A 144,179-nucleotide genomic window follows, 5' to 3' on the forward strand; every position below is an offset into this window, starting at 1 on the left:
GCATCTTTTCATGTGCCTCCTGACCATCTGTCTGTCTTCTTTGGAAAAATATTTATTCAGTTCTTCTGCTCACTTTTTGATTGTGTTGTTTGGTTTTTTGATATTGAGTAGTATGAGCTGTTTATGTATTTTGAATATTAACCCCTTATCAGTCATATCATTTGCAAACATTTTCTCCCATTCCATAGGTTGTCTTTTTGTTATGTCAATGGTTTCCTTTGCTGTTGCATGAGCTTTTAAATTTAATTAGGTCCCATTTGTTTATTTTTGCTTTTATTTCTTTTGCCTTAGGAGACAGATCCTCCATTGATTCTTGGATTATAATTTTGCTGCTAGTGATTTTTGCATTAACTAGTATGTTTTTATATGTAGTAGGTTTTTGGAATCCCCTAGTACAATCCCTAGCTATTCTGAGCAAATCCAGGTCAATATATCTGCTAGTATGGCATACTATAAAAGTACTTAAAGTATAATGTTTCCTCTGAACACTGCTTTAGCAATATCACATATGTTTTGATATGTAATGTTTTCATTATCACTATTTTCTAAATAGTTGTAATTCTATGAGGATTTTTCTCTTGGGCTCAAGAACTGTTTAACCTAAGATATTTTACTTCCAGATGGATGGAGGATTTTGTTTTCTTGTTACGCCTTCTAGTTTTATTGCATTGCTACTAGAGAAAGTTGTCTGTACTGTTTTATCTTTTTTAGAATTTATTGAGGTTTCCTTTTTAATTGGGAATATAAATAGGAGGTATATTCTCTATTTTCAGAATCACAGAATTTGATATCTATCAATTAATTTTACCTTATTAATTATGTTATTTAAGCCCACTATATCCTTCTTTTTTTTTAAATATGCTTTGTCTGTCATGGACTGAGGGGATGAATTAAAGTATCTTGCCACTAATGTGTTTCTGTTCACTTCTCTGTGTAGACCTTAACTTTTACTTTAAGGGCTATGTTTAAATTGATGCTATGTTATTTGTACATAGGTATCTATAAACACTCTCTCTCTAAATTGGGCCCTTTAGCATATGAAGTGCCCTTCTTCTTATTTAATGCTTTTTGTCCCAAACTCAGCCATATTTGAAATGGAGACCATGACCACTTTTTTTTTGCATTAGTCTATTCAGGTTTGCCCACTTATCATTTTTTTCTTTTCATTTTCTATTCTTTTGATGGTTTTAAGTTTCTCATTCTTTACAGTGTTGAATTATTTTTGTTTTGTATCTAAATTTGACTTTTCCCCTTTTACTGGATGAGTTTAACTCGTTTATAATTATCATAATTATTGATATGAAAGATATATTTAGTCATGGTTATGTCATGTTATTTTGTGTTATGATTCATGTTTTCAAGGTTAAAAAGTAATTTCCTGTGTGAGATTTTGCATGGTTTTATGTTCAGTCTTCTGATGATTATGAATGTTTGTATTTTTATGTAATGTTTAATCTTCTTTCCTTAGACATTATAAATGCCCTATTCTGAACAATAATTAAATTAGTAGCTTTCCTCTTCCTTCTCCCCTTTCTCTCCACAACTTCCCAATTTTAGTTAATTATATTATCTTTCTTAATATTATCTTTCTGTTTAATAACAATTATCCCCACATTTGTTTTAGTTTTAGTCTTATTTATCTGCAGTCCTTATGCTATCTACCTTATACTTTCTAGTCATCTCTTTGATAAAATGTGTCCACTGGCAGATTATTCAAATGAGTTCATGGAAACAATACCCCTAAAATCTTGTGTTTTCTAAATTGTTTGCCTTTATACCTAAGCAACAGTTTGACTGGGTATAGAATTCCTGGGTCACACCTCTTTCCTTGAGGATTTTGTCTGTATTGCTATATCTACAATGTCTTTTAGGAGTGAATATTGTGATGAAATACAAAGTCAGCCTAAGTTTTCCTAATTATAAGTAACTTATTTTCTTTAACTTTCAAAGAATACTTTATTTTTGAAATCTAATAATGTTATGAAGACATATATTGGTGTTGACCATGTGGGATCATTTTTTAAATTAATATATGTCCTTTTACATTTTCAGACTCAAGTCTCCTTTCATTTCTGCAGTTTTTCTTGAATTATTTTTTTCCTATTCCATTATTTTTTTCTTCTTTGCTTTCAAGATCTGGATTTATGTTTCTCATCAGTTCTGGAAAGTTCACAGTCATTATCTCTTTATATATTACCTCTATTCCTTTCTCATTTTTCTTTCTATTTGGAACTCTAGCAATTTTTAGATCATATCATTCTATCTTCCATGTCCTTTAATCTTTCTTTCATATTTTCCTTTTTTGTTGTTGTTTCTCTTTCCTGCAGTTCTTCAGATATATCTTTTGGTTCACAAATTCTCACTTGAGTTATCTAATCTAGTTAATCTCTCCACTGAGGATTTTTTTTTTTTTTTTTTGCTGCCAACAATTATATTTTTTATTTCTGATTTCTTTTGAATTGTTTCCAAAATATTTCTGTTCATTCCTGAGTGTTTTCAGTTGAATGTTCACTTTTTAAATTGCATGCTTTATTTAACACACTTCCCATATATGTGTTTTATGTTATATGTATGTAATTATAACTCCAATACTTGAAATCTTTGGGAAATTTAAATCTGTTGTTTCTTGTTTCTGCTGACTCTCACTCATGGTTATTGCCTTCTTGTGTGTTTGGTAGTCCTGTTTGTGAGTTCATTCCTTGATCATAATATGTGGGAGTCTCTGAACCAAACTTGGAGAGCTCTCCTTCAGACAAGGTTTGTTTCTGTTCCTGTCAGTAACCAAGACCACTCAATCCTTCTTGGAGTTTGGGCTTAGAGTGTCCCAGGTTCAGTTTGTCCATACAGCTGCCATTCTAAGGTTTGATACCCACTACAATTGTATTGCTATAGGAATACTTCCTCAGGCCAACACTGTACTTTCTGGCTTCCTGCCCACCCAGGCAGCTTCCTGCTACTCTGGCTCTCTACTGTTTTTCAAGCCATCAGGAATTTGGATTCTGACCCAGCATTCTGTGTGTGAGTTTGACCTTGACTTCTCCCCAGCCAATGGAGATAGGCCATTACAGGGACGTTTGCAATGTAAAGTCTCTCTTCTCCCTGACTGTCACAGATGCAGACTGTTTTCTGCAAAAACAACTTGTCCGTGTGATACTTATGTTGCTATACTTTCTCTGCTTCTTGGAACTGTATGGGGTCTAGAGAAGCTCCTCCAAACAGCCTGTGAATCTCATTCCTGCCTCTGAAATGAAAGATTTAGGCTCTAACAAGAGATTTAAGTTATGTCCTTAACCTTCATGCAGTATATTTAGCTACTTAATCCTAACCCTGACCCATATCCAATCCCAAACCCTAAATCTAACAAGATCTTTCTAAAATATGCACTCTCAACATCCTCCCATACTCAGCCCTTCTACTTTCTGTAATTTAGGGATTTGTCTCATAGTTTCTTCTGCTCATTCTGCTTGTCACTTCTGAGTGATACTCCCCCAAAAAGGAAAAATTCTAACTTTACACCGCTGTCTTCAAATCTTAAGTCCCACTATATCTTTTGTGATAATTTCATTTTTGAAGGTACAAGATGCACTTTAAAAACTGTGTTTGGCAGTTTGTCTCCACTAACATTCAATTACCAGGTGCGACTCATCTTGGTTTAAAATATTTTCACAAGACTTTAACTTTTCGTGTGATTACTGTTGGTGGACCTCAGTGTTTAAAAAAAAATGTTATCAAGGATTTTGAAAGTGTTTTACTAAAGCAAAAACATAATGATAAAAATAGTAATGTGAACATTAAAGTTCAGAATGTCATAAATGTAAAAAAATGAAGAGGACTTCCATTTTTAGGTAAATCAAGAGGCAAATATAATAATTTCATAGAAACAAGTGAAAAAGAAAAAATATAAACACAAGTATGAGAGTGGATATCTAAAAACTCACAATCCAGCTATTTTTTTTCTCACTGTGTTATCTTCTGAGAAACTTGGTCAAATTTTGGCATGAAGTTAATGCTTTCATCTCAATTTCTAACAAAACACTGTGGCTTCTGGTAACCCAATTAAATTTTTCATTACTAAAACAAAAAATATGGTACAAAATTAAATAATTATTTTGCTAAAGTCAGAAAGAGGCCAAAACTGCAGATATTTTATACAAAGTTGCACTCCTTATACACTAAAACAGGTAGTTCTTACTGTTCTTGAAAGGTTTGTAAAAATCAGCTGCAAAGTTATTGAAAATACACTCAGAGAGAAAGCAGAACAGGCTATTGGCAAAATGCCATTGTCATATTATTTATCATTGTGTAATGTCAATGCCGTACAATGTGAAAGAGGAATTATCGTCCTGTGTGTATGCTACCAAGTATTGTTTAGAGCTGGATGAAGCCACTAACCACTAGAAAATGAATCAGTTCTTGGCATATATGTGGTATATGAAGGAGAAGTGCTAAAGTAATTTTTGTTCTGCTCATTACTAAAATCCATTGCTTCAGGAGAAAATATTTTTATTTAGATTATCAGTATTTTGTAGGCTATAACATAGACTGGAGGAGTATGCTGGATTCAGTTCTGATGCTACACCAGCTAAATACATGTAACAATGCAAGGTGCACTTGAATGCCAATACATGCATTTCTTTATAAAGAAGAACAGGTGGTCAATAATATGCCTCCAGATCTTATTTAAAAGAAACTGCAAAAAACGTGAATAAACCAAAGGTTGGCCACTTGTCCAACTCCCCAGTGTGTCGTGTAAAGCCAATCAGGCTTTTATCTGCATCACCAATGAAATATCTCTTATCAAAGTCGCCAAACATATTTATCTTGTCAAATCTAATGATTAGTTCTCTGTCCAAATCATAGTTAATCTCTTAGCAATATTTGACCATTCTTTTTTCTTTGAAACATTTTTCTCTCTATGCCACATCTTTTTCTCTAAGCCACAGTCTCCAAAATTCTTCATCACTGCCTGTTCCTTCTAAGTCTCCTTTCTAGTACCTACCTCTTTTATGCCTATCTTCTAAATATTAGCACACTCTAGAGCTGGGTCCATGATACTCTCCTCTTCTTTGTCTATACTCTTTCTCTATGTAATCTCAACCAGTCCCATGGCTTTATGACAACAATATGGTATAGATTCCTATAGCCCTGCTTCCCTCACTAAACTCCAGATTCATTTATCCAATTGTTTGTCTTTTTTTTTTTAAGAGCTTTTATTTATTTACTTATTTGACCGCATCATGCGGCATGCAGGATCTTAGTTCCCCGACCAGAGATCGAACCCATGCCCCCCTGCAGTGGAAGCACGGAGTCTTAACCACTGGACGGCCAGGGAGGTCTCTCCAATTGCTTTTTTGACTTCTCGCTTGGGTATTGAAAAAGCTACTCAAAATTAACATATCCTAAAGGTAATTTTGTTTCTTCGCCCCAAACCTTGTTCTTTCTGCATTCATTGCTGTCTCAGTTATGGCACCACCATCCACCCTTTTGCTTCAGCCAAAAACCCATGAGACATTCCAAATGGTCTTCCTGATTTGTCTCTTGTTCCACTACAACTTGCTCTCCACACACAGTATCCAAAGTGATCATTTCTTATTTATACTTTTAAATCTATGAAATATAGTCTACATACAGAAGAGTATATACAATACGTTATAAAGTAAATGTCCATGTATCTACACACAGCTTTAGAAATTGAACACTATATTCAAAAGAATTATGTTGAACTCTCTACCTCACACCATATACAAAAATTAACTTAAGATGTACCAAAGATCTGAATGTATGAGCTAAAACTGTAAAACTCTTTGAAGAAAATATAGGGATAAATCTTTGTGTCTGTGGATTAAAATATGACACCCAAAGTATAAGCAACCAGAGGAAAAATATATATAAATTGAACTTCATCATAATTAAAAACTTTTGTGCTTCATAGAAATGGAACTTCTATGCTTCATAAGCCTACTTCTTACTCATATCTCCTCCCTCCTGTTGAGATAACCACAGTACTTATTTACTTGTGTTTTGGATCATTCTGTTGCTTTACTTCAGTTTTACCATATATATATATATGTACAATATAGTTTAGTTTTATCAATCTTGAAATTATATAAATGGAATCCAACTGTATATGTTCTTTTGTGACTTGCTTCTTTTTTCTCAATATTATGTTCGTAAGCTCCATCCATCCTGATGGATATAGCTGTAGCTCTGTATAAAATTTTATAATATAACATACCATAATTAATACCATTAGATTATACTAGTCATGGACTTTGGGATGTTTTCAGTTATTAACAGTTCTACAATGAACATTCTGATACATGTCTCCTGGTACTTATGTGCAAGTTTCTCTAAGATCTTTATCTACGAGACTGTAGATATTGGACTGTCTAATAAACATGAAGGTATGCATCCTCATTTTTCCAAAACAGTTACACCAATTTAATACTCTGACAACTAGTAGAGGGTGAGTTTGCATTGATATTGTCAATGTTTTGGTAATGTCACATTTTTTCCCACTTTTACCAAGCTAGTGACTTACACAGTTATGTTATTGCAGTTTTTTTTTGGGGGGGGGTGGCTAATAAAGAGCTGGCCTTTATTTGCCTCAGAGATCTCCAGGCATAAGTCTCCTCACATAAATTAGGTCTGAACCATTGGACCAAAGGTTAAGGTAAGAGGGGGCTTATAATTAGACACAGAACGGGCCAAGCTTCTGGGTAAGTGAATGTGCGTGTTTCTGAGAGAAGCAGTCTCCAAACTAACCAGAAATGACTATCAAGTCTTCTCTTGTTTGGAGTTTTTGCCTTACTATTTCTCTCTTCCTTTGTTATAGACAATCAGTAGCTTAATGCGCAGGGAGAATTGCAGGCGTGGAAGCTTTGTATGCTTTTATGACGGAGCCCAGCCCTCTACTGGGAGTCTATTTGAGCTGATTCCAGAGCAATTAGCTGAATGGAGCAGATTTGATTGTTATAATGAGTAGAGAAGAACTATCCAGAAAACTGTCCTTTACATCACATCTCCCCCTTTGGAGTTTTCTCAGTGTTAGTGGAGGTCGTTGTCTTTGAGACTCAGCTTCTTGAAACCTTGAAGAGCATACATCCCACTCCGGATTTGATGGACTCTTCTCCTTTACCCTGCTCCAGAATTGAGCTCCAGGCCCTGGGCAAGATCTCAGAAGGAGAAGAGCTGACCATGTCCTATATCGACTTGCTTAACGTCAGCTAAGAACACAAGAAGCAGCCGAAGAAGCAGTACTACTTTGACTGCACGTGTGAGCGCTGCCAGAAAGGGCTGAAGGACAACCTCTTCCTGGGTGTGAAAGACGACCCGAAGGTACAGGCAGCCCCACTACTGGGGTGCTTCTGGACATCTTCCCCAAGAGCCAGGCAAAGGCAGATTCCACAGCTAACCAAGGTACCGCCGCCCTTATGGGTGGTGGACAGAGCACTGCAGATGGGTCCCAGCTGGCATCCTGGTACCACTGCTTGCCAGCTGTTTGAGTTTGGGGAAGTTACTCTGTTTTCTCATTTGTAGAATAGGAATGATGGCCCCCACTACAAGGGGTTGTTATGAGGATTAAACAAGATGATACATGTAAAAGGAGTGGCATAGAGAGTAGACACTCAGTAAATTTAAGTTCCTCTTCTTGCCCCTTTGCAGGTTAAGTGATGCTGAGAATTTCATATAGAGAGACAAGATAGGCAAAGAGATCTGTTGTCTGGTTATCACGAAGATATTCCCAGTCCCATGGAAATGGGCAATGTGGAGATCGGGCAATGTTTAGATTGCTTAATATGCTTAACTCCTGAGTAGCTGTTGCCTAATTGATGGTGAGACCACTGAGCATTGGAAGTCTTACCAAGGGGGATGTCAGGGGCTCTGCTGAGTTGGGAGAGAGCTAGGCTGCCAGGTGTCAGAGTAGCCAACTAAAGCAGCAAGCCTTTAATCACTTCCTATGATGGTAAAGCAGGAGGCTGAGACTAGAGCAGGTGCCAACTCTCCCTGGTCCATTTTTCCCCCATGGGAAGGCACACAGGTGGAGGGTCAGATGGATCAGCACAGATGTGAGGGTCGGCTCACTGCTGAGGGACCCAGAACAAAAGGCTCCAGCAGTTTTAGGGACCCTGAGGAGCGTGTGTTGGGGAGGAAGGTGGGGGAAGGGTGAGGAGTGGAAAAGTACTGGGTACAGAGTCAGAGTGGGGAAAAGTGTCTTCAAATCTTCCCCAACCCTCCCTTCACAATAAGCAGGCCTTAGTAGAACCTCCTGAAAAAGACCTCAAGACCTCAGATAATCAACTATATTTCAATTTAAAAAAAAAAGAGAGAGAGAGTGAGAGAGACTTAGGAATGAAGGCACCTAGGCCAGGAATGCAAATATGCGAAGAGCGTGACCTGCCAGGGGGACCTGAGTCCTTGGCTGCATCTCCCTTCACAGACTGCGGTGCACTGGCCCTGCACCAAATCCCTTGTGGGGAGGGCAGCTTTCCCCCCACCCGTGAGGCCTGCCAGGTAGAGCCTTTGTAATTGCCTATGGTCGGGTCTGAAAAATCACACATAGGTTTTTAACCGGGAGCCATTTCCCTCGGGGAGGCTAACCCAGCACTTCTATATAATTCACAGTTCACCAGAGCATTTAAGATAAAAACATGCTTCTGAATTAACTTCTGCATCCTAAGTGTGGGCAGAAACTTGCCTCTGGTTAGAGCAAAGGCTACAAGCAAAACTGACTTCTAGGTTCAGATGGAGAGACCCCTCTCAGTAACTTCATTACACAGTGGTGTCAGTGTTACTGTCCAGATAACTCTATTCCCCCACTTGATTCACCTCTCTTTCATTTTCTGGCTATTCGAGGCTTCTTTTGCCACTAAATTATTTTTATTCTTAATATATAATATTTTTTACCCTTTGGCCAAGCAGTTCTAAGAATTTACCCTGCAGATATACTTGCATATGTGCACAAAGATATATGTATAAAGAGATAGTACATTATGGCATTGTAGGGAACAACAAAATATTGAAAAAAAGCTAAATAACCACCAATAGGGAAATATTTAAGTTAAGAAAATAAACTAATGAGGTAGATCTTTGTGTAGAGACATGGAATGAGCTCTATTTCTTTTTTTTCATTTATATTATTTTTTTTAATTGAAGTATAGTTGATTTACAGTGTTGTGTTAGCTTCTGGTATACAGCAAAGTGACTCAGTTATATGTAAATATATATATTCTTCTTCATATTCATTTCCATGATGATTTATTACAGGATGTTGAATATAGTTCCCTGTGCTATACAGTAGGACCTTGTTGTTTATCATTCTACATGTAATAATTTGCATCTGCTAGTCTCAAACTCCCAATACTTCCTTCCCCCTTGGCAACCACAAGTCTCTTCTCTATGTCTGTGAGTCTGTTTCTGTTTCGTAGATAAGTTCATTTGTGTCATATTTTAGATTCCACATGTAAGTGGTATCATATGGTATTTGTCTTTCTCTTTCTGACTTACTTTGCTTAGTATGATAATCTCTAGATCCATCCATGTAGCTGCAAATGGCCTTATTTCATTCTTTTTTATGGCTGAATAATATTCCATTGTATATATCTTTATATCTTCTTTATCCATTCATCTGTCAATGGACATTTAGGTTGTTTCCATGTCTTGGCTATTATAAATAGTTGAGTTCTATTTATTAAGGGAAAAGAGTTAAGGGGCTGAACATTGACATATGAATTCGTTTCCTAGGGCTGCTATAACACAGTACCCCAAACTGAGTGGCTTACAATAGAAATGTATTGTTTCTCAGTTCTGGAGGCTAAAATCCAAAATCAAGGTCTTGGCAGGGCTGGTTCCTTTTGAGGGCTGTGAAAGAAGGATCTGTTCTAGGCCTCTTTCTTTGGCTTGTAGCTGGCCCTCGGCCTTTTCACATGGTCTTGCCCTCATGTGTGTCACTTTTTCTTCACCTGGCATTCTTTTTTTTTTTTTAACATCTTTATTGGAGTATAATTGCTTTACAATGGTGTGTTAGTTTCTGCGGTATAACAAAGTGAGTCAGCTATACACATACGTATATCCTCATATCCCTTCTCTCTTGCGTCTCCCTCCCACCCTCCTTATCCCACCCTTCTAGGTGGTCACAAAGCACCGAGCTGATCTCCCTGTGCCATGCAGCTGCTTCCCACTAGCTATCTATTTTACATTTGGTAGTGTATATATGTCAGTGCTACTCTCTCAGTTCATCCCAGCTTAGCCTTCCCCCTCCCTGTGTCCTCAACTCCATTCTCTACATCTGTCTCTTTATTGCTGTCCTGCCCCTAGGTTCATCAGAACCATTTTTTTTTTTTAGATTCCATATATATGTGTTAGCATACGACATTTGTTTTTCTCTTTCTGACTTCACTCTATATGACAGACTCTAGGTCCATCCACCTCACTACAAATAACTCAATTTCGTTTCTTTTTACGGCTGAGTAATATTGCATTGTATATATGTGCCATATCTTCTTTATCCATTCATCTGTCAATGGACACTTAGGTTGCTTCCATGTCCTGTTATTGTAAATAGTGCTGCAGTGAACATTGTGGCACATGACTCATTTTCAATTATGGTTTTTTCAGGGTATATGCCCAGTAGTGGGATTGCTGGGTTGTATGGTAGTTCTATTTTTAGTTTTTTAAGGAACCTCCATACTGTTCTCCATAGTGGCTGTATCAATTTACATTCCCACCAACAGTGCAAGAGGGTTCGCTTTTCTCCACACCCTCTCCAGCATTTATTGTTTGTAGATTTTTTGATGAAGGTCATTCAGACTGGTGTGAGGTGATACCTCATTGTAGTTTTGATTTGCATTTCTCTAACGATTAGTGATGTTGAGCATACTTCATGCGTTTGTTGGCAATCTGTATATCTTCTTTGGAGAAATGTCTATTTAGGTCTTCTGCCCATTTTTGGATTGGGTTGTTTGTTTTTTTGATATTGAGCTGCATGAGCTGCTTGTATATTTTGGAGATTAATCCTTTGTCCATTGTTTTGTTTGCAAATATTTCTCCCATCCTGAGGGTTGTCTTTTCATCTTGTTTATGGTTTCCTTTGCTGTGCAAAAGCTTTTAAGTTTCATTAGGTCTCATTTGTTTATTTTTGTTTTTATTTCCATTTCTCTAGGAGGTGGGTCAAAAGGATCTTGCTGTGATTTATGCCAAAGTGTGTTCTTCCTATGTTTTCCTCTAAGAGTCTTATAGTGTCTAGACTTACATTTAGGTCTTTAATCCATTTTGAGTTTATTTTTGTGTATTGTGTTAGGGAGTGTTCTAGTTTCATTCTTTTACATGTAGCTGTCCAGTTTTCCCAACACCACTTATTGAAGAGGCTGTCTTTTCTCCATTGTATACTCTTGCCTCCTTTATCGAAGATAAGATGACCATAGGTGCGTGGGTTTATCTCTGGGCTCTCTATCCTGTTTCATTGGTCTATATTTCTGTTTTTGTGCCAGTACCATACTGTCTTGATTACTGTAGCTTTGTAGTATAGTCTGAAGTCCAGGAGCCTGATTCCTCCAGCTCCGTTTTTCTTTTTCCAGATTGTTTTGGCTATTCGGGGTCTTTCATGTTTCCATACAAGTTGTGCAATTTTTTCTTCTAGTTCTGTGAAAAATGCCATTGGGAGTTTGATAGGGATTGCATTGAATCTGTAGATTGCTTTGGGTAGAATAGTCTTTTTCACAATGTTGTTTCTTCCAGTCCAAGAACAAACATCTGTTTGTTTCATCTTTAATTTCTTTCATCAGTGTCTTATAGTTTTCTGCATACAGGTCTTTTGTCTCCTTAGGTAGGTTTATTTCTAGGTATTTTATTCTTTTTGTTGCAATGGTAAATGGGAGTGTTTCCTTAATTTCTCTTACAGATTTTTCATCATTAGTGTATAGGAATGCAAGAGGTTTCTGTGCATTAATTTTGTATTCTGCTACTATACCAGATTCATTGATTAGCTCTAGTAGTTTTCTGGTAGCCTCTTTAGGATTCTCTATGTATAGTATCATGTCATCTGCAAACAGTGACAGTTTTACTTTTTTTCCAATTTTGATTCCTTTTATTTCTTTTTCTTCTCTGATTGCTGTGGCTAAAACTTCCAAAACTATGTTGAATAATAGTGGTAAGAGTGGGCAACCTTGTCTTGTTCCTGATCCTAGAGGAAATGGTTTCAGTTTTTCACCATTGAGAACAATGTTGGCTGTGGGTTTCTCATATATGGCCTTTATTATGTTGAGGTAAGTGCCCTCTATGCCTACTTTCTGGAGAGTTTTTATCACTAATGGGTGTTGAATTTTGTCAAAAGCTTTTTCTGCATCTACTGAGATTATCATATGGTTCTTATCCTTCAATTTGTTAATATGATGTATCACATTGATTGATTTGTGTATATTGAAGAATCCTTGCATTCCTGGGATAAATCCCACTTGATCATGGTGTATGATTCTTTTAATGTGCTTTTGGATTCTGTTTGTTAGTATTTTGTTGAGGATTTTTGCATCTATGTTCATCAGAGATATTGGCCTGTAGTTTTCTTTTTTGTGACATCTTTCTCTGGTTTTGGTATCAGTGTGATGGTGGCCTCATAGAATGAGTTTGGGAGTGTTCCTCCCTCTGCTATATTTTGGAAAAGTGTGAGAAGGATAGGTGTTAGCTCTTCTCTAAATATTTGATAGAATTCGCCTGTGAAGACATCTGGTCCTGGGCTTTTGTTTGTTGGAAGATTTTTAATCACAGTTTCAATTTCAGTGCTTGTGATTGGTCTGTTTATATTTTCTATTTCTTCCTGGTTCAGTCTTGGAAGGTTGTGCTTTTCTAAGAATTTGTCCATTTCTTCCAGGTTGTCCATTTTATTGGCATATAGTTGCTTGTAGTAATCTCTCATGATCCTTTGTATTTCTGCAGTGTCAGTTGTTACTTCTCCTTTCTCATTTCCAATTCTATTGATTTGAGTCTTCTCCCTTTTTTTCTTGATGAGTCTGGCTAATGGTTTATCAGTTTTGTTTATCTTCTCAAAGAACCAGCATTTAGTTTTGTTGATCTTTGCTATTTTTTCCTTCATTTCTTTTTCATTTATTTCTGATCTGATCTTTATGATTTCTTTCCTTCTGCTAACTTTGGGGTTTTCTTGTTCTTCTTTCTCTAATTGTTTTAGGTGTAAGTTTAGGTTGTTTATTTGAGTTTTTTCTTGTTTCTTGAGGTAGGATTGTATTGCTATAAATCTCCCTCTTAGAACTGCTTTTGCTGCATCCCATAGGTTTTGGGTCATCATGTTTTCATTGTCATTTGTTTCTAGGTATTTTTTGATTTCCTGTTTGATTTATTCAGTGATCTCCTGGTTTTTTAGTAGTATATTGTTTAGCCTCCATGTGTTTGTATTTTTTACAGTTTTTTTTTCCTGTAATTGATATCTAGTCTCATAGCATTGTGCTCGGAAAAGATATTTGATATGATTTCAAGTTTCTTAAATTTACCAAGGCTTGATTTGTGACCCAAGATATGATCTATCCTGGAGAATGTTCCATGAACACTTGAGAAGAAAGTGTACTCCATTGTTTTTGGATGGAATGTCCTATAAATATCAATTAAGTCCATCTTGTTTAATGTGTCATTTAAAGCTTGTGTTTCCTTATTTATTTTCATTTTGGATGATCTGTCCATTGGTGAAAGTTGGGTGTTAAACACCCCTACTATGATTGTGTTACTGTCGATTTCCCCTTTTATGGCTGTTAGCAATTGCCTTATGTATTGAGGTGCTCCTATGTTGGGTGCATAAATATTTACCATTGTTATATCTTATTCTTGGATTGATCCCTTGATCATTATTGGTGTCCTTCTTTATCTCTTGTAATAGTCTTTATTTTAAAGTCTATTTTGTCTGATATGAGAATTGCTACTCCAGCTTTTTTATGATTTCTATTTGCATGGAGTATCTTTTTCCATCCCCTCACTATCAGTCTGTATGTGTCCCTAGGTCTGAAGTGGGTCTCTTGTAGACAGCATATGTACAGGTCTTGTTTTATTTATTTATTTATTTTTGGCTGTGTTCGGTGTTTGTTGCTGTGCATGGGCTTCCTCTAGTTGCAGCGAGTGGAGGTTGCTCTTCGTTGTGGTGCATGGGCTTCTCATTGCGGTGGCTTCTCTTGTTGTGGAGCACGGGCTCTAAGCATGTGGGCTTCACTAGTTGTGGCACACGGGCTTAGTTGCTCCGCAGTATGTGGGATCTTCCCGGACCAGGGCCAAACCTGTGCCCCCTGCATTGGCAGGCAGACTCTTAACCACTGTGCCACCAGGGAGTCCCCATGTCTTATTTTTGTATCCATTCAGCCAGTCTATGTCTTTTGGTTGGAACATTTAATCCATTTACATTTAAGGTAATTATCGATATGTCTGTTCCTATTATCATTTTCTTAATTGTTTTAGGTTTGTTTTTGTAGGTCTTTTCCTTCTCTTGTGTTTCCTGCCTAGAGAAGTTCCTCTAGCATTTGTTGTAAAGCTGGTTTGGTGGTGCTGAATTCTCTTAACTTTTTTTTTTTTTTAGCCAAAACTCTGCACTCCTTCAACATCAGAGAATTCACACTGGAGAAAGGCCTTATGAGTGCAGCGAATGTGGGAAAACTTTTAATCAAAGCTCTGCTCTTCATCAACATCAGAGACTTCACACTGGTTCAAGGCCTTATGAGTGCAGTGAATGTGGGAAATCCTTTGCTGATAATTCAATCTTCATTAAACACAGGAGAATTCACACTGGAGAAAGGCCTTATGAGTGCAGTGAGTGTGGGAAAGCATTTGCACAAAGTTCTTCAGTCCTTCAACATCAGAGAGTTCACTGGAGAAAAGTCTTATAAGTAAAGAAAATTTGGGAAGTTGGTTAGCCCAAGCTCTGTTTTTCAGCATCAGAGAACTCACACTGGATCAAAGCCATATGAGTGCTGTGAATGTGGGAAATCCTTTGCTAAAAACTCCAGGTTCATTAAACACAGGAGTGTTCACACTGCAGAAAGTCCTTACATTGTAGGAAATGTTGGAAATCCTTTACCTAAAACTCCAGTCTCATAGAACACCATAATGTTCACATTGGTTAATGGGCTTATGGATGTGATAAGTGTGGGAAACCTTTAGCCAAAACTGTAGCCTCATTTCATACTGGAGAGTTCACAGCCTTCAGTCTTATTTCATTGGATACTGCAAAGTTCACTTCAGAAAAAGAGTAGTTGTCCAGGGATGGATTGTTCAGTATAACACTGGGGAGATCTCTTATGAGGGTGCTATCTGCCAATACACCCAATAAACCACTTAAATTCCAGGTTTATGGGAGCTTCAGTGCATTTCTTAACCTGCCCAGGACCCTTACCAGATTTACATCGTTGCCAGTTCCATAGCAAAAGCCATTTCACCACTACCATGTGGCAGATGTTCATGATGTGCATCATTGAACCACCCCAGCAAGTCCAGGGAATGAGACCTTGATGTTGTCCTGTTTGTGGGAGCCTTTATAATCCTGAGCACTCATTCCTTTCTAATTCGTTTGATGGGTTACATCACTGATCTGACCAATTTTTGGCCTAGAGGACTCTGCTGGTGACTTACAACCGGGACTACTTTTTTCAGGGATGTTGTTGGTCTCACGTGACTGCTGTGTTGGGATTTTCCTGTGCTTCATGTCTCCAGCCCAGGAACAGCCTGCTTCCCACTGTACTGGTTTGTGTGAAAATGGAGGCCTTACTCTTTAAGCTCCTTTAATCTTGGGATTATGTACACTGTGGTGATTTGAAAACAACTGAGTTGTGACAACAGGGCTAAAGAGCTTTCTTGTGGGATCCCAAATTCTGTGCGCCTCAGAGGGAACAATATGATATAGAGTATACTTCTCTCTAGTTTTGTCCTAGTTGGCATTGCAGCACAAGGCCTCCAAGAAAAGACTGCAGGGATGTGATCCTTATTTGTAACCTGGATGTGTTGGTATTTTGTTGGTTCAGCGGTCAATCTGTAGAGGGGCTGTTGTGATAACCTTTGGTGCTTCTTAAAGCAAGAAGAAATTGTCTTGTTCACGGGGAGTATTGCATTGTGTCCAGGTGGTAAGGGAAATCTTTCCCAGGTCTTGCATTGGAGCCATGTACCCTCATGTCCAGAATTCCAGATAGTGGCAGCATAGGTTATATGATTGTATGGGCAGGGGAATCATTTGTTACAGGAACACTGGTATTGTAGGGAGGGGAAGAGACTGCCACAAGCTTGTTGGAATGTGGCTGTTTTGAAGGGACCTCCACAATGTTCCAGTCCCTATAGCTATGAAGGATGAGCAGGTGCAGAAATTCTCATGGCCTCCAGAACTGTGTATCTTGTGTAGGGAGGCTGTTGTGAGAGGAAAAAAATTATAAATGTTCTGTGGATTCCTGTAGCATGTGTGCCTGTTCACCTCAAATCTCTTGCTGTGTAGGAAAATGAGGATAGTGAAGACGAGTTGTGCCCTTTGTAACCCAGCCTGCATTCCCATTGAATTTGGTGGAAATTGCCTTTTTGCTTCTGATATTTGCCACCACTAAGGCAAGGTATCCCTCCCAGACATGAGGAAAGAGTTGGTGGAGTCAGTAGAGGTTTGCCAAACTAATTTTCCAGAATTGTAGGAAATCTAGCTTTCTGTTTTGAATCATATTTTCAGAGCTTTAGTAAGGTATAAGTGACATACAACAAACTGATTATATTTAAACTTAACATTTTGACAAGTTTTGACATTCATGTAAATCCATAAAACCACCACCACAATCATAATAATGAGCCTCTCCATCATCCTCTGGTTTACTTCATGCCCTTTAATAATGTCTCTTTCTGTACTATCTCTGCTCTCCAGGCAAGCATTGGTTTACTTTCCATTATAATAGGTTAGCTTCCATTTTAGAATTGTATATGATTCTACTCATAAAGTGTTTACACTTTTTTTCCTTTGAGTAGCCTCATGTGGCTTACTCATTTTGATAGTCATCAATGGTGCTTAAATGAGTAGTTTTTTTTTTTTTTGTATTGCTTAGAAGTATGACAGTTTGTGGGTGCACCACTATTTGTTTATTCTTTTGTCTTTTTATGCATGTTTGAGTTCTTTCCAGTTTCTGATTGTTGCAAATAAACCTGCTAAGATATTTGAATCTAGTTCTTTGCATACATATGTTTCATTTATCTTGTGTTAATTTGGTGGGGTGGGGTAGGGGGTGGGGGCGGGTGCAGTGCCTGAGTTACAGGGTAAGTGGGTAGATAACTTTTTAAGAAATTGCAAATTGTGATCTTTTGTATTCCTGCCAGCAGTGTATGAGACATACAGTTTTTTCATATCCTTGCCAGTAGTGGGTATGGTTAGTCTTTTAAAATGTTGACCTTTTTAATAAGTATGTAACTGTATCCCACTATGGTTTAGTTGCCTTTCCCTGATGTTGCATGATGTTGAGCATTTTTTCATTTGTTTACAGGCATACCTCAGAAATATGATGAGTTGGGTTTTAGACCACTGCAGTAAAGCCGGTATCACAATACAGCAAGTCACATGGAAAAAAAAAAAAAATTCTCATAACTTTTGCTTGTCTGTAAAGGTTTTAATTTCTCCGTGGAATCTGAATGAGATCCTTACTGGGTAGAGTAATCTCGGTTGTAGGTTTTTCCCTTTCATCACTTTAAATATGCCCTGCCACTCTCTTCTGGCTTGCAGAGTTTCTGCTGAAAAATCAGCTGTTAACCTTGTGGATATTCCGTTGTATGTTATTTGTTGCTTTTCCCTTCCTGCTTTTAATATTTTTTCTTTGTATTTAATTTTTGATACTTTGATTAATATGTGTCTTGGCGTGTTTCTCTTTGGGTTTATCCTATATGGTACTCTCTGTGTCACTTGAGTGACTATTTCCTTTCCCATGTTAGGGAAGTTTTCGACTGTAATGTCTTCAAATATTTTCTCAGACCCTTTCTTTTTCTCTTCTTCTGGGACCCCTATAATTCGAATGTTTGTATGTTTAATGTTGTTCCAGAGGTCTCTGAGACTGTTCTCAATTCTTTTCATTCTTTTTTCTTTATTCTGTTCCCTGGCATTTATCTCCACCATTTTATCTTCCAGCTCACTTATCCGTTTTTCTGCCTCAGTTATTCTGTTATTGATTCCTTCTAGAGTATTTTTAATTTGAGTAATTGTGTTGTTCATCACTGTTTGTTTGCTCTTTAGTTCTTCTAGATCCTTGTTAAATGTTTCTTGTATTTTCTCCTTTCTGTTTCTGAGATTTTGGATCATCTTTACTATCATTACTCTGAATTCATTTTCAGGTAGTTTGCCTATTTTGTCTTCATTTATTTGGTCTTGCAGGTTTTTACCTTGCTCCTTCATCAGTAAGATATTTTTTTGTCGTTTCTTTTATTTATTTATTTATTTTTGATGGGTGGTGCTGTATTCCTGTCTTACTGGTTGTTTGGCCTGAGTCGTCCAGCCCTGGAGTTTGCAGGCAGTTAGATAGAGCTGGGTCTTGGTGCTGAGATGAGGACCTCCGGGAGGCCTCACTCCGATTAATATTCCCTGGGGTTTGAGGTTCTCTGTTAGTCCAGTGGTTTGGACTTGGAGCTCCCACCACAGGAGCTCAGGCCTGACCTCTGGCCTAGGAACCAAGATCCCGCAAGCTTTGTGGCGTGGTAAAAAAATAAAAAAATAAAAAGGGCTTCCCTTGTGGCTCAGTGGTTAAGAATCCACCTGCCAATGCAGGGGACACAGGTTCGAGCCCTGGTCAGGGAAGATCCCACATGCCACGGAGTAACTAAGCCTGTGTGCCACAATTACTGAGCCTGTGCTCTAGAGTCTGTGAGCCACAACTACTGAGCCCACATGCCACAACTACTGAAGCCCACGTGCCTAGAGCCCGTGCTCCACAACAAGAGAAGCCACCGCAATGAGAAGCCTGTGCACTGCAATGAAGAGTAGCCCCTGCTCACCACAACTAGAGAAAGCCTACGCACAGCAACAAAGACCCAACGCAGCCAAAAATAAATAAGTAAATAAAATTTTTAAATTATTTTAATAAAAATGGTTAAGATGGTCAATTTAATGTTATAAAGAAAAGGAAGAAAGAAAGAAAAAAAGGAGCAATACAATATCAAAGGATAAATAATAAAATTAAATTAGAAAGATAAAAAATTTTTAGGAAAAATAAAAGTATAATTGAAACAACTGCAACAAGGTAAAATAAAACCACAGCAGAAAAAAGAAAAAAAAAGGGGGGGGGGGGGTGGCAACAAGCCAAAAGGAGAGATCACTAACAAACTATAAAGAATAAAATAAAATTAGAAAAATAAAAGCTTCATTAGGAAAAATAGAAATATAAAAGAATCAACAACAACGAATCAAGAAGGTAAAACAGAACCCCGATCTAACAGAGGAAGAAAGAAGAAGAAAAAAAAAGCCTTGGCTATGGGGGTGGAGTTTAGTTGGGTGGTGGAACTTAAGCAGGGGTGGGGTTTAGGTGGGGCGGGACCTAGGCAGGTGGGGTGGGTGATGTTTGAGCGTGGGACGGGGCCCAGGCAGGGCAACGTTCAAGCGTGGGGGTGGGGGGGCGGGGGGGGGGCTCTGCTTAGGACCTTTGCAGAAGGGGAGAGGCAGCATGTGGAAAGGAGGGTCTCTGGAGTGTGGAGTTCCGGAGTTTGGAGGTAGGGCCCTGCGTGAGGGTGTGTGGGTGGGGTTTAGGCCCAGCTCTGTTGGAGGGGGTCTCCGAGTGTAGAGGTAGAGACCTGGGTGGGGGTGTATGTGGGGGGGTTGGGCTCTGTGCAGCCGAAGGGAGGCTCCGAGGGCAGAGGATTAGGCCCGGGAGCTCAACAGGCTCCCCGGTGCCTAAGTGGACAGGCAAGGCACTGGCCCCGCTCCGTTCTGTTCCTTCGCACCCCTCCCCCACCGTCTCCCCCAGGGTCTCCCCCTTCCCCACTGGACCTCTAACCGTGGGTGGGTCCCTCTGGGTGTAGGAACTCCTCCCCTCCCCCAGCTGCCCCTCAGGGGTGCCGTCCCAGAGGCCCGGCCTTTACTTTTGCTCCCCTTCGCTCCCTCAGGACCCACCTGGCTGGAGGGGGCCTAGGTGGGCAGAGGATCAGGCCTGGGATCTCAGCAGGTTTCTGGGGATCCAAGTGGTCAGGGGAAACCTGGCCACGCTCCCTTTTGATCCTCTGTCCTCCCAATGGTTCCCCATTTTCCCGCCTTCTGGCGTGGGATCCCTTCCCCTCCCCAAGCCGCCCCTCAGGGGTGCCGGTCCCGTCCCACCTCCAGTTCTTCTCCCCCTTCACTCCCCCCACACCTCACATCCTACCCGGTCGCTGGGGTTTCCTCCCGTCCCCTTAGGTGTCCGGGTCCCCCACAGGTGCCTGGTAGATGCCCTAGTTGTGAGGAGATGCTAATTCCATGTCCTCCTACTACACCATCTTGACTCTGCCCCCATTATTGCAGTTTTAATACATATTTCCCTGGTTAATTAATGAGATTGAACATTTTTCATGTCTTTATTGACTATCTGCATTTCCTCTTTTGGAGAACTGCCTACTCAAGTACTTTGCAAATTTTCTAATTGTGTTCTTTTTCTTTTATCATATTGATTTGTAGGAGTACTTTTAATACTCTAGGTACTAGTCTTCTTCAGTTATTTGTTTTGCAGATACTCTTCCCAAATTTATGGCTCCAAATTGATCTGTTAAAAATGCCTATCAGATCTAGTCATATCCTTGTAAAGTATATAATTTAATAGATTTTAATATATTCAGAGTTGTGCAACCATCACCTCAGTCAATTTTGGAACATCTTTATCCCCCTCAAAAGAAACCCTGTACCCATAAGCAGAGCATTTGCTCTTTACACGTGAATGCTAGTCCCCACGTTTCATAAGACTGACGACTTCTTGACAAGTCTCAAGTAAAACATTACCATCTCTAGGGAGACCAACTTACTGCCCCTTTTAATTATTCCCTGACTCTCTGTGGATGACAGTGTTTGTTGCTTACACTAATTCCCTGTGCCCTCCTCTTCTCTTTTAACAGAACCCTGATTTTGTTCAAGTATCAGGTGGCCATATGCTACAGGGGCAGTCAGGCCCATCCCCAACCCAAGAGATAAAGCACGACAGATCTAAGCCAAAGGTGATGTCTCATTTCCCTTGGCAATGATTAGTTTAGTCATGGTATGTGCTATAATACAAGGGTACTGCTGGGGGTTCTTCTAGGCAAATATTTTGTGCTCTTAGAAAGGGAGATGTGAGAAAACACAGTTCCATTTTCCCTGCCTCCAGACACCTTAGCTTGAGAATATATTGCTTAGACCCACAGAACCATCTTACAAGCATGAGAGGAAAACTCAAGAGAATCACAGAGATGCTGAGCTGGAGTCACAATGCCATTGAGCCACTGAGTAACCAGCCCTGGAACCGTCCTACTTTGACTTTCCATGTGAGATAAAAACCTTAAAGTTAAAGCATTTTGCATTGGGTTTTCAGCCACATCTATCCTACCTCATAATTTATTACATCGCCCTCTTTTGTTTTCCTCTTAGCACTTAGTTTCTGTAATATTTTGTTTATTGCTTGTCTCCATCAATTAGAATGAAAGCTCCTTGAGATCAGGGTCCTTCTCTTGTTTGCCACTGTACCTGAAGCATCTTAGGTAGTACCTGGTATCTCGTCAATAACCAGTAATTATTAGTTGAAAATGAATGAATGAACAACACCTTTATTTCTCTCTTTCCCTTACTTCCAGTCCTTCAGCAACTCTATTGGTTCAATCTTCAAAATATAACCAACTTTGACTACTCTGACCATCCCTGGGGCTGTCATCAGTGCATGTCCAGGTGGGAAGTGTTGTCTCACCCTCCTGTTCACCTGGTAAACTCCCCACTCTTCCTATTTTCACTGACTCTACTTTTGCCAAGGTACATGCAGGGCATTGGCTGCCCGTATGAACCCACAGTCTAGTGGGGGAAGTGGGAGAGGGGTACTGACACAGATCTTTTCTGTGTGAGATATGAGGAATGCAGAGGTGGGTATGGTGTTCTGGGCGGGTGGAGAACTGCAGTCCCCACTCCAGTTGCACAGAAGACTAGGCAAGAAGAAAGGAGCCCCGCCTCTGTGCTCTGTGTGGGGGTAGGGGTGGAGCTTAGGATTAGGGTCAGGAACATTTCTGTTTCCTTTGTGTATATGAGGAGAGGCCAGGCAAACCCTTGCACCTGTTCTTCCCCTCAAATAATATTCAAGACAAAAATAATCCCTCAGTCCAGAGTGAGTATATCTTGTCATACAAATAATTAAGTGGGAAGGCCCAACCAGCTCCATTTGACAGACAGAAAAACTGAGACTCATCAAGAAGCCATTTCCCCAGGGTTGTGCATCTCTTCTGCAGTAAGGCCACAAGCAGACCATAGGCCTTTTCATTCAAGAGCAATTCACATTATAGCTCACTGAGCACCAGGCCCAGAGGCTCCCCAGAGCAGGGGCTCAACACCTAGGTGTTTCTGACCCTTTCTGGACTCCTCTGAGAGGCCCTCCTGTTAGAGATGGGGAACCTGAGAGGAAAAGTGACTTGGCAAGGAATAACAGAGCAGACAGGCTGACCTGCCCCAGGAGCTCTGATTCTAATCATAAGAGTGGCCAATATTTATGGAGTACTCCTGGGTGGTAAATCCTATTCCAAGCGCATTACACATGGTATCTTTTTTCATCCAACAGCAATCCCGCAAATTTATATACCTCAAGCTCACAATCCCTAATCTGTAATTCGGAAACAAAAAACCTCTGAAAACCAACAGACTTTTCCTATATTTGCTGCCCAAACTCTTTTGGTGGCAAAATTTGTCTCAAACAGATGTGAGGCTATTTCAATTATTTATAATTTTTTATATCTTTTATTTATTAATTTTAAAGATCAGGGAAAAGCCTGAATAGCCATACCTTTATTAGTTTTCTATTGCTGTGTAATGATATTACTACAAAGTTAGTGATTTAAACTAACACATATTAACTGTCTCTAAGTTTCTGTTGGTCAGGAGTCTGAGTGTGGCTTAGCTGGGTCCTCTGCTTAGGGACTCACCAGGCTTCAATCAAGGTGTCAGCTGGGACTGCAGTCTCTTCTGAATTCAGATGGGGAAGGATCCACTTCCAAGCTCACTTGTGTTATTGGCAGAATGCATACCTTGAGTTAGTAGAACTGAGGGCTTCAGTTCGGGTGTTTTTTTGTTTTTTTTTTTTCTGCCTGTCAACCAGAGATTGCCTACATCCTGGTTGTGTGGGGTCCCCTAATGTCGCCACATGCTTCCTCCAAGCCGGTAAGAAGTGAGGCGAGGGGAGGCTGAGACTGAGACTCCAGCAAGATGAGTGCTGCAATCCTACATAACATAATCACATAATCACATATGTCTAATCATATACATCCTATTACCTTTGCCTTATTCTTTCAGTCAGAAGAAAGTTACAGGTCCTGCCCAACATTTGAAGGGACAAGGTCACATACCACCAGGAGGTGGGGATTGTGGGGCCATCTTAAGAGTCTGTCCACCATAATTTTGATATCTTTCAATGCAGAAATGTTAATGTTTTGATTATGCCCTAGACCCCCATGGGGGTGTCTCATAATATCTGGTATATGTACCATGACATCTTTCTAAAATCCTGAAAGTTTTGAATTCTGAGACATACTTGTCCTCATGGGTTTTAGGTATGGTACTATATTACTATTGCCATTTTACAAGTGAAGAAATTGAATTACTTAGGAGTCAAGTGACTCAGTCTAAGGAAAACTCACTTCTGTGTTTTTCTCCTCTACTCTCAATACTGTGGTACTCCAAGGACAGAGAACAAGATAAACTCAAAGGCCAACATCGCAGGGACAGAGAGTTACCAGACTCTTATCACTCTGTCACATAGTGACCATTACAATATCCCTGAACCCTCCCAAGCAGCATGCCCTGCTCCTTTCCCATCCCATATAAGGAAAGGTATTTGTCCTGTTCTTCTCCCACTCTACACACTGGAAGTATGCATACCCTGCCCAATCAGCAGGTGACTCGCATGTTCCTTTGTTCCCTGGCTATAAAAACAGACCAGTAACTGTTGCTTGGGGTTGGCTCTCCTGGATTATCAGGAAGTCGGCCCACTGTTCTGGCAGTGACCCTTCCCTTTAATAAATTCTATCTTCTTTATATTCTGCCTTGTGTCTGGAAATTCTTTTCCAACCCACATTTGGACCACGACAAATACTACACTACTACACTACTTCACTTCTGACCCCAGCTGTGTAGGTTTTCCACACATCAAGCAGTTCTGCAATTCCAGCTGGGTGTCCTACAGTTAAACTGAATTCTGACACTATTTACCTGGAGACAGCATCAGATCCCATAGGTTAAGGATTCAGTCCCACAAGACTGCCTTCCCACCAGATGCCAATTGCAAGTCCAGGTTGTCACCTGGGCTTCTGACCTTCTAGCTATAAATTGGAGGTTCCCCTCCCTGGGTTCAATTATACTTGATAAAGTGGCTCATAGAACTCTGGAAAATATTTTACGTACTACCTGTTTATTATGAAAGGATATAACTCAGGAACAGCCAATGGAAGAGATATATAGAGCAAGTTTTAGGGGAAGAGGCATTGATCTTCCATGCTCTCTCTGGATGTGCCACCCTCCCCAAATCTCCATGTGTTCACCAACCTGGAAGCTTTCTGAACCTATTCCTTTGGATCTGTATGAACGCTTCACTACACAGGCACAATTGATTAAATCATTGGTCATTGGTGATTGATTCAGTCCCAGGCCACTCTCCCCTCCCCAGAGGTTGGGGGGCAGGGGCTGAAAGTTCCAACCATCTAATCACTAGCTGGTTCCCTTGGCAACCAGTCCCCATCCTTAGGAGCTTTCCAAAAGTCAACTCATTAACATAAACTCAGGTGTAGTTGAAAGGGGCTTTTTATGAATAACAATGTTATGGAACTCAAGTCCCTGTGCCTAACTCACAGTGAGGCCAAACAATACTGAAGTTCGGAGTTTGGAGCAGAGAAAGGTTTATTGCAGGGCCATGCAAGGAGATGGGTGGCTCACGCCTTAAAAAGCCCGAACTCCCCGAAGGCTTTCAGCAAAGCCCTTCTAAAGGCAAGTTGAGAGAGGGCCATGGTTAGTTGTTGCAAACTTCTTGGTGTTGGACCCTTTGTTCTTGCAACTGTCCATGTTGGTCAGGTCACCATGTTCCTGTAAACCTCGAACAAGACAGATGTTATTCTCTGTTCAGGTCAAGTCACAGGTTATCTTGTATATTTCAAGCTATAGGCAACATTCTTTTACAAAAGGTGCAGAGCCAGCATGACTAAGCACAGGCAACAGAGCACAAAGGTTAAAGTAAGGTTAAAGCAAACGGAACAGATCTAATATGGTGTCAGTTTAAAGTAAGGTTAAAGCAAAAGGAACAGATCTAATATGGTGTCAGATTTGTTCTTCCCTATTAGAACAAGATGTTCCTCTGAAGCTGTTTCAGGAACAAAGACCAAATACTATAACAAAAGATGCTTCCCTTGCTCTTATTGCTTAGGAAAGTACAAGGGTTTTAGGAGCTCTTTGCCAGAAACAGGACAAAGAACAGATATATATTTCTTGTTATAAATCACAATATCACACTAATCTTGGGCCAAAATAAGGGTTCAGACTCTGAGGTCAGAGCCCAACCATGCAGGCTCCATGGTTCTGAGATTTAGGGGTCTATGATGAAGAGATTACGTGTTATCACTGCCATGACAGCAACCCAGGGTCAAAGGCTTCAGAGCCCCAGGCACTGAGGTCCTGTAGATACACAGGCTTCCTGATGCCATTGTAATAAGGAAGAACAAATCTGACTCCATATTAGATCTGTTCCATTTTACTTTAAACTTTGTGCTTTGTTGCCTGTGCTTAGTCATGCTGGCTCTGCACCTTTTGTAAAAGAATGTTGCCTATAGTCTGAAATATACAGGATAGCTTATTCTCAAGGCTCTGACTTTTAAGAGTTCATTCATATAGAGATAAAAAGTTGCAGAACAGAGATTAACATTTATCTTGTTGGAGGTTTACAGGAACATCATGATTTGCCCTAGATGGACAGCTGCCAGAACAAAGGCTCCAACACCAAGAAGTCTGCAACAACTAACCATGCCCCTCCCTCACCTGGCCTTTAAATAGGCTTTGCTGAAAGCCTTTGGGGAGTTCAAGGTTTTTCTAATGCATGAGCTGCCGGTCTCCTTGTGTGGCCTTGCAATAAACTTTTCTCTGCTCTAAACTCTGTCATTTCAGTATTATTTGGCCTCACTGTGTGTCAGGCACGTGGACTTGTGTTCGGTAACACCATCACCGCTACCGCCATTTCCAGCAGCACCACTGCCACCACCACCACCACTGTTCTTTTTCCCTGGAGGGCACCTTCCACCTGCTTGTAAGGGGGTTGAGGATTCTAGGTGGGGGCTCTGGAGAGGTGTAGCCTTTGGGGAAACCACCACCAGGCTCAGCTCTGTTCAAGACATGCTGTGATTCACTCCCCACAGCTTCCTCCATTCTTCACACTGCAGCCCAAATGGTAACAATCCCCTTCTTTAAACCTTTAGTGGTTTTCATTGCATCTTTTTTCTTGGACAGTTTTTAGTTGTACCTTTATTCACCTTAGTTCATTACAAATGTACTTGTTTTAAAGATCCTATAGGGACTTCCCTGGTGGTGCAGTGGTTAAGAATCCACCTGCCAATGCAGGGGACACGGGTTCGAGCCCTGGTCCGGGAGTATCCCACATGCCGCGGAGCAACTAAGCCCGTGCGCCACAACTACTGAGCCTGGGCTCTAGAGCCCACGAGCCACAACTACTGAGCCCACGTGCCACAACTACTGAAACCCCCGCGCCTAGAGCCTGTGCTCTGCAACAAGAGAAGCCACCACAATGAGAAGCCTGCGCACCACAACAAAGAGTAGCCCCCGCTCGCCACAACTAGAGAAAGCCTGCATGCAGCAATGAAGACCCAATGCAGCCAAAAATAAATAAATAAATAAATAAATAATAAATATCCTATAAATAGTGTCTACCCACTAATGTGGGATATAAGTCACCCCTCTCAGCATGGTATTTTTGTCTTTAGAAAGAATTCTTATAGGAATCTTATTGATCACACAGTGGTTACAAGAATGTCAGATATAATGATGTATACAATCTAAACAGGACAGGCTGATTAAAAATGTACATAATGCAAAAATATACTTATTAAAATTTAGCCATGGGGACTTCCCTTGTGGCGCAGTGGATAAGACTCTGCACTCCCAATGCAGGGAGCCCGGGTTCGATCCCTGGTCAGGAAACTAGATCCCACATGTATGCCGTAACTAAGGGTTCGCATGCCACAACTAAGGAGCCCGTGTGCCACAACTAAGACCCAGCACAACCAAATAAATAAATATATATGTATATATTAAAAAAAAATTAGCCATGAGGACAGATGAATACAGTGGGAAGAGTAGTTGATTGGGGCTGACGGTCCATATACAGTGATACTGCTTTTTCTTCCTCCATTACAGTAAAAAACTGCCACTAATAGATACAGGTATTCCACACACATCTAACTACACAAGGGTAAGTGGTGACCTGCTACGTGTATAGTCTAAAGTGGGTCTGTGATCCTTCTGTGATAAGTCTCACAAAAATAGTACATAGTGAACCCCATGCAGGTAGTAGGAAACACTGGTTATTTATTCTAGTTAGACTTTGAAAATGTTTAACTTTTGACATTAATATCTGTAAAGAACATGTTTCCTTTTGCTGTTTTCAAAATTAACAGGCACATAGAGTGGAGGAATTTTGACGGTTGCTTTTCCTAATAGTGATAACTGAAATACTCTTTTTAAATTTTTTTGAATTTATTTATTTATTTATTTTTCACTGCATTGGGTCTTCACTGCTGCACACAGGCTTTCTGTAGTTGCAGCAAGCAGGGGCTACTCTTTGATGTGGTGCACATGCTTCTCATTGTGGTGGCTTCTCTTATTGCAGAGCATGGGCTCTAGGCGCAGGGGTTTCAGTAGTTGTGGCACATGGGCTCAGTAGTTGTGGCACATGGGCTTAGTTGCTCTGCGGCATGTGGGATCTTCCCAGACCAGGGCTCAAACCCGTGTCCCCTGATTTGGCAGGCAGATTCTTAACCACTACGCTGCAAGGGAAGTCCCTAAAATACTCTTTAACATACTTTTTAATAACATATTTCAGTCACATACAACATAAAACATGGATCATCTACAGCTTTAAGCCGAAAGGTAGAGGACATGCATCTGAATTTTAATGCTTTTACTTTCAGTATTCTGCAATTTTCTACCTTTGCCCTGAAGAATGAAACTGATGTAACTGCTTGTTTATTTTCCATTTCATTTTGAATAACATTCAAATTCAGTTCTTTGGTCATCAAGGTTTTACCTGGTCTGGCTTCTGACTTTTCCAATCTTATCTCCTACTATTCCCCGCTCCACACTGACCTCTTTCAGTCCTTCAAACTTTACTAAGTGCATTTTTTGCGTCAGAGTGTCAACCAAAAAAATAATGCAGGAGGCTGCAAATAAGAAAGGAGTTTATTTGGGGTCTTAAGAACTGCAATTCGAGAGACACAGATTCAGGTGAACCCAAAGGAGAGTTCTGAGGAAGAGAAAGAGTCAGGAGCTTATAAAGACAAAAAGACAAGGCTGTTAAAAGTTGCCTGGCAAGAACTGTGATTGACTCTGATATGAGTCAGAAAATATTTGTCCTTAGGAATTACAAGTTGTTTTAGGGTAGAGGTCCAATAATTAGATAGACTATCACGAGTTATTTTAGGGTCCAATAAGTATCTTGGGTTTCTGGCAGGTGTTCTGGATTACTTCATCAGGTCAAAAGGTCAGATTCCATCCAGGCTGAGATGTGCATAAACCATACTTCCTTAATGGTCTCCTGGCTCCATTTTAGAGAGTTCTTTTAGCAATGCTGACTCCATTTTTATTTTCCTTTCACGAGAGTCTTTCTCTTCCCTCTGTCCCCAGACCTCTGCATGGCTAGTTCCTTTTTATAGTTCAGGTCTGAAGTATAAAACAATTAAATAGGGAAACAATTAGATTGGGGTTGGCTCTAATGCCATGGCATCCTATGTAAGCAAACCAAAATCTAAGCCTGTAAATGCCTCAAAGTTATGATATCAAAACACTTAACCAATCACAAAGAGCCAACTAAGCTTTAAGCTATAACCAACCAAATAATTTCCTTCTTTGCTTTCTCTGTGTAAGTCTTTCCTCCCAAATCCTATTAGCAGAGCACTCCTAACCACTTCTAGTTTGGCACTACCCAATTCTAAGCAGTTTTTGCTCAAATAAACTCTCAAAATTTTTAATAAGCTTTAGGTTATCTTTTAATAGGTTTCAGCAAAAATGTCACAGCCTCAGAGATGCCTCCCTTGACCATCCCGAGCAAAAGTAATCCTCTCATCTCTCTGCCTCTCCCTACACCCTCTCTCTCCCTGATCCTATCTTGTTCTTTATAGTCCTTATCTTATCTCCACATATTGTTTGTTTGTGTGCTTGTTTTCTATCTCTCACACTAAAATCTATACTCCCAAGAGGACATGTTTGTTTACTGATACATGCTCCCTGGCACATAGTAAGTATTAAATATCTGTTTGAATGAATGTAATTAATGGATTTTAAAAGTCTGACTGTCTGACAGAAGTACCAAGCATTTGCTCCCATTTAAATGACCAATAAATGTGAGTTAGGAATCATATAATTTTGTAAAAATAAAAATAACTGGTGACGCTAACTAGAAAAAGACAAGGTTATCTTTGCAGTGGGTCAGCATCCTGATGAAGGACAATTGCCATCCCTCTCATTGTTACAAAACTGATCATTATTATGTTGGCCTTACTAAGCTATTATTCTTAATTTTCAAAATGTTAATGATATTTAATTACTTTATCTAAAAATCAGTGGTCTGTTTATGAATTGGATACTTTCCACTCTATCCTTCTCTACTCTGGGCTCTAACAAGCCGACCTTTATAGATTGCATAAACTGGGATCCCTTGACCTCTGATTTCTGGTTGGGTTGAGGACATGACCGCATCAGCAGATCAAAAGGAGAGATAGAGAATGGGTTCTAGTATTTATTCTTCCAGCTCCCTCCTGGCTGGCTTGCCACAGGCTGTTTTCCCTTACTGACCCAAAGGCCATAGCTCCTTTTAGGTGGGTATGGCCATTCTCTCCAGGTTTTGGTGACTTTCCCTTCCTGCCCTTTCAGGACTAGGAGAGGTAAGGGCTTCCTGCTATTGCTAGTCCTAACGTATTGAAACATTATTACCCCTGCTTTCCCTTAACTGTGCCCAAACCTTTGTAAGCAGCCCCTTTATTAACACTTCCTTGCTTATCCTGTTTGAATTTGCCCAGCTGTTTCCTGCCTTGGATCTGGAGTCACACACTGTATGCCTCAAACTCATGAGAATTTGAAAGACATGGATCTATAGCCTAGAAACAAATTAAATCAAGGTCAAGCTAATGGAAAATTTTAACAATGCACAAGAACTCATGATCATGGGCACTATTGTTTCCAATTTGGAGTAAGACATAAGATGAGATATAAAAAGAAATTAAATAAAAAGAACGCATGTTATTTTCACATTACCTTGAATTAAGGACACTCCTATTGGGAAATAACCTGCACATGGTAGGATAATAAAGTAGTGACTCATTTGGCTTATCTTTATTCTATTTGCCCTTAGCCCCCTTCAAAGTTATAACCTAAAGATCAGGTTTTAAAAAGGTACCAGACAAGGGATTGGCTACTTTCTACTCCCATCTTTGCCATTTTCCTGCTTGGAAATCATAGATGTGGTCAAGATGGCAGAGTAGGGAGACCCTGAGCTCACCTCCTCCCATGCGCATACAAAAATTAAAACTATTTATAGAGCAACTATCTATGAGAATGACCTGAAGACTAGCAGAAATGATTTTCCACAACTAAAATATAAACAAGCAACCACAGTGAGATAGGTAGGAGGAGTGGAGACACAATATAGTCCAGACTCATACCCCTAGGTAGGCAACTCACAAACAGGAGGATAATCACAATTTCAGAGATTCTCCCCAAGGAGTGAGGGGTCTGAGTTCCACATTAGGCTTCCCAGCCCAGGGGTCTTATACCAGGAAGATGAGCCCCCAGAACACGTGGCTTTGAAGTCCAGTGGGGCTTGCTTATGGAAGAGCCAGAGGGCCGTAGGAAACAGAGACTACACTCTTAAAGGGAGCATGCAAAATATCACATGCTCTAAGATCTAGCACAGAGGCAGTAATTTGAAAGGAGCCTGGGTCAGACCCATTTGCTGATCTTGGAGAGCCTCTGGGAGAGGCAGGAGGCAACTGGGAATCACCCCTGTAGACAGAAACTGGTGGCAGCCATTCTTCTAAGTTCATTCTGCCATGAAGACAATGGTGTTGACAAGCACCAATTTAGAATCTTCCCTCTAGCCTATTAGCACCAGAGGTTACCTGCCCACCAGTGGGAAGGCATCAGTCAGTCCTGGAACCCCTCACCCCCAAGACCCAGCCTCTCTCATCAGTGGGCCAAGGGCACTCCCATAAGACTGTCAGCTGACTTTTCAAGCAGAAACTTTGCCGGCCAGAAGGGAGTAGCATGATATTCAAAGTGAATTAAAGGAAAAAAACCTATAACCAAGAATACTCTACCTGGCAAGGCTATCATTCAGATTTGAAGGAGAGATAAAGAGTTTACAGACAAGCAAAAGCTAAAAGTTCAGCATCAATAAATTGGCTTTATAAGAAATGTTAAAGGGACTTCTCTAAGCAGAAAATAAAAGACCACAGCAAGACATGTGAAAACTATGAAAAGGAAAAATCTCATTGGTAAAGGCAAACATACAGTAAAGTTAACAGATCAACCACTTGTAAAGCTGGTAGGAAGGTTAAAAAACAAAAGTAGTAAAAGCATCTATACTCACACTAAGTATTTAAGGGATATACAAAACAAAAAGATGTAAAATATGATGTCAAAAGTATTAAACGTTGGTTGAAAAGACAAAAGAAAAAGAAAAAAGGATGGAAAAAAGAAAAAGAAAAAAGAAGAAAAAAAGTTAAACATTGGGGGCAAAGTAAAACTGCAAGGTTGTTAGAATGCATTCAAACTTGAGATCATCAACTTAAAATAATCAAGTATATATATATAGGTAATTATACATAAACCTCATGGTAACCACAAACCAAAAACCTACAATAGATACACACTCATAAAAAGAGAAAGGAATCCAAACATAACACTAAGGATAATCATCAAATCACAAAGGAAGAGTGCAAAGGAAGAAAGGGAAAAAAAGAACTATAAGAACAACCAGAAAACAAGAAACAAAATGGCAATGAGTACATACCTATCAATAATTACTTTAAATGTTAATGGACTAAATGCTCCAACCAAAAGACATAGAGTGGCTGAATGGATACAAAACCAAGACCTATATATATGCTACCGTCAAGAGACTCACTTCAGATCTAAATATACACACAGACTGAAAGTGAGGGAATGGAAAAGATATTCCATGCAAATGGAAATGGAAAGAAGGCCTGGGTTAAAAATACTTATATCAGACAAAATAGACTTTAAAAAAAGACTGTAGGACTTCCCTGGTGGTGCAGTGGTTAAGAATCCACCTACCAATGCAGGGGACAAGGGTTCAATCCCGGTTTAGGATGCCACGGAGCAACTATGCCCATGCACCACAACTATTGAACCTGCGCTGTAGAGCCCACGAGCCACAACTACTGAGCCTGCGCACCACAACTACGGAAGCCCGTGCACCTAGAGCCTGTGTTCCACAAGAAGAGAAGCCGCTGCAAAGAGAAGCCCGCGCACCACAACAAAGTGTAGCCCCTGCTTGCGGCAACTAGAGGAAGCCCGCGTGCAGCAACAAAGATCCAATGCAGCCAAAAATAATGTTTATAATAAATAAATTTATTTATTTTTTAAAAAAGACTAACAAGAGACAAAGAAGGATATTACATAATGATAAAGCAATCAATCCAACAATAAATATAACTTATTATATTTATAATAATTGTAAATATTTTTGCACCCAACATAGGAGCACCTAAATACATAAAGCAAATATTAACAAACATAAAGGGAGAACTTGACAATAACACAATAGTAAAGGACTTTATTATTTTTCTTCCAATTTTATTGAGATAATTGACATACAGCACGTATAAGTTTAAGGTATACAGCAAAATAATTTGACTTACATCATGAAATGATTACCACAAAAAGTTTAGTGAACATCCATCATCTCATGAGATATGAAATTAAACAGAAAAAATGTTTTTCCTTGTGATGAAAAAAATCTTAGAATTTACTCACTTAGCTTTCTTTTTCTCTTTTTTCTTTTCTTTTTTTCTTTTTCTGCAGAACGCTTTACTGTTTTCATTTGGTCCAAGGCTTGGGAGAGGGTTCCAGGGTGGTTAAAAAGCTGCCTAGAGGCTGCAGAGAGGGGCTTCAGGTAGAAGCCCTGACACCAGAGGGGCTCCTCAAATGTTTCTGGGCTTCAGAGGCTCCTAGTCATGCTTGCGGTTAAGCCTTTTAAGCCTTTCGAAGAGATACTCACCCAGCCCAGCCTGGGGACCAGCCAGCCTGCAGATGTTGGTCAGGTGGTTGCCCAATTTCTAGATGAGTTTCACCTCCTCATCTAGGAAGTGGCTCTCCAGGAAGTCACAGAGGTGGGGGTCTGCACGGGCAGAACCCAGGGCATGCAGATCCAAAAGGGCCTGGTTCAGGTTGTTTGCCATGAGTATAGCAGCTTCCATAACGTCCTGGGTTTTACCCCTCTCATCTTGAGGTGGCTTCTGCACATCCTGGAAGAGGGCGTGGCTGCCAGGATGGTTTTGCATTTTCAAGAGACAGCCCCTCGGTGCCCTTGCGATTCTCCTTGGCCAGTTCGTGGAAATAGTGGCCCACGCCCTCCAGGGCCACATAGTCACGGTGGAAATAGAAGCCCAGAGAGCGGTAGGTGTGGGAGGCCCACACATGCATGTTAATTCTGACGAATCTGGGAGGTCATGTTTGTAAGGAGTTGAAGTCAAAAAATGGTGTTGGCTGGTACCAGTGGCTGATTCTGAAGGTTGCAACTGGAAAAAAGGTTGGAGGATGGTCGCAGAGGCTGGAGCAAGGGGGCATCCCTGGGTCTGTTCAGTCCAGACACTGTTGAAGCAAGAGACAGATTTGTGGGACCCCAAGCGCACTGCGACTTAACTTTCATATATAATATTCAGCAGTGATAATTATATTTATCAAGTTGTACATTACACCCCTAGTACTTATTTATCTTATAACTGGAAGACTGCCTTCATCCACTTTCCCCTCCGCACTTACTGCCTCTGGTAACCACAAATCTGATCTCTTTTTCTATGAGTTTGTTTGTTTATGAAATATAATTGATCTACAACGATATGTTAGTTGCTGTTACACGACATAGTGATTAGATATTTCTATACCTTTCAAAATGATCGCTATGATAAATATAGTTACCATCTGTCACCATACAAAGATATTACACAATTATTGACTATATTCCCCACAGTGTACAACTCATACCCATGACTCATTTATTTTATAACTAGAAACTTGCACCTCTCAATCTCCCTCACCTATTTTTCTCTTCTCCTCCCCACAAGTCCTCCCCTCTGGCAACCACCTGTTTGTTCTCTGTATCTATGACTCTGTTTCTGTTTTGTTATGTTTGCTCACTTGTTTTGGTTTTCAGGTTCCACATATAAGTGAAATTATATAGTATTTGTCTTTCTCTGTCTGATTTAATTAATTTCACTTAGCACAATATCCTCTAGGTCCATCTATGTTGTTCCAAATGACAAGATTTCATTATTTTTTATACCACATCTTCTTTATCTATTCATCTATTGATAAGCACTTAGGTTGCTTCCATATCCTGGCTATTGTAAATAACACTGCAGTGAACATAGTGGTGTATATTTTTTTGAATTAGTGTTTTTGTTTTCTATGGATAAATATCCAGGAGTGGAATTGTTGGATCATATGCTAATTCTATTTTTAATTTTTTGAGGAATCTCCATACTGTTTTCCATAGTGGCTGCACCAATCTACATTCCCAACAGCACTGCATGAGGGTTCCCTTTTCTCCACATCCTCGCCAACACTTGTTACTTGTCTTTTTGATAATAGCCATTCTGACATGTGTCAGGTGATAGCTCACTGTGATTTTGATTTGTATTTCCCTGATGATTAGTGATGTTGAGCATCTTTTCATGTATCTGTTGGCTATCTGTGTGTCTTCTTTGGATAAATATCTATTCAGGTCCTCTGCTCATTTTTTAATCCGATTGTTTTTTGTTGTTGTTGAGTTGTATGAGTTCTTTGGATATTTTGTATATTAACCCCTTATCAGATATACTGTTTGCAAATATCTTTATATTCAGTAGATGGCCTTTTTGTTTTGTTGATAGTTTCCTTTGCTGTGAAAAGCTTTTTAGCTTGATGTATATAGTCCCACTTGTTTATTTTGCTTTTGTTTCCCTTGCCTGAGGAGACATACCCGCCCAAATATTGCTAAAACCAATGTCAAAGAGCATACTGCCTATATTTTCTTCCAGGATTTTTATGGTTTAGGACTACATTTAAGTCTTTAATCCATTTTGAGTTATTCAAATATATGGTGTGAGAAAGCAGTCCAGTTTGATTCTTTTGCACGTAGCTCATGACTACACGCTTAAGAATCCAGCTGTACAGCCTGATTGCTTGGCTTCAAATACCAGCTTTACCACTGATAAGCCATGTGGACTTGGGCATGTTTCTTAATCTCTTTGGACCTCTGTTTCCTCATTTGGAAAATGGGTGATAATGATAACGATACCTACCAATCAGGGTTACTTTGAGGATTATATGAGTTGTTAGAACTTGTAAAATGCTTACTGTGTGCAAGGAATTATTCTAACCACTCAATAAATATTCATAGTCATCATCGATACTGTTAAAAGAAAATTCTCCAGAGATAATTTACTGATCAAGTAGGCTTTTATTCAGCAGTTCATAAATGGGGCAGCATCTAATCTAGCAGATAGAAAGGAGCTCAAAAGAGCCATACAAGGCAAGAGATGTTTACAGACCAAAGCATGGAGGTATAAGGAAGTGACACTGGGCATTTGCTGATTGGTTTTAACCAATGGCAGTGTTACTTCCATTATATGGAGCAAAGGGAAATCTTGGAGCCAGGTCAGGTAACTTCTACTGAGCAGGCAAGCGTTGATTGGTTGGCCTAGGTCTTCCGTTAGGAGAGCAGAGGATAGAAACTAAGTTAAACTCTGGTTTACAAATGTGGGGGCTTTACATAAATGATTCTATCTTGGGCCTAACCTGGTCACTTTAACAATAGCCAACTGAAATGACTTGGGGTTAGTAATAGATGATGATGTACATGTTATACTGAATTGAAAATTAATATTAGAGGAGCAATTGCTGGTTTTTTAAAAATTAATTAATTAATTAATTTATGGCCGCGGTGGGTCTTTGTTGCTGCGTGTGGGCTTTCTCTAGTTGTGGTGAGCGGGAGCTACTCTTCATTGCGGTGTGTGGGCTTCTCATTGCGGTGGCTTCTCTTGTTGCGGAGCACGGGCTCTAGGCACGCGGGCTTCAGTAGCTGTGGCACGTGGGCTCAGTAGTTGTAGCTCGCGGGCTCTAGAGCGCAGGCTCAGTAGCTGTGGCGCATGGGCTTAGTTGCTCCGTGGCATGTGGGATCTTCCTGGACCAGGGCTCGAACCCGTGTCCCCTGCCTTGGCAGGTGGATTCTTAACCACTGCGCCACCAGGGAAGTCCGCAATTGCTGTTTTGAATCCAGATATAATCAGTATGGCTTAAGAGTGAAGAACCAAACTCATAGCCTATTCTTATATTTTGAGATATGACATATAAAGATGATTTGAACAATTTACTGCCATCTGCTTGTGTGCATACATGTTCTTATTATTGACCCAATATTCACTTATATATAGCATAAGAGATATACTTAATCATTTTATATATATATATACTTATTATATATTTGTATACACACACTAGGAATGAATAACATGATTTAAGGAAAGTAATATTGTTTATTATTCTTATATAACCTACCCAGAGGAACAAACTGTAATAAAGTTTTCTTTATATGGTATCTAGGGAAGGAAATGGAGAGGGTTCTGAGCTAGAGGTAACTACGGTAAAGTGGACACAGCAAGCAAAGAGGCGAGAGAGGAAAAATGACGTCTTGCCCTTTGCCCAGCCTGTCCACAAATCACTGACCACGCACCAGAAAAGACTTCCATTCCTAATAACCTTGCATTCCAAGATAAACAATGAATAATAGGAACCTCCTAAAAGCCTTGACTAACAGGAAATCCTAAAAGCTTTGCCTCCTGAGATAAGCCACAAAAACAAGAACATCCTGTTTTCCTTACCAAAAGACAGGAACATCTTGTTCTTATCCAATCTGAATTGTCAACTGCTGTATCTGAACTATAAATATCTGCCATATCATCTGAGCTACAATTTCCTCTTATTCTATTTGATGAGCCACTATTTCTGAAGGCCTAGTTCCCTTGCACTGCTACTAAAAATGTTTCCCTGTGTTCACATTCGTCTCTGAATTCTATTTTGACAGAGTTCCTGAATAGTCAGTAGTCGTAACTGATTCTCTTGGGAAGTCCTGAGGTCGGATGCACCAAGAGCCAGCTTCATGGGCGGGCCACTTGTGCAGCTGCACAGGCCCCACACCCGGTTTAATGCTCTGCTATCACCGTCTTGAAATTCTTAATCACTTTTATATTGCTGGTCCTGGATGTACCATAAACCTCGCTCCTGAGCGCCCAAACAGAATAGAAAGAGCATGGTCTTTGGAGTCTGACACACCTTTTTATTTGGGGAAGTTCTCACTTTATAAAATACCATGATACCTCAGACTGATGATTACGTGAACTCATGTAAGTATTTATCATATTTGACATCTGGGTAAATAGGTCCATAAATAATAGTTCTGAATTGCCCCATTTTACCTTCTTTGAAGTAGAGCTATATAGCCTTATACAATCTACTTTTCTTCTCAGCATGAGTCTAAATAGAAGCAGCAATTCATTTGAACAAGTATTTATTTGAGTGAGAGTTGGCCTTCAGTACTCATGCGAACGTTCGTTCACACATCCAATCACGCAAGTTAGTTCACATGTCTGGCGTATTGTCACATGCGTGTATCCTCTACAACTGGTTGTGGTTTTGTGTACTTTACTGTACAGTACTGTATAGCGTACAGTAGTACAGTATCTTTATTTCAAGCCCATGATGTCTGGAAGCAAGAGTAAAAGCAGCAGTGATATAACTGGTACTACTGTACTTTTCAAGGTACCGTTTGGTAAGATTAAAAGTGTTTTTTGTGTTTGTTTTTTATGTATTATTTGTGCAAAAGGTATTATAAACCTATTACAATACAGTACTATATAGCCGATTGTGTTAGTTGGGTACCTAGGCTAACTGTTGGACTTAACAAACAAATTGGACTTACGAACACACTCTCGGAATGGAACTCGTTCATATGTAGGGGACTTACTGTACTTACGTATTCATTCCCTCACCTCCCATTCATTCCTCTCATTACAATCAGGCTACATCCTCCACCACCACCTCAGTGACCCTCAGTGACCTCCTTGCTGCTAAATCATCTTCAAGTGTTATCTTAGTTGACCTCTCTGTAGCATGTGACAATTTTGATGATGTTTATCTTCTGTAGCACCCCACTATTTTTTCTCTTCCTCTTTGGCTATTCCTTCTCAGTGTCAATTGCCAGCCAATTGCTATTCCTCAGCTACCTCTCCAAGGACTGATTGTTCTCACTCTATATACACCTGTTGAGTGAGCTCATCTATTCCTATACCTTCAATTTCTGTCTATATGCTGGTGACTCCTGCCATGAATATGTAACTGTTAGGCTGTTTGAGGCAGCAAGAAGCAGAAAACTCAAGTCAACCAATTTTATCAACAACAAAGAGGATTAACTGAATTATATAACAGAAAGTAGTGTTGAAATAGATTTCTAGGTCCAAGATGAGGCTGCTCCTGCCCAGGATGCCATGTCAACAAACCCAAACTTAGATAATTTTCATGTTCCTATAAATGCTCTGCTTGATCAGAAGCACAGTATATCCAGCCAGCCAATCCCCAACTGCCAAGAAACTGTGATGATTTCCTTATTTTCAGATATGCAACCCCAGCCAATCAACTTAAGCCAAATACTCTTTCCTTATTCCCTGATTGACCTGCTAGCCTTATCCCTGACCTCCTAGCCAATCATGCCATTTCCTCATTGCTGCTTCAAACACTGTGTAAAATGCACTGTTGCCCAAACATCCCTCAGGAAGAGTGCTCCACTGTTTGTGAAGTACTGTATTCCCCCAATCCATAGATTGTTTCCCCTTGAATAAAGGATATCAAACTCTTTGCGAAATTGTTTTATTTTTGTCATCTGATTGTAAAGAGGAGGGGTGGTGTTCATGCATGTTTCATTCAGGTCTCTGGCTGTTTTCCTGTGATTCTCTTACTCTGTTTTCCTGTTTAACTTCATTCAAAATGACAGTGATGAGAGAACAGAGTGTTGCTTCACAAAGCATCATACAAATAAATTTGAGGAAACTTCTTTCCCAGAAATCTCCAGAAAAACTTTTTCTGCTTCTTATTGGCCATGAATGAGTCACATGCCCACGTGCCCATGCTTGAACCCATCTTGGTGGCTGAGGGAATATTGTGGTTTCTTGATTAATCTAGGCCTGCTAACCTTTGAATCAATTACTATAGTAATCACTGATTAGCCTTAATCTGGACCCACCACTGAAGATGAAGTCAGTCCCCAAACCACATCGCTGCCAAAAAATAAGGTAGGAATGAGATGAGTACGTTAGGGCAACCACAACATACATCAGACCTCCATTATTCAGTGGCAAGAAACTCAAATTCTTGACATAGTTATGCTAAGTACCTGAGAGGCTAGTTTGTAAATTGTAGGCCCTAAAATCTGCAGGAAATCATTGTAAAAACACTTCTAAGAATTGTGATATCATGAGGGTTTACACATCTTTGACCTTTAAAATAATTGGCTAGAAATAATTAGGACTTTGTTATCTTACCTTTTTATATAATTGACATTTTCTTAAAAAGAAAAAAAATTAAAAAGCAGCTGTGACATTTTCTTTTGACTATCTAGAAGAACGCAGGCACCCAAAGTTTAACACCTCATAATACTGGGGCAGTGACCTGCACTTTTCTGGTGTTGAAGAATCAAGTAATCAGCGGGAAGACCTAGATGGATAGGTGTGTAGCATTCAAGCTGGGCAGCACTCAACAAACAGATAGGAAGGACCATGAAGTCTGCCCTTATCTGATCTGACAAGGTCTTCCAAGGTCCAAATGACTCCCAGAGCAGCAGATGATTCTTCCCCCAAAGTACTGAATTCATAAGTAAATACATGTACTATTGCTGCTATTCAATCTCACCTTTAAAAGCAAACCGGCATAATTTCCAGATCTATAGCCCCAAGGCTATATCTTCCATAGACACTGCAAAATTCATATGTCCAAAATTTAATCTCTCCTTCTCTTCAAAAAACCCCTGTAATCCTCTCAGCTCATTAAAATGGCATCACCATACGTCACCCAATTCTCCAAACCCAAAGCCTAGAAATTAGCCTTGACTCTTCTCTTTTCCCTCCACTCCAACCAATCTCTAAATCCTATTGGCTCTATTTCCATTACCTCTTGAATCTGTCTATCCAGTCTGTTGCTATTACTTTAGTTTAGGCTATTAGCAAAAGACACCTTTCTGGTCTCCAAGTCTCCATCTGTGACCGCTACAATTCGTTTACTACTTAACAGCTAGAGTTCTTTCAAAAACTCATCCTTCCTATGCATGTACTGTCCTTGCTTAAAACCTATCTATGACTCTGCACAAAGTACTTCAGACAAAGCCTAAACTGTTTAACGTAACACATGCCATCATGCCCCCATTTTAGCTTTCTAGATCAGAAGGCAAACCACCACAGCCACCCAACCCAGGCCGCTGCCTGTTTTTGTACAGTTTTCAATGTAAGGTTTTTACATTTTTAAATGGTTGAAAAAAATCAGAAGATGAGTGATATTTCGTAACACTGACAACTACATGAAATTCAAACCTCAGCATCCACAAAGTTTTATTGGAACACACCTCCCCCACCCCCGCCATTCATATGGTCTATGGCTGCTTTTGAGCTACAAGACCTTTCATCCTAAGGTCAAGGATGAAAACCAGTCCTCCTAAAACCGAGTTTCCCTGCCAAGTTTATGATTAACCTCTCTTGTCCAAAACTTATTCCCTTTCTTGTCCCGCCCCTGTTCCCCTCAGGATTGAGGAGTATCAAAGAAAAGTGGGACTGAAACAAAGCAGGACCCTGCGAGGCCTTCCTGGGTACAAACTCCTCGTATCCCCTGCTTCTTGCTTGGCCTTCCATGAGTTCCAGAGCAGACTCAAGCAGTTAATGATTAGAGCAATAGCCACAGGACTCCTAGCTCTCCTGAAGGGATATAGATAACAATCTGATGCATATCTTTGAGTTGTTCTGCAGAAACTAAGATCCCCAACCAGGTAGAGGATGTTGAACACACGCTGACCACAAACACACAGACCCCCAGACTGGATGGAACCAGAAGGTTGATAATTAATATTCCCCAAACATCACCCTGTCACCTCACTACCAACCAATCAGAAAAATGTCCGTGAGCTGATCATGCACCCTGCCACCCTTGCCTGTAGTGTTGTTGCCTTTAAAAACTCTTGCCTGAAAGCCATCAGGTGAGTTCCAGTCTTTTGAGCATCAACTGCCTGTTCTTCTTGCTTGGCGCCCTGTACTTTCCCTCACCACAACCCAGTTGTCAATAGATCAGCTTGGCTTCAGGTAGGACATGCGGAGCCCAGTTCGGTTCAGCAACAAGGGATGTCCCACAAAACCTAAAATATTTATTTTCTGCCCCCTTATAGAAAAAGTTTGCCTGTTCCCTCCTCTACACGCACCTCACCACTCTCCATTGTAGCCATCCTGAACTATTTGCAGTCCCTAACAGACCACGTTTTTCTCTCGACCTGCTCCCCCCACCCTTCCATGGGTGCTCCGGTAGAACTAACTCCATCTTAGCATTTAACAGTTGTTCTGATTGTCTTTTTACTTGTCTGGTTCAAGTGTTCACCACTGAATCCTCAGCACCCAGCACAATCCCTGCCCTCCTTCAGTGCTTGGTAAATGCGTGCTGATTGAATAAGCAGCATCCTGAAGAGATGAACAAGACTGGGTTCCAACTTTCAAAAGCTTACAAAAGGAAGACATATAAACAACAAATTAATCTACAAGGAAGAATGAAAAAGCACCAAAAAGTAGCAAGTACTCTGCAGCATAACCAAGGAGAGAGAATTCCACCTGGGGAAAGGTCCCTCTTCTTTAGAAACCTTTCTGATTTGAACACAAGCCCCTGTCTCCATGATGAAATTCTTACTGAGCTTTTTTGTAGGCACGTAGTGTCCTCATCTGTAAAATAAGGCTAAATAATTCCGACTTCACAGGATTAAAAGAATATGGTTAATTACTGAAAGCACGCAGCTCAGTGCGTGCTTTCTTACAGAAAGTGCTCGGTAAACGGCAGTCACTCTCGGATCCGCTAAAACTCTGTTTGACGGTCACGGAGTCTGTATCCAAGGGGGTCCCCGGTGTGCATCGCCAGATGCTCGGCCCAGCATCAAACGCACCCCTGTAGTAAGAGCAGCGACCTCGCAGCCACGCGCGGCTCCAGGTGTACCGGGCTAGGTCGCGCGCCGGGCTGGCCGACTCGGGAAACCGCTGGAGCCGGCCCGCGGGGCTGCAGAACGACAACTGCCGCATCGCTTCTCTGAGCGCAAGGCTCCTTTCCCTTTTATCCCGCCGCCGCTCCGGCGCAGCGCGCCGGACTCCGCCCCAAAGGGGCTCGGCAGTCGTCAGCGCGCCCGCGCCTGGTCACCGGAAGAGGCGGGCGACGTCACGAGGGCCTACGCGTCTCGCGCCGGGCAGGAGTTGACAGACGGTCTCTGGCTGGATTTCGGCGGCCCCGGGAGCGCGGAAGAGGCTTCCGAGGGCGGCCGCGATGCCGAGCCAGCAGCGGGTCAGTCAGCTCCTGGATCTGTGAGTCCGCCCCGGCCCGCCTCCCTGTCGCCCCGCCCCGGCGCCGCCCGCGCCCGCCGCCCCGCGCGGCTCCCCTTCCCCGCCCCCTTCTTGCCTCCCACCGAGGAGGCCCCGCGGGTGTTTCCAGACCTGGGTCTCTGATTTTGTCTTCTCCTCGCTGAGGACCGTCGTGCCAGGGGGGCTGCCCGGCAGGCTTGCCCCTCTGGCCCCCGATAGATGTCCTATCATTCAGCCTTGACAGCTCCACGCCCGGGCGGTTACTGGCCGCGGCCTGAAAAGGGAGCTGAAAGCCTTGGTAAAACAAAACAAAACAAAAAACAAAACAAAACACTAGATGGGGCTCTCAAAAGCCTTCAGCAAAGTTCCACCTAGTTACTGTAACAGGGATAAATATTGATTCTTTGACACATCACTCAAATCCTTGATTGTGCTTGCTGGGTTCAGCTCCCGGTTTTGCTGTTATTCTCCAGTTGTGTGACTATGGGAGAGTAACTTAACCTCTCTGGGCCCTAGTTCTTGATCTACAAAATTAGTATAATAACAGTACCTATCTCATGGCGTTGTAGTGAGCAATAAGCTTAACATTTAAATCCTTAGAAGGCTACCTAGTATTAAAAGAAATTTCAGAGAGCTTTACTTGATATGAATATTTTATTGAGGGAGAAACCAGAAGCACAGAGGCATGTAGTTACAGGATGGCTTATAAAGTGAGCATGAGGAAGTTGTTTAACCTTTACAATGGTTATTACGTTGGGAGTTTACAGACAGCAGGGGATTGGTTAAAAGTGATTATCTTATGCTATTTTAAGAAGACGATTTAAGTTGATTATTAGAGGCATTTACAAGAAATAACCTGTTAAGTGTCACTTATGTTCATGATATAAACTAGATTTGGTTTCGCTTATGCGGTCTAACTGGCTTGGTCAGCTTGGGGGATTTTCAAACCTGGTCTCCATTTATTTTATTTAAAAAGTCCCCGACTTTTGGTCTTTCTCTCGGCAAGCTGAGAGTGTGAACCAATATGGTGTTACTCTCACTACCCCTTTGATGTAGTCCTTGGGATGGATGGTCATGTAATTGCTGTTGCCGGCAGTTACATAGTCACCCTGGACACGGTCAGTGGGATCATTGAGTTCTTCCAGTTGTCTAATCCTGAGGGATAACATTTGATGTGTGAGTAGTCGCTGAAAGACATTTAAGCTCTTGAGAGGATACAAGGCACTAGGGAGGTTAATATAATGACTATGAGGAGAATAATAGCCAAGGATTGAAAGATTCTCCAGAGCAGAGAGTCCCAGGAGCCATGATTTAACCAACTAAATAAGGGAAGAAGGGTTGCCTATTTGATTAAAGATTGGCATCTGATCTTTAAGATCTTTTTGATATATTAACATAGAAACAACATTTTTTTTTACCAGTTACAGTACATTCACTTCCATCTTGGGTGGTTAGGGTGTCTAAGGCTATGCAGTTGTCTAAAATAACTCTGGCTAAAGAATTTACAAATTCTTGCTGTAACTGTAGAGATTTTGCAGAGGATAAGGTCTCTCCCAATGAGGTTTAACTGCAGTCTTTTGTTGGTATCTTTTCCAATAAACTGAGTCTCTAGGTTCTAATATATGGGGCACATTGTCTTCTTTTGGAAGCAGATCACAGAAAGCTTTATGGACCTGTGGAAATAAGCCTTTCAATATTGCATTAGTGCCTTATAGTACTGAACTATGTCATGATTACTTAGGATGGGATAAACATGAGGATGTCTTATTTTAGGAGGTGGTGTTATAGGTAAGCTTCCATCTAAGTAGGCTTCTATATGGTGTGAGCAATCAAGTATTCAATAAGAAGCATTTCTATGGAAACAAAAGAAAGGCAAAGATTAAAGATTAGTTGGAACAAATTATAAATGCAGTTGTTGAGTCTAGAGAGCAGCCAGTCGAGAAAATTTTTGGAGTTGAGCTCGGATTTTTAGATGAAGGTGGAATGAAGGTGGCAGTTTCAAACTGATGGATTTTCCTGGTTTGCAGTTTGAATGTCTTTGATGATGTCATCAGGTGTTCTCCTGAGCTCTGAGTGGCCTACATAGAAGTAGGTATGAAGGTTGTCTTGTCTATACATGATCTGTTGTGACTTCTCTGAAGTCTATATCAAGACTGATAGCTTTTGGGCTTCCCTGGTGCCGCAGTGGTTGAGAACCTGCCTGCCAATGCAAGGGACACGGGCTCGAGCCCTGGTCTGGGGAAGGCTCCCACATGCCGCGGAGCAACTAGGCCCGTGAGGCACAACTACTGAGCCTGCGCGTTTGGAGCCTGTGCTCCGCAACACGAGGGGCCGCGACAGTGAGAGGCCCGCGCACCACGATGAAGAGTGGCCCCCGCTCGCCACAACTAGAGAAAGCCCTCGCCCAGAAACGAAGACCCAACACAGCCAATAAATAAATAAATAAATAAATAAATAAATAAAAGACTGATAGCTTTTGCTTGTAGGGTTTGAGGAAAAGGACAGTTTTAGTTTTTATTTCAAGTCAGAAGGGTGGGAGAAAATTGAAAATATTAGTTTGGAGAGTCCTAGCCAGATATTGGAGAAAACTAGAAGAGTTCAGGACCCAGTCCAGTTTACAGTTAGATACAAAACCTCAAAGACAATAAACAGGACTCGAATTTGATTATGAATATGCCAAAGTTTTCTGTTTAAACATAATTTTTCTCTCTGTAGTCACCTCATTTTTACCAAAGATAATCATAAGTAATTTGTTTGTAAAATAAGTCTAGTCTCTTTAAACTTGGCTTGTTATTTACATAAGTGCAGCAAGAATAGTGATTGTATGCACATTCTCAAATACGATACTCCAGTCAAAGCTTTGGTAATATCCAAGGGGCTTTATTGGCTCCATAAAGTCAACTTTAGATCCTTAAAACTGTCTTTATAAGTAAACTCAGGTTAGATCTTTAAAAGCCTCTTTATGCTAAGAAGGCAAGCCAAGGACTTGTCCAGTTGTGTCCTGTTACAAAGAGAACAGATTCTTATTGAATTTATGCAAATATCTATATTGCCATGAAAATAAGAATACTCAGTAAGGGTTTTTTTTTTTTTTTTTAATTTGTTTGTTTTAATTCTGAAGGGATCAGGTAAGGAGAAAAAGTAAATGTTTCATTTTTGCTTACAAAAGTATACTTTACCAAATTGTTTTAAGTTTAGATAGCTTAGAAGGAGAGGAAAAAAAGGGTTCTTTAAATCTGGAAAACAAGCGTTGAAGAACTGACAGTGTTTCAAACAAAGTCATAAAAGTTATAATTATTTTCATCAGTTCATTTGGTCCCATGTAATTAATCCTTGTTTTGCTTGATCTTGGGTTAGCAGTTTTATGAATTAAGCAGTTTCTCCATTAGAGTTCTAGAAATTCTTACTCAGTTTATTGGTATGAGCTTAAAGTTATCAGAAACCTGTATTCCAGAGTACTTGTCAGGGTCCTTTCCATGAATCTCCATAAAGACAAAGCATTTTGGCTTGTAGTTGATTGTAAATGCTTTACTGTGAAGCAAAACTTAGTTACCTATTCAGCCAAAGTGACAATTAAAAGATTTCAAAAGCAAATACAGAAAGTTACATAGTTGTAAAAGACAAAACAAAACCAAAAAAACCATACCTCTTGTAATGTTGTAAAGATTCAGTTTTCCTAAGTAGTTAAGGACCTGATAAAGATAACATGAAGCACAGGAAATTATTTTGCTAAGACACAGAATCTTTAGTTCCTAGACAGTTTACACAAAAGGTAAAGAAAAACCTTTTATAAAACTGTAAGTCTCCTACATACAAACAAGTTCTGTTCTGAGAACGCGTTTGTAAGTCCAGTTTGTTCATAAGTCCAACAAAGTTAGCCTAGGTACCCAACTAATACAATCGGCTGTATACTGCTGCTTTTACGCTTACTTCCGGACATACTGGGCTTGAAATAAAGATACTGTACTCCTGTACTCTATACAGTACTGTACAGTAAAGTACGCAAAAACACAACCCTTGTAGAGGATACACACATGTGACTATGTATGCCAGACATGTGAACTAACATGTGATTGGACATGCGAATGTACGTTCGCATCTTTGAAAGTTTGCAACTTGAGGGTTCATATGTAGGGGACTTAACTGTATCTTATTAAGAGCAGACCAATAATTTAAGAAACTTTGTGCTTTTAACACAGAGGTGAAAAACGTTCTAGTTTGTTTCAGTTTATTATTGAGCTCATTTTTTAAAACCCTTACGAATAAATCCATTTAATTTTAGCTAACTTTGACCTTCCAACATAAAATTTCTAAACAAGCACTTTCTATATCCATTTAGAGTTTGTGTTATTCCTTTTCTCTTTCTCATTCTGGAATGAACAGTAATTTTACTTTACAAAATTACTGTACAAAATTACTCTCTTTTTTCCATAACAAAAATACAACCTATATTCTTTGCATGCTCTTGTAAAAATACATCCCGTTTTCCTCTCATACTTTGTATACAAAGTTGTTTTCTTTCATTCTTGTTTCTAGTGTTTTATTTTTATATATTGATTATAAATTTTAATTTTTATTAACGTTTATTTTCCAGTGAAAACTAGGAAGCATGAAGTTGTGAACTGTCATAATAGCAGCATCCTATAGTAGATTAGCAAATTCATGAATACATAATTACAAAAAATTATATTTTTTAGAGACGTTTTCTCACAGTACAATTTTTTCTTACAGTTTTGTGGAGATATAATTGACATACAGCACTGTGTAAGTCTGAAATGTACAGCATAATGACTTACATACACAATAAGTTTAGTGAACATCTATTGTCTTATACAGATACAAAATTAAAGAAATAGAAAAAAAGGTTTTTTTTCTTATGATAACTCTTAGAAATTATTCTCATAACAGCTTTCATATGTAACGTACAGCAAGGTTAATTATATTTACCATGTTGTGCATTATATCCCTAGTACTTATTTATCTTACAACTGGAAGTCTGTAGCTTTTGACTGCCTTCATCCAATTCCCCCTGCCTCTGGTAACCACAAATCTGATCTCTTTTTCTGTGAATTTGTTTGCTGTTTGTTTTTGAAGTATAATTAACCTACAACACTATGTTAGTTACTGTTACACAACATAGTGATTCAGTATTTCTATACATTTCAAAATGATAACCATGATAAATCTAGTTACAGTGTCACCATACAAAGATATTATATAGTTGTTGACTATGTTCGCCACACTGTACATTTCATACCCATGACTCATTTATTTTGCAGCTGGAAGTTTTGTACCTCTTAATCTTCCTCACTTATTTTTTTTCTGCCCCCCATCCCCTCCCCTCTGGCAACCAGCTCTTTGTTCTCTGTATCTATAACTATTTCTGTTTTGTTTGTTCAGTTTTGTTTTTTAGATTCCACATGTAAGTGAAATCATACAGTATTTGTCTTTCTCTGTCTGACTTACTTCACTTAGGATAATGCCCTGTAGATCCATCCATATTGTCGCAAATGGCTAGATTTCATTCTTTTTAATGGCTGAGTAATATTCCATTTTAAAATATATATCACGTCTTCTTTATCCATTCATATGTTGATGGGTGCTTAGGTCGCATCCATGTCTTGGCTATTGTAAGTAATGCTGCAGTAAACATAGGGGTGCATATATCTTTTTGAATTAGTGTTTTTGTTTTCTGTGGGTAAATACCCAGCAGTGGAATTGCTGGATCATATGGTAGTTCTATTTTTAATTTCTTAAGGAATCTCCATACTGTTTTGCATAGTGGCTGCACCAATTTACATTCTCACCAACAGTGCACAAGGGTTCCCTTTTCTCCACATCCTTGCCTACACTTGTTATTTGTTGTTTTTTTGATAATAGCCATTCTGACAGGTGTGAAGTGATATCTCTCTGGTTTTGGTTTGCATTTCCCTGATGATTAGTGATATTGAACATCTTTTCATGTATCTGTTGGCCGTCTGTGTGTCTTCTTTGGAAAAATATCTATTCAGTTCCACTGCTCATTTTTTAATCGAGTTGTTTTTTTTTTTTAATGTTGAATTGTATGAGTTCTTTGTATATTTTGGATATTAACCCCTTATCAGATATACTGTTTGCAAATATCTTTATATTCAGTAGATGGCCTTTTTGTTTTGTTGATCGTTTACCTTGCTGTGCAAAAGCTTCTTAGTTTGATGTATATAGTCCCACTTGTTTATTTTTGCTTTTGTTTCCCTTGCCTGAGGAGACGTACCCCAAAATATTGCTAAGACCAATGTCAAAGAGCATACTGCCTATATTTTCTTCCAGGAATTTTATGGTTTCAGGTCTTACGTTCAAGTCTCTAATCCTTTTTTTTTTTTTTTTTTTTTTTTTGCTGCGTTGGGTCTTTGTTGCTGTGCGCGGGCTTTCTCTAGTTGCGGTGAGTGGGGGCTACTCTTCGTTGTGGCACCACGGGCTTCTCATTGCGGTGGCTTCTCTTGTTGCAGAGCACGGGCTCTAGGTGGACGGGCTTCAGTAGTTGTGGCTCGCGGGCTCTAGAGCACAGGCTCAGTAGTTGTGGCGCACAAGCTTAGTTGCTCCACAGCATGTGGGATCTTCCTGGACCAGGGTTCGAACCTGTGTCCCCTGTATTGGCAGGCAGATTCTTAACCACTGTGCTACCAGGGAAGCCCCTCTAATCCATTTTGAGTTTATTTTTATATTTGGTGTGAGAAAATGTTCTAATTTCATTCCTTTACATGTAGCTTCCAGTTTTCCCAGGAACACGTACTGGAAAGACTGTCTTTTCCCCATTGTGTATTCTTGCCTCCTTTGTCATAGATTAATTGACCAGAAATGTATATTTCTGGGCTCTCTATTCTGTTCCATTAATCTATGCTTCTGTTTTTGTGCCAGTATCATACTCTTCTGATTTGTAGCTTTGTAGTATAGTTTGAAATCAGGAAGCATGATACCTCCATCTGTGACCTTCTTACTCAAGATTATTTTGGCTATTGGAGGTCTTTTATGTTTCCATACAAAATTTAGGATTATATTTTCTAGTTCTGTGAAGAATGCCATTGGTATTTTGATAGGGATTGCACTGAATCTGTAGATTGCCTTGAGTAGTATGGTCATTTTAACATTTTTAATTCTTTCAATTCATGAACACAGTGTATCTTTCCATCTATTTATGTCGTCTTCAATTTCTTTCATCAGTGCCTTATAGTTTTCTGAGTACAGATCTTTTACCCCCTTAGTTATATTTATTCCTAGGTATTTTATTCTTTTTGATGCAGTTGTAAATGGGATTGTTTTCTTAATTTCTCTGTCTGATAGTTCATTGTTAGTATACAGAAATGCAGCAGACTTCTGTATATTTATTTGTATCTTGCAACTTTACTGAATTCATTGATGAATTATGGTAGGATTTTGGACAGTGTCTTTTGGATTTTCTATGTGTAGTATCATGTCATCTGCAAACAGTGATGGTTTTACTTCTTCCTTTCTGATTTGGATTCCTTTTATTTCTTTTTCTTGTCTGATTGCTGTGACTAGGACTTCCAATACTATGTTGAATAGAAGTGGTGAGAGTGAGCATCCTTGTCTTGTTTCTTATCTTAGAGGCGATGCCTTCAGCTTTTCACTGTTGAGTATAATGTTAGATGTGGGCTTGTCATATATGGCCTTTATTATGTTGAGGTATATTTCCTCTGTACCCACTTTGTTGAGAGTTTTTTATCATAATGGTTTTTGGATTTTGTCAAAAGTTTTTTCTGCCTCTATTGAGATGATATGATTTTCTTCTTCAATTTGTTGATGTGGTGTATCACATTAATTGCTTTGTGGATATTGAAACATTCAAGGATGAGATTGGTTCAATCCCATCCCTGGGTTAAATCCCCATTTATCATAGTGTATGACCCTTTTCATGTATTGTTGAATTCAGCTTGCTAATATTTTTTTAAGGATTTTTGTGTTTATTTTCATCAGTGATATTGGCCTGTAATTTTCTTTTTTTGTGATATCTTTGTCTGGTTTGGGTATCAGAGTGATGCTGGCCTCACAGAATGAGTTTGGAAGCATTCCTCCTTCTGCAATTTTTTGGAATAATTTGAGAAGGACAGGTGTTAACTTTTTTCGAAATGTTTGGTAGAATTCACCTGTAAAGCCATCTGGTCCTGAACTTTTGGGAGGTTTTTAAATTACTGATTCAACTTCATTCACATTCATAATTGACCTGTTCATATTTTCAATAGTATAGTTTTTTAATCTGGCAAAAGACATGTTTATTATAACCCCAAGTAGCTTTTATCTGTAAAAATTAAGAAGCCAAAAACTTATGATAAATTTATGTTTAGCAATTAATGTTTCAGTATATTATTTTATTTGGAAATGATCTAGATAGGATATAATAGATAATGAATATCCATCATTTAAGTTAACTTAGTATAAACTTTTATCTTACATCTATTTAATTTACTTGTTTTTAGTAAGTATGCTTGGATTAAACATTAAACAGCTAATCATCATCTTATATTGTTTTTCTTGCTGCCAAATTTTGTAACGTAGAGATAGCACGAGCTTATTTTACTAGTAAACCTGGGTAGAAATGTTTGTATATTTGCATTATATTTAATGATGACAACCCTGAGGACAAGCCTATTTTATTAAACCAACACATTTAAATTAGCTTTTATTTACCAAAAATCATTCCAGATCACACAGACTTGAAAAGCATTTGGATTAGTTTCTATGTTTCTGAGAGTTTTAAGAGCATGTAATTTACATAAGTGCTTATTTTCCTTTAAGCAGATTAAATAGAGCTCTTTAAAAAATATCACAGACCATACATGAATTCGTATATACATAAATATATAGACAGACACAAACAGAGATTGTATAATTTTCATTTTTAAATTTTAACCACGTGTCAGGCACAGTAATATAAAACTCAAAAGAATAGCTGGATCCAAATTATTTCTGGCAGATGGAATAAATTAAGGTTACCTGCTTATGGCTAGAGCTTTTTACCAAAATTTTTTTTATTTGTGTGCTGTAAGGATTCTTTTAGAGAAGCTATTTTTGGAGTCATTTTGTCTTTTAGAAGCTTTTGCCTACCATTGTCTCTGAGAAGTTTGGAATATTTTCTTTTTAAGGGTGTCCCTAAGGTGGACTATCTTATCTAAATTAAAGGTTCCACAAAGTGGCTACTGCAATTCCAGTCGTCCTTCATAAAGTTCACCCATTTTTCCAAAAGGCACAAGATCCTGGTCTGTGATTTGGACCAGGTGAAACCCATCTTCACCTTAGATTCTCTAGGACATCTTAACTCTGAGGGGTCCTGTTTTTGAACAGCTGTTCTGAAACACAGGGAATTACACTCCCCCCCTCTTTTTGAACAGAATAGGGTGACTTATCAAAAAGTTTCAACAATAGTTGCACAATAAAATTGGAGAGCTCAACACGAAAGGGAGTGAAGCTTGGATTCAAGAGAGGTTTACTGTGAAACTTCTTGGTCAGTGAGAAAACAGTGAGCGTAATGGGCTCCATGAGTACTGGCGCTTGTTTACTCACCAGCCTCTTGACTAATCAGGGATCTTCTGTAGGTCCCACTTCTGACACCAAAAACCGTCAAAAGAAAATTCAGAGAGATTTATTTGATATGAATATTTTATTGAATGAGAAATGAGCTATTTGTGAACAGAGAGACTTCAAACTGAAAGTGGTTAGAAGCTCAGAGGCATGTAGTTACAGGATGGTTTATAAAGTGAGAATGAGGAAGTTGTTTAACATTTATGATTATTGGTTGTTACAGTGGGAGTTTACAGATGACAGGAGACTGGTTAAAAGTGTTTATCTTATACTATTTTAGAAGATGATTTAAGTTCTGCTTATTGTTATCAGAGGCATATACAAGAAATAATCTGTTACCTTTTGCTTATGTTCATGAAATAAGTTATCAATAGATTAAGTTTAACTTATGCAGCCTAACTGGTTTTGTTTGCTTGGAGGATTTTCAAGCTTGGTCTCCATTTTATTTTACTTTAACACTAGCAAATAATAAACACCACTAAATGTTAGTTATTGTTATTATTAGTTATTTCACACCAGAAATTGTGCTGAAAATTACAGTTATAATGGCAATTGCTTCTCTCCAGGAGCTTTCAGTCCATTATTATTCCCATGTAAAAAAGTTAAGGCTAAGGAGAACAATCACTATAATCTACTGAATGCCTTCTAAAACAGTAGGATTTGACATTTGCTTTATAGCTCATAAACTTCTGGCCCTCAGTCCACAGTCAGTTTTCATAAAAGGGAAATCTGTTGATTCTCCTTTGTGTAGACTCAGACTTGTGTAGAGTCCTGAGAAAAGTATCTTGCTTTAGTTCTTGGCGAAACTTTTACACCTCATCCAAACAGAATATCCTTTCTGTCAGTAAAGACAGAGTAGGTTAAGCGTGCAAGTTAGGACAACAGACTACATGGGTTCTATACATACACCTAACATTTACTAGTTATACAATCTTGAGCAAATGTTATAACTTATCTGGGATTCAGTTTTCTCATCTGTAAATGGAAGATGATGATATTATTACCTACCTTACTGAACTGCTGTGAAGATTAAAAGCCAGTACATGTAAATTCCATAAAACAGTGCTTGGCACATAGTAAGTATTCATTTACATTAGTTATTAATGTTATATCATACCTACCATGGAAAGCACTGTAACAAGGAATATGTTACCTAATACCTGACCTTTTTTCTAAGGCCTAGCTTAATTCCTGCTCTTAGTTCCAATCTCTATTCTAAGGCTCCTTGAGGGTTCCATGCAAATGATCCTATGAACTCTTGGGACCAGAATCAAGTCTTTTGTCTCTTTGTACCCACAGTTCCTTATTTTTAGGAGTTACTATTCAGTTAAGCATGTATTTAAAGAGGACATGTGGCCTATGAAGCACTATGCTGATGATTGTTGGAAATAACTAGCGTAAAAGAGGTATAGTCTTATGGGACTAGCACAAGACAAGTATATGAATAAATATAATCTAGGTATAATAATACCACAAAAGCTGGATTTACAAATGGGAGGAAATGCATTCAAGAGGGAGTACAGGAATTTCTCTGGTGGCTCAGTGGTTGAGAATCCGTCTGCCAATGCAGGGGATGTGAGTTTGATCCCTGGTCCGGGAAGATCCCACATGCTGCAGAGCAACTAAGCCTATGCGCCACAACTACTGAGCCTGTGCTCTAGAGCCCACAAGCCACAACTACTGAGCCTGCATGCCACGACTACTGAAGCCTATGCACCTAGAGCCCGTGCTCCACGACAAGAGAAGCCACCGCAATGAGAAGCCCGCGTACCGCAACGAAGAGTAGCCCCTGCTCGCCGCAACTAGAGAAAGCCCACATGCAGCAACGAAGACCCAATGCAGCCAAAAATAAATAAATAAATAAATAAATTTTTAAAAAAGGAGTATAATAATAAGAGCAAAGCCTTGATGAACAGGAAAGTTAGAAATATATGAGAAGACCAGAAAATAGTATTTCTATTTGGCTGGAGAATACAATATGAATAGTGTAATAGTAAGACATAAAGCCAGATAATTAGGAGCAGAACCTTGGCCACCAAAATGAAATAAGAGTGTTTAATTCTGTAGCATGGGAAGCTATCAAAGGTTTTGGAACTACTGGGAGCAGAGGGAGAGTTGAATTAGGGAGCAGTTAAGAATAAGAAGACAGGAAACTGTTTTAAAATTTTGGAAAGGAGTAAGGAGAGCCCAAACTAGGAGACATATGTGAAGATGTTCTTGCAGAATTCATTCTGGTAAAAGAGAATTGGAATGTCCATCACTGGGAGAGGTGCCATGGAATGTTATGCAGCTATTAGAAAAGTAAAGAGTAGATATGTATATATTCACATGGATGGAACTTGAAAACATAGTGCTTAGTGAAAAAAAGAGGAAACAAGAATATATTAAGAAAAATTATCCAAAAATTGGAATTAAAGCAAAAAGATGACCATATGACCTTCATTGTCATACTAGAGTGTTGTCTCCCATGTAAAGGTCCACATTTGCCTTTAGGATAATATTTTCTAACCTTTTTTGGGATGAGATAGTCAGACTGACAGTTGTTCAGCAAGCTATTTCTGGGTTACCTTGGGTTTCTGTCACTTTGGTAACAAGGTAAGGAGCTTGATCCAGAATAGCAGTCAGCTGTTTTACTAAGTGCACTGTTAAGTACACAGCAATGGGACTTCTCCGTGACGGAAAACTGCTTAGTTTACATCCTTGCATAAGTTACTAACCTCTTCACTGGACCAGCACTTTGAGTAGCACTGCCTTGGAGAATCCTTTGGATCTGTGATATGGTGAACAATTTTGAATAAGGGGAGCAAGGAAAGGCAAAAATTAAAAATTACTGTAAAGTTTTTAGCTTCGTTGACCAGGAGAATGGTGATATCATTAGATAATTGTGGAGGAATAAGTATCTTTTCAGGAAAATTAATCAGAACATCCAGTTGAAATAGGCAGTTAGAAATATAATTTAAAACATTTTTAATTCAATTTATTTAAACTAAAAAAAACCCAATAATTAACCCATTTCTCCCACCCCCCACCTCCGAGAACCACCAATCTGTTTTCAGTAGCTATGAACTTTTGTTTGGGGTTTTTTTGTTTTTGTTCTTAGACTTCACATATAAGAGAAGTCATATGGTATCTGTCTTTCTCTGTCTGACTTATTTCACTTAGCATAATGCTCTCTAGGTCCATGCATGTTGTTGCAAATGGCAAGATTTCATTCTTTTTTATGGCTGAATAATATTCCACTGTATATATACCACATCTTCTTTATACATTCATCCATTGATGGACACTTTTGTTATTTCCATATTTTGGCTATTGTAAATAATATGGGAGTGCAGATACCTTTTCAAATTAGTATTTTCATATTCTTTGGATAAATACCCAGAAGTGGAATTGCTGGATCATATGGTAGTTCTATTTTTAATTTTTTGAGGAACCTTTATACTGTTTTCCATAGCACCTACACCGATTTACATTCCCACCAACAGTGCACAAGGATTCCCGTTTCTCCACATCCTTGCCAACACTTGTTATTTGTTGTCTTTTTGATAATAGCCATTCTGACAGGTGTGAGGTGATATCTCATTGTGATTTTGATTTGTATTTTTCTGATGATTAGTGATATTGAGCACCTTTTCATGTATTGGTCATCTGTGTGTCTTCCTCGGAAAAATATAATTTTTAATTTGAAAGAGATATCAAGGAGTAAGTCTAAGATTAGGAGTAAACTCCTTATAGATAGTAGGTGAAGCCATGGTTAAGTTTAAGGAAGAGGATGTAGAGAGAAGAAAAGGAGGCCAAAGACCAAATTTTATGCAACACTTACATTAGAAGCAGGCCATTTTGCCCGAAGTCATTTCTTTGTTAGATTAATTTACCATATAATTGATTGGCTAAATATTAATAAGTTGTTTCTTTTAACTATAAAATTTAGAGCAGTTCATATTGGGTGAGATATCTATCTCTCCTCCCACACCCACACCCTTTTTTTTACAGCTTTTGAAGATTTGTTTAGTTTTAGCTGACCACTTTTCATTTTTGTCTTGAGAACTGAGACCACCTGTGTTAACCTTTGGGATTGAGAGCTAAGATTGCTTATGTCAATATAACTTTTTGCTCCAGGAAATTTTTGCAATCAGTTTATCTAAATAAACATTTGGTTATTAGGGTAAACATTTTGATTGTTAGGGCGAACATTATATTTATCAGGATAGATTATTCATGAGGCTTACTTCAAGACCCCATGTCCATCATTCTTAAACCATTACATCACAAATTTTGCCTAATCCTATCCCATTCCCCATCTTGGAGGGGGAGAACCCTCTTAAACTACTTGAGCTTTCATCCCCAAATCCTGAATGTACTCTTCCCTACCTTTCCCCTATTAAGACACTATCAAAACCCTGTTAAACCCTCGCTGCAGCGAATTTAATAAACTTGCTTTGTTTGACCAACAGGCTTTTTGGATGGTCTTTGTGAGCCATTTAATAGTTCTCATAGCAGCATATTAAGAAATATTTAATTTGTTTGTGTCCCGGCTCTCTGCTAGTGCTGCTGTAGGGAACTGGAACAGAAAGAGGAAACCCTTTATTCTGTGAAACACATGGCACACCCTGAGCTCAGAGAAGAGACCAAGAACAAAATGAAAAAGACTGAGAGGAAGAGGGAGGGGGGAGAAAAAAGGATGTTATCATGGAAAGAAGAAAACATTTAAAATATAGCTGAAATTTGTATAAAGGAAAATATAAGAGGAGTGATTGTGGAATTTGATTTTTCTCTTCTTCAAGCTAAAATGTTTTTAGCTTGGTCTTGTTTCGCGAATGCTGGTAGAAGACTAAAGGCTTGGGTCTTGGGTCAGAGACCCTAAGGACTTTATTATTCATTGCACAACAAGCAGCATGAGCATTAGCATGTTTATGTCACTTCCCCTTGACCTCCAAGACACACGCCAGCAACACAGAAGGCCAAGCTGGATACCTACACAAAGGGCAGGTTGTGTTACAGGAGACAGACTCTGAATTTGGGGTCTCTGCATTTTATAGCAAGCAGTAAGCAACCTCTTTGTTCTGGAGGGAGACATTATCTCACAGTGTTGCACATTGTAAACACAACCCTGAGAGTGGCCCAGTTAGAGTGTCAGGGCCTTGTAATCTTGTCATTCCCAGCAAGAAAGGTAAGACCATGAAAAACCTGTAGAGAACTGCCTTTCCCAACATTTCACCTTTTGGTCCTACCACCTTGGCTTCTGACAAATTATCACATGAGTATGACGCTTCTTTACCACACTGATTCATTTAATCAGCAGAGGCTAGGACCAAATGTATTCAATTTGTGTCATACAGCAATCAACTAAGGCTATTAATATTGCTCCCAAAAGGAGGATGAGGCCAACCGGCAATACTGACTTCAGCTATGACTCCAGAGTCCCAGACTCAGGCAACTGTGACTAAATCCCAGGGGAGACCAGTAGGTCTTATTTCAGACATCCAAGATGTAATGTAAGCCCAGGATATTCTCCATTATGACCTGCACAAGGAAATTTAAGTTTACCTGTTAATCTTTGGTGCTGTTATCTGTAATTACAGGGACAATAGATGGGCCAAAAAAAGAAACCCAACTGAGAGATATTCTGTGGCCTCTTCTCTATATACAAGCATATAAAACAAAGAGACACAGGTCACTCTAGTTTGGATTTATTGTTAAACTTGATTTGGATCACCATGACATTGTTTTGCCTATATCACATGGGAAAATGTCACTGAGTAGTTGCAGTCTTGATTGTTAACACATAGCTCAAAATCACTTGGACATCAAGGAAAACATGCATTTGTATTTGTCATATTGAAACAAGTTGTGCTGGTGCATGTTTTTATACCCTTATGAAGAGAGGCTAGGCAAAGCAGAATAGTTCAGCGCCTTCCATATTTACATGAATTATTCGGTTATCATAGCACAAAGACAATGATGAGAAATCCAACAGTAGGTCAGATTGTCAGCTGCAGCGGCTGCTTGCCTCAGGTGGACCATATAATTGTTTTGCCAAGGTGCAGTGCTGGATCTAGAGGAGGAAGGGAGCATTAATTCCTCCCCTTCCTTAAGTACTTCCCAAGGTCTAAAGTGTTCCCTCCCCAGGTTCTGGAGTTATTGCCGTCCCTTATGATCATGAAATTGGTGTGCCCCATACCAATGCAAATGATTTCACTTTTTTCCAATCGTCTGCTACTCACAGTGGTCAAGTGCAGGAGGGACAAGGGGATTTTTATTTTTGTTATTTTTTTAATATATTTTTTGTTACTTTTTTTTAACATCTTTATTGGAGTATAATTGCTTTACAATGTTCTGTTAGTTTCTGCTGTATAACAAAGTGAAAGAGCTATATGTATACATATATCCCCATACCCCTCCCTCTTGTGTCTCCCTCCCACCTTCCCTATCCCACCCCTCTAGGTGGTCACAAATCACCGAGCTGATCTCCCTCCATGTGATGCAGCTGCTTCCCACTAACTATCTGTTTTACATTTGGTAGTGTATATATGTCACTGCTACTCTCTCACTTCGTCCCAGCTTACCCTTCCCCCTCTCCATGTCCTCAAGTCCATTCTCTACGTCTGCTTTATTCCTGTCCTGCCCCTAGGTTCTTCAGAGCCTTTTTTTTTTTTTTTTTTAGATTCCATGTATATGTGTTAGTATATGGTATTTGTTTTACTCTTTCTGACTTACTTCACTCTGTATGACAGACTCTAGGGCCATCCACCTCACTACAAATAACTCAATTTCGTTTCTTTTCATGGCTGAGTAATAGTCCATTGTATATATGTGCCACATCTTCTTTATCTATTCATCTGTCAGTGGACACTTAGGTTGCTTCCATGTCCTGGCAATTGTAAATAGTGCTGCAATGAACATTGTGGTACATGACTCTTTTCCAATTATGGTTTTCTCAGGGTATATGCCCAGTAGTGGGATTGCTGGGTCATATGGTAGTTCTATTTTTAGTTTTTTAAGGAACCTCCATACTGTTCTCCATAGTGGCTGTATCAATTTACATTCCCACCAACAGTGCAAGAGGGTTCACTTTTCTCCACACCCTCTCCAGCATTTATCGTTTGCAGATTTTTTGATGATGGCCATTCTACCTGTATGAGGTGATACCTCATTGTAGTTTTGATTTACATTTCTCTAATGATTACTGATGTTGAGCATCCTTTCATGTGTTTGTTGGCAATATGTATATCTTCATTGGAGAAATGTCTATTTAGATCTTTTGCCCATTTTTGGATTGGGTTGTTTGTTTTTTTGATATTGAGCTGCATGAGCTGCTTGTATATTTTGGAGATTAATCCTTTGTCCATTGCTTCGTTTGCAAATATTTTCTCCCATTCTGAGGGTTGTCTTTTCATCTTCTTTATGGTTTCCTTTGCTGTGCAAAAGCTTTTAAGTTTCATTAGGTCTCATTTGTTTATTTTTGTTTTTATTTCCATTCCTCTAGGAGGTGGGTCGAAAGGATCTTGCTGTGATTTATGCCAAAGAGTGTTCTTCCTGAGAGTTTTATAGTGTCAGCCCTTACATTTAGGTCTTTAATCCATTTTGAGTTTATTTTTGTGTATGGTGTTAGAAAGTGTTCTAATTTCATTCTTTTACATGTAGCTGTTCAATTTTCGCAACACCACTTATTGAAGAGGCTGTCTTTTCTCCATTGTATATTCTTGCCTCCTTTATCAGAGATAAGGTGACCATATGTGCGTGGGTTTATCTCTGGGCTTTCTATCCTGTTCCATTGATCTATATTTCTGTTTTTGTTGCAGTACCATACTGTCTTGATTACTGTAGCTTTGTAGTATAGTCTGAAGTCAGGGAGCCAGATTCCTCCAGCTGCATTTTTCTTTCTCAAGATTTTTTTGGCTATTCGGGGTCATTTGTGTTCCCAAACACACTGTGAAATTTTTTGTTATAGTTCTGTGAAAAATGTCGTTGGTAGTTTGATAGGGATTGCATTGAATCTGTAGATTTCTTTGGGTAGTGTAGTCATTTTCACAATGTTGATTCTTCCAATCCAAGAACATGGTATATCTCTCCATCGGTTTGTATCATCTTTAATTTCTTTCATCAGTGGCTTATAGTTTTCTGCATACAGGTCTTTTGTCTCCTTAGGTAGGTTTATTCCTAGGTATTTTATTCTTTTTGTTGCAATGGTAAATGGGAGTGGTTCCTTAATTTCTCTTTCAGATTTTTCATCATTAGTGTATAGGAATGCAAGAGATTTCTGTGCATTAATTTTGTATCCTGCTACTTTACCAAATTCGTTGATTAATTCTAGTAGTTTTCTGGTAGCAGCTTTAGGATTCTCTATGTATGGTATCATGTTATCTGCAAACACTGACAGCTTTACTTCTTCTTTTCTGATTTGGATTCCTTTTATTTCTTTTTCTTCTCTGATTGCTGTGGCTAAAACTTCCAAAACTATGTTGAATAATAGTGGTGAGAATGGGCATCCTTGTCTTGTTCCTGATTTTAGAGGAAATGGTTTAAGTTTTTCACCATTGAGAACGATGTTGGCTGTAGGTTTGTCATATATGGCCTTTATTATGTTGAGGTAAGTGCCCTCTATGCCTACTTTCTGGAGAGTTTTTATCATAAATGGGTGTTGAATTTTGTCAAAAGCTTTTTCTGCATCTATTGAGATTATCATATGGTATTTATCCTTTAGTTTGTTAGTATGGTGTATCACATTAATTGACGTGCATATATTGAAGAATCCTTGCGTTCCTGGGATAAACCCCACTTGATCATGGTGTATGATCCTTTTAATGTGCTGTTGGATTCTCTTTGCTAGTATTTTGTTGAGGATTTTTGCATCTATGTTCATCAGTGATATTGGTCTGTAGTTTTCTTTTTTTGTGACATCTTTGTCTGGTTTTGGTATCAGGGTGATGGTGGCTTGTAGAATGAGTTTGAGAGTGTTCCTCCCTCTGCTGTATTTTGGAAGAGCTTGAGAAGGATAGGTGTTAGCTGTTCTCTAAATGTTTGATAGAATTCACTTGTGAAGCCATCTGGTCCTGGGCTTTTGTTTGTTGGAAGATTTTTAATCACAGTTTCAATTTCAGTGCTTGTGATTGGTCTGTTTATACTTTCTATTTCTTCCTGGTTCAGTCTTGGAAGGTTGTGCTTTTCTAAGAATTTGTCCATTTCTTCCAGGTTGTCCATTTTATTAGCATAGAGTTGCTTGTAGTAATCTCTTATGATCGTTTGTATTTCTGCAGTGTCAGTGGTTACTTCTCCTTTTTCATTTCTAATTTTGTTGATTTGAGTCTTCTCCCTTTTTTTCTTGGTGAGTCTGGCTAATGGCTTATCAATTTTGTTTATCTTCTCAAAGAACCAGCTTTTCGTTTTATTGATCTTTGCTATTGTTTTCTTCATTTCTTTTTCATTTATTTCTGATCTGATCTTTTTGATTTCTTTCCTTCTGCTAACTTTAGGGTTTTTTTTTGTTTTTCTTTCTCTAATTGCTTTAGGTGTAAGGTTAGGTTGTTTATATGAGATTTTTCTTGTTTCTTGAGGTAGGATTGTATTGCTGTAAACTTCCCTCGTAAAACTGCTTTTGCTGCATCCTGTAGATTTTGGGTTGTCGTGTTTTCACTGTCATTTGTTTCTAGGTATTTTTTGATTTCCTCTTTGATTTCTTCAGTGATCTCTTGGTTATTTAGTAGGGTATTGTTTAGCCTCCATGTGTTTGTATTTTTTACAGTTTTTTTCTTGTAATTGATATCGAGTCTCATAGCATTGTGGTCGGAAAAGATACTTGATACAATTTCAAGTTTCTTAAATTTACCAAGGCTTGATTTGTGACCCAAGATATGATCTATCCTGGAGAATGTTCCATGAACACTTGAGAAGAAAGTGTATTCTGTTGTTTTTGGATGGAATGTCCTATAAATATCAATTAAGTCCATCTTGTTTAATGTGTCATTTAAAGCTTGTGTTTCCTTATTTATTTTCATTTTGGATGATCTGTCCATTGGTGAAAGTTGGGTGTTAAAGTCCCCTATTATGATTGTGTTGCTGTTGATTTCCCCTTTTATGGCTGTTAGCATTTGCCTTATGTATTGAGGTGCTCCTATGTTGGGTGCATAAATATTTACCATTGTTATATCTTCTTCTTGGATTGATCCTTGATCATTATGTAGTGTCCTTCTTTGTCTCTTGTAATAGTCTTTAAGTCTATTCTGTCTGATAAGAGAATTGCTACTCCAGCTCTCTTTTGATTTCCATTTGTGTGGAATATCTTTTTCCATCCCCTCGCTTTCAGTCTGTATGTGTCCTTAGGTCTGAAGTCAGTCTCTTGTAGACAGCATATATATGGGTCTTGTTTTTGTATACATTCAGCCAGTCTGTGTCTTTTGATTGGAGCATTTAATCCATTTACATTTAAGGTAATTGTCGATATGTATGTTCCTATTACCATTTTCTTAATTGTTTTTGGTTTGTTTTTCTAGGTCTTTTCCTTCTCTTGTGTTTCCTGCCTAGCGAAGTTCCTTTAGCATTTGTTGTAAAGCTGGTTTGGTGGTGCTGAATGCTCTTAACCTTTGCTTGTCTGTAAAGGTTTTAATTTCTCTGTCAAGTCTGAATAAGATCCTTACTGGGTAGAGTAATCTTGGTTGTAGGTATTTCCCTTTCATCACTTTAATTATGTCCTGCTACTCCCTTCTGGCTTGCGGAGTTTCTGCTGAAAGATTAGCTGTTAACCTTATGGGGGTTCCCTTGTATGTTATTTGTTGCTTTATCCTGCTGCTTTTAATATTTTTTCTTTGTATTTAATTTTTGATAGTTTGATTAATATGTGTCTTGGCGTGTTTCTCCTTGGATTTATCCTGTATGGGACTCTCTGCGCTTCCTGGGCTTGACTATTTCCATTCCCGTGTTAGGGAAGTTTTCAACTATAATGTCTTCAAATGTTTTCTCAGACCCTTTCTTTTTCTCTTCTTCTTCTGGGACCCCTGTAATATGAATGTTGGTGCATTTAATGTTGTCCCAGAGGTCTCTGAGACTGTCCTCAATTGTTTTCATTCTTTTTTCTTTATTCTGCTCTGTGGTAGTTATTTCTGCTATTTTATCTTCCAGGTCACTTATCCGTTCTTCTGCCTCAGTTATTCTGCTATTGATTCCTTCTAGAGAGTTTTTAATTTCATTTATTGTGTTGTTCATCATTGTGTGTTTACTCTTTAGTTCTTCTAGGTCCTTGTTAAACGTTTTCTCTTTTTTTCTCCATTCTGTTTCCAAGATTTTGGATTGTCTTTACTGTCATTACTCTGAATTCTTTTTCAGGTAGACTGCCTATTTCCTGTTCATTTGTTTGTTCTGGTGGGTTTTTACCTTGCTCTTTCATCTCTGCATATTTCTCTGTCTTCTCATTTTGTTTAACTTACTGTGTTTGGAATGTCCTTTTCACAGCCTGCACGTTCCTAGTTTCCATTGTTTTTGGTGTCTGCCCCAAGTGGGTAAGGTTGGTTCAGTGGCTTGTGTAGGCTTCCTGGTGGAGGGGACTGGTGCCTGTGTTCTGGTGGGTGGGGCTGGATCTTGTCTTTCTGGTGGGCAGGACTGAGTCCAGTGGTGTGTTTTGGGGTGTCTGTGAACTTAGTATGGTTTTAGGCAGCCTCTCTACTAATGGGTGGGGTTGTGTTGCTGTCTTGCTAGTTGTTTGGCATGGGGCGTCCAGCACTGGAGCTTGCTGGCTGTTGGGGGGAGCTGGGTCTTAGCATTGAGGTGGAGATCGCTTGGAGAGCTCTCGCTGATTGATATTACATGGGGCCGGGAGGTCTCTGGTGGTCCAATGTCCTGAACTCGTCTCTTCCACCTCAGAGGCTCAGGCCTGACACCAGGCCGGGGCACCAAGACCCTGTCAGCCAAGTGGCTCAGACGAAAAGGGAGAAAAAAAAGAAAAAAAATAAATAAAAAATAAGTAAAATAAAACTATTAAAATAAAAAAATTTTTTTTAATTATTAAAATAAAAAAGTAATTAAAAAAAGAGAGCAACGAAACCAATAAACAAATCCACCAATGATAACAAGCGCTAAAAACCATATTACGATAACATAAAAATCAGAAAGAAGTCAGTTGCAGGCAGCAAACCCCAAGTCTACAGTTGCTCCCAAAGTCCACCACCTCAATTTTGGGTTGATTTGTCGTCTATTCAGGTATTCCACAGATGCAGGGTACCTCAAATTGATTGTGGGGATTTAATCCTCTGCTCCTGAGGCTGCATGGAGAAATTTCCCTTTCTCGTCTTTGTTCACACAGCTCCTGGGCTTCAGCTTTGGTTTTGGCCCCACCTCTGCCTGTAGGTTGCCCTCAGGCTTCTGTTCCTGCCCAGACGAGATGTGGTTAAAGCAGCAGCTGATTAGGGGCTCTGGCTCACTCATGCCAGGAGGAGGGAGGGGTACAGTAGTTATAATTGGAATGCGGGGTGAGCCAGTGGTGGCAGAGGCCGGCGTGACATTGCAACAGCCTGAGGCGCACAATGTGTGTTCTCCCAGGGAAGTTGTCCCTGGATCATGGGACCCTGGTAGTGGCGGGTTGCACAGGCTCCCCGGGGTGGGTATGGATAGTGACCTGCGCTTGCACACAGGATCCTTGGTGGCTGCAGCAGCAGCGTTAGTGTTTCATGCCTGTCTCTGGTGTCTGAGCTGATAGCCGCGGCTCGCCCAAGTCTCTGGAGCTCGTTTAGGTGGTGCTCTGCCTTCTGTGGGCAGACAGGTAAGGAATCCCCTCTCCTTGTGCACCCTGAAACAATGGTCTCTTGCCTCTTAGGCAGGTCCACACTTTTTCCCTGACTCCCTCCTGGCTAGCTGTGGCTCATTAGCCCCCTTCAGGCTGTGTTCACGCAGCCAACCCCAGTCCTCTCCCTGGGATCTGAACTCCGAAGCCCAAGCCTCAGCTCCCAGCCCCCACCCGCCCCAGCAGGTGAGCAGACAAGCCTCTCAGGCTGGTGAGTGCTGGTCGGCACCAATCCTCTGTGCGGGACTCTCTCTGCTTTGCCCTCTGCACCCCTGTTGCTGTGCTCTCCTCCATGGCTCTGAAGCTTCCCCCCCACCCACCCCCCATCTCTGCCAGTGAAGGGGCTTCCTAGTATGTGGGAACTTTTCTTCCTTCACAGCTCCCTCCCAGAGGTGCAGGTCCCGTCCCTATTCTTCAATCTCTGTTTTTTCTTTTTTCTTTTGCCCTATCCAGGTACGTGGGTATTTTCTTGCTTCTGGGGAAGTCTGAGGTCTTCTGCCAGCATTCAGTAGGTGTTCTGTAGGAGTTGTTCCACATGTAGGTGTATTTTTGATGTGTTTGTGGGGAGGAAGTTGATCTCCATGTCTTACTCCTCCGCCATCTTGAAGGTCCCCCTAATTTATTTTTTGGGGGGCCACACCATGCAACATGCAAGATCTTAGTTCCCTGACCAGTGATTGAACCCAGGCCCCCTGCATTGGGAGTGCGGAGTCTTAACCACTGGACCACCAGGGTAGTCCAACAAGGATATTTTTCCAAAATTTATAGGGATCCATCATATTTCCCACCTTCATGGGCATGGGCTACTGTAGGGGAACTTGGTGAGCAGTTTACTCAACCAAATGGTCATTATCTTCATAGGATAGAGGTTGGCAAAGTTTTTCTGTAAAGGGCCGAAGAGAAATATTTTCAGTTTTGTAGGCTTCTGTCACAATTACTCAACTCTGCCTTTGTAGAGCAAAAGCAGCCATAGACAATACATAATAAAGAAACAGTCATGACTGTGATTCAGTAAAACTTTATGTACAATAGCAGGCAGCAGACCAGGCTCAGCCCATGGGTTATAGTTTGCTGACTCTGATCTAGAATCAGTTCAATCCAAAAGGAGAATCCAAGTGACTAAACCAAGATTAAGTTTGAATTCTGTAAGCTCCTTTTTGGCCAGGCTGCCACCCAGCTGTACCAACCAGGCTGGCTTGGGGTAACTGTTAGGGAAAAGAAAGATGCATCATGCTCAGGAAATGTCAGAGTAGAATTCTAAAATTTCAGAATAGGTCAAGATAACCCCCCACCCCTTTTATCCTGATCATTATCTAGAAGGTGGCCAAGGGGATGTGAACTCTTTCAGTGGATGCTTGCATTTAATTAAGATGTGTGGACCAGGAGAAAATGAAGGAGGTAGAGTCAGAAATCTCTTTAGTTGGCTTTTTAAAAAATCCATTTACATCTTGTTGGAACCAGCAGCTTGAGGATGATAAGGGATATGAAATGTCCATTGAATACCTTGACTATTGGTCCAGTGTTGAGTGAACCTTTGCAATAAGAGACATCATACTGTCCAACTGAATATGGCCTGAAAGGCCAAAAACATAACACATTTTATGTTATGGCTAATGTGGCTTGAGTTGGTTGATCAGACTGGAACAGTGACACCATAACCTGAAAACATATCGACAACAGTAAGGCATCAATGGAGGACCCAAGGCAAGTGGACAAAGGCTCAATATAGTTAGCTTGTCAGGAGTTAGAGGGGACAGCACTCCATGTATTGTGGCCTATTTCACTAGAAAACAAACAGGCAAACTTTTTTTTTTAATTTATTTTATTTATTTATTTTTGGCTGTGTTGGGTCTTCATTGCTGTGCGCAGGCTTTCTCTAGTTGCAGCAAGCGGGGGCTACTCTTCGTTGAGGTGCGGAGGCTTCTCATTGCGGTGGCTTTTCTTGTTGCAGAGCACGGGCTCTAGGTGCATGGGCTTCAGTAGTTGTGGCATGTGTGTTCAGTAGTTGTGGGTCATGGGCCCTAGAGCGCAGGCTCAGTAGTTGTGGCACATGGGCTTAGTTGCTCCGCAGCATGTGGGATCTTCCCGGACCAGGGCTTGAACCCATGTTCCCTACATTGGCAGGCAGATTCTTAACCACTACACCACCAGGGAAGCCCAACAGGCAAACTTTTGAAAGGAGGCACAAGACTGGCATGCAGTGGTAGCTTTAACATCAGACACAGATAATCCTTACTTTCCTCGGCCATGATGGTGGATGTGTTGCCATGTTCAGTGTGATGATGGATTCCCAGTAGCAATGACAGAGATCTGGGTGGGGCATACTTAATTAACAGCATGAACCCAGCCCATTCTATTAGGGAATGAGCCATTGCCATGTATATCAGCTATAATTTATTTCTACAATTCACAGTCCTAAAGAGGATTTGATCTTTAATCTACCAATATGTGGTCTTCCAAATGGCAGACCAGGTGACTAGGCAATTGGCAATAGTCCAAGAGTCAGTAAAAATATAAGCCTTAATCTTAATAGTATTACCACTATCTAAGGTAGATATTGACAAACTGCTGTAAGTCTAGACAATGAATATTTTCAGACTTGCAGGCCATACGGTCTCAGCTCTGCCATTATAGTGTGTGAAAGCAGCCATAGACAGTACATAAATGAACAGACATGGCTGTGTTCCAAGAAAACTTTATACACAAAAGCAGATAACAGGCCAGATTTGGCCCATTGGCCATAGTTTTCTGACCCCTGGTCTAAGACAGTGGTAACAGCTTTTATTGTATTTACCCAGAAACTGCCTTTAAGAGGACCCAGATGTTGGACTTAGCAAAGACTTAAAGAAACTACTATAAACATGTTCAAACAACTAAAGGATACCATACTTACAGAAGTCAAGGGAGAAACAGCTTGGCAGTTCCTCAAAAAGTTAAACATAGAGTTACCATATTACCCAGCCATTCCACTCTTAGGTATGTACCCAACAGAATTGAAACTGGGTACTCAAACAAATACTTGTACACAAATGTTCATAGCAACACTGTTCACAACAGCCAAAATGTAGACGCAACCAAAATGTCCATCACCAATGAATCAATAAGCAAAATGTGGTATATCCATACAATGAAATATCATTCAGCCATAAAAAGGAATAAAGTGCTGATACATGAGCATGGATGAACCTCAGAAACATTATGCTAAGTGGAAGAAGCCAGACACAAAAGTTCACATTTATATGAATTAATTTATATGAAATACCTGGAACAGAAAATTCCATAGTGAAAGAAAGCATATTGGTAGTTGCCAGGTACTAGGGAAAAAGAGGAATGGAAATTGACTCCTTAATAAGTGTAAGTTTTCTTTTGGGCTAATGAAAATGTTTTATAAGTAGATAGAGGTGGTGGTTACACAACATGAATATACAAAATGCCACTGAATTGTGCACTTTAAATGAGCAATTTTATATTATGCGAATTTCACCTCAATTTCAAAAAAAGGAAAATAAAAGAAGTAAAGAAAGGTATGATGACAATGTCTCATACAGTAGATACAATAGAGAATATTTATATAGAGATAGAAATTATATATAAAAAAGAACCAAATGGAAATTCTGGAATTGAAAAAGTACAGTAACTGAAATTTTAAAATCACTAGAGGGACTCAGTAGTAGATTTGAACTGGCAGAAGAAAGAATTATGAACTTGAAGATAAATAATAGTATGCACTCTGAAGAATGGAAAGAAAATAGGATGAAGAAAATGGAACAGAACCTCAGAGAAGTATGGGATAAGCATGTCAACATACATGTGATGGGAATACCAGAACAAAAGGAGAGAAAGGAGCAGAAAAAAATTCTTGAAGAAATAATAGCTAAAAGCCAGATTTAATGAGAAATATTAATCTACACATCCAATAAACTCAGTGAATTGAAATTAACTCAATGAATTTGTAGGATAAATACAAAGAGATCTAAATACAAATATCATAGTAAAAATGCTGAGGCCAAAGACCAGAAGAAAATGCTGTAAGTAGCAAGAGAAAAACTACTCATGTATAAAGGAAGCCTAATTAGATTAACAGTGGACTTCTCATCAGAAACAATGGAGGCAGAAGGTAATGGGATGACTTATTTAAAGTGCTGAAAGAAAAACCTCAACTAAGAATCCTATAAATAGTAAAACCCAACTTAAAAGTGGGAGCAGGATCTAAACAGATGGTTCTATAAAGGAGATATACAGATGGCCGACAAGCACATGCAAAGATGCTCAACATCATCAGCCAGCAGTGATATGCAAATCAAAACCACAATGAGCTGTTACTTCATAGCCACTGGGATGGCTATATTAAAAAAAGATAGATTAGGGACTTCCCTGGCAGTCCAGTGGTTAAGACTCCACGCTCCCAATGTAGGGGGCCCGGGTTCAATCCCTGGTCAGGGAACTAAATCCCATGTGCATGCCGCCACTAGGAGTCCGCATGCCACCACTAAGAGTCCGCATGCCACAACTAAGAGCCTGCATCCCATGATGAAGATCCTACGTGCCACAACTAAGACCTGGTGCAGCCAAAAAAATAAATAAATAAATAAAAATTTTCCTTTTAAAAAAGACAGATTAAAGAAAAAAAATAACATCAAATATTGAAAAGGATGTTGAGAAATTGGAACCCTCACACACTGCTGGTAGGAACATAAAATGGTGTAACCACTTTGGAAAATAGTTCAGCAGTTCCTCAAATGTTTACACATAGAGTTACCATATGACCCAACAGTTTTATGTGACCCAGCAACTGAGCTCTTAGATATGTCCCCAAAAGAAATGAAAACATATGTCCATCCAAAAACTCATACACAAATGTTTATAGCAGCATTATCCATAATAGCCCAAAAGTAGAGACAACCCAAATACCCATAAGCTGATGCATGGATAAACAAAAGGTGGTGTATCAATATAATGGAATATTATTTGGCGGTAAAAAGGAATGAAGTGCTGATACATGTTACAGCATAGATGAACTTGAAAATGTTATGCTAAGTGAAGGAAGCCAGTAATAAAATACCACATATTTTATGATTCCATTTATATGAAATGTACAGATACGCTAATCTAGAGATACAGAAAATAGCACCCTGTCTCGATGTGTCCTCACATGGTAGAAGGGGCTAGGGATTCCTGTGGAGCTTCTGGTAGTTCCCTAGGTTGTGGAAGATGGGGAGGATTGGCAGGTGACTGCTAATGGGTACAAGATTTCTTTTTAGTGTATTGAAAATCTTCTGGAATTAGATGATGATGGATGCACAACTCTGTGGATTCACTAAAAACCACTGTTATATCAGTTATATCTTAATAAAGCAGTTACTCCCCAAATGATCTTTTTTAGTTAAGCTTTTAACTTTTAGAATAAATGACATAAATTTCTGTTGATGGTAGAGCATTTGATTTCAATATCATAACAGAGTTGAGGATAATGAGAGCTGAGAGAGTCTAAACTCGTTACCCTTCTTATTTCTTGTAGTCCATCCAGTATGACTTACTTAAAATGTGTAAACAACCTAAATAATACGTAGTTTTGGAAAACGGGAGTGAAATCCATGGAGATGTGCCACCCAGCTCACCCTCCAGGGAAGGACTTTCTGCCCTCCTGTGGGAGGAGGGTGAGCAGATAGCTTCCATTACTCAGCTCCATCAGAATCTACCTCTGTTGCAGAGCCACCTAGTCTGAGGTCACACTCTTCCAAGAGCAGCCCACATCAATGTCAAGGATATAAAGTCCCAGCCAAAAATAGAATTCCTGTTTAAAAACTAGTATCTCATGCATTTATTATGCACAGGTGTATGGTTTGAATTTTCACTGTTAATATTCTCAAGATGGATAGATAACAGTTAACTATGCTTTGGAACTTGTGCATACTTACGAGGTCTGCTATGGTCTGAATGTTTTTGTACCTCTAAAATTCATATGTTGCAGTCCTACCACTAAAGGTATGCTGTTAGTAGCTGGGGCCTTTGGGAGGTGTTTAAATCATGAGAGTGGAGCATTATGAATGGGATTAGTGCCTTTACAAAAGAATCTCCAGAGAAATCCCTAGCCCCTTCCACCATGTGAGGACACATAGAGAAGGTCCCAGCTGTGAATCAGGAAGAGAGCCCTTACCCAACCATGCTGGCACTTTGATCTTGGACTTCCAGCATCCAGAACTGTAAAAATTAAAGTTCTTTTGTTTTTAAGCTACCCAGTCTATGGTATTTTGTTATTGCAGTTCAACAAGATAAAGACAGGGTCCTTAAGCTGAGGAAAACTGAAACCTTCGCTATGAGGTTTGCTTTCACAACGCAAAGAACACAGGACTCTCATGCAAAACTACTTGAGCAAAGAAGCATTAACAGTCAAAATTTACAAAGTATCTAAGGAAAAAAGCATGAAAGAGGGGCTTCCCTGGTGGCGCAGTGGTTGAGAATCTGCCTGCCAATACAGGGGACACGGGTTCGAGCCCTGGTCTGGGAAGATCCCACATGCCCCGGAGCGACTAGGCCCGTGAGCCACAATTGCTGAGCCTGCGCATCTGGAGCCTGTGCTCCGCAGCGGGAGAGGCCGCGATAGTGAGAGGCCCGCGCACCGCGATGAAGAGTGGCCCCCACTTGCCGCAACAAGAGAAAGCCCTCGCACAGAAACGGAGACCCAACACAGCTATAAATAAATAAATAAAACTCAATCCCATTTCTTCCCTCCCTCCCTCCCTCCTTCCTTTCTTAAAAAAAAAAAAAAAAAAAAAAAAAGAAAGCATGAAAGAGACTCAACAGAAAATAGGAGAATTGACACTTTAAGAACTACAGACAATAGAATTTTGAAAAATATTTTAAAACAAAGATATTGGAAATGTTCAAAAACAAAGGAACAGTTATCCTTAAGGGAAGGAGACAGATAAAATAACGGACAGATTTTTTAAAAATTAAAAGCCCTAAGAAAGAAAAATGTAGTCATTGAAATAACCACCTAAATTCCTTTGCATGTTTCATAATGGATGATAGACTGGATTTTGACCACATCCTGTCTTAAAATAAGACCTGCTAGTTCCCCCCCCCACCCCATTCCATACTTTTTCACAGTTAGCTGAGTCTGGGACCCTGCAGGCACTTTTTTTTTTTTTTTTACTTCTTTATTGGAGTATAATTGCTTTACAATGGTGTGTTAGTTTCTGCTTTATAACAAAGTGAATCAGCTATACATACACACATATCCCCATATCCCCTCCCTCTTGCGTCTCCCTCCCAACCTCCCTATCCCACCCCTCTAGGTGGTCAAAAGCACCGAGCTGATCTCCCTGTGCCATGTGGCTGCTTCCCACTAGCTATTTTACATTTGGTAGTGTATATATGTCCATGCCACTCTCTCACTTAGTCCCAGCTTACCCTTCCCCCTCCCTGTGTCCTCAAGTCCATTCTCTACATCTGTGTCTTTATTCCTGTCTTGCCCCAAGGTTCTTCAGAACCTTTTTTTTTTTTTAATTCCATATATATGTGTTAGCATACAGTATTTGTTTTTCTCTTTCTGACTTACTTCACTCTGTATGGCAGACAGAGTCCATCCACCTCACTACAAATAACTCAATTTTGTTTCTTCTTATGGCTGCCTGCAGGCACTTTTGAGGTCATCATTACTGCAGGTTGGCCTTATCCTGCTACTTGGAGTACTATTGATAGTAGCTTTAATTAAATGCTTTAAGTGACAAATTGAACAGATTTGGTTTTAGCCTCTGTTGGTCAAATTAATTAAAATGGCTGACAGAGTGGCATACTTACATGAATATTTGAATTCAGCCAAGAACATGTTGGGGTAGATTGTTGGGAGAGGCAGTGCTGTGGACCTGCACATTCTTGCCGGGTATACCAAGAATGCAGGGCCTTGATTACCTAGGACATTTCTCAAGGTTGTGCTGGTAGCAAACAGACTTGAGGGATGAAGTATTTTCTTCTTCCAAAAAGAGCAGGCTTGCTTCAGTTTGATATAAAAATGGTGAATTCCCCCAAGCTCAGTGTTCCTCTCCTGTAATACAACCCACTGCATGGGCAAACATCTATCTGGACCTACCTACATTATATTTGCAGGACTTGGAGGGCATGGGGAACCAACAGAAACATGAAGCTCTGGCTACTGCTCTTGTCATGAGTAATAAAGTCCTTTTTCTCTGACCCAGGGATCTCAGGTCTTCTGCTAGCATTCATGAAATGGTAATAAAGCTAACTCATAAACTAGTAAGTAGGGTAAACTCTCAGACTCTGCACAGTTCTTGACAATTGCAAAAATCAATTACAAGAGGGTTTTTAAGTCAAAAAGTGAAAGGTAAAACAATGAATGAATTTTTTCTAGAAGAAAGCATAGGAGACTATTTTCATGAATGTATAACAGTGAAAGAGTTCATAAACAGGACACAAAAAATACTTGATATAAAGAAAACACATATTGGACCTCATTAAATGTACTTCTCTACAACATAAAACAACAAAAATGTACTTCTCTACAACATAAAACATTTCATTAAGAGAATGAAAAGGCAAACCACAGAATGGGAGTCTATAATTGCAGCATATATAATCAACAGAAGGCTCATGTCCGTAATATAAGAGGAACTCCTACATACCACTAAGTAAAACAGTCAACCCAAAAGAAAACTGGACGTGATACTTGAACAGAAACTCCAAGAGACTATCCAAATGTATCAATACAATAAAGGAATGAAAATGTGCTCAAATTAATAATCTGGGATTGCAATTTAAAGCCACAATGCATTGTTACTATACCCTCACTATACTGGCAAAAATTAAAGAGACTGACAATGCCAAGTGTTGACAAGGATATGGATTCCAGGAACTTTCATTGACTGATGGTAGGATTTTGAATCAGTACAAACACTTTGGAAAACTGTTGGGCATTAAGCTAAACATATGCATACCATATGAGTCAGCAGTTCCACTCCCAGGTATATACTTGATTGAAACATAGGCACATGTGTACCAAGAGACATGTCCCAAAATATTCATATTAATATTCCTAATAGTAAAAAATTATAAACCACCACACTGTACATCAACAGTCGAATAGATAAATAAATTGTTCGTACAGTGGAATATTATGCAGCGGTGAAAATGGGCATGAACAAACTATAACTGTCTACAACAATGCAGATGAATCTTGCAAAGATGTTAGCAAAAGAAGCCAAAGAAAGATGGTGGAGCAATAGTAAAACCAGACTGAATGGTTTTACTGAAGTGAAAAACATCAATATAGATAGAGACATTACTTAAGGGTAAAAGGAATGTTCCACGAGAAGATAAAATGATCATGAATTTGCAACCAACACCATAGTCTTATAAAAAGGAAAACTGTCACAATTACAAGGACAATTGTCAAATTTAGTCATGGTAGGAAACTTAATACACAATATTTTATAAGTACAGAAAGAATACTATATGCTCTTTATGCATATATACTTTAGTATTAAAAGTATAATAAAATCATGGACAGAAACTATTTTTAAAACTTCATGGTAGTAGTTGTTTCTGCAAAGGGAGATAAAGAGAGTCAACCTGAATAGGTGGACAGAGGCTTTAATTTTATCTGAAATGTTATATAATGGATTTAATCTTATTAATATTATTAGTATTAATATCATAATTATATTATTAATTAATAATTATATTAATATAATGTTTTGAAATGGATTAAAGACCTAAACATAAGGCCGGATACTATAAAACTCTTAGAGGAAAACATAGGGAGAACACTCGTTGACATAAATCACAACAAGATCTTTTTCGATCCACCTCCTAGACTAATGAAAATAAAAACAAAAATAAATTATTGGGACCTAATTAAACTTAAAAGCTTTTTCATAGCAAAGGAAACCATAAACAAAATGAAAAGACAACCCTCAGAATAGGAGAAAATATTTTCAAACAAAGCAACCAACAAGGGATTAATCTCCAAAATATACAAACAGCTCATGCAGCTCAATATCAAAAAACCAACCCAATCAAAAAATTGGCAGAAGATCTACATAGACATTTCTCCAAAGAAGACATACAGGTGGCCAAAAAGCACATGAAAAAATGCTCAACATCACTAATTATTAGAGAAATGCAAATCAAAACTACAATGAGGTATCACCTCATACCAGTCAGAATGACCATCATCAAAAAAATCTACAAACAGGGACTTCCCTGGTGGTCCAGTGGTAAAGAATCTGCCTTACAATGCAGGGGACGTGGGTTCGATCACTGGTCAGGGAACTAAGATCCCACATGCTGCGGGGCAACTAAGCCCGCACGCCACAACTACTGAGCTCGCGCGCCTCAACTAGAGAGCCCGCGTGCCGCAAACTACAGAGCCCATGTGCTCTGGAACCCGTGCAGCACAGCTACAGAGCCCACATGCCCTGGAGCCAGTGCGCCACAACTAGAGAAGAGAAAACGCGCATGCCACAACTAGAGAGAAGCCCACGTGCTGCAACGAAAGATCCTGCATGCCTCAATGAAGATCTTGCATGCCGCAACTAAGACCTGATGCAGCCAAAAATAAATTAAAAAAAAAATCTACAAACAGTAAATGCTAGAGATGGTGTGGAGAAAAGGGAATCCTCCTACACTGTTGGTGGCAATGTAAATTGGTACAACCTCTATGGAGAACAGTATGGAGGTTCCTTATAAAACTAAAAATAGAACTACCATACGACCCAGCAATCCCACGCCTGGGCATATATCCAGAGAAAACCATAATTCAAAAAGATACATACACCCCAACGTTCATTGCAGCACTATTTACAAGAGCCAGGACATGGCAACAACCTGAATGTCCATCGACAGAGGAATGCATAAAGAAGATGTACATATATACAATGGAATATTACTCAGCCATAAAAAAAACGAAATAATGCCATCTGCAGCAACATGGATGAACCTAGAGATTGTCATACTAAATGAAGTAAGTCAGAGAAAGACAAATATATCACTTATATTTGGAATCTAAAAATAGGGTACAAATGAACTTATCTACAAGACAAAAATAGAGTTACAGTCATAGAAAACAAACTTACGGTTACCAGGGGGTAGGGAGAGGGGGAGAGATAAATTGGGAGGTTTGGATTGACATATACACACGACTGTATATAAAACAGATAACTAATAAGGACCTACTGTATAGCACAGGGAACTCTACTCAATACTCTGTAATGGCCTATGTGGGAAAATAATCTAAAAAAGAGTGGATATATGTATATGTATAACTGATTCACTTTGCTGTACACCTGAAACTAACACAACATTCTAAATCAGTTATACTCCAATAAAAATTTTAATAAAAAAGAACAACAACTTCATGGTAGTAGTTGTTTCTGCAAAGGGAGATAAAGAAAGTAAACCAGAATAGGCAGACAAAGGAGGCTTTAATTTTATCTGAAGTGTTTTATATCTTATGAAAGATATCTGACACAAAATGATAAAATAAATTTTAAAATTCTTGGTTTTGGGTACATGATTTATATCACTCTATTTTATTTTTCTGTATTTTTGAAAATTTTCATTATAAAATGGTAATGTACATAAACTAGCAAAAACTGGTAGAAATAAAAAGAAAAGTTGATTTCAAAATACAAGTATTGCAAACTAAGAATTCTACGGATTTAGTAGAAAAAATAAGAACATAGAAGAATTAAATGATACTCATCAATAAATAATCATATACACATATTTGTGTACTAATCAATAAATAATCATATACACATAATATATTTGTGTATACATACACGGAGAGAGAGATTTAGACACACATATATAATACACAGAAAGAGAACATTACATCTCTCAGAGAATATACATTCTCTGAATATTTATAGAGCATATACAAAATCAGTCATGTATTTGGCCACAAAAATACCTCTTACAAATTTAAGTAAAAAACAGCAAAATAGACAAAGGATATGAATAGACAATCCTGAGAAAAGAATATCTAGATAGCCAGCATGTTTATGAAAAGATATTAAATTTACTAGTAATTAAAGAAATACGAATTAAAGTAAAAAGATACCACTTTTCACCCATGAGATCTTCCAACATTTAAGAGTAAGTAGATCTTAAAAACAGTGCTAAGGGATTTCCCTGGTGGGGCAGTGGTTAAGAATCCACCTGCCAATGCAGGGAACATGGGTTCGAGCCCTGGTCTGGGAAGATCCCACATGCCGCGGAGCAGCTAAGCCTGTGAGCCACAACTACTGAAGCCCATGCACCTAGAGCCTGTGCTCTGCAACAAGAGAAGCCACCACAATGAGAAGCCCTCACACCGCAACGAAAAGTAGCCCCCACTCGCCCCAACTAGAGAAAGCCCACGCACAGCAACAAAGACCCAGTGCAGCCAAAAATAAATAAATAAATAACAAAAAACCAAAACAAAACAAAAAAAACAGTGCTGAGTGAAAGACTAAGCAAATCTATGACAAATACAACATACATAAATTAGAAATACATCCGTATAACAATCATGTTAAGAGGGTACATACAACAAAAGGTTACATATTAGACATTAGAATGGTTTCCTGGAGTGGTGGGGGATGAGATTGGGAAATGGACATAATGAAAAAATAAATAAAATGAACAATAATATCTACTGCTTAGGGATGTAGAGGAAAGGGAACCCTCCAACACTGCTGATGGAAATATGAAGAAAACAATCTGACACCATATGTTAACATATCCTAGAAACAGTGGAATTCTCATCAATAGGGGATGACTAAAGTCATCCACACTGTGAAATATTATATCGGCATTAAAGGAGAGTTAAAACCACACTTGATGCTTTAAAGAATTTCCTAAGGTATTATTGAATGAAAGAGGGGGTAGAAAAGTGAGTATACAGTGATGCCATTCTAGGAAACAGTGATCTCTCCCCACCCCCAATCTAACCCTTTCAATGTATGTTTGAGTACATACATACATGTGTGAGTAAATGTGTGTGTGTACAAGCACAGAGAAAAAATAAGAGGGAACATACACGGAATAGGGTGAGGAACTAAATAGTGGAAGGGGGAAGGAAAGGAGAGGGACAGGCAGAGGCAACCAAAAGAAAAAATAAAGATTGCACTAAAAAAATTCAAGTGTATGATCATATTTATTCATGAATGTAAAAGTGTATATATGAGGGAGTATTTGTAGGCAGAAATTAAATAAGGTTTGTATTTATTTGTTTAACATATGAGTGTCTTGGATAGTTGGAATCTCAGGCCACATATGAGGTATGTTGGTCATGTAGGTCTCGGTTGTTGCCTGCTTTGATAACTCTGTGCATATGCAATACTGGCACTAAGTTTATTATCTCTGTGATTTGTACTATTTGTGGAATCTTTGTGGTTACAGTTCTTTCTTGAGTGATTCTAATACCTGCATAATTTTTAAGAAAAATAGTGAAAGCAAGATTGTCGGATTAACAAATAAAATTTGTCAATTCGTAGGCCCTAGTTTAATGTTTACTTAGAAATATGTGACTAACAACTTGGTGGAAACTGTGTCTTAGGAATTGGAGAGACTGACTTAAGAAAAATATCTTGTCATCAGAATGCATTTTAGTAAATGAGGTATGCTGAGAAAAAGTTGTAGAGGAAAAGAAACTTGCCCATAACTGAGCACAGACTAGGCTTTTGCATCTTACCAAGCTTAAGTTGTAAATATTCATATAAAATGTACACCGTGTTTATGAAAGGACTAAGCGCTAACAAATAGCATTTGGAGGTTCCTTAAAAAACTAAAAATAGAACTACTATATGACCCAGCAATCCTACTACTGGGCATATACCCTGAGAAAACTATAATTCAAAAAGAGACATGTACCACAGTGTTCATTGCAGCACTATTTACAATAGCCAGGACATGGAACCAACCTAAATGTCCATTGACAGATGAATGGATAAAGAAGATGTGGCACATATACACAATGGAATATTACTCAGCCATGAAAAGAAACGAAATTGAGTTATTTGTAGTGGGGTGGATGGACCTAGAGTCTGTCATACAGAGTGAAGTCAGTCAGAAAGAGAAAAACAGATACCATATGCTAACACATACATATGGAATCTAAAAAAAAAAAAAATGGTACTGATGAACCTAGTTGCAGGGCAGGAATAAAGATGTAGACATAGAGAGTGGACTTGAGGACACAGGATGGGAGGGGGAAGCTGGGATGAAGTGAGAGTAGCATCGACATATATACACTACCAAATGTAAAACAGTTAGCTAGTGGGAAGCAGCAGCATAGCACAGGGAGATCAGCTTGGTGCTTTGCGATGACCTAGAGGGGTGGGATAGGGAGGATGGGAGGGAGGCTCAAGAGGGAGGGGATATGGGGATATATGTATGCATATGGCTGATTCACTTTGGTGTATAACAGAAACTAACACAGTATTGTGAAGCAATTATTCTCCAATAAAAATCTATTTAAAAAAAAAAATATTAGGAATCAGTACCTGTACAGTGTAATTTACTATATTGTATTTGTATTTCAGATGCCTTTGGTGCTTCATGAAGAATATTTCTAGATACATCACAGACATCAAGCCTTTGCCACCCAATATAAAAGATAGACTGATCAAAATAATGAGCGTGCAGGGACAGATAACAGATTCAAATATAAGTGAGGTAAGAACATATACAAAGAGCATGTATAGCCTGTAAAGCAGGCTATTATATTTTACTGTTTAGCTGTGGTTTCAGATTTTTGGAACAGTGGTTTATAGTATGATTAGTAATAATTTTAAAATATAATAAAGTGTTGGGGTTCTTTTTTTCTCCAGATAACCAGAATGTCCATGTGTAATAGTTTCTAAAAAATCTTCTCCCACTATTCTTTCAGGTGTTTCTCTTGTCTTCATGGTACCAGCATCCATGAACTCCATATTTTCAAGAAGTTTAAACTTTTTGATTGAGTACACCTTAATAAAGCTGGAAAAAAATTAAAATTCAGGGTGAATAAACAAACGACAAAAAACAAGACCCACAGTAAGAAATAAATATGTTACATTGTGACGCTAGCGCACAAGCCACACCTATGTGTAACAGTACTCTGTACAGTACACTTGGATATTTTCTATTTTATTCTAGTACGTCTTATTCCATTTAAAAAATGATCGTAGCCTATTGATTTTGTCCATTCATGGTTAGCAGTCAGTTAAAAATCACTCTTCTAAATTCTTCTCAATCTTCTTGGGTACCTCACTCCAGCTAATTTATACTTATTCCCCTTCGCTAACTAAGCTAAAATTAACTATTCTGTAAGGGAATAAGTATAGTAAAGGCCTCCAACCTGAATTAAAATTCCAGCCATGCTACTCCTTCTGACATTGAACCACAGTTGTCTTAACTATAAAATGGGTTTGCAGCTATCATCACTCACTGCCTACAGAGACTGGAACTACTTATTGCTGACTTTACTACATATTCTGCCCAAAGCCTGGGATCAAAAGGAAGCAAGCTCTGATGGTAGCACTCCCCATATGTCTACAGTGGTGACTTCACATTGGAATTATGCTTCAGTGTGCCATAGTGTTTCCTCTACGTTAACCTGATGTGCCTTTAATGCTTTATTTTCTTCCTGATAGCTTGCATTTGAACACAGACATTTTAGTGTTGTAGTCTGCTTTGCTCTTTGGAGGTAGAATCCAGTTCTTATTGTTGATGGTTCTGTGGATGTATATAATGTCTGTGTGGCTCACAGATGAAACATTATGACGCTACAGAAAACGTGGTTTTCTTCACTTCCCCACATCCCTTTAACCTGTATTTCAGTGACTTAAATTTTTGTTTTATGACAATCCTGAACATTCATTTAAACCTAATTTTACCTGAATAAAAAAGGGCTAAGGGAGTAAATGAGATAGAAAAATCAAAAGCATTATTTCCCTTGGTGTTTCCGTCTAATCCCCATCCTTATGAAAGTCCTGTTTATGAAATTATTTAAAAGACCAGATCTAACATTTTTTTAAAAGTTACACACATCTGGGATGGCTTTTTTTGAAAAATTTACTAAATCTTTTTATAGTCTCTGGGTGGAGAAGGCCTTTTTAAACATGACACCAAGTTAGAAAACAAGAAGAAAAAGATTGATAGATTTAAATATATAAAAATATAAACTTCTTTATGGCAAGAAGAAAAAAATAAAGTAACAAACTAGGAAAAATATTTGCAATATGTATGAAATTCTATTTTCTTTTTTATCTTGCCAATGTAAGACATGCCTGCAAACCACTAAGAAAAATCAAAACAAACAAATAATAAAACAGAAGAATCAGGAAATACTCCAAGGAAAAAATATAAATCACCAATAATACGTAAAAGGATATTTAACCTTGTTAGTAATCAAAGTCACAGTTTGTCTTTCAGTTTAGCAGAGACTTAAAAAATAGTAATACCTGGTCTGGCAATAGTGTGGGGAGCAATCACTTTTATCCCCTGCTGTGAGAGTGTAAATTGATTTAAAAAAACCTTTTAGGAGGACAGTTTGGCATTCTATCAAAAGTCCTAAAAATTTGCTTACCATTGACTCAAAAATTTCACTTCTGTTATTTTTTTCCAGCTTTATTGAGATATAAGTGACATATAACCTGGTGTAAGTTTAAGGTGTACAACACACGTAATGACTTGATACACTTAGATATTGTGAAATGGTTACCACGGTAGGTTAGTTAACATCTCCATCACCTCACATAATTACCATTTACTGGTGTTAATCTCAAGAAAATAATAATTTAAAAAGCACGCAAGAATGCTCACCATAACATTTTCATAATAATAAAATAGCTAACAGTTATATATAGCATATATTATAAGCAAGGCACCTTTATTTCTCACAAATATTATCCTCATCTTAATGAGGATGGTGAGGCACAAAAAGAAAGCAGAGCTTGACTACAATCACAGGGTTGGAACTCAGGCAGCCTGCCTCCAGAGTGCATGCTCTTATACACGGTACTATATTGCCTCTTAAAATCAGTCTGAATGTTCAACTTAAGTGTTTGCCAGTGTAGGATGCATTTAATAAGTTACGGTGCATGCATAAAATAAAATAGTATGCAACCACAATTAATTATTTTTATAAAAAGTGCCCATTTATAAATATATGTGATCTGATCCCATTTTTCTTCAAATTTTTTTTAAAAACTCAAAAAACATCAAAACTAATATTATGTTTGTCACTGGGTGTTGATATTATGGGTAATTTTAGCTATAACTAGTTAAACGCATGGCCTTCGGAATTAGGAAGACCTGGCTTCCGATCCTAGCTCTGCTCCTTTTTTAGCTGTGTACTTTGTGTTGCTACTTAAGCTCTGGGTGCCTCAATTTCCTCTTTTATAAAATAGCAATGACCAGTCTCTTAGGGTGGTGTGTGTGTATGTATATGTGTATGTAAGAGAGAGAGAAAGAGAGAGAGAGAGAATATTAAATGACATATTTTATATAACACACTTAGTACCCTTCCTGGTAAGTGCTCAATAAATAGAAATAGTTATTTGTATCATTTCTATAATTTTTCTGTGCTGTCTGAATGTTTTACAATAACAGTACATTACTTTCATGTTCAGAAAAGTATAAGCCATTTCTATTTTCATAAAAATAAAGCAAAAGAGAAGGAAAATACCCCCAGAAAAAGAGCTCAGAATGCTTTGAAATTGATCTGCTATTTGTTGCCCTCAAGTAAACATTCAGTAATACTGGGTTTGTTTGTACAAGCTCCCAAAAATAAAAATGAAGGAGGTAAATATTCTAGATAAGCATTTGGTATATAAGTGCTTAAAGACTCGTACTTGCTGAGCAAAGAGACACATAGCTAGACTCTAATAATAGGAACCACTGGAAGAGGATAAGCTCCCCCCACCACCTTGGTTCTGCTTGCAGCTCTAGTGGGTCCTTACTCTGTACCAGCTGTCTCAACAGTGCTCTGTGTCCCAGTAAGACTTTGGGGACACTAGAAGCTGCACCTCCAGTTGGAAGTAGGTTGGTTTTTTCCTGCTTTATGTATCTGTCTTCACACAGATATGTTTCTGTATTCTTTACTGTATTTTCCACCTGCTGTTTTTCTGTTATGACCATCAAAACACTGAATATGGAATAAACATTTATATTTATAGGAAATAGTAATTTCTCAAAATCATGTATTTATTATAGATTTTACATCCTGAAGTGCAAACTCTAGATCTACGAAGCTGTGATATTTCAGATACTGCTCTCCTGCACCTATGTAACTGCAGAAAATTGAAGAAATTAATTTTAAATTCCTCAAAAGAAAACAGAATTTCCATAACTTCAAAAGGTATGTTTATTGGTTGAGTACTGTTCACCATCTGGCATAATTTTGGAGCAGAGAAGGGGAAAATATGTTAAAAGAGAGTATAAAGATGTCAAAGAAATAGGAACTATATTTATCAATAAAATATTCAAACTAAGCTAAAGAATCCGAATTAGAATTCTTGCTTATAATCAGTGCTGAAAGTTGGGAAATACACTAAGTCACTACCTTGAAGTTTAAACATATTTAAAATAAACATGGATAGATACCTCTATATTTTAAATATTTTGCCTAGTATAGTAAAACAAGAAATGACCAGTTCATACTTTGTTAAGGCTTTCTTGTAATATTACAACAGAAAGTTAAATCATCATCAGATTAAATTTACTAGGCACTCTCCTATCAGCCTGTTCAATGCATAGTTTTGTAGCCAGAGCATAAGCTGCCCCATTTTGAACAGCACAAAACTAATCATATATTTTCCACTTCTGCTGCCATAAAACTATTTTAGACAATGACTGATTGACTAGGAAAGAACTAATCCTGCTTGCTTAATTCCAGATACTAACTTCAAGGACATGGGCCCGGAAGATGGCAACAATTTACAGTATAAGCCAGTCACATAGCAAAATCACAAAGCTCCCAGTTCCCTGAAAGATATAAAGGTCTAACACACACTCCTAAGTTGTTTTTACAGGAAGCATACCCCCACGAGATGAAAACTGCTGACCATCAGCACATAGACCCCAGACTGGTTGAAACCAGAAGATTGGTGTTGCTTGAAACTTCACCTTGATGCCAACCAATCTGAAAATTGTGTACAAACTGCTCATGTACCCTGCAGCTCCCTCCCTCACACTGCCTATAAAACCTTTGTCTCCCAACCGGCAACTTGGAGATGGTCTTAGGACAGTAGTCCACCAGCTTCCCAGGTTGCTGGTCTCCTGAATAAAGCAAACTTTTCCTTTTCCACCAACACTTGTCTCTGGAGTATTGGCCTTTCGAGCAGCAAGCAGCAGAACTTGGTACCGGCCTTGTCCAGTTACAGTTTTTTATAGCCAGACAAACTGCATTTTTCAGTGTGACTGTTACATGAATTAATGGATTTTTTTTCAATACAGGATTTTTATCTTTTTCTTCAGTATAAGAAAGAAGGAGTTATTTGGCTACATAGGTTTCTGAAAAATCTTGTGGATAGTTGGCTCTATTTTACAATCAGCTTGGTTAGCAAGTTAGGATATTCATAATACTGCAAAGAAGCATAAGTTTTAAAATGTTCACACAAATAAATTGATTCACTAAAAAGAACTTTCATGCTGGACACTAATGAATAAAATAAGAGTTCTTTCTTAAGATATGGAAAACAATAAAAATGACCTACACACGAATTTACCATCTTCCCTTTTGTGTATTTTGCCCATGAAAGTGTCTTTTAACAGTGCTATAATGTTTGTTCATGAGTGAAGGGCCCAGGATTCCTGAAGTACATTTCTATTTATGTGGCACATTATCACGTACCTGTCACCAAAGTGCTTTTACATCAGTTGAATTGGATTTAAGGGCTTCTCTTTTCTTGACCCTTGATAAAATGTAAGATTGGTCCAGGCTAACAAAGAAGGAGCATGGTGGTAGCAAAGGGCAGAATCAGAGGGAAGAGAGAACAAAGAGATACAGGTATGATTCCTAAGGATAAGCATGAAAACTATTACTTAAGACATTTGGGCCATTTAACTTTTGATTTCAGAGTCCACGAGAAAATTAACTTTATTTAAAACTTTTAACAAAAAGGAGAATCATCTACTATTTAATTACCTATTTTGGTTCTGAATGACTTTTGGCTATTTCCTAAAAGCAAGTCTAATCATAAACAAAAAAGTCTTGTCATTAATTGCAGAGATTCTGAAGAATATACTACAGATTATGTAGAGAATTCTTGAAACATTCCAAAAGAGTTTTAAATAATGACAACATCACTGGAAATAAAGTATATCCCCACATGCACTACTTTGAAAAAGGCTAACATGCACTTGGATGTATCAGTAGTGGTGATTGCTGAAATGAAAATCAGTCACATTTCTCATATATAAACATATATAGCTCATTGATACAGAATTATGTTTTCCCTCAGGAATAAAAGCTGTGGCTTCATCTTGTTCTTACCTGCACGAAGCTTCTTTGAAAAGATGCTGCAATCTCACTGATGAAGGAGTCCTTGCTCTTGCACTCAATTGCCGGCTGCTAAAGATCATTGATTTAGGTGGCTGCTTAGGTATTACTGATGTGTCCTTGCAGGCATTAGGAGAAAACTGCCCATTTTTGCAGTGTGTTGATTTTTCAGCTACTCAGGTAAATGAAATACAGACTTGAAATGTAGAGACTGTATGTATTTGCCCAGAGTATTTCCATAACTCATCAGAACATAATTCTTTTTGTTGTTGCTAAAATTTTTTTTTATTTATTTGTTTATTTATGTATTTATTTATTTATTTTTGGCTGCGTGGAGTCTTCGTTGCTGCGCGCGGGCTTTCTCTAGTTGCGGAGAGTGGGGGCTACTCTTCATTGCGGTGCACAGGCTTCTCATTGCGGTGGCTTCTCTTGTTGTGGAGCACGGGCTCTAAGGTCACGGGCTTCACTAGTTGTGGTGTGTGGGCTTCAGTAGTTGTGGCTCACGGCCTCTAGAACGCAGGCTCAGTAGTTGTGGCACACGGGCTCAGTTGCTCCACAACATGTGGGATCTTCCCAGACCAGGGCTCGAACTCATGTCCCCTGCATTGGCAGGTGGATTCTTAACCACCGCGCCACCAGGGAAGTCCACTAAAATTGTTGGCTTCATGCTTTGGTAGTTAAATAATTGCAGTATAATTTGGCACACCCCCCTCAATTATTTTCAGTAAGGGTGGAAGTTATGTGTGGCTAAGACACGTTTGCCAAACGGGAGGAAATAAAACTATATCTAAATAATTAATAATTTTTATAAAAGTTTGCTTCCATCATCTCCATTTACGTGCTATGTTCCTTTTTTCCTTTGCTCAGGTATCTGACAGCGGTGTGGTTGCGCTTGTTCGTGGACCTTGTGCCAAGAAATTAGAGGTAATTTTAAAATATCTGTAAAGATGATGATTACCTGAATTCATATTATCCTCAGAAATTTTTTTTAAACCTAGAAGACAACCAGTGCCTTATTCTCAATTAGGTATTTCCATGGACTTTTTTTTTTTTTTTTTTTGCCTCCACCTCTTTATTCCCAGAGTGAAGAAAAACTGGTTAAAGTTAGGAGATAAAGTTTGCTTTATGATAAAACCCATTTTACTTCCAATAAAAGTTATTATTCTCCAGAAATTTTAGCTTCTAATACATTCAAAGATAGTCTTATTATGGATGAAAATACTGAAAATTTATCAATGTAAAATGACATTCTTTAGAATTTTCATGTCTGACTGATATTTTTACCAGGACTACTTATTCTCTTGCCAGTGTATTTTTCTTGACATCGTATTTATTCTCTTGCCATCATCTTTTTCTCAATCCATGAAGGGATCCAGAATATACCACTGTGGCATAAAAATTATTTTGATCTGAAGATGTCTGAGAAACAACAAGGGTTAAAAAAAAAAAAAAAAAGACTTTGTCTTAAACCCCACCTTCCCTCATCTGCCTAAAAGCAGACCCTTCCAAAACAATTCAACTGCCTCAAACCCCCTTTAAGGTAGACTTCCCATACATACATGGGGAAGTCAGATGAGAAATTGCATTAAATAAACATTGTCACAAGATTATCGTTAAGTCCCATCTAGTCTCCTAAAGGTCATTTTGTCTTCCCTAAAAAGTCACCTGTTTTTCTATGAGTATCCTTTCTCCCCCTCCCCTTCCCCTAGTAAGATGGTATATAAACTCTAAATTCTAGCCATTTCTTTGAGCCACTTTCTTTGTGAACTTGTGAATAAACTTTGTCTTTTCTCTTGCTAATCTTATTGTCAGTTTAATTCGAAGGCTTCCAAAGACAAACATAAGAGGATAGAGAAAAGGTTTTTCCTCTCCAGAAGCCACATTGTGCAGCTGTTTAAAAAGATCTTAAATTAGTGTTCGGCCTTTGTATTCAATGACTGATGTGACACCTGTAACCTATTTCTAAATATTAAGAAGCCTTTTGTCCCAAGATTTTGTTTTTTTCCTTTTTCAGTTTACAGTGTTTTATTTTGTTTTTACTCATAATTAATATAGCTGTGCTTTTCAACAATAAGTCACATCAAATCCTTTTTGGAAGTAAGCTGGCTATAAATGAATTATAAAAGTTAGTAATCACTATTATAATAGAATGGTGGTGCCATGTTTTTGCCAAAATATTTCTGCTTGATTTAATGCTCAAAGAATTTTTTTGGTGATATTTATATATTTGCATCCTGCTTGTATGTATGTATGTATGTGTATGTGTGTATATAAAATAGCATATATATTTTTACAAATCTTTTAATTAAGAAATTCCTTTCTTTAAAATATGAAGTTCCAAATTCCAAATTGCATTCTAACTGTAGGGACAATAACTGCCCTAATTTTTACTGTTTTAAATACTAACATTTGTTGAGCACTTACTACATTCTGGCCTCCATGCTACTGCCTTATATTCATTAGGTTATTCAATTTTTACATTATCCTATAATCGCCATCATTTTTTTTTTAACATCTTTATTGGAGTATAGTTGCTTTACAATGGTGTGTTGGTCACCATTATTTTTAACAAAGTTCTCAAACAGTTAACCTAGTTTATCACTTCCTAGTAAAACCACCAGGAAATTAGTTGTCATGCAGTGGTAGGAAATATACCTACATATTTACTTCAGCTTTATAAAATTAGGAGCACCAACCTAAGCAGACTTAGGAAAAAATCCAGTAACCAATGTGCTGGTCATTGTAGTGTCATTGAATTTTTCACTTTTTCAGTTTTCCAAAGCTTATTTCTGTAAGTGCCAAAATATTTTAATGGAAATCTTTCTGAAATTTGTTAGAACTTAATTCCTTCCTTAAAGGAATATATTTTAACCTTTGGCTCAGAGCATCTTTCTGACCACAATTTCTGACTGAAACTGAAATACAAATGTCTTCATCTTTTTAACTGGTTCTTCTGTTTTGGGTAACATGTATGCCTGCTATTTATAAGATACCCTGTTTTAATCTACTGCTTTTAATTTGTTCAATTCTGGAAAATTAAATTACCAATGTTGCTAAATAGTTTATAATTTGAAAATAAATTTGATTAAAAGTCTAAGGACCTCTCCTCAAGATTGACATTTAGTACAAACGTATGCTACAGCATTTGTTGAATGTCAGGATTGCCTCTGAAATCTCTGTTGATCTGAGTTCTCAGTGAGCATGGACCATTTTGTTCATCACTTTGTCATCATTTTATCCCCAGGTTTGACTGCAGTTCCAGACATATGGTAGCACCTAATAAATGTTATCATATTCTAACTTCATATTACAGTCATTTTATAGTTTTCTGTAGTCTTCATGATTAAAAGTTTAATTTGCTGTATAAAATTATTCATTTATTAAACAAATATTTATTGAGTATCTGCTATGTTCTAGGTACTGGCATATCAGAGAACAAAATCTGTCCATGTTATGTATCACTTTCCTTTAATCATTTTTCTAATGTTGGTAATTCAGATTATTTACAGCTTTTAGCTACTGGAAATATTCATATGTTGGGACATATCACTTTTTTCTTCCATTGCTATAATGAACTCTCCAAAATGAAACAAGTGGATCAATAGGTATGAATCCTTTTTTTAATGGTCCCAAATCCATATTGCTAGATTGTTTCCCATAAAGGTTATGTTGTGAATTCACAGTTTTTGCTAGGACCCCAATTTGCCAGAGTTGAATATTTTCTTTTTTTTAATGCCTTAATATATTTTAAATGAAACCTGACTTGAACACTGTTCCTTCCATCTGTTGTTCTCAGTTGTATTTCATTGTCTGTAGCCTTTGCCAATTCGTATCATAGGATGCCTTTGCCAATGTATAATATACAATGCTTTCTGCCTCAATTTTTATGAGTTTTCAATATATTCAAGTTTCCTTTATTTCTAAGATATGATTAATTATAATATGTACACCAACATAGTATTTCTTTTCTCCTGAAAAGTTGATACTACCATAAGTATACATATCAATTACCACATGAATCTTATTTCCAGAATTGTTAAATTTTTTTAATGTGGGCAAATATACATAAAAATTGCTATTTTAACCATTTTTAGTGTACAATTCAGTGGAATTAAGTACATTCACATCATTGTGCAGCCATCACCATTAACTATCTCCAGAACTTTTTCATCATCCCAAATTGAAACTCTTTACCCTTTAAACAATAACTCCCCATTATCTTCTCCCTCAGCCTCTGGCAACCTCTGTTCTATCTTCTGTCTTTATGAATTTGCCCATTATAATCACATTTTTTTTTAACCCATTCATCCATTGATACGTTTCCACCTTTTGGCCATTGTGAATACTGCTGCTATGAACATAGGTGTACAGATATCTGTTTGGGTCCCTGCTTTCAATTCTTTTGGGTATATCCCTAGAAGTGAAATAGCTAGATCATATGCTAATTCTATGTATAATTGTTTGAGAAACTGCCATACTGTTTCCGTAGCAACTGTACCCTTTTACATTCTCACCAGCAATGCAAAAGGGTTCTGAATTAGAACATTAAACAAAAGATAGATAATGTTTCAAATATATGAAAAAGTATAGAAAGTAATATAACAGAGACCTGTGGACCAACCACTTGAATTTTAACATTTTCTACATTTGTTCCAGTTCTTTTTTAAAAAATTATTATATGTTATATCTAAAGCTCCCTCCCCTCATTTATTCCCCCTTTCTTCCTTCAGAGGTAACCACTCTTCTGTGTATCTTTCCTTGCATATTTGGATACTTCATCTCTCTCTCTATGCATATGTGTGTGTGTGTATATATATATATCCATAAATAAGATATTGTATTGTTTTATATGTTTTTAAATAGTCCATAATAGTTTCATAGTGTGTGTGTTGTTTTACAATTTGCTTTTTTATTCAAAATTATGTTTTAAAATTTTTTCAAGCTTTATTGAGGTTTAATTTACATACAGTAAAACTCACCTATTTTAAGTGTACAGTGTGGTGAATTTTGGTAATTGTTATACAGCCTTGTAACCACAACCACAGTTAAGTATAGAATATTTCCATCACCCTAAGAGGTTTTCTCCCATCCCTTTGCAGTCAGTGCCCTGCTGTGGCCCTCTCCCAAGCAACCACTGATTTTGTCAGTATAGTTTTGCCTTTTCCATACTTTTATATGAATGGAATCATGCAGTAAATTGTCTTTTGGTTTTTTACTTTTTTCTTTTACTTCTTTCACTTGGCATAATGTTTTTGAGATTCACCCATGTTGTTGCACGTGTTAATATTTCATTCCTTTTTTTTGCTGAGTAGTATTCCATAGTCTGGAATATGACACAGTTTGTTCATACATTCACCATTTGATGGACATTCAGGTTGTTCCAATTTTGGGCTGTTATAAATACTGCTATGTACATTTGCATACAAGTCTTTGTGTAGACATATGGTTTCATTTGGGGGGGGGGGTAAATACCTAGAATGAAATTGCTGGGTCATATAGTTGAGTACATGTTTAGCTTTATAAGATGCTGCCATACTGTTTTCTAAAGTGTCTGAACTAACATTATGTTTAAGATTTATGTCTATTAATACAAATAGATATTTTTCATTGTAACTGTTTTCTCTTACTACAATATATTAATGGACCACCATTTATTTACCCAGTCTCCACTTCTTTACTATTACAGATAATATTGCAATTGGCATATTTATAAGTTGTTTCCTTACGCACATGTACAAAAGTTTCTCTCTATATAGTGGACATCTGCAGTTGGAATTGCTGGGTTCTGGGGGATACTTATTGTCAGTTTTAATAGATACTGCCAAATTGCCTTATAAAGTGGTTGGGCATTTAACTCTTAAAGCTGCTATACCTTCCAAATTACTACAGACTTTCACTGGTCCTTTCTATAGAGTTTTTCTTGCAAGTAGATATTTGGGTTTTTTGTTATCAGAGTACAGTATTTCCCAAGCTTTTTCACACTGTTATTATTGTCCTATTTTTTCTTTTGATTATACTTTCTTTATTTTTAAATAGGAGATTCATATGGGATATTGTGTGAATCTGACTGATGAGGCTGTAGAAGCTGTCCTTACTTGCTGTCCTCAGATATGTATATTACTCTTCCATGGATGCCCCCTGGTAACAGGTTAGTATGAGGCTGCTTGGGTTCAAATCTTGGTTTCACCTTTTAATAACCGTGTGACCTTGAGTAAATTACTTAACCCATTCCATTATTCAGTTTCCTCACATTAAGTGCGTATAATGACAGTATCTACTTCATAAACTTGGTCATGATGATTATCTGACAACACTTCATATGGTGCTTAGCACATAGTGAGGGCTCAGTAAATGTTAAGTCATGATGATGGTGATGGTGGTGATGGCAAATGCTCACTAAATGTTAACCGCCTTGAGGATGATGATGGTGGCAGTGGTAGTGGTCATGATATTAAACATTATGCTTTATGAAGTCAAGTTTATAATATTACATCTTTCAAATATGCTAAATGACCTGTTAACTGTAATCTCATCAAGCTGTAGCCATTGAGATTCAGAATCATTTGGCTAATGTGGTACTTCACTAAAGTAGTCACAGCCCTTTTGGCTTGTATAAGAGCCATGATACCCCTTTCACATCACCCCTACAGTGGGTCCCATACCACAATATAACCAGGATCTTACGTGTGAGTCAGTACTTATGCCCAGCCCTTCCAGCTCATTTTCCTAATTACAGTCTAATAGTTACTATCCTAGAAGTCCTTTTGACATCTTCTGGTTTTTCTTGTGTTTAGACTGCCAATCTAAACTAAGCCTGTAATGGGTTATATTTGGTTATCAGTGACATCTATAATGAAGACTAAATCTTATTTTAGGCGGACATTTCTCAGAACACTAAAGCCAAGAGTGACGTTAGAAACTGTTACCAGTGGGTACCTCTAGGGAAGGTTGTGGAGAAACAAGACTAGGAAAAAGCTTTCACCATATACCCGTTTGTCCTTTTGAATTTTGTATCATGTGAATGATTTTACCTATTAAAAATTAGTAATCATAATTTTAAGAAAATAATTTAGAACCAGAAAAATTCATGTGACTGAGTACAGGGAATTGGTACATGTGAACACTATTCTGGGGGTTATGAGAAGGCAGGCAGAGGCTCTCTGGTCATCAAACAAGGCAGAAAATTATATTCTAACAAGTAAGCTATTATTGTAAGGTAGAGGAGACCACAATATGTGAAATGTAATAACAGCAATTTTTGATAATAGGTCTTTTCAGAATACCAACTAAAAGTATGTAAATCTACTCACTGAGCTATATGTACATTTAATCAATACACTGAACAAGAAAGTGGTACTCATAAAATGACTCCATTTTCCTTACACTATTTTAATTACAGTTTTGCTCTAAAGGGCCTAATTTTTCCCAAAGCCAAATGAAAATCTCCTACATGTGCCACTGACTTTTCTTATCATTCTCAGACAGTTAAAAGTCTGGTCATTTCATATCACCGAAACCCTCTCATTTCAGTAATTAAAACGTCTTAGACCCATGTAATACTCCAAACAAGTTCAGATTAAAGCTTTTTGCTCCTCCAGTCAGCTCAAGTTTGCTGTAGGTGGAAAGGCTGCTGTGGGTAAGGGGACGCTGTTAGTTTCTCTGTTTTACCACTTCGCGCTTCTCTTCCCCCTTTCCCAGCTGGCCCACCATGGTTTCTGACCCCACCAGTGTCAGTACAGGGTGGGACTGCAGTGAGCAGAAGGGAAGGGAAAGAAAAGTCTAACTTGACTACTACCTCTGTGATCTAGTGGCAGCACTGAGGGCTCTGCGGGTGAGCTGATCCCGATCCGTACTCTCTCAGAAGTGGGGCACTTTGGATCTTCTTCAGGGTCCACTTTCCGCCACTCGCCTCATCACTGCATATATCTCCTATATCTACAGTTCTCTTGATTCAAGCAAATGTGTCTCTTCTGGCTAGTAGCTAGCATTTTCTTCCTCTGCGCCCAGGCAGCTGGCAGTACACCTTCAGTCTCTTTCTGTTGAGGTTTCCTAGACCATCCAAGTTGCTTTCATGAGCAAACTACAAGGCAACCCATGCCAGCCCACATCTGTCCACAGGAAACACAATACTTTAGACAGTAAGAGTGCAGGTATTTCCCAACTTCAGTTCTCTCTTTAGCCACATGGACTCTTACCATAGCCTTTTGCTTTTTAGTTTTCTTAGGTCTGATATTAGTGTAATGTGTCTCCCAAGCGCCAAGGGACAAATCAGATTCTCCAACTGATCTCCTTAGAGCCCCCTCTCACTAGGCTTGAAGGCAAGAGCAAGCACCTGCAACCCTCTTTCTACAACTCGAATCATAACTGTCTTCAAAGAAATCCTTTCTTCAATTTCCAGTTTTCCATCACTTCCCACTTTAACACTTTTATATCTTTGAATGGATGAGGCACCATGGATTCCAAAATGAGTTTTCAGCCAGGCATTTGCAAGTCATGTACAAGTGGTCCGGTGTCTCATTTTGGAATGAGAGAGTAGCTGGTACCTCTAGTCCTGGAACCTTAGCTGAAATAGTTAATGTTTTAATGTTCTGTTATACTTGTCTCAGGATAACTTGGCTACATAACATGTTATAAACTCAGCCTTTGCTAATTTTATCTTGATTATCTTTCTGGTTACAATTTGGAAATAGTTAATTTGGCATTTGCCCTCTACTTTTAATAGAAGTGAAGACAAACTATACACACAGTCAACCAGAAAAACTTATCCTTAGGCAAACTGCTTAAAGCAATCATCAAAGACCCTATAGGTAATGAAATCTTTAGAAGGTACAACCAAAAACTTAAAATTTGAGTACAACAAGGCCAATAATAAAATGCTTAAAGGTGCCTGTATCAATATAGAAATGACTAACAGATATGAATTTTGAAGTCTGGAAGATATGTTACAGTGATTAGTCTGATTTTTAAAGCAGAAGACTTTTGAGATAAATTATATAATTACTGAGATCACTGGAAACCAAAGATGTATTATCAGTTGGTGAATTCAAGAGAAATGCCTACCTGGTATGATTATAGATCCTAGGAAAGCTTAATCCCACTAAATCTTTCCCCACTCACATAATGGCTCAGAATACTGAATTTACCAACTATCTTGCTGCTGAGCAACAGCTACATAACCCCCCTCCTCAGCTCAGTCTTCTGGGAATTCCCTTACCTTACTCCCTTTCTGTGTAAGTGGAAGTTCTTCTGTTGTGAGGGACTCCCCTTCCATGCAAACCTATCAAAGTGCTGCCCAATTAAAGCTTGTTGTGTGCTACTGCCACCTTGTGGTCGTATCTTTTTCCTTGATCTGCCCCACAATACCTTGATCTCACTAACTACAGTTATATGGTATGGTGTTCTAATATGGTATGGTGTTCTAGAAGACATCAAGGGATAAAGCATAAAACAAAATATGTTTATATGTCCAAATGTTTGGGAAATGCAACATACCACTATAATGAATATTAATTTCTCAAAGGCTCTGAGAAATACTATTGCTAAGAAACTTAACTTTTTTTATCTAAGTGCTAGGAAGTTAGACGTTTTCCTCTACCCTTTTAGGTTCTTCCGGCTGGTCTAAGAATTAAATTGATAGGAGGCAGATTAAGAGGCAAAAATCAAACAAAGTTTAATAACATGTATACATGGAAGAGACCCAGGAGAACTGAGTAACTCACCAAAATGGCTGAAACCCTCACCTTAAATAACATTTTCAGCAGCTAAAGAGGATGTTGGGGGTAGAGGTTTGGGACTTCAAAGAGGAGGAAGGCAATTCACATGAAAGATGAAAAAGCAAATGTTTGGTAAACAAATATTTGTTCGGCCATGCAGAGCAATTGTGCCATAAAGGTACTCTCATCTCTAGGCCCTGCTGAGTTCCCACCACCACACCTAGCCCATATTCTTTGCAGACAACCTCTGGCGATAACTTGATCTATACTTCTTTTAGGCAGTAAGGGGGAAGGTCAAAATTTCTTCTTGAGTCTTTTGGGCCTTGATTGTTATCAGCTTGAAATAATCCTCATGCCAGAGAGACATTTTGGGGTGGCACGTTTTGTTCCCCCACCCAAGCATTTCCCACATATTTTTTAACACAGAATAATTCATATATTATTATTTTGATCCCTCCTTTCACAGAAGAGGAAAGTGAGAAACTGAAATGGTATTTGTCCATTGTGACATAGTGTTTAATAGTGCTAAGATTAAACAAAAATCTCAAGATAAAGTGAAATGAGCACCAATCCCTAGTCTCCTACCATCTCTCCAAAACATTGAATAACTTAACTTCTATGGACCTCAACTTTTCCTTACATATAATTGTCAGTCATAAAATTGGGTCATCTGATAATAATATAAGAGTTCACATACAATGGCTTTTACCAATAAAGGTTCTTAAAGAGAAAAAAAGCTGAAGTTTTTCAACTACCCAGATCATCTCTACTCTTCCTGCTTTCCCATCAGCACCTACCATTGTATATTTTTGCTACCATCATTGAATGAAAATAAAGTGGGCTAATATATTCACCTTATATTTATTTGTTAATTTCTCTTTTTTCCAGAGAAGACAAATGCTTTTTTTTTTTGCCTGATAAATAAATGTTCTTTCTTCTTTCATGACACCTTATGTTTCCTCTTAACGTATTCATGTGATTGCTCACATCTGACTAGATAAGACAATAACGATACATATTTTATAAAAAGAATGTACGTATATCATATGTTTGTGCAATTCTAGTGTTATGTTATCCTCAAAGCAACCTGACCCCCAAATTGGCAGTGTCAACTGTAGTTACCCATCAGATTCCCTGAATTAATAGGTTTATCTTCTCCACTGTATTTCTAAGTTTTTATAAAATTTCTTAACATTACAATCAGACTGTAAGCAAAACTCCACATTATAAATTAAGTCTTGAAACTGTTAGAAGCACTCTGATTTTATTTCTGCAGAAGAGACAAAAAAACTAAGCTGCTATTTAAAATACTGTAAATCATAGACATTATGGAAGCAGAAAAGAATTTTTAAATGTATTAAATTATTTTAATTTCAATTATGTCTGCAATGATTTTCAGTAATTTCAACTCACACGGTTTTGTTAATCTCCTACAGTGGACATGCATTTCAGTTTCTATCATTATCTAGATGTGTTTCACAGTAATCACAGGCATCTAAGTTTAGGTTTTAGAAGGGCAATAAAGCAATTAGCACTAGAGTCTTTATGTTTACATTGAAAGGCAGGAAAACCCAACAGGAAATCTGCCACTTTGATTGAATCGACTCAAATTTTAGTGATATCAGAGGATTTGTTTCAGCTTGATTACTTTATAAGCAAGTTCTTTACTTAGATTCCTGGATAATAAATATGTCAAGATTTACCACAAAGAGCCAAGTGGTTTGCTTCAGTTTCCCTGTAATTAAAGCTGATTCCTTGCTTCAAGGACAACTACTTTTTAAATTTCATATATTTTATTTTCTAAATCCTATATTATTCTCTTTCCTTATCATTATTTATTCATCCATTACTAATCCAGAATGACGAAACTTCTTTATGCCATACACTGTAATGAAGCATTAGAACCGTGATCATTGTTTGTAAAAATGTGTCCAGCCTCACTTTTTTCACTGTGTATTCTATAAAAATGTCTAAATTACATTTTCCTTGATCATTTGAAAAACTTAGTTTGTTAATTTATATTTCCCATAGTTTCTTCTTTTTCTTGGGGCTCCAAAAGCTCCTGTAATGAATCTCTTTCAAAAAGTGGTCTCCAGCTACATTAGTCAGAGATTTTTAGAAAGATGGTAAAAGCTTCCTTAGAAGTCATCTACACAACTCCCTTGTTTTAAAGATAAGGGAACAGAGATACAATGAATTTAGGTGGCTTGCCCCAAATCTTAGAAATAGTTAATAGTAGAACTGGAAGTAAAAACCTGAATCACCTAATCCACAGTTTCTACTTCTTTCCCCAGTAGAGCAATTTCCTAAGCCTTTGGTGTCAAGTGGTTTCACTGTTAGTAGAAAAGGGAAGGAAGTAGGAGAGCGACATCAAGCATCAGTAGTGCGATTGGTATAAACGACCTTTAGAGTCTTTTTCAGTCCTGAGAGTCTGTGTTTTGGTGAGTGGCAGAATAAGCCAGCCCAAAATATGCCTCTTTGGCATAAAGATTATTTTAAGCTAATTTTTCTTGAGAAACAGCAGACACTGGAGGAGCTCTGAAAGCAGTAGAAGTTACCCTTTTGTTAGGAAAGTTTACATTTATAAAGGAAATCTCCATTTGTAAAGTGTCTCCCTCTCTGTACTAAGAAGGGAAGGGTGACTCTAAATCAGAATCATATTCAGTGGAGAAGGCACTGACTTAAATCTGTATAGTGAATCTTACTGTTACCGAACCGAAATCAGGTCTCCTTGCTCCACGTGCAACAAAGCCAATCTACTGACACTGGGTTGTGGTGCAGGGTGCAAGCAAGGAGAAAGGACAGCTGATGCTCAAAAGACTGGAACTCCCTGATGGCTCAGTCAAGGGTTTTGAAGGCAACGTTAGGGATGAGGGTCACAGGGTGTGCGATCAACTCGTGGACATTTTTCTGATTGGTTGGTGGTGAAATAACAGGGTGATGTTCTGGGAATCTTAATCATCAATCTCCTGGTTCCAGCCAGTCTGGGGTCTGTGTGCTGGTGGTCAGCATGTAGTCAACATCCTTCACCTGGTGGGAGTGGGGGGGGGGGTCCCAGTTTCTGCAGAACAACTCAAAGATATGTCAGATTGTTATCTCTATCCCTTCAGGAGGAACTAGGAGTCCTGTGACTCTATTGTTCAAGCTATTATTACTTTTCTTGCTTGCCTGCTTTCTTTGTTTCTACATTTTCTACTTCTCTAATCATTAACTGTTTGAGTCTGCTCTTTGGAACTTGGGGAAGGCCTAGGAGACGAAAGCTTTTTCTGCAGACAGGAAGTGGGAGACATGGAGGGGTTTGTACCCAGGAGGGTCCTGCCTGGTTTCATTACCCTTGTTTACTATGCTTTTTCCTGGTAACTTCCCATAACCGGTCTCCCAACAACCCCAAAATCTTTCTTTTGTCTTTAGCTGAAGATGGTATTTAAGGTGGTGGCTTGGGCCGTCTCAGGGAGTTTACTCATTTTTCCTGGGTATCTCCCATGTATACATGAAGTATACTTGTTGATAAACTTCTGTTTGTTTTTCTCTTGTTAATCTGTCTTTGGTCACAGGGGATCTCAGCCAAGAACTCAGAAGGGTAAAGAGAAAATTCTTTTTCCTCCTCCACAGTTTCTACAGAGTATTCTGGCAAGAGATCATGAAATACTTAGAGACCCCACAGTTTCTCCCTACAGCGTAATAAACTTAACAGGCATCGAATATTCCTACTACTGACTCACTGCTCTAAATACTCTATACTTTTTATGGGCAAAAGAAAAGCTGCCTGAGGAGACTTTGAGTAATGTAATACTGCCCTCTAGCATCCAGTTTTTAAAATTACATAAAAATATACTGTATGCTCACAACTAGAGGGAAAAATGTTTTTCTATTTATGTGCAATAATAAATTCCTACAGAAGAGTGACAAATATAGTCAGAAAACAAATATTTACATTTAATATTTGATAATATATTCATAACTAGTAAAAATGCCAAAATAGTCTTAGAACCACCAGCTAAAGTGAAATCGGGAAGTACACGTTTCCAATTTTGTTCTTTTTCAAAACTGCGTTGGCTCTTCTGGGTCCCTTGAATTCCTATGTAAATATTAGGATCGTTTTGTCAATTTCTTTTTTAAAAGTTTGCTGGGATTTTGCTAGGGATTGCATTGAATCTGTAGATCAGTTTGGGGAGTACTGCCATCTTAATACTAAGTCTTCTGATCTATGAACATGGACATCTTTCCATTTATTAGATCTTCTTTGATTTCTTTCAACAATGTTTTGTAGTTTTCAGAGTATAAGTTTTTCACTTCTTTTGTTAAACGTATTCCTAAGTATTTTATTCTTTTTGATGGTAATGTAGATGAAATTATTTTCTTAATTTCATTTTGTAACGGAAACCAGGTTTGGCTGCTTGCCACTCATATGCCAATAATTCAAGAGGCAAGTGTCAGTAGATAAAAAAGGTGCTTTGGGACCTCCCTGGTGGCGCAGTGGTTAAGAATCCACCTGCCAATGCAGGGGACATGGGTTCGAGCCCTGGTCTGGGAAGATCCCACATGCCGCGGAGCACCTAAGCCCGTGCGCCACAACTACTGAGCCTGTGCTCTAGGGCCCGCGAGCCACAACTGCTGAAGCCCATGCACCTAGAGCCTGTGCTCTGCAACAAAGAGAAGCCACCTCAATGAAAAGCCCGCACACCACAAGGAAGAGTAGCCCCCTCTCACCGCAACTAGAGGAAGCCTGCGTGTAGCAACAAAGACCCAACGCAGCCAAAAATAAATAAATAATAGAAAAAATAAAAAGGTATCACCATTAAAAAAAGAAAAAAAAAGGTGCTTTAATCAGAAAAGCCGGGGGAATTCCCTGGCGGTCCAGTGGTTAGGACTCTGTGCTTTCACTGCCAAGGACCACGGTTCAATCCCTGCTCGGGGAACTAAGATCCTGCAAGCCACACGGTGTGACCAAGAAGAAGAAGAAGAAGAAAGAAAAAGAAAAGCTGGCAATCTGGGGAGATGGTAAACTCGTGTCCAGAGGCCAACTCCAAAGACTCTGCTCAGCCATGAGAGTTTTTAAATGGAAAAATGGGGGAAAGAATCTCATTGAATCATTGACGCATGAGGTTGGGTTTTGCATCACTCTCCATTAAGTGCAGACTGGCTGACTCTTTCTTCAGAGAGAAGAAAACCTTGCCTGCGTGGTCTGCCTGCAGGATTGCTAAGGGAGCTGTTGGGGGTAGAAAGCAAGTCATTTTTTTAACTGCTTAATTCTTCATTCTTACTTCTTTTTATCTAGGAAAAGAATCAACAGGTTAGACAAGGCATGGTGTGCATTCAGGAGAGCATAAGTCAGGAGTTCGTTTCAATTGCTTAGTGATCTCATTCCTATAATTAGGTTCTTTTAAGGTTAGAGGGGAACACAAATGGGCAAACAGGAAAAGGGCAAAGAGCTGCTTTTAATTTTTGGATTGTTCATTGTGTAGAAATAAATTGATTTTTGTATATTGGTCTTGTGCCCTGCAACCTTGCTGAACTCATTTATTCGTTCTAATTTTTAGTGGATTCCTTAGTACCATATTACCTAACTACAAATAGTTTTACTTTTTCCTTTCCAACATGAATGCCTTTTCTTTTTCTTCCCTCATTTCCATGGCTAGAACCTCCAGTGCAGTGTTGCATAGAAGTGGCAAAAGGAGAAATCCTTATCTTTGTTCCTGATCTTAGGGGGAAAATATTTAGTCTCTCACCATTAAGGATGTTGTTAGTGGTGGGTTTTTCATAAATGCCCTTTATCAGGTTGAGGAAGTTCCTTTCTGTTTCTGGTTTGTTGAATGTTTTTATCATGAATGTTGGATTTTATCAAATGCCTTTTCTGTGTCTATTGAAATGATGATGTCGTTTTTGTCCTTTATTCTATTAATATGGGTGCCATAGGCAGAAAAATGCCCCCACCCAAAGATGTCCATGTTCTAATGCTCAGAACCTACAAGTATATTGACCTTAAAATAGGGAGATTATCCTGGATTACCCAGGGGGGCCCAATGTAATCATAAGGGTCTTTAAAAGTAGAAGAGGGAGACAGAAGAAGGAGAACCATAGAGATGGCAGCATAAGAAAGACTTTGTCCAATGTTGCTCACTTTGAATATGGAGGAATACAAGGAATGTGGTGGCCTTTAGAAGCTGGAAGAGTCAGGGAGGTGGATTCTCCCCTAGAGCCTCCAAAAGGAATGCTAACCTCCTAATACCTGCTTTTAGCCCAGTAAGACCCATTTTGAAATTCTGACCTTCAAAACTGTACAATAATAAATTTGTGTTGTTTTAAGCCATTAGGGTTGTGGTTATTTGTTACAGCAGCAAGAGGAAACAAATACAGTGTACTACATTAATTGATTTCCAGATGTTAAACTAACCTTGCATTCCTGGGATAAATCCCAGTTGATCATGGCCTATAACCCTTTCTGTGTTGCTAGATTTGGTTCGCTTGTGTTTTATTGAGGATTTTTGAGTACATATTCATAAGAAATATTGGTCTGTTGTTTTTTGTGTATGTGATGTTTTTGTCTGGCTTTGGTGTCAAGGTAATACTGTCCTCATAGAATAAGTTGGAAAGTGTTCCTCCCTCTTCTATTAGTATAACCACTACAGCTTTGTTACAGTTGCTGTCTGCATGATATATCTTTATCCATCCTTTTACTTTCAACCTATTTGAAATCTGTCCTTAATCTAGATCTCCTGTAATAACAGACTTCCTCTATAATAACTGATATTTTTTATGACAATGAAAACTGCATTTGTTATATTTTTAGCTGCTTTTAAAAAAATTAGCTGCTGAAGTAAACCTTTGTTTTCACAACTATAACTTCTTGTTTCCAAACACTCTCTAGTTCTCTTTCTTGCACTAAATCTTTAATGTTTTGGCTTATTTTTGTTTTACTTAAAATAAAACTTAGTAACCATATGTTGGGCCTGCTTTTTTTCCTAGTGGTCTACGAAATCTTTAAGTCTGAGAACGACTAAACTAGAAATTTCCCAAGACTAGGTTAGAGATACGTTATACATACAACATAGGTTGTATCTATGGAACAAGTTTATTAAACTCCTGAATAATTTTTAAAGTAATAAAATTTTAGCAGTATTTTTGCATTAAAGCATTAAAAGCATTAAAAGATATTGTAAAACTGACTTTGCAAAAGATATGTAAACCATATTAAAATCACTGCTATATATTGTGAATAATTGAAAACCATCTAAATGTCCGGTCATACAGATTGGTTAAATTACAAGGCATTCATGTAATAGTTATCTATTTAAAATCATGTTTTATAAATATTATATGACATGGAAAAATGTTCAACTATAGGTCAAGTTGTCCTGTTCTAGTAACTACTCTGTCCCCTAACCTTTATGGGCATGTTGCCCCTTCCCAAGGTGTTTTACCATACCTGTTGGCTTTCTTTAATCATGCTTTCTTTAATCACTCCTTTATAGTTAAAACCTGTTCAAGCACCCTAGTTTAGTGTGTCATCTACTTCCTGCCAGGACCCTGAGAAACTTTAACCCTATTACTCTCTGGTTGGTGAAATTAAGATGAAATTACAGAGAAAACAGTAACTACCTGTTTTTTAGAAGTATTACTATGATATGTTTACTGCAGCTAATAATATTGATGGTTACCACTAATTAAATGTATTTTTAGCTTATAGTATGCTTTATATATCATCTCATTTAATCCTTTAAATAACCCTATGAGATATAATAGTTATCATCATCCCCAGTTTATACATGAGGACACATTCAATATCTTTGATTACTGTGAATTAATATATTGTCATTGTTTTCTTTTGTAGATCATTCACGAGAAGTCTTGGAGCAATTAGTAGGCCCAAACAAACTAAAGCAAGTGACGTGGACTGTATATTGATGCTTATTGAAGCTTATCAAAGCTATGATCTTCATACTACTTTCCCAGGAAACAATGATCTAGAGATTGGCTTTCCAATAATATGATTTATGCTTTGAAGTTAACCAGGCTCTTAAACATTTTAATAGTGCTATTATTTCTAAGTTTGTTTGAGGAGTGATTGTTCTTGAAATGACAATCCTAGCATGCCCTCTGATGTATTTGGGGAGGGTATTGTGTTTGTTTCCTTAATAGCAAAGTTTTAAATTACCTGTTTGCCTGGAAATTTCCTTCTCCTACCTAGATATTTGAGCTGCTGTAAGAGAAATTTACCAATATGGATAAACATTAGGAGAATTCTAAGTAAAGATATTTCTAAAAGCATAATTACCTTCCTAGACATTTTTTGGCTGCTACCTTCCAAGCCATTTTTTGGCTGCTACCTTCCAAATTATTTAAATGTCCACTGGCCAAAAAGCAAAGCTGAACATCAGGCCTGTAACTTCTTCACAGAATTTATTATTTCAATGAAACAAAGAAATATAATAGTTTAATGTCATAATCCAGGACATCATATACCTTAGCCATTCAGCATATGAATGTTACTGAGTATGGCTACTTTTCCCAAATACATGCTATTCATCTACAAACTTTCATCCTTAAAAACTGCAGTCAAGAATGTGTAAGAATGAGTAAACCCGAAATGTCATCACAGAGGTTGTATCCTGAAGCTCTACTGGTTTCACATTGTGAAATAAACACACAGGTCTTAGTTTTCAAATGAAATGTATTACTCTCTATAATCACAAAATTCTCTGAAGTATACTGTGCTTAAACTACCCCCAAATTCAGCATATTCCCTGTACCATGAGCCTGTCTCAGTGGGACTTTCTTAAAGATTTCCTATTTTTACTGTGATGTAGTGAATAACAGGGAAAGTGTGGTATGGTAGATTTCTTGTATATGTTTAGAGGGAAGGGTTTACATATTCAACTCTACTTCTTGTCCTTACTATTAACGACTTTATAAATGTGATATGTTTATAGCGTAGATACATATATTGCCACTGCAAAGGTGGTACATATGTTATATATGTGTAAAATGGGTAAGGCCTGTTCCATCTATGAAATTTTTCTAAAGACAAATTCAGTAAGATTTAATATTGAACACCTAACCAAGTCAGTAGCTTTTTCCGCTTTTGGGGAAACTAGTTTCAAGACCTAAGGTATCAGATTTTTAGAGTCTGTAAAGGATTTATCATCCTAAAGCAGTTGGCAGCTTGATCTTTTTTTCATACTGCTAGTTATCTTAGCTGTTTCTCAGCGCTCTGTTTAAAATTTGGGTCTCCCGTCCCTATCCTGCCTATCCCTGTCACCCTTACCTGTCACTCTAAACTGTGTTTTTCCTCTTTTCATCTGTCACCATCTGACATCTGTTTTATCTTTTATTTATTATCTGTCTCCCCACCCTAGTATATAAGCTTCATGAAGACAGAAATTATTTCTCTTTTTTTCACTACTGTACCTCCAATACCTAGAACAGTGTCTGGTACATAATAAGCACCCAAATACTTGTTGAATGAATAGACAAGAAAATAAATAAAAGTAATACCTATACTTCAAGCTTCTGGTCTGTGACACGTACAGAGATTGGAAGTCATCACTCCTGTCCTCACAAGATAAAAGCTGAACAAACTGAAAATCATGAAGCAGTACAGTGTTTGTTATTTCAAAGTGGACTTGTATTAGTTGTAAATATACACTGCAAACTCTAGGGCAACTGCTAAAAAAATTTTTTTAATAAATATAACTGACATCCTAAGGGAGGAGAGAAGTGGAATCACATAAAATCCTCAATTAAAACCAGAAAAGGGGGAATTCCCTGGTGGTCCAGTGGTTAAGGACTCTGTGCTCTCACCGCCGAGGGCCCGGGGTTTGATTCCTAGTCAGGGAACTAAGATCCCACAAGCCGTGAGACGCAGCACACACAAAAAAAGATAAAACCAGAAAAGGCAGAAAAAGTAGAACACAAAAAAGAAACAAAGAACAAAGGCAACGAATAGGGAACAGTTATAAATATGGTAGAAATTGATTCAACTATATCGATAATCTCTTTAAACGTGAATAGTCTTAATACAAACGTTTGTTATGCTATGAAGTCATTTCAAGGATCACTGTTACATATATGGGCGATTTAAAAATGTTTTAAATAATATTTGAACGTCTCAAAGACCTTCTTGTACCTTCCTCATAAATAATTAAGAAAGGATAACAGAAACAGTGTTGTAGATATTTATTTTTTTAATTAATTAATTTATTTATTTATTTGTGGCTGTGTTGGGTCTTAGTTGCGGCACGCGGGATCTTTTGTTGCAGCACTCAGGCTTTTCATTGTGGTGCTTGGGCTTCTCTCTAGTTGTGGTGCGTGGGCTTAGTTGCCCTGCGGCATATGGCATCCTAGTTCCCCAGCCAGGGATTGGAAGGCAGATTGTCAACCACTGGACCACCGGGGAAGTCCCATGTAGATATTTAAAATTAAATCTACTCTTCGCCTCTTCAAGTTGATTTCCAACAGTGCTCCAGAGTATAATTTCCTTTAATTTTCTCTTTCTTATCTTGCTGAGAAGGACAATACCCAGAAGACTATCCTGAATTTTCAAGGAATATGTCAACAAAACTCTTTCCTCTCAACTGCCATCCAGTGCCACTGTAGCCTATAATTTCCATTAATTTTAACCAATGCTGAATCAAAATTTTGAGTTTATAATTAAGCCCCAGTAGACCAATGGAAATTGGATACAAGAGTTGATTCATTGGGTTGTAATAAACTCTGACTTCCAGAGTTCAAGAATCACAAGATCCTCTGTGACCCAGCTCCAAAACTCCCACCTAATGATACTGTTTTCCTGCCTAAGCAACAACCTGCCCTTAACTGCTTTCTCTACATTTCTTTTGAATGACTATAGCTCTGATCATGTCTCCCTGGTATCCTAATCCCACTGGCATGTGTGTATTATTAGAAAGCATATAATGCAAGTGTCATAAACAATTCCTAAGCAGTATATGAGAACACGAGAGTACAGCTGACCCTTGAACAACACGGGTTTGAACTGCACTTATATGTGTTTTTTGTTTGGTTTGTTTCAATAAATACTACAGTACTACGCGATCCATCCCTGGATGCAGAAACTTGGATGCAGACTGTAAAGTTATACATAGATTTTCAACTCCAGGGGGTGGGTGGGGTAGTCAGCACCCCTAACGCCCATGTTGTACAAGGGTCAACGGTACATTCGCAAGGCTGCGTTTTATACCTGTAACATATATCGTGGTCACATTTTGTTTTAAATTGGAGAATAAGAAATATAGTACATATAATCGGTACAAAATTACAAGACCCAAAAGTAAGAACTAGGTCTCCCTACCACCCTCATCCACCAGCCATCTGGTACCCTCTCAGAAGATAACCACTGTTACCAGTTTCTTACTTATCTTTCCAGGGATATTCTATATCTACTACAAGTAAATATGTATTCTTTACATATACATTCACATGTAGGTATATACATACATCTTTTTTACATAAATAGTATATACTATACACATTCTTCTTCACATTGTTTTTCATTTATGTCTTAATGTTCTTATTGATATATAAGATCCTGACAAGCTGGGGCATGTAGTGGTGGCATAACCAATTTCTACCTGACCTTAGTAAACCATAAAGAGGCATCATAAGGTATCACAGTACTGAGTATGTAGGAAATTCTAAAATCTTTATCTGTGTTTCTTAATTGATGCCCTATTATGTACTTATCCTATATTACACACTTTATACTTTATTATAATAACCCTTTGAGGTGCAGTTTATTAAATTTTATTACTATTTTATAGGTGAAGAAATGAAAGCCCAGAGAGCTTAAGTAGCCCAAAATCCAACTAGAAAGTGACAGAGTGGCCTCACTCCGAAGCCCATGTACAGTAAGTCCCCTACATATGAATGAGTTCCATTACGAGAGTGGGTTCGTAAGTCCAACAAAGTTAGCCTAGGTACCCAACTAACACAATCAACTATATAGTGCTCTACTGTAATAGGTGTATAATACTTTTCACACAAATAATCATAAAAAAAAACACAAAAAATAAAACATTTTTAATCTTACAGTAGAATACCTTGAAAAGTACGATAGTACAGTACAACAGCTGGCATACAGGGGCACTTTAACATCTTTGAAAGTTGACAACTTGAAGGTTCGTATGTAGGGGACTTACTGTATTCTGTACCATACCAACTGCATCTCTGATCTTAGCAGATAATTTTTTAAAATATAGTGTTCTTCTGTATTTTTTATTTTGTTTAATTCAAAGATACATCATAGTTGTCCTCAACTATAGAAAGAGACTCTGCTAAAATATCTTAATTCCTCTCAGCTACTTAAACTACATGTGGATATTGCCTTCTATAATTATATTCTAGCAGTAAAACTAGAAAAAAAATTACAGATAGAGATTTCTATATTTGGCTTACTGCAGAACAAGTTACATGACAAAGGGTGACAAAACTTTAACCTTCATATTTTGGAAACAAGATTTTCCATTTAACACAAATTGCCTTCTTTGAACTGGACAGTCTTTTAGGGTTAAACGCAAACATAGCTATATCCATATCGGAGGTACTTCAGCAGCTCAAGGCTGAAAATCCCACACCGTGCTTGTTGTCAGTCCGTTGTTCTCCTGCCTAGTAGGCTCTGGAAGTGAATATTCTGCTACTTTGTGCAGTTGATGCTGAATGCTATGTCCACAGAACTGGGGTCGCCCAGGGTCACCAATCAGTACTCGAGTTCTGTAGACCCAAAAGCAATTTTTCAGCCATTGATGTAGACTGTCTGCAAGGTCTTCATCATAAAACATATCTCCAAGCACAACAAGGTCCCACTTATCTTGTTCCAAATCCAGTATGTTTTTGGTTAAAATGGGAAAAGGATTCAGTTGGTTCAACTCACAGTTTAGTGTAATAGCCATTCCTGCAACTTTAAAAAAGCACATAGTGAATTGGTATATGCTAGGTTGTTTTAATTCCCTATTAATTAATTTAAATAATCTAGAAAATCTCCGACAATATGTTTTTTTCCCCTTTCTGTTGAAAGTTGTTTTTTTAGGTAAAGAAGCCTAAACTATATGCCAATATAAGCTATTTCCTGCAATTCTCAAATATATGAATATCCTGAAAATAAAACAATACCAAACACCTGGAAATGTTGAGGTTTTAAGGAACATTTGCTGATCTACAAGCCTTGTGCTTGAGCAGGATGACAAGTTGGAACTGAGACCCCATATACAATAAGGCTCCTCAAGGGCTAGATCCTCAGTGAAAGGGAAGACTAGAAGAAAATCAGATAAAATTAAAACTTACCTGTCTCAACTTGGGTTCGAATGGAATAAAATCTCCCTCAAAGACACAGGCCTATCTTCACTTGGGTTTTGGTCAAATAAACACTACCTACATATTTCAGGAAATCCCTAGCCCAGCAATGACCAACAGTAAGTGCTCCCAGGTTGGTATCACTTTGGTATATCTGCCAGACACAAATGGAAGTCCTCCTGTGAAAAATGCACCATCAACTCAGGCCTCACAGGATTCCCACAGATAATGTCCCACTGAGTAAGTTCACAATATCAGATTATAAGATTCACATGGAAATGGGCTAGGCTATGATGGGTTGAGGCATCTGTAGATATTTATCCTGGAAGAAAAAAAGATGAGCTTCAAATATTTTTAAATGTGAAATTCTTACTAGGGTCTATGTCATTGGCCAAGATCCTTAAAGCTCCACTCATCTTAGCAGCGATAGCTGTAGCTCCACATCCACTCCCAATATCTAACACAGATTTTCCTCTGACAACGTCAGGATTATCCAAAAGATACCTAAATTAGAAAGAAAAGGGAAACATTATCTAAGATAGGAGAAGGTCAATAAGAGGTGTACAAAAATTTTTCTTTGGATTGACTGGACAAAGAAATGGTGAAACTTAGAAGAATTTGGTCCAACATTGGCAAGTTTGGCCTGACTAGAATGAGATAAAATGTCAATCTTAAGAGCTGGGCAGAGGTGGCAGAGAGAGGACCTAGTCATTTTCTTTCTCTTTAGCAGGTGTGAAGAGCAGTTCCATACAACTGACTAATCGTGCTCTTCAAGTCAACTTTTTAGAAGTATTGAGCACTTACTATGATCCAGAAACTACTAAGCACCAAAAACATAGACTGACAAAACACTGCTAAAATCAGGACTCAGCTAGATGCAAAATTCACAGTCTCCTTTTCATTGTTCAACGGAGAATGTTTTTACCTACTGCTTGAACTGTTTTATAATGACCTCTCTGGTAAGGTACGATAAAAGTCCAGTTCAACCAAAGAATTTGGACCTGGGCTAAGTAGTTACCAAGCAAGTGAAGATGAATGGGAAAACACTGAAATAATAAATGTCAACTGACACTTGACCTTAGTATTGTAATAATAAAGAAGAGCAGAGGGAATTCCCTGGCGGTCCAGTGGATAGCATTCCACGCTTTCACTGCTGAGGGCCTATCAGGGAACTAAGATCCGGCAAGCCAAAAAAAGACTGAGGAACTATGGCAAGGCAGGATGTAGTACCCTGTCTAAAGGGACAGCTGTTACCCATCTTGAGCTAATTGTTGCCCCATAGAAATGGGGTGTTATCAGCGATTTAAATCCAGTGTTATCAGATATTCTTTTTTTTTTTTTTTGGCCTTGCCTCGTGGCTTGTGCAGTCTTAGTTCCCCGCCCAGGGATTGAACTCAGGACAGGCAGTGAAAGCGCCAAGTCCTAACCACTGGACCACCTGGGAATTCCCCAGAGTTTCTTTTTTTTTCAAATCGAAATACATTTTTACATGCAATCCCTAAAGTTTTAAATGTTAGCAACTGATTTTTTTTTTAAGTTTATAAGTAAAGGTCAAAGAAAACACATCTGTGGATCACCTATTTGTGACCTCTGATTCAGACAGTCTCTTAAGGAATTTGATTGCACTTATATTTGGAGTTGATAAACAACTTGCATAGATATCACTTAAAATGTATTTTTTTAAATGATATAAGTAAATAAAGCTTGAAAATTTGGCAACACAACAGCCAGAATATTGGACTTGTTAGACATTAGAAAGCTTTCCAGAACTTAGGATTCTCCAAAAAGCTCTATGTTTGCAATTATTTATTTTGCATTTAAAACTATATACAACCTGAATTCTGCTAGACCATACCATTCCTGTGAAAGAGAAGTCCTTATCCTTTTCCTTTCAGTTTTGTAACCTCAAGGCATAAAAAGATTAAATCATTTACCAGTCTAAGAGCAAAGACTAGATCAAAACGCTGTAAGTTCTTGCCTTTGTTTCAGCGGCTATTTTAATAAAAAGCACTGTGTGACTGTGTGAGAAAATGTCCTAAAGAAGACCTTTGCAGTATGGGGAGTTGGAAAGGGGGAACCTTAAAAATGCAGAGGTAGTGCCGCAACTAAGAGCCCACATGCCACAACTAAGACCCAGCGCAGACAAATAAATAAATAAATATTTTTTAAAAAATAATTTTAATGCAGGTGCAACTCCAGAGTTCACCTGAGTAATGTCCCAATCACTCACATCCCTCGTTCTTTGGGAGCTTGGGAAGAGGCAACGATGGAGGAAGTGTGAGGTTTAAGGAGCAACATTTACAGGATTAAACCAGGCGACCTGAAGGACTGGGGCTTTAAGCTCCACTGAGGAACTCTGCACGGGCCATGCATCATGAGCCATGAACCTGAGAACAGTGTGAGATTTCTGGATCATTACCAGCTATCTAGGGTCTTGACAGCTGACTTAGGATTTCTCTTGGGGAGAGAGCTATATATCGGGAAACACCTTGATAAGCTTGGAGCAGAAGGTAAAGCTATGCAACAAAGCAACCCAGCACTATTCCTAAACTGCTCTAAATTAAGAAAAGAATTAGGGGTTTTACTCTGGTTTTTTGTGAGGAGCAGGGAGAATGAGGAGTTGGAAGGGGCTGAAAAGAGTAAGGATATGAGGAGCCCTAAAGGTTCCCGCTTCACTTACGACCGTACCTAGACAGGGCTTGGCCTCCTGGCCAGTAGATTGCCCAGTAAGGATCACTGTGGGGCCACAGGTCAGCTCTCTCCCACCAGAACTTGCATCTGGGGGTCAAAAGCCGCAACTGGATTTCAGGGGTGAGGCTACCACGGCTGGTGACTTCAGTGTTCTCCTCCAGGAAAGCTTTCATCTCAGGGTCCAAAAAGCTTCCAGTTCCCCTCCAGGGGCAGTGGCCCCAGGGAAGCAAGGGAAAACCACTGCTTCTCACAGCCTTCCGAAGGACACCACAGCGGTTCATGGCAAATGACGTAAACGCTCTCCAACCTGGGCGCAAGGCCATCGGTCCCAAAGCACAGGTTTGTTGGTGCTTCTCTTGATAACAGCTGCTCCTCCTGGGGAAAGAATAAGGGTCTGGCTGCCAAACTGATCTCAACTGGAATCTCTGGGCCTCTAAAAACATAAATGATACTGAAAACTCCAAGGCTCACCAACACTTCCAAATCCTATTGCATAGTAAGAAAATGTTAGTGTTAGCTCTGTAGCAGATGATGCACAAGTGCAAGTTCATTTTAGGTGAAAGCATTGGTGCATTAATTTAGGAAAATCCAATCTTCTAAAAGATGCCTTTCCACAACAGAATCCTTTTTAATAACTTATAACAACAAATACACAAGCATCTGATTTTCAGAGAATCCTCAGGAATACGCCTTTTATATAAAATAAGGTATACCTTTAAAGTTCTTTCATTCATTTAATAAATCACTTCCCTTTAAGCAGGCACTGTGCTTAGCAACTGTGAACAAAATAAAGTCCCCATCTTCAGGAAGCTTAGATTCTAGTGATGGAATAGAGCAATTATCAGGGCAAACACAATTCTTGCCTTTATGAAGTCTAGCCAAGATTGTGCAGATTACCAAATTGTAACTGTGGTTAGAGATATACAAATTATACTGACTGCTCAATAAAGATAGTCCTAGCATAAAACATCAATGTAATCAAGATTCAGGTGTTTTCCTAAAAACAAAAACAAAACAAACAAAAACCTATGGATTTAATTGTAATAAAAGAATATCAACTCCCAAATCTCTTTCTGTAAATACCTCTGATGAGTCATCTTTACCAAACCTGGACTTAATAGAAAGACACCCTGATAAAAATAAGAATGAGGAAGAGCAGTTTAAGCAGGAATTATACACCCAGTTGTTTGGGACCTCTGATCTATTCTGCATAAATATATAAACAGTCTTATGTCCACCCAAGTATTTAGAGTAGGGGCCCCAAACTCAAATGCCTACCCAGGGCCAGACTGGTGATAAATGTGTGATGCAGGCTGGTTGTTAGATCACAGAAGGGCTGTGGCAAACTGGAAACTATTTCAAAACAGTCCAAAGGAGGCAGCCAGGGGACACGTGGCCAGATCTTTAAATTTCTCAAAACAATCCAGCTATTTACCCATAAACTCCCACTTTTAAACGTGGGCAATTAGTTAAAATACCAAGACACGAGGAGGGGCAAAATGTCTGTCTGTGAACCAAGGATAGACCTTAAGTGGGTGTGCCAGCCCACGTTTATCCCTTGTAATCTCAGGGTCTCTAACAGCCTGACCTCATTGGACTAATTGTGTAGGGAAGGATTGGGTCAGCCCTTGAATGGCACAAGCCTAAGGTTTGAAAAGAAAGCAGAGCAAATACAAGATGATTGATTTTGGACACCCTGTCATGCAGACCGATGATGCCCCGCCCATGCCAGCACCAATGAAGCATCCGTTATGAATATATGATTATGCGGTGGACACTTGGTACGTGGATTAACTGGTAAGGAAAGAAAACAGGTTTAAAGGGGCAAGTTCCAAAGTGTTAGCACATAACTTCCCTCGAAGGAGGACGGGAGTCAGTCTTAAAGGGGCAGGTACAGTCCTCCTTTCCTCCTTACCTGGCTGTGCTAACACCGTCCTGGGAAGCTAAGCACAGGGCAGGTCTGTCACTCGCCTTTGCGCCTCTTTTAGCGCCTTCTTTACAACTGCACGCTGGGTCCCACGTCCCCCCCCAGAGCCTGCCCCCAACACCCAGCGCCCCAACCCCCGCCCTGCGTCCCCACCCCGCCCTCCTGCTCCGCCCTCCTTCCCGGCAGCACTTTCTCTCCCTTACCTGGGCTTCTTAAAGGGACAGGAAGTGCGAAACCAGCGGGCGCCCTGACCTCACTTGGGAAATAAGGGAATGTCAAATACTGATTTCTAAAAAATCCACTCTGAAGCCGTGGAGCATCTGCTTCGTGTCAGTCACACTTCTAGGCACTGGGCATAGAGCGGTGAGCAAAATAGACACAGCACAAACCCTTAATGACGCTTATATTCAACTGGGATTAAATCATAATATGTCCTCCCTTTTATAATAATTTTCATACACGTACAATCTTTTTTGTTTTTTCAACTGTAACTTCTCAGTTCAATAACACTCACTGATTCTCTTGCTAGTAATAATTTTTAATAGATGTTCAAGATCAATTTGTCTAGGGACTTCTCTGGCAGTCCAGTGGTTAAGACTACACGCTTGCACTGCAGGGGGCGCGGTTGCCTTCTCGGTCAGAGAACTAAGATCCCGCATGCCACCTCCCCCCCACCCCACTCCGTTTGAAAAATCAATTTGTCTAAGGTTTTTTTTTTTAATGGATGAGCAATCAAACCACATTATTTATTTTTGGCTGCCTTGGGTCTTGTTGCTGCGCATGGGCTTTCTCTAGTTGCGGGGAGCGGGGGCTACTCTTTGTTGCGGTGAGCGGGCTCATTGCGGTGGCTTCTCTTGTTGCAGAGCAGGGGCTCTAGGCACGGGGCGTTTCAGTAGTTGTGGCTCGCAGGCTCAGTAGTTGTGGCGCACACGCTTAGTTGCTCTGCGGCATGTGGGATCTTCCCGGACCAGGGCTTAAACCCGTGTCCCCTGCATTGGCAGGCGGATTCTTAACCACTGCGCCACCAGGGAAGTCAAGGGTTGTTGTTTTTAACCAGCTTCTGAATTCTATCCCAGTGATAGTTTTAAAATCGATCTGCTTCTCTCCATCCCTCCTGCCTCTGCCTTATGATTGCTTGCTTGAATTCCTGCAACTGGTCTCTCTGCAATCCTGCCTTCCTCTATCCCATTCTCTATAGTTCAGCTGAAATGGTTTTTCTGAAACTTTCATTCCATAGTCCAAAAAAAGGCCTTACATTCCTACAAGATAAGATAAACCAGATAAGCCAAGAGAAACAGACTATAAGCCCTGAGAAACAAACCTGGATTTTCTTTTCTATTGTTTGGTGTTTTTATTTTATTTATTTATTTTTGGTCACGCCGCTTTTCATGCGAGATGATCTTAGTTCCCCAACCGGTGCCCCCTGCATTGGGAGCTGCCTGGTCCTAACCACTGGACCGCCAGGGAAGTCCCACCCTTTTGTTCTTTTTAATTGAAAGAACTGTCTCGCTTTTATCAAAATTGACCCAAATGCAACCAAGCAGACCCATCAACTGTCTGATAACAATTGAGCTATCATCTGACTTTGTGATTTTTGCCTTTAAATATCTGCCTACATTTTTGTACACGAGCCAATTCTCTAATAACTGGACACTCTTGCAAGTGCAAGTAAAAAAAAAATTATCCCCATTCTCAAATTTGTTTTTAAGGGTTTTTTGAACAAGTTATTTAATTATACTTATTAGCTGTATGTCCTTGGGCACATTATTAAACCTTCCTAATGAAGGGGATTAGGATATGCCATTGTGGCACAGGAATTATTTTGAGTGAAAGAGTTTCTGAAATCTCTTATCTGCCTAAAGCTGACTCTCCCAAAAAAACTCAACTGTCATAAAACCCCTCTTCGAGAACAACTTTAATCTTCTTGGACTTGAGAAGTGGACAACACACCCAAACAGACATTGTCTCAAGACTATCATATCTCCTATCTATTCTCCTAAAAAACCATTTATCTTTCCAAAAAGTCATTCCCATAAGTGCCCTTTCTCTCCTTCCCCATCACCTATGATGGAATGAAATATATGTTTTTTAAGGCAGGACAAGAAAATTTAAGCATAGCAGATGCCCTTCCCGACAGGGCTCTTCCTAATGTGCAATGTGCATCTACATTATACATTAACCAGACCTCCTCAAAGACAGGAATGTCTGCTCAACCATAAAGATCATTTTTTCCCCTTCTTCTGACGCCAGCAATGTAACTCCTTAGAAGATAACATTCTTTTCTTAATCCTGTAAGGGGTCATGGTGACCTGCTGCTCCCTTCCTACATGTAGGTCTGGTCTTTGTATCTCTGGTTAACGTTATGTAAAATGTCAGTGTGTCATTTTGATGAACGATCCTTTGTCTCAAAAATGTATATAAATGTGCTTTCGACTTCTAACTAGGGGAACAGTCCTCAGAGTTTTCTGAAAGACTGTCTCCAGGGTTATAATCCTCAGGTTGGCTCGGAAAAAAACCTCTATTTCTTCTTTAGATTGACTATTAATTAATTTTTCATCAACACCTACTAAGTTAGGTATATAAACACAAAATTTTAACCACCCCCTATGAGGTATTCATCACTGAATTCTCATGTGCCTATGCGTTGCCTGTGTAAACTCTCTTTTTTTCTCCTGTTAATCTGTCTTTTGTCAGTTTAACTTGCAGATCCCAGACACTGAACATAAGAGGGTAAAGGAAAGTTTTTCCTCCCCTACACTAAGTACCAGTGTTCTTCTCTGTAAAATAATAATGATGGTAATAATAATGTACTGGGAGGATTTAATGGGATAAAAGTAGCTTAGCACAGTTCCTGGCATATCGTAAACGCTGTGATTATCATTATTGGAACTATGGAGTTAGTGTTGGTAAGATGCAAGACTGGAGGCTGAAGATCAGGTTTTCAGCGAAGAGTGAGGGGATCAGATTTGAGTTTTAGAAAACCGTTTTAAGCTGCGGGTATCAAAGAGAGAGGTTGGATTGAAGGAGACATCAGTTGAAGAATGTGGTGGTAACCCAAGCAAGCACTGATGAGGGCATGGAAAGAATTGGACATATCTGGACGTGACTCAGGAAAAGCCATTAGCAGGACTTGGAGAGCAATGAAATATGCTTGCTTAACCATAATGATAGACAGTCTAAGGGAAAGATATCGTTTTTTCTTTATCAACTTGACCTGAATGACCGTGCTATCTGATCTCATTCTTCCTTGCTTGAAAGCCTCTCTGGCTCCCCATGCCTTCAATATCAGAGCCAAATTCCTGATCACAGCTTCCGAAGCTCTTAGTAATCAGTCCCTACTTACCCATCCTGCCTTGTTTCAGAACCCTCCCCTCCTCTACACTTTGCTTTCTTGTGGCAAGCCCTTGTCCTATCACTCCATGCCTTGCTTAAGACAAAGTTGCTGGGGCCACCACACATACACCCTCTCCTCACTGACCCTAACCGCCTCCTCATCCTTCAGAACGCAGCTCAGAGTTAAGGCCCTCAGAAATGGCCCCTACACACACACTGATCTTGACATTTTCTTAGCTTCCTATAGATATATCCAGCAAGAGCACCATGCAGAACTGTCACTGCCTGCCTCCTCTACTGGGCTTAGAGGCAGACCATCTCATTCCTCTTTTACCTTCTGCCACAGTTAAGACACTCAATAAATTCTGTTAAATGAAAGAAAAAGCAAATAAAGGAGGAAATTAACAAATATTACATATCAGTGTTTCATTTCCAAATGTTATTTTTAACAGCTTTATTGAGGTATAACTTACATACAATAAACTTCACATATTTAAAGTGTACAATTTGATGTTTTGCTATGTGTATACCCTCGTGAAATTGTCACCAAAATCAAGAGACTGAACATATCCAGTGCCCTGTGTTATCTCTCCCTCCTGTCCTCCACATCCCCTCCATCCCCAGGTAGCCGCTGATCTGCTTTCTGTCACTACAGATTAGTTTGCATTTTCTAGATTTTTATATAAATGCAGTTATACAGTATGTACTCTTTTGTGTTTGCTTTCACTCAACATGATTATTTTGAGATTCATCTGTTGTTTCATGCATCAATTGTTCACTCCTTTTCATTGCTAGGTAGTTTTCCATTGTATGTATATATAAAATGCGTTTATCCGTTTATCTATTGATGAATATCTGGGGGGGTTGTTTATTTGTTTGCTATTACAAATAAAGCTGCTTTGAATATTTGTGCACATGTCTTTGTATGGACATATGCTTTCTTTTCCATTGGGCAAATACTTAGGAGTGAAATGGCTAGATCACATGGTGGTGTGATTAACTGCAAACCTCCTCCAAAAGGGTTGTCATTTTACATTCCCGTCATCAGTGAATGAGAATCCCAGTTCCTTCCATGTGATGAGGAAAACAATTTCATTTTTCTGAGTTGCTGCCTAGTCGTTTTACAGTATAAAAACACCACTCACACCTAGAGTCTGAGCATTTAGAAAAAAACAAGTCGAGGATACCCACAGTAAGTACCCACTTTGCGTTTCCCGGGGCACCTTTTAAAATAACCACTTGGGTTAAGCCTGCTGAAAGTTAGTGACCTCTGCCCAACTACCTCATGAGTAATAGGTGCTTGCTACCCTGCTCTCCATCTCCTGCTCGCCCAGCTTTCCCTTCCCCCAGCTCATTGTACCCTCTTGCTTCTGGGGTCTGTAAGTAATAATAAATCTTGTGATTCTACTTCCTTTGTGTGGGTGTACTGAAATTGCATCTTCAGTCAAAATGACCTGTGGGCTTTACTTCCCTAAATGGGAGCTCGGATGCTGAGGCAGCCTGACCCTGGGTGGGTGGCTTGTGCTCCTTCATTCATCAGGTCGTAATCTACATATTCTTAATTCAATACACCAGCTCCGGCTTCTCAATACACTCCACATCCTCACCAACACTTGATAGTGTCTTTCTTTCTGATTATAGCCATCCTAGTAGGTATGAAGTGGTATCTCATCATGGTTTTAATTTGCATTTCCTCAACGACTAACAATGTCTGAGCATATTTTCGTGTGTTTGTTTGCCATGCATACATCTTCTATTCCAATTATGTCTCATTTAAGTTCAAATTGTTGCATTATTTTTCTGATCTTTCATAATTTGGGCACATTAAAATTAGGCACTTTGGGGACTTCCCTATTGGCACAGTGGTTAAGACTTCAAGCTCCCAATGCAAGGGGCCTGGGTTCGATCCCTGGTTAGGGAACTAGATCCCACATGCATGCCGCAACTAAGGAGCACGCCTGCTGCAACCAAGACCCAGCGCAACCTAAAATAAATAAATAAAATAAATATTTTTAAAAATATAAATATGGACTTCCCTGGTGGCTCAGTGGTTAAGAATCTGCCTGCCAATGCAGGGGACACAGGTTCGATCCCTGGTCCGGGAAGATCCCACATGCCGAGGAGCAACAAAGCCAGTGAGCCACAACTACTGAAGCCTGCGCTCTAGAGCCCGTGCTCCGCAATAAGACAAGCTACTGCAATGAGTAGCCCCCGCTCGCCGCAACTAGAGAAAGCCCGCGTGCAGCAACGAACACCAAACGCAGCCAAAAATTAAATAAATAAATAGGCACTTTTTAACTATGTTTTTCCTCAGTGCTGGAAGAACAATTCAATAAAGCTAATGGAATGATGAGAGAAAAATAACCTCTCTTGCCATTTTTGGAGAATATTATTTATAAATATAACACAATTTGAAGATGTTTATAAATATAAATTCTAAATAAATTTCTAATAAAATATATACTAAAATCAGCCTCAAGATGCAAACAACAGATAAATCGTACTCAATCAAGTGTGATTTGCCTCTGCCATCCCAGAATGTGTTTCTCCCCAGACTTTTGCATGAAGTTTTGAGGTTTTGGATTTTCTAGAGCTTCACTTCCTCTTCTCTCCCCCAAACTGCCCTTGCAAGCAGTCTACAGAGCCACGTCTCTGTAAATTCAGAGGCTTCCTCTTCTCAGTTCCTTATCTGCGTTTGCAGCCTTTAGTTGGTCACTGGGCAAGCTTTTATTTTATTTATTTAATTTTACTTTTTGGCCACGCCTCCCGGCATGTGGGATCTTAGTTTCCCAACCAAGGATCAAACCCACGCCCCCTGCAGTGGCGGCGCGGAGTCTTAGCCACTGGACCACCAGAGAAGTCCCTAGGCAAGCTTTTAAACACCGGTCACTAAGTCATGCCTAAAAATCCCGGCATCTGGCTCTTTAAGACCAGTTTGTTGTAGAAAGGATTGCGCGCCCACTGAGAAGTGAAATTCTCAGCCAACTAAAGCTATAGTGCCATCTAGTGGTAATTTAGGTGTGTCTGAGCTAAAATGGTAAAAATAAAAAAATAATAAAGAGCAAAGATTCTCACCCACAATTTGACCACACACTGGTATACTTGTTTAGTTGTAGGATGTGGCAGAAATACTTCTCACTGATAAAAGTTAAGGCCTCGGGCTTCCCTGGTGGCGCAGTGGTTAAGAATTTGCCTGCCAATGCAGGGGACACGGGTTCAATCCCTGGTCCGGGAAGATCCCACATGCCACAGAGCAACTAAGCCCCGAGCGCCACAACTACTGAGCCTGGGCTCTAGAGCCCGCGAGCCACAACTACTGAAGCTTGTGAGCCTAGAGCCCGTGCTCCACAAGAGAAGCCACCGCATGAGAAGCCCGCGCACCGCAACGAAGAGTAGCCCCCACTCGCCGCAACTAGAGAAAGCCCGTGCGCACCAACGAAGACCCAACGCAGCCAAAAATAAATAAAATTCATTCTTTAAAAAAAAAGAGAAAAAAAGAGTTAAGGCCTAAAATTTAGGAAAGATTTGGTATCACCCATGACACATTCTCCATCTCTGGCTGTCTCCCTTTCTCTCTCTCTCTCTCTCTCTCTCACACACACACACACACATACACACACACTCCACAATTAACCCACCAGGAAATCCGTAGGCCCTACCTTCAAAATATACCCAGAATCTGACCTCTCTTCACCACCGGCAGTGCTTACCTCTAGTACAAGCCACTATCACCTCTAGCCTGGATTATTGTGATGGTCTCCTAACCAACCCCTTGACTTCCGCCCTTGCTCCCTGTGGTCTATTTGCAACAAAAAAGCCAAAGTGATCCTTTTAAAAGGAAGTTAGGTCCTGTTGATGCTCCACTGGAACCCTCCGACATCACCCCGTTGCCCATTCCCGTCACATCCAGCCCAGCCCCTTCTCTGACTTCCACTCCGACTGCCTTCCCCTTTCGACGACTTTTCAAATACACTCGACCAACTTTTGTTTTGTTTTTTTTTGTTTTTGCCGTCCTGCGAGGCTTGTGGGATCTTCTTCTCCCCACCAGGGATTGAACCCGGGCCCTCCACAGTGAGAGTCCTAACCACTGGATGCCAGGGAATTCCCTCCGCCTACAGTCTTGATGTTTTGTAAACACACCTTGCTGTTTCCTGCTTCAGGGTCTTTACACTTGCTCCACCATCAGCCTGGGATGGTCTTATCTTATGGTCTTATCTTAGACGTGTGCACAACTAACCCCTCATATCCTTGATTTTTGTCAAATGCTTTTTCTGCATCAAAGAGATGGTGGCGTGGTTTTCCCCTTCACTCTGTTAATGTGGTGTATTACACTGATCAAGTTTTGTATTTGAATTATCCTTGCCTTCCAGAGATGAATTCCACTTAGTCATGGTGTATAATCCTTTTAATGTGCTGCTGAATTTGGTTGTCTAGTACTTTGCTGAGGATTTTTACCCCTCATCTCCTCTAAGTCTTTGCTCAAATGCTACCATCTCCATGAGGTCTGACCACCCTATTTAAAATTGCAAACAATTTCCCAGCTTTGTTTTTCTCCATAGACATTCATCACTTATTTTGCTTGTTGAACTCGCACGAGGACAGGGACTTGCCGTGAGGACAGAGATTTGTTTCCTTTTTCCCTTTTTTCTAATTGAGGTCTAATTCACATACGCTGAAGACACAGATCTCAAGTGAACAGTCTGATGAGAATTTTGATAAATGTAATGCACGTAACCATGTAACCCACACCTATCGAAACATAGAACATTCCCGTTGCCCCAGGAAGCTCCCTTCTGCCCCTTCTCAGTCAATCTCACACATCCACCCACTCACTGTGTTGATGTCTATCACCATAGGTTAGCTTGACTTGCTCTAGAGTTTCATATAAATGGAATTATACAGTTTGTACTCTTTTGTATCTGGCTTCTTTTGCTCAGCATAATGTTTTTGAGATTCAGCCACGTTGTTGCTTGCAGTGGTCCTTCGCTCCTTTTTCTTGTTCAGTAGCATTCCACTGTGTGAACATACTTCAGTTTGTTTACCTCTTTTTCTGATTATTGACATTTGTGTTGTTTCCAGTTTGAGGCCATTATTGATAAAGCTATAAAGCATCTATGAAATTCTTGTAGAACTCTTCTTGTGGGCAAATGTTTTCATGTCTTTTGGGTAAATAACTAGGAGTGGAATTGCTGGACTATAGGGTAGGTGTATGTTTAACTTTATAAGAAACTACTGAACAGTTCTCCAAAATGATTATAACATTTTAAGATTCCTACCAGCTGTGTAAAAGCTCCACATCATGGACTGTGGTGTCAGCCATTTCAATTTTAGCCATTCTGCTGGCTGTGGGGTGGGATCTCATTATGGTTTTTAACTTGCATTCTCCTATGACTTATTTCCACATGCTTTTTTTTTTTTTAATAAATTTATTTATTTATTTTGGGGCTGTGTTGGGTTTTCGTTGCTATGCGCGGGCTTTCTGTAGTTGTGGCAAGCGGGGGCTACTCGTCGTTGCAGTGCATGGGCTCTAGGCGCACGGGCTTCAGTAGTTGTGGCACGAGGGCTCAGTAGTTGTGGCTCACGGGCTCAGTTGCTCCGCGGCATGTGGGATCTTCCCAGACCAGGGCTTGTACCCGTGTCCCCTGCGTTGGCAGGTGGATTCTCAACCACTGTGCCACCAGGGAAGTCCCCTCCACATGCTTATTGAAGGCTGGGATTTTGTCCATTTTATTTATTGCTTTATTTCCTGCCCATTAGTGCAAGGTGGAGCCCATATTAGGATATCAATGAATATTTGTTGAATGAATTAATCAATGATTTACTCTAAGAAATAAACAAATTAGATTGGATTCAAGGTTGTTATCCCTTAATAATAACCCAAAGAACATTCTCTCTGACTTGGATTTTGAAATCTTTCTTTAGTGGAAGAGAAAAGATATCCTAGCTTAGTTCACTAGAAATGATATTCAACTCACAGCCCATTTTTCCCATTATGAACTAATATTACATTGATGGTCATGGTAGTTAGAATTTGCCATAGTGCTTTAGTTCCCTAAAACTTTGTTTAAATTTTTTCAAATTATTTTATGCCCATAGTGCTGTTGATACTTTTGAACATTATCAGGCTTTTATAGCTTGGAGAGAAAAAAAATGTAAGAACTTTTAATAAAATTTAGGTAACTGATTGGAAATTATCCTTGGGTTTTTATTTGATACGCTCAGAATTCTTAAAGTGTAATGACTACCATGTGCACAAGCTTTCACATAAACTATTACCTATTTAATAAAGAAAAATTAGGCTGGGAATAGAAGTGTTAAACTATAAGGATCTCTGAGGTTAGAATTTCTAACACTAGTAGGGAAAATTTTGTTTTAATGGAAAACTATGCATTGTTTAGCATACAGCCTCTCTCAGTCATCCGAGTCTGATTCTCTGGGAACTATTTTACAACTTTGTAAATTGTAGACAGCTTATAGCAATCCTAAATAAATCCCAACCATAGTCATGCAAATCTTGTCCTGTCCAGTTTCCTTCTCTCCTGCTCTACAGAAAAAGAAGCTAGTTTTGCCTCCATCTGCAGATTCATTTCAATTCTCCTGCTCTATGAAATGAATCTGTTGGAGTCCTCTTTGAACTGGTTGTAACAGCTTACCTGTGTCAAAAGAAAATTCAGAGGGAATTCCCTGGCGGTCCAGTGGTTAGGACTCAGCGCTTTCACTGCTGGGGCTGGGCTCGATCCCTGGTCATGGTACTGAGATCCCACAAGCCAGCGAGGTGCTGCCAAAAAAAAAAAAAAAAAAAAAAAAAAAAATCAGAGAGCTGTACTTGATATGAATATTTTATTGAGCAAGAAAAACTTCACAAACTGGGAGACTTGAAAACCAGAAGGGGTAAGACACTCACTTTCATCAGCTACAGCTCAGTTAAATGAGGAAGGATGTTGTTTTCTATCGCGATTGGTTAATAGAAACTTACATTTTGCAGGGAGTGTAGCATAGCACAAGCTTACCTGTTTATAGCTGATGGGCTAGGAACCTGTAAGGGCATGCTGATGTGAAGAAAGCTTAAGTTTTGTTTAAGGTCAGAGTCAGCATTTGGGGGAGATCAGGACAGTTGAAGCTTTGGTTATGGGGCTAGGGGTGATTGCTTAGGGTATATTAAAACTGTGGCCTCCATTATGGTTTTTCTTTGACACCAGTTTCCTCATTAATGAGTTTTAAAAAATATTTTACACATGTTCATTTCATAATATCTGTATGGGAGTAATAATTTTGCCCTTTGGAGGATAATTATCCTTTAATTAAATAATTGGCTGATCAATTAAAGAATTAGTTAACCATATAAGAAGGCTTATAATTAAGTTCTAACTTTGGGAATCTGGTTCACCTACATGCATCATTAACAGAGAGAGGATCTGTAGTAACTGGGATCTGGCTTAGTTTAGCCAGAATTAGTTTAGTTGTTTTTTCGCCCCACACTTACCTACTGATCAAGCTGATCAGATTGCAGAGAGGTAATTAAGGTAATATTTGATCAGAAACTTGGTCTTCATATATAAATAGATAAACAAAACATCCTACTGTATAGCACAGGAAACTATATTCAATATCTTATAATAACCTATAGTATAAAAGAATATGAAAAAGAATTTATATATTCATATATATACATATGGCTGAGTCATTTTGCTATATACTGGAAGGTAATATGGCATTGTGAATCAACTATACTTCAATTTAAAAAGCTTTATATTACAAAAAAAAAATAAGAAAGAAACTTGGTCTTCAATAGACATGGTTCTTATGTCTTTTAAAAACAAAAGTTGTCTAAGATAGACTAGCTCTATATTTTCTCTGCTTCAAAATATATTTTAAATGTGGCTTGTGACAGGAGCTATTCTTAGAAACAAACAGAATGCTATCTATTTCCTAACAGTTTCATATTAAGAGACTGAATATACAAATGGACAATGACCAGCCTGTATGACAATAGACTCTGACCCACAACCTTGGCAGCAAGCGGTCCCAGAAGCCAAACCACAACCTCTGCAGCTATTAGTCCAGAATGATCAGATGAGGTCAATGACTGCCAGCTTCCTTAATATTTGCCCCACTTCCAACTCAGGAGCTACCGGAGAAAGCCAAATATGCTCCTCAGACCAAAAGCATAAGATGCCCTGCTCTAGTCAGCCCACCTCCTGCTTCCGGTGCCAGCAATCTCCAATCACTGCTCACCTGGCGACTCTCACTCCCCTGTGGGTCTCTGCCCAATGTAAGAGATGCTGGCTGATTCCCTTGCTAGAGCAAACTCCCAATACATAGCCTCTGTTCGTTCTCATCTGGGTGCCCTTCGTTTATTTCCACATAATACATTTACTTCACTAGAGAATCATGAAACTTATATGAAGAATTTATTATTGGCCCAGAGGAAACACTCAGAAAACTACAGGTTCATTTGTTCTTCCTGGAGATCAAAAAGTAGCTAGAAATTCCTCAACTATATTACTGATATGAAATCATACAGAAAAGTTCTGGGACAGCAAACAAGAGAGTTGAACTCTAAGGCCAGTCATTTTTGTTATAAATAAAGGTAATATTACAAATGAAACTTTAAAAGTAAACTTGATTTTAATTTTCAGTACAGGAAAAAAGGTCCCTTGTTCCCAGTTTCTCAATCTTAAAGCTGAAAGGGACTTGTCCCTTGCCGAAGTTCGTTGTTTACAAAAGTCAAAACGGAGATCTGGGGAGAAGATGCGGTTTACCAGGGAGCAGCGGGGGAACCCCAAGGATAGCCTGGGTGTCTTTGGCCATGAACCCCTTCTCCCAGCAGCCTCAAATAAGCAAACACCCTAAGAAGAAACCATTTGCAAATAGTTTCCAAACACGTCCCCCAACATGCCTTCAAGTTATATTGTAGCCCCTAAACTCTGAACCTCAAATCTTGCTTACTCCTACTTCAGTTTTCTTTCTACAGCATCACTTCACCTTCGTCTGCTTCCAATTTTCTCATCAGCAAAAACTGTTTCAAATGAAATATTACCCAGAGCCCAAGAAGGCACGTGGGCTCCTCTTCACAGATGCCTCGGTGCCTCCCCTCCGGAGGGCGCTGCACTTGTCTTACGTAAGCGTTAGGAATCAGAATTAGAATACCTGCACCTCCAAGTACCCCCAGGGCAGTGTTTTTCAAACCTTAATATGCAGACCAGTCGCCTAGGAATCTTGTTAAAGGTCAGATTCTGGCTCAGGTCCTGGTGGTGCCGGAGAGTCTGCATTCCTGTCGAGTTCCCAGGGAAGGCAGTGCCCGGCCCCACCTGAGAAGAGTTTTAAAATCACACACGTATATCCCTCACTACCAGTTTAGGTGCACATATTCAGAGCGGAATCTGGGATCTGTCATTTTAAAAGCTCCAAGTGCCAGTTCTGTTTACAAACACAGTGCTAGAACAACGTATTCCAAACTGCCCTGATGATAAGAACCAACTAAGACACTGGATTCAATGCTAGTTCTCAGGTCTTCGCCTGGAGGTGCTGATTTGGTAAGTTTGGGGTGGAACCCAGGAATCTATTTTACAAGGGACACAAATGACTAGCAGCCCAAAAGTTTGGCAGACGATGGCCCTCAAACACAATTTAAAAACCATTCCATTCTGCTTTCCAGCTTTTGGATTTCTTCATTCTTTCATTCATTCGACTTTGTCACGACCGTCTCGGATCGGGTGGATTCCGACTGGGTCCTTTCCTTGCCCGGTGCCGATGGCGCCAATTGAATGAGACCAGGTTCGGGTGGATTCCGACTGGGTCCTTTCCTTGCCCAGTGCCGATGGCGCCAATTGAATGAGACCAGGTTCGGCAAAGCAGAGAAGAAACTATTTGTTGATCAAGGAGTGGGCAAGGGAGAGCTCCTGCTCTGAAGACCCCTTCTCCCTGCCGGGGAGTTGCGGGGAGCAGGAAACTTAAGGGGTAAGAGGTGGGTGCACCACCAGAATTCTGGGAAAGGGGCGGAGAGTTCCAGAAACAGCTGGAACATGCGCAGTCCCTTGGGCTCCCTTGCACACAGACTAATTGTGCCTCGCAACGTGCAAGTCCCACCTTTGGGCGGAGGTCCTAGCATGGTAAGGGGCAAAGGCAACTTTTAGACACTTTGGGGCTCTTCTGTGCAGGCGCTGCCCTCATGGTCAGGCTGGAACCGGTTCAGGGCAGTTGACTGTCCCCATCTTGGGCCTTTCTGGCTCTGGCTGGTTCTGCGGTTTTGCTTATGTGGCGTCTGCCTTAGTTCCTGTTAAGCGAGCACAGCTGTGGGCATAGATCAATGGATTGTGGTGGGAAAAGAGAGAGTAGGTTAGTCTCCGCACACGTGTGGGTCTCCTCCCTGTGACAGCTTTGGTGTTAACTTCTGAATTATCTCCTCCAGGGCTTGATAAACTGCTGTTTCTTCAACTTTGCCATAATCAGACTTTCAGGTGGTGATTCTGAAAGGACCCTAGGCATCCCCCAGGCATTTTAGAAAGTTTAATTATTGTTTATGTAGAAAAAAATGAACCACAGAATCTAAGCATGAGCCTTTATTTGAGAATACCTGGCATGAGAAATCTCAAGAGGAGCAGTCAGTTTAGGGGAAAAGAGTAGACTGCTTTACGGGACTTTAGCAAGAGGGCTCTGTCAAAATTCAGATCGTTCTGGGAATAGAGAAGAACTGTTCTTGAAGATTACCAGCCGTATCTTTAGCCATCTGGATTTTACTTACAGTGCTGGGAAAGAACTGATCGGGGCGAAAGTCCTGTGCAAGAGGGTTGGGCAGAAGAGCCATTGGGACAAACACCTGCCAGGTTCTCAGTGGAAATTTTCTAGTCTTTCAGGGTCTTGCAGTCCCTAATTTTGGTCAACATGGATACTGAGTCTCATATCTAGGTCTTACCACATCTTGGTTTGTTCAGTTCACTAGATCTATGTTACTCCTAAAGATTGCTATCTCAGACTCTGCAAAGAACAGGCATCCAAGCTTCCCATGACTTTTGCCTTTGTAACTCCAGTCACTTGACAAGCGAGTGGTTGCACAGAGGAGAATATAGCAAATGACTGTGGAGACAGGTATTAGCATGAGATTTATCAGAAGACCTTGAACAGTGCCTCTCAGTCCTGTTAATACTGGCTGTCATGGACTGCATGTTTACATCCCCCCAAATTCAGATGTTGAAACCCTAATCCCCAATGTGATGGAATTTGGGGATGGGGCCTTGGGAGGTAATTATGTCATGTGGGTAGAGCACTCATGATGGGGTTAGTGCCCTTAGAAGAAGAGACAAGAAGGAGCTTGTTCTCTTTCTGCTCAGCACCATGTGAAGATATAGCCAGAAGATGGCTGTGTGTAAACAGGAAGAGGGTCCTCACCGAGAACCCAACCTGCTGGCCCCCGAGTCTACAGAGAAATAAGATTCTACATTAACGGGTCTGTGTGACACTTTCTTTGCTCATCCTTCTCATTTTCCCAAAGTAACAAAGATTAAGGGAAGAGACTTTATGAATTTCACTTTAGCAATAAGAGGTTTAAACTAACAGAGAGAGAAAAGATAACCAAGCAAAGGAAGAGAAAGAGACAAAAAAGAGTTTGGCAGTCACTGATTCCAGGTACGCCTGCATCCTGATTCCCAGGTCTTGGGTAGAAACTGCTCACAGATAGCCACCTGCTGTGTAGTCTGAGGCTCTTGGGAAAATGGTCTCCTTCATGATGCTTCTGTTTCTGATATCATCCCAGTGATGCTCAAGACAGTCTTACATTGATATGATTTTCAATAAGCCAAAGTCTCTGGGATGAAGGTCATACAGAGGTTCCTATAGTTTACCTTTTGGAAAAGCTGCTGGACCCATTTTATAAACTGGGATATTCTGCATTCACCCTCTATCACCTTTTGCCATATTGGACTGTACAAGAACAGAGTCAAGGATGACGGTGAGATCCACAGACACATGGAGTATTCAGTGAGCAGCATATGTGGGGATTGTCTATGAGTTCCTGCTGGAGTTACCCGAAAGGCCATTAGAGCCTTTGGCTGTAGTAACCAGAGTTCCTCTGGTAGTTTCATAAATTACCATTTATTCATTCAATTTTCTCTGAGGACTGTTGGTGATAAGGCAGCAAAGCTTATGTGTGACAGGGCCCTAGAGAGTTCCTTAACTAGTATTTCAGTGAATTGGGTTCCTCAATCACTAGACAAATTAGGTGAGTTTTCTTCAAGTGGGAAACATAAGTACTAAAAAAATTTTTGCTACTGTCATAGCAGTTGCTTTACAATAAGAGAAGGCTTCAACCCAAGCAGAAAACAGAGACGGAGTAGTAAGAACACATTTAGAATCCCGTGAGAAAGAGACTGAATTAAATCCATCTGTAGAGGTTTGAAAGGGCATAAAGGTTTTGGCTCATTTCAATGTTCCTTCTTTACAGTTTTCCCCGGAGTATGGTTTGGATGGATGGATCATATTCCAGAGATATCCTCTGAAGTCTTATGAAAGATTTCCCACAAAGGCTTATTGAAGACTCTGATATAGTAAGATATGTGTATTTGGTCTTTGTTCCTGGTACAGGTTGTACCTTCACCCTATCTGAAAAAAATTGGGGTTAACAGTGAATGCAACTGTATTGCCTAGTGTTAGAAATAGCCCACTAATCTGATAACCCTTCCCTATGTGAATCAGGGTGCGCTGAGGCGGAGGTACTTGCTAGACTAGTATTGCTGCCTGCAATCTAAACCAGCACTGTGGCCAAACCTAATGTCCCTTCCAAAGGTGGAAAAGTTTGGGTACAGGTAGAGAGAAGGAGGAATAGTAGCTGAGGGTAGAGGAACAAATAAATGAGTTATGAAATAAGAGAAATCCAATATTACATTAATACCTCAAAAGAGGTTCAGAGCAAGAGATGACATTGTCTCTTAGCTCAATTTATCAGAAGCCTAAAAGGGTAAAGGCAGATATTGCTGAGAGCAGTCCTGCTTTTAGAATCTGACAAGATGGAATGGAAGGCTGCAAACCTGAGTGGCCTCACCCTGGAGACATTTTCATACAATATGGATCCTGGACCGGACTAATTATTAATGACTGAATGGGCTCTAGTCATGTGCTGCATCTCTTAACTGTTAGGATCCTCAGACCTGTGGTATATTTTAAAATATATATATGGTCTTTGTCCCCAGTTCCTGGCACAAAGCTTCTAAAACCCTTGGAATTTCCTGTGATAGGAGCATCTTTCATTACTCATAACAAGCCCTTTTCAACCATCCCTGAGTTTAGGTTGATGAGGTGACTCTTGGTAGACCTTTATTTATTATTATTATTTCTAATGCAGTTTTTTAAAAGATTTTTTTTTGATGTGGACCATTTTTAAAGTCTTTATTGAATATGTTGCAATATTGCTTCTGTTTTATGTTTTGGTTTTTTGACCACGAAGCATATGGGATCTTAGCTCCCCAATCAGGGATCAACCCACACCCCCTGCATTGGAAGGCGAAGTCTTAACCACTGGACCACCAGGGAAGTCCCTCGGTAGACCTTTAGACAGCTTCAGGATGGGGGCTGGTCAACAGAGGAACCACCCTTATGATTAGAGGGCTGGAACTTTCAGCCCCATCCCCAGAACTCACGGGAGCAAAGAGAGCCTGGAGATGGAGTTCAATCATCAATGGCCAGTGATTTAGTCGATTGTGCCTACCTAATGGGACCTCCATAAAAGCCCCTAAATGATGGGGTTCAGAGATCTTCTGGGTTGGTGGACACATCGAGATTGGGGGAGGGTGGTGCACCTGGAGAGGGCATGAAAGCTCTGTGCTCCCTCTCTCCCCAGTACCTTCTTCTATGCATTCTTCCATTTGACTCTTCCTGAGTTGTAATAAACCGGTAACAATAAGTAAAGCCCTTTCCTGATTTCTGTGAGTCGTAGTGGTTTATTGAAACTGAGAAAGGGATTGTGGGAACCCCTGACTTTGCAGCCAAGTTGGGCAGAAGTGTTGGTAACCTGAGGACTGGGTCCTTGTGACTGGTGTCTGCAGTGAGGGCAGTCTGTGGGATTGAGCCCTTGGACCTGTGGAGTCTGATGCTAACTCCAAATAGATGGTGTCAGAATAGAAGTAACTGGGCACCTAGCTGGTGTTCAGAGAATGGGAAAATTGCAGAAATATGAATTTTACAGTTTTCTTTCTGTGTTGTTTAATTTCCACATATTTGTGAATTTCCCAAGTTTCATCCATTGCTGATTTTTAATTTCATTCCATTATGATTAGAGAACACACTTTGTATGATTTAAGTACTTTTGAAATCATTGAGACTAGTTTTTTTCACCCAGCATACTGTCCATCCTGGAGAATGTTCCATGTGCACTTGAGAAGAATGTGTATTCTACTGTTATTGGGTGTAATGTCTATAGATGCCTGTTAGGTCTAGTTGATTTTGTAGTGTAGTTTGTCTTCTGTTTCTTTGTTGATCTTCTGTCTAGTTGTTCTAGCTATTATTGAAGCTATTATCAAAGTCTCCACTTATTAAATTTTCTACTTCCAGTTCTGTCAATTTTTGCTTCATGTATTTTGGGGCTTCATTGTTAGGGTGTATGTGTTTATAATTATAATATATTCTCAATGCATTGGCCCTTTTGTCATCATATACTTTCCTTCTTTGTCTTTCATAACTATTCAGTATTTTTGTCTTAATTGTCTGTTTACCTAATATTGTTATAGCCACTCTAGCTCTCTTTTGCTTACTCTTTTCATGGAATATCTTTTTCCATTCTTTTATTTTCAACCTGTTTATGTCTTTAAATCTAAAGTGAATCTCTTGTGGACAGTATATAGTTAGACCATGGTTTTTTAAAAGCCCATTCTGCCAATCTCTGCCTTTTAATTGGTGTTTTAATCCATTTAAGTGTCTACTGATAAGGAAGGACTTACTTCGGCCATTTTGCTACTTGTTTTCTATATGTCTCATGTCTTTTCTGGTCTTTTATTCTTCCATTACTGCCTTCCTTTGTGTAAATAGATCTTTTCTGGTGTATTATTTTAATTCCCTTGTTGTTTGTTTTGGTATATATTTTTTAGTTATTTTCTTAGTGGTTGCTCTGGGATTACAATTAATATATTAACTTATAAAAACGTAGCTCAGATTAATACCAATTTAATTCCAATAGTATACAAAAACTTTGCTCTTATATAACTTCATTTCTTCCCCTCTTTCACGCCATTAATGCCATACATATTACATCTTCATTCTATGCCCATTAACATAAATTTATAATTATTGCTTTCTGTAGTTGACTTTTAAATCAGATAGGATAAGAAAAAAGTGTTACAAACCAAAAAACATTTCTAGTGTCCTTTCATTTCAACCTGAAAGACTTCTTTTACTATTTGTCTGCTATTAACAAATTCTCTTGGTTTTCGTTTATCTGGAAATACCTTTTTTTTTTTTTTGGCTGTACTGGGTCTTGGCTGTGGCATGCTGGATCTTCTTTGCAGCACGTGGATCTTCATTGCGGCATGCGGGTTTCTTACCTGCGGCATGCGGGCTTCTTAGTTGCGGCATGCAGACTCTTAGTTGCAGCATGTGGACTTCTTAGCTGCAGCATGCGGACTCTTAGTTGTAGCACGCATGTGGGATCTAGTTCCCTGACCAGGGATTGAACCCAGGCCCCCTGCATTGGGAACATGGAGTCTTACCCACTGGACCACCAGGGAAGTCTCCATCTGGAAATATCTTAATTTCTCTAAAATAGACAAATTCCCTCAGCTCACAACCCACCTTCTTGGTAGTCACCTTTTCTTCAGGCCACAGAGGGGTCCCTGCTCTGTTCTAGAGGGTTGGGCTCTACCAGCTTGTCTGTACTATGAGACCCTGCCTCCTGATTCAGATGGTCTAAGAAAGGAAATGACTGAATTTGGACTTGGAACCAAGAAGACTCCTTGGAACCAACTGACTCTTAGGAGTTGTCAGGGAACATATTTCCCACCAAGTAAAATGGACAGTAGATGTAGATAAAGCCGTGCATGGAGAGTATAGTGTATCCAGGGCCTATGGAAGATACAAAGAAGTATCAAACACTGTTCTTATCTTCAGGGAAGTGACAGGAAAGATAAATTGAGCAAAAGGGAATTCCTATTGTGTCCAGACCATAAGGTAGTCCCTAAAAGTCAATGATAAATGAGTCAAGGTCCTCAGGAAACTTATTGTCTCATGGAGAAAATTAGTAGAAGGACTAATTATATTACAGTTTGATCAACACTAGCACTAAGCATAGGGTGCTGCAAGCACTCAGAGGAGGTCTTCCTAATCCAAACTCAGGGCCGGGGAAGGAGAGGGTTCAGTAAATGCTTTTAAGAGAAGCCGAAATTAATTCTTGTATAATAGTAGTTAACATTATTAACAGATTACTATCTCATTTAATCCTCTCTACAGCCCTATGTGGTAGGTACAAATATTACCCCCAATTTACAGATGAGGAAACTGAGCTTTGGTGAAGTTCAGGGACTTGGCTAAACTTCACAGTTCTGGCAAGAAGGTCACACAGCTCTGAAGTGGTAAAGCTGAGCAGCCCTAATGAGTTTAACCACTCATATTCATAACCACTGTGTAGCATGACAGATCACTAGTAGTTCACTAGGCTGGAATGGGAAAGGGGAACTTCAAGTCAAAGGAGTCAGGAGGAGAAAGATGGAGGGGTGAGAATACAGGATGTGTTCTGGAAATTGAAGTAGTTCAGTGTGGCTGGATCAAGAGAGTGAAGGGGGAAATTTTTGGAAAAAGGAGGAAGAGGTAGGTTGGGGGAGGGACTCATATTATGAAAGAACCATTGATGATTTTAAGCATCAAGAACTAAGACGAGACTTTTAAAGTATGCAGAATGGATTGTGGAAAGGGAAGGTGTATAACTAGTCAAAGAAACCGAGCAGGATGACAGTTGCTTAGTCCCCAGCAAAAAGGATGATCTTAATTAAAATTGTAGCAGGAATGGAGAGGAAGCACAGATTCAAGAGACACAGAGACATTATACTCAGAAATGTGGCAGTCAGCTGTTTTTCTACCTGAGCAACACACTCTAAGGAGCCTTTTCAGATTTTTGGTAAAATCTAGAAATTTTGCAGAGAACTAAGGCAAATGCACTGTGGACTTTTTCCTTTGATGATAACACCTAGCTTTCTGACTTGAAAAAACTACATGTAATTAGTGGCAATACTCCCCTAATTAGAGAAGTACAAGAAGAGGATTTGGGGTGGAATACATAAATTCCGGTTGGGTTCATCTTGAGTTTGAGATAAGTAAAGGACTCTGGGATTAAGGGAAGCTCTAGAGGCAGTTGATATACTTCTGGAGTTCAAGAGAGTTCTGGTTTGGATGTTGTGTAGACAGTCTGCAAGGTGATCAATCCTCCCAGGTGCCCAGGACTGAGAGCTTTCCTGGAACATGGGACTTACAGTGCTAAAGCCAGGAGAGTCCCAGGCAGAGCAGGACAGCTGGTCACCCTAGGACGGGTCTGGGGCCCCAGAGAGAAAGCTGAGTTAGAAACATATATGTGGGCACCACCAGTCTGTAAGTGACAGCAAGGAAGGGATGGAATCACCCAAGAAGAATGTGGTGTAAAGAAAAAACTGCCAAGGAACGAATCCTGAGGCATGCTAACACTAAATGAAAAGGTAGAGAAATAAAAAACTGGCCAAGGTAGTATGGCTCTGTTGGTTGGTTACCCAATAGCCATTCTCCCTGTGGCTGGTCCCAGCCAATCGTGGCAATCCTCTCCCCCTTTCCATGTGGGTCTAAGGGTGGACTTGTGACCCAGTGCTGACAAATGAGATTCGTTGGTTCCTTCAGCAAGCGGGGACTGATTGCCTACCAGGTGCCAAGGCTGTGGGGATACAGATGAGAAGAAAATCCTTGACTTCATGGAGTCTACTTTTTCATGGATGAGAAAGATAATAAAGAAATAAAGGCATATGTCAGCTATTGAAAATCCCTAAGAAGAAAAAGCAGAATAAGGGGAATAGGGAAAATGGGTTGAGATACAGTAACATTTTATATGGAAAGTCAGGAAAGGCCTCAGTGGTAAAATGGCATGAAATGTATGGGACACTGCCCTGGTGGTAGGCACAAATATTACCTACCAGGGGTTTCAGCGCCACCTGGTGTCCACAGAGGGAGGTACCACTAAACCATATCCAAAGGAAAGAGCCTGGATTCTTGATTGATATCACTGAGCAGCCAAACCCATCCCTACTGATACAGGGATGGAAAAGGAAAGAAAGAAACGTGGGAAGAAAGTCAGAAAGAGCTGTGTCCTAGAAACTAAGGGGAAGGAGAGTTAACAGTTTCAAATGCTGCAGAGAGGCCAAGGAAGATAAATGTTTGAAAGTGTCTAACGGTGACCTTGACCAGGGCCGTTTCAGCAGAGCCACGGGGAAGACGGAAAGCACATGACCACACCTTTTTGAGGATCTTGCTATGGAAATCGAAGGTGAGGAGAGGACGCAATCTCCAGATGAGGGGATACAAACCAGAGGATGACATTCTTAAATTCATAACTACACCTAAGTTTGTTTTACATTGAGGAAAAGTAAAAAAACAATAGACAGGGAGAAGCTGAAGATATGGGAGTTAATTGATAGAGACAGTACCCAGGGGGAAAAAAGCCACAAATGTACAAACTGCTTTTCTTCTAATGAGAAGCCAAAGTCCTTACTGGCTTTCAAGGCCCCCACTAGAGCTCTCCTCTCATCCCCAGCCCTCTCCCCCCCTGCCCTCTGAGGATTTAGTCACCTGGCCTTCTTGCTGCCCCTCCCACCAGCTGCTCTTCGCTCTTTCCCCAGATATCTAAGCCCTCCCTTCCTTCCATGCTCTGCTCACAGATGACCTTTTCAAGGAGTCTCCTTGACCAACTGATGTAAAATAACACCGCCATGCCCACCCCATCATTCCCAATCCCTCGCCTAATTTTTTTTTGTCACATTTATTACCACCTGACCTACCATACATCTCACTTATTTAATCGTCCACTGCCCGTCTCCCCACTAGAATGCAAGCTCCATGAAAACAAGGCCTTTGCTTTGTTTTCAGCGTTGAGAACATCGTGTGGCACATAGTAGGCATCCAACAAATATTTGTGGAATGAACAGATATGTGGCAAAGAAGTAGCAGAGACAATACATGAACTTAGAAAAAGGAGTCATTGTGACACTGGGCGGTCACAAAAGGCGCAGGTGCAAGAAGGCGGCATGAGCAATAGGAGCTCACATTTATTGGCTACATGCTACCCACTAGATACGGTTCTAAGTACTTTACATAAATTGTCTTCTAAGCTTCAAAATGGGTCTAGAATGTGGGTGCTCTTGTGACTTCTGTTTTACAGGTAAAGACGGAGGCACAGGGAGGGTAGGTCGCGTGCTCGAAGTCTCATAAATAATTCGCAGCAGGGCTGGGATGACGAACTCAGGCAGAGCTGGGCATGTAAAGATCAGGCTGTAGTCCCTTAACCTTTAAGGATTTAGACTTGGTGATGAGAAAGGAGAAAGATATTTCAGACACAGCATTTCTGAAAGGCCAGAATTTACAAGTTCATTCTGGAGAGAAGAAAGAGCCCAGTCTGACTAGAGAGGACATTCATGGGCTCTGGGAAATGGGAGAGAAAATTAGAAAGATAGGGTGGGGCCGGCTGGTGGACAGCTCAATTGCCAGGCTTAGAAGCTTGGATTCCATTAGGAATTTCAACTGGGAGTCATGGTAGGTGTGTGATCAGAGGAGTAACAAAATGTAAACAGCAGTTCAGTAGCTGTCAGCATGTTAACAGCCTCTGAAAACAAAGCAGACACAGTAAGGAGTATTGGGAGGGTGAAAGAAAAGCTTTCTCATCACCAAGTTCAAACTACTCTGTATTTTAATTATGCATTTTAAACAGATGAAAAGGTAGCCTGGCAATCCTCACCAACTTTCCCTGTCTCCAGCAGACAGATTTAGATGTCCTAGTCAGTAATTAGCCATTGTTAATAGTGATGACGCAGTCATGACAGGTATCACCCGAGTACTACATTTCACACCCTTTACATAAAGTATTTCATTTAATCTGCACAGCAACCTGACCATAAGAAGAAACTGATGCTCAGTTCTAGAATCATGGTCTGTTAGAATGGAAACAAACTTTAGTATCATCCGCGCTATGGTTCAGTTTTCTCTACGACATCTGAAACTCACCAGAGTCCTGCCTGCTTCCGAGAGGGGGTATGGGCAGCATTTCACAAAGTCAGTCTCTCACCCTCAGCCCACAGCGATCCTCAGGAGCTACAAGAACATCAGAGAAAAATATCACGAATATCTTAAGGATACTAAGTGCTGCCTGTATTTGCAGTTGCAAAAATCTTTATCCATATAAAAATGTAGTCCAGGAAAGCTTAGTCTATTTTCCCCTTCTGGACTCAGCCTATGTCTACCTAATCATTTTTTCATATGCCAGAAGTACAGGAAGGGAATTCAGGGGAAAGTAAAACAATATGTATTATGTATGACTGTATGGCAGACTCTTTTTTTTTTAATTTTTTTTTATTTTATTTATGGCTGTGTTGGGTCTTTGTTTCTCTGTGAGGGCTTTCTCTAGTTGTGGCAAGCGGGGGCCACTCTTCATCGCGGTGCACGGGCCTCTCACTATCGCGGCCTCTCTTGTTGCGGAGCACAGGCTCCAGACGCGCAGGCTCAGTAATTGTGGCTCACGGGCCCAGTTGCTCCACGGCATGTGGGATCTTCCCAGACCAGGGCTCGAACCCATGTCCCCTGCATTGGCAGGCAGATTCTCAACCACTGCGCCACCAGGGAAGCCCCTGGCAGGCTCTTTATTCACAATATCTCATTTACTTCTCCTAACAACCTTGTGAACTAGATTACTAATCTCAGTTTTAATACAACATAGGAAAACTGAGGCCAAACAGCTTAAGTAACTTGCGTAAATTCACCTGGGCCTGGCAGTGGCAGAACCTGGATTCTGATCCAGGTCCATCTGGCTCAAGACTTCATCTGCATCGCGTCCTGTGCACTCTCTTCTCTCTCCGTTGCCTTTTCCAGTAGAGTCTCCAGTTGTACCCAAATTGCTGTCCATCAGTAAGCTGCTTGGACAGCTTCTGGCTTCAACACATAATGCCTTTAACATCTGTACCAGTGCTGGGGAGGAAACAGCGGGCCCCACCTATTAGAGACAGCATCCAGAAGCATCTCCCACCACTCTTACTCCCACCCGATCGTGTGGCAAAACACTTCAAAAGGGAAACCCAAGAGCTATGCCCTCTCTGTTTACTTAGGTGACTTCCATAAGAGCTCACATCACACACAGTGTCCTGGCCTCACCATATTTGGCAGTGATCAGCAGGTAGAACCCAAGGTTTTACAACAGAGACATGAAGGTTGAATCGGTGGGACCAGAGCAAAGAAGGTGCATCGGGTATAAGGTGCCCCCTGACCCGGTCACATACTGCTAAGGGCTGTGGGCTGTGTCCCTCCCAGTCAGTCACCTGTGGAGGCTAGAAGAACTCACCTAGGCCAGCACCCCAAGCTACTCGTCAGCTCTTTTGATTAAATCAACATTTACGGCACTGAGGTTTTTCACATTTGCTAAGGTATGTCCCTCGGGGGCATATTAAGAACACAGAAACCTTGTGTATGATAGACAGTAGTAACCACTAGAGAGAGGTATCCCCAACTAGCTCAGTTGTCAACAACTCTCTTTTGAGAATCTGCTAGGGGTGGACGCTGTGGGAGAAACAAAAATGAGTAAGGCTTGCTGCCTCCCTTCAAGGAGCTTAAATATGAATCTCAGTAGTTAACTGCCTATGTTACAAAATAAACTCTGTAAAAGAGCAGAGTACAGTGGCTCTAAAGGCAAACTGTTCCCCCACTTAATAGCTCTGTGAGCTTGATTAAGTGACTTAACCTCTCTGTGCTTCAGCATCCTTGTCTATATATAAAACAAGATAACGAGAGGTAACTGTCATAGGGTCGTGGTGAGGATTAAATGAGTCAATGCTTATAATCTTCTTAAAGCAGCGCCTAGAAAACAGAAAACATTCAATAAATATTTATAATAATTATTATTATTTAAAATACCAATAAGTATATCTCTACATGAGTCAAATCAGCTAGAATTTTTATAAATTAGCACAGAAGTCCTCATCTGTTCATTATTTCAGGAGTTAGAATATGTATATCTTTATACAGAAACATTGTAATAGATGTAATAGATGATGTTTAGTTCCCAGGCCCTCAAACAAAAGACTCTTTAAGCCATGCTATCACGTAAGACTTTCATGTTTGCAGTTTAAAAACAAATTTAAAACCATTCTATTGTAAAAATAGAAAAAACAAAAAACGATTTAAAATATAATCAGTAGCTTTTTATTTATCTTGAAAGTTGACACTTTAAGAAAAACAGGGTAGATTTTTAAAAATATTTATTTATTTAATTTATTTATTTGGTTGTACCAGGTTTTAGTTGCGGCAGGTGGGCTCCTCAGCTGGAGCTCCAGGGCTCCTTAGTTGCAGCACGTGGGCTCCTTAGTTGTGGCATGCGAACTCTTAGTTGCGGCATGCATGTGGGATCTAGTTCCCTGACCAGGTATCGAGCCCAGGCCCCCTGCATTGGTAGCATGGAGTCTTATCCACTGTACCACCAGGGAAGTTCCCAGGGTAGATTTCTAAATGGATGAAAATGAACATGGAAATTTCTGACAAGATGAAAAGAAATATCTGGGTACTTGAAAGGCTTTAGAGGTCGACACTCCTAAGTTTTTAGAAAGTCTTATTTCATTCAGGACTTATATGGCTTTTTTTCCCAGCCGCTATTAGCAGTGGTCTTGTACCTGTACCTGGAATTAAAAAGAGGCAGAAGAGGACAAAACATTTTCCTTAAAATGATATGTATACATGTGGAAGAAAAAGCTGTCTGGAATGCAGTTAACTCCATTTTAAGAAAAAAAAGCAGGATAGAATCCCCAGAAAGAAAAATAAAATATAACAGTCATTGATTTTCAACCACTGCACATTTCAAACCTGCACTTTTACATGGCAAACAACGGTACCCAGCAAATGTTGGAGTTGGGCCCTTGTTTGAGGTTTCTGCCAGCCAACTTTACAGGATGTCTGTCATCTTTGGCACTGTTAGCCCATGTGATTTAATACCTTACTCTGTTTTCTCTTATTTTAATTAAAAAATCAGAGAAAATTAAAAAATAAAGACCACATTAATAGAAAACAATTGAGACAGAGATGGTTCTCAAAGGAACACCTCCTAAGTCTCAGTTGAATGTCCACTGGTCAAGCTGTGAAGGAAAAGAAGAAAATTAAAGACTATGTGCCCAGTATTAGAAATATATATTTGAAGAGTGTGAAATAAAATTAAAGATTTGATTTTCCATTTTAGTTCTCTGGCAATGAAAACTCCCATAACACATAAATTCATATAGACCACATAAATCCAACTTTTTAACTTTTGATTTTCAGAAATGCTTCACATCGGTACAAGAGTAAAGAGGTGGCCAGTACAAATCAAGGGAGCACCTGTGCCAGGTGATTCTCCATGGTGGCCACCAGAAGGCACCATCAGCTCATTCATAACTGCCTTGGTCAGGGAGCTGTAAGTGAGGGAGGGCGTTTCCAGTGTGGTTTAAGAAGGAAAAAACAAATTGCTGTTTAATGCATTCATTCAGTTGGGACTTTTACAAATTAGTATTTGTAACTGAGAGACTGCCAGAGATTCAGGATGTGATTCAGTTTTTGCTGTCACTGACATCCCTTGTATAAATGCTTTTAAATGCAGTCTTGAGGGTAACTGATTCTCACTTCTCCATTCTCTCAAGAGCCTGTAGAATTATTCCAGTTCTGACAAGTCCCCAGTAGCTTTGTCTGCTGGAGTAGATTATCTTATCTCTTTGAACCCTGAAACACCAAATCTAAGTAAGAATCTGACCTTAGATCTTTATTTAAATTTGATAAATGTCACACTTACATTTATCTGCATAAGTGCTATTGGTGTCAAGACAGGAGTCAGATTCTAGACTAAATCAAAACCTGAGTCAAGAAAATGGCAGTCATGCAGCCCCTCTCGGTTTCCAGGGCTCCACTCCCGGGAAGACGCGTGGTGTTGCTGCGTGATGGCTGTAGGCCCCCCTTCTCTTGCACTAATGTTGTCCAGTATGCTTTCCCCTTTCAGCTGTTTCCTATTGCTGACAATCTGCTTACTTAAAATCTAAGTTACTCTAAACTATTTAAAAGACAACTGGGCTGTGTGAGAAGCTTTGGCTGGTAAGCCTTGCTGGATGCTAAAGAGGGTCTTCCTGGGAAGCAGAAAGCTGGTGGGGACCTCACAGTCAGGGTCTGGTCCAAAAGCCAACTTTGGCAGGGCACAAAGATGGAGTCTTATACTACCACATTCCCAAGAGACTATGGTACAAAGAACAATACACTGCAACTTATTACATCATAATGAATAAGTAGGGCAGAGGAGCACTGATGGAGGCACATGGTTTGATGGAAAGAGCTCTTAGTTATTGAATTGTTTCAACTGATAGTAGCCAAATCCATTAGATGTGGGTTTTGTTTGCTGATTTCTCAGGGGACACATCATTTCCACGTGTGGGGAATGCATTTTCCTGTAATGTCCCGCACATACTACAGTATGAATGTGCCTTATTTTATAGTCACTTACTACACTGTATATCCCACATGCTGTTCCTCCCCATGTCGAGGTGGTCCTCCTGTCCAGTGAAGAGTAAGGAAGATCACAGCAGTGTTAAGATAGGCTAGGCTATACCGGGTAACAAATGAAACCCTGAACTCTCAGTGGTTGAACAGTATAACAATTTGTTTCTCGTTCATGCTGATGTTCCTGGTCAGAGCATTTTCCAGGACAGCTGTTCTCTAAGCAGCAACTTCAGGGATTGGCGCTTCTCCTATCATGTGTTTCTGCCATCTTGGAGTCTTCACTTCCAGCAGCGGAGATGGAGAGACAGCCAGACTGAAAGAACGTGAGGAAGTTTTATGTAAGGGATGCTGGGAAATGTAGTCTTCCTCTGAGCTCAAAAAGAAAATGAAAAGGTTTGGTGGGCACATATAATCAGCTCTGCCATGATCATGAATCTTTATTTCTAACAAAGGAACTTTCTGTAAATATCAAGTTCATCTTCCCCTTTCAATCCCACCTTCTGGGATTCTGTAAAACTTCTAATAACAGGGAGAAATTAAATAAAACTTTTGCATCCTTGTGAATTTATTGCCTACATAACCTACACAAGCATCTTTATCTACATAAGATTTCACTTAACCTGGAAGAATATTCTAATTATAAGCCACCCTCCATAGATGGAAGAACAATGACCACACTCCCCCTCACCCTACCATTCCCACCTTTAGACTTCACACCATGTTACAATTAGAACCTACAGCCATTTTTAGGGTCTTGCTTCTCCACATTTGCAAAGCCTTAATCCCACCCCAAACACAACAAAGAACATTAATGTTTCCAAATTCCTGACAGATATTAACCTTTGGGATTTAGGGATGAGATATCAGAATTCCCAAGAATTCCTGAAACGATAAGTTTTTTAAAATACTGCCAACATTCTTCCTACTCTTTATTCATGATTATGGATATAGGAAACAAATTTATTTAATAATTAATAAATATTACGTTTAGTAGTATTACAGAGAACTACAGTCTATGGCGGATATCCAAACACTGAATAAACGTGGGTGAACATTAGTAGATAGTATTTGAATAAGGTAACAGTCATATCTCCCAGCAAGGTTAACAGCACTACCAGAATCACGTGAGGAAATTGCCAACTTAAGCATTTGTTTTGCTTCCCAAATGTGTTATTTTTTGTAACACCACTCATAGGATTTGTATAAGGTATATGATGCATGTAAATGTATTGATATTTACTTTATTTGCAAGAATGACTCACTGTTAGCAGCAGATGGGGCCATGAACACACACCCATAACATGGCAATAGCTACAAGCAACGTGGGCTGATTGGATGGTGACCGCTTCTCTCTTGACTTCAACCTTCGGCTCCACGTGTCAGCAAAACCTTACGGAGCAAAGCTCAATGGAATTCTGGCACAGACATTGTAAATCAGGGCAAGTGAAACTAACTCCTGTACCAGGACTCTCTCGCTGTCACTGATTGCCAGTCTCCTGCCTGCTGTGGCCAACCTTTGATGAGTCCTTTGCCTTTTACCCTCTTCCCAGTGCTGACTAGTTCCCATTCACCTGGTGAGACCTCCTGAGCTCTGGATGCTGCTTCCCTCTAGTTGTTCCTTCTCAGGCTTCCCCCACACACTTCCCTGCCTTACCTACTGCCTACCTGGCCTTGGTCCCCCTGCTTAACTCCAAGACCTGAGCACTGCCAGCTCCCATTTCCATCGATGCCCTGTGTAACACACTGATGATAACTCACCTTACCTATGTGGGCCTTAACGGAAAATACATATATAAATAATATCTTAGGAAAAGGAACCCTCCTACGCTGTTGGTGGGAATGTAAATTGGTGCAGCCACTATGGAAAACAGTATGAGGTTCCTCAAAAAGTTAAAAATAGAGTTACCATATAATCTAGCAATCTCACTCCTGGGCATATATTCAGAGAAAACCCTAATTTGAAAAGACACATGCACCCCAATGTTCACAGCAACACTGTTTACAATTGCCAAGACATGGAAGCAACCTAAATGTCCATCAACAGAGGAATGGATAAAGAAGATGTGGTACATATATACAATGGAATATTACCCAGCCATAAAAAAAGAATGAAATAATACCATTTGCAGCAACATGGATGGACCTCAAGATTATTATACTAAGTGAATGAAGTCAAAGAAAGACAAATACCATTTGATATCACTTATATGTGGAATCTAAAATATGATGCAAATGAACTTATTTACAAAACAGAAACAGACTCACAGACATAGAAAACAAACTTATAGTTACCAAAGGGGAAAGGAGGGGGGATAAATTAGGGGTTTGGGATTAACAGATACAAACTACTATATACAAAATAGATAAACAAGGACCTACTGT

General features: G+C 39.3%; 2 protein-coding genes and 1 pseudogene across 3 annotated transcripts; 1 reads left to right on the plus strand and 2 right to left on the minus strand.

Annotated features, from left to right (window-relative positions):
* Positions 1–33,490: 33,490 nt before the first annotated feature.
* LOC133100587 (ferritin light chain-like) lies at positions 33,491–43,581 on the minus strand (annotated as a pseudogene).
* Positions 43,157–104,910, plus strand: AMN1 (antagonist of mitotic exit network 1 homolog). 2 transcript variants are annotated; one of them, XM_061204849.1, is made up of 7 exons: positions 43,157–43,282; positions 80,191–80,323; positions 83,846–83,990; positions 86,095–86,312; positions 87,000–87,056; positions 92,169–92,280; positions 103,677–104,910. In XM_061204849.1, exons 2-7 carry the CDS (start codon positions 80,207–80,209, stop codon positions 103,748–103,750), a joined length of 723 nt encoding a protein of 240 aa, XP_061060832.1. In that variant the 5' UTR covers positions 43,157–43,282; positions 80,191–80,206; the 3' UTR covers positions 103,751–104,910. The 2 variants fall into 2 exon arrangements, with proteins under 2 accessions (XP_061060832.1, XP_061060831.1); XM_061204848.1 differs by having other exon boundaries at positions 43,177–43,302.
* A 3,345-nt stretch (positions 104,911–108,255) lies between these two features.
* Positions 108,256–113,808, minus strand: ETFBKMT (electron transfer flavoprotein subunit beta lysine methyltransferase). The gene is made up of 4 exons (XM_061205638.1): positions 113,757–113,808; positions 111,839–112,216; positions 109,524–109,654; positions 108,256–108,758 (listed from the first exon to the last, which is right to left on the minus strand). The coding sequence occupies exons 2-4, from the start codon at positions 112,162–112,164 to the stop codon at positions 108,415–108,417; spliced, it is 801 nt and encodes a 266-aa protein (XP_061061621.1). The 5' UTR covers positions 112,165–112,216; positions 113,757–113,808; the 3' UTR covers positions 108,256–108,414.
* Positions 113,809–144,179: the final 30,371 nt, after the last annotated feature.

This window comes from Eubalaena glacialis, chromosome 11, assembly GCF_028564815.1.
Source record: "Eubalaena glacialis isolate mEubGla1 chromosome 11, mEubGla1.1.hap2.+ XY, whole genome shotgun sequence".
In the NCBI taxonomy this organism is placed as follows: domain Eukaryota; kingdom Metazoa; phylum Chordata; class Mammalia; order Artiodactyla; family Balaenidae; genus Eubalaena; species Eubalaena glacialis.

What these genes read in the sequence shown, in the direction of transcription:
- AMN1 (XM_061204848.1), top strand. Translation starts at nt 43,265, where the DNA reads ATGCCGAGCCAGCAGCGGGTCAGTCAGCTCCTGGATCT. An exon ending in CAGATTCAAATATAAGTGAG is followed by an intron (nt 80,324 to 83,845) that starts GTAAGAACATAT and finishes TATTTATTATAG; the next exon opens with ATTTTACATCCTGAAGTGCA. An exon ending in AATTTCCATAACTTCAAAAG is followed by an intron (nt 83,991 to 86,094) that starts GTATGTTTATTG and finishes GTTTTCCCTCAG; the next exon opens with GAATAAAAGCTGTGGCTTCA.
- ETFBKMT (XM_061205638.1), bottom strand. Translation starts at nt 112,164, where the DNA reads ATGGCCTTGCGCCCAGGTTGGAGAGCGTTTACGTCATTTGCCATGAAC. An exon ending in GGAGGCCAAGCCCTGTCTAG is followed by an intron (nt 109,655 to 111,838) that starts GTACGGTCGTAA and finishes TTTCTAATTTAG; the next exon opens with GTATCTTTTGGATAATCCTG. An exon ending in GGCCAATGACATAGACCCTA is followed by an intron (nt 108,759 to 109,523) that starts GTAAGAATTTCA and finishes GCTTTTTTAAAG; the next exon opens with TTGCAGGAATGGCTATTACA.